General features: G+C 40.9%; 7 protein-coding genes across 8 annotated transcripts; all 7 read left to right on the top strand.

Moving 5' to 3' along the window:
• Positions 1-16131: 16131 nt before the first annotated feature.
• LOC103712276 (AP2-like ethylene-responsive transcription factor CRL5) lies at positions 16132-20591 on the top strand. Its single transcript, XM_008798754.3, has 9 exons — positions 16132-16790; positions 16902-17565; positions 17898-17980; positions 18146-18154; positions 18286-18374; positions 18460-18533; positions 18623-18673; positions 18765-18841; positions 19709-20591. The coding sequence occupies exons 1-9, from the start codon at positions 16490-16492 to the stop codon at positions 20317-20319; spliced, it is 1959 nt and encodes a 652-aa protein (XP_008796976.2). The 5' UTR covers positions 16132-16489; the 3' UTR covers positions 20320-20591.
• A 19363-nt stretch (positions 20592-39954) lies between these two features.
• LOC103712275 (protein CROWDED NUCLEI 4-like) lies at positions 39955-56221 on the top strand. Of its 2 annotated transcripts, XM_039115718.1 has the most exons (8): positions 39959-40557; positions 47086-47295; positions 50726-50979; positions 51343-51613; positions 51714-51797; positions 51938-53871; positions 53989-54328; positions 55613-56221. In XM_039115718.1, exons 1-8 carry the CDS (start codon positions 40339-40341, stop codon positions 55754-55756), a joined length of 3456 nt encoding a protein of 1151 aa, XP_038971646.1. In that variant the 5' UTR covers positions 39959-40338; the 3' UTR covers positions 55757-56221. The 2 variants fall into 2 exon arrangements, with proteins under 2 accessions (XP_038971647.1, XP_038971646.1); XM_039115719.1 differs by lacking the exon at positions 55613-56221 and having other exon boundaries at positions 39955-40557; positions 54000-54328.
• Positions 56222-66246: 10025 nt separating this feature from the next.
• On the top strand, positions 66247-67695 carry LOC103712274 (transcription factor MYB13-like). The gene is made up of 3 exons (XM_008798752.4): positions 66247-66494; positions 66593-66722; positions 66837-67695. The coding sequence occupies exons 1-3, from the start codon at positions 66359-66361 to the stop codon at positions 67528-67530; spliced, it is 960 nt and encodes a 319-aa protein (XP_008796974.1). The 5' UTR covers positions 66247-66358; the 3' UTR covers positions 67531-67695.
• Positions 67696-81751: 14056 nt separating this feature from the next.
• On the top strand, positions 81752-107529 carry LOC103712273. The gene is made up of 7 exons (XM_008798751.3): positions 81752-82056; positions 83217-83258; positions 84755-84889; positions 89177-89409; positions 93652-93688; positions 106651-106708; positions 106838-107529. Exons 1-7 carry the CDS (start codon positions 81937-81939, stop codon positions 106915-106917), a joined length of 705 nt encoding a protein of 234 aa, XP_008796973.1. The 5' UTR covers positions 81752-81936; the 3' UTR covers positions 106918-107529.
• Positions 107530-116336: 8807 nt separating this feature from the next.
• LOC103712271 (probable xyloglucan glycosyltransferase 9) lies at positions 116337-120775 on the top strand. Its single transcript, XM_008798749.4, has 5 exons — positions 116337-117735; positions 117838-118146; positions 118226-118516; positions 118624-118737; positions 119726-120775. Exons 1-5 carry the CDS (start codon positions 116941-116943, stop codon positions 120341-120343), a joined length of 2127 nt encoding a protein of 708 aa, XP_008796971.1. The 5' UTR covers positions 116337-116940; the 3' UTR covers positions 120344-120775.
• A 13441-nt stretch (positions 120776-134216) lies between these two features.
• LOC103712272 (pathogenesis-related protein PRB1-3-like) lies at positions 134217-134973 on the top strand. The gene has a single exon (XM_008798750.4). The coding sequence runs from the start codon at positions 134280-134282 to the stop codon at positions 134766-134768; it is 489 nt and encodes a 162-aa protein (XP_008796972.2). The 5' UTR covers positions 134217-134279; the 3' UTR covers positions 134769-134973.
• An 8060-nt stretch (positions 134974-143033) lies between these two features.
• Positions 143034-143949, top strand: LOC103712270 (pathogenesis-related protein PRB1-3-like). Its single transcript, XM_008798748.4, has one exon. The coding sequence runs from the start codon at positions 143087-143089 to the stop codon at positions 143573-143575; it is 489 nt and encodes a 162-aa protein (XP_008796970.1). The 5' UTR covers positions 143034-143086; the 3' UTR covers positions 143576-143949.
• The last annotated feature ends 230 nt before the right edge of the window (positions 143950-144179 follow it).

The following is a 144179-nucleotide window of genomic DNA, read 5'->3' as shown; positions in this document are numbered from 1 at the left end:
ACACCTGGAGCTCCCACATTGCTTCGACAGCTCCGCATAGGGTATTCTTTACCTAGGAGCCCCCACCCCCGAGTTTCCTCAAGGTCAATTTTGATAGCTCTGTCTTGGATGGTGGCAGGAGGGGAGGGGCCAGAATTGTTGTTAGGGGCCCGGGTTCTGATGTGGTGGCAGCAGGGGGCTGTCAGATTTTTGATACTTCAGTTCCAGGGGCAGAGCTGCGAGCGGCCTGGATGGGTCTGTCCTACGCGTGGTGGGTGCTCCGGGCGAGCTCGATTCTTTAAGAGGGTGACTCGATCACGGTGATCAGCTAGATCCGTAGGGGCCCGAGCAGTCATGGTGGTGCCCATCCCTTACTTCGCGATATTTGGATGATGGCGAGGGATGGTGTCACATTACAGGCTATGCATGTATATCATGAGGCCAGTGGGGCGGCCGACTGGGTGGCAGCGCATGTAGCGTGCCACTCAGGAGGCACCTTATGGGCTAAGAAGAGAGAGATGCCCAGAGTACTTCGAGACCTTTTGTATTTTGACTCTATGGAGTGTATTCGTACCCGTTATGTATGAAATGTCCGTTTTAGCGCAAAAGAAGAAGAAGAAGAAGAAAAGAAGATGTTGAATTTGAGCATGGGCTTAGGTATGGCTATTGGAAAAGTATAACTCTTTGTATGAGTACAACAAAAATATGACTCTTGGAGAGTGACTATTGGACTTGATTGATAATACATTGTGATAAAATGTGACATTAAGAGAGTGGGCTCTAAGGTTAGAGTAGTAACACGTGGTGCACTCAAAAAAAGTAATTAGATGCAGAGCTTAATTTAGTGGATCGGACTCAAAATTGGTTCACCCATAGGGGAGGAGAATGTTGAGAATCATATGAAAGGTTTAATCTCTCGTAGAATAATTAATGGGAGATAGATGGATTGATATAGATTTTTCTAGATCCAAAACTTGATGATTCAAGCTTTTAAGTTGAACTGAGTTTTGGCTCGTATATCAAATCCTTCTCTTGATTAAACGACTCAAGCTCCTTATTTCTCCCTAACACCTTCCTAGTCTACATCTTCCATCGTTCTCAACTTTTGTAAATGCATGTAAATGATCAAGGATTAGGTGTAAGGTTTAGTCCCACGTAAATAATTACTGGGAAATAAGGGGGATTGACACAAATGATTGGGTTCAAAATCTAATAGCACAAGCTTTTAGAATGAATTGGGTTCCAATATGTATATCAAGTTCTTCTGACATTAGAATTCCCCATCTTCCAACAAGTGATATCAATTACAATGGCTGATAATCCCGAACAACTCTCGAAGCTATAAGGGTATCCTCCTTTGGCTCTTTCATAGCACAATAGCATGCTGGCTGTGATGGCCATGATGTGTCGAGTGGGTGCAGCAAGTGGACTTAATGGAGCAAGATGCCAGGTTAATGGTATAGTGAAATGTGGCTCTTGGAGACCAGAATATAACCCATTATGGTAAAAGTATGGCTCTTAGAGAGTGGGTTCATGGATTAGATAGGTAACATGAGGTATACTAAGAAAAGTAATTCGACATAAAGCTTCATTAGATAGTTGTAGATTGGACTGGAGAGGTGGTTGAAATTGACTCACATGAAGGTGCAGAGCTTGACTAGATAGCAATGAACCTGATGGGGACTTAAGATGAACTCGCACTTGAATGGGAAGGTTGTTAAAGATCATGTATATGATTTAGTAACATCATAATCCATGCAACATCAAATGCAACAATACATAATATGCATACAATATGTATAAAACTTCCATAATCATGTAGATAATTGTGTTGAGAGATACTTATCTTTATCAGCAACTAATTCAATTACAATGAATACCAATTCACTCCACGATCTACGAAGTTAGGGGCAAGGTGTCATGTTCAACACTTTCTCGCCCAAATAGTTGTTCTCTTGTAGATCAAATCTCATTCTAGATTAATCATAAATAACGATGATTAATTTTGAGATACTAAAGATGGACGAGTGGATGGTCGCGCAATGTCGGCTCAGGATCTCTAGTTACACAATACCGGCTTAGAGCACTTGGTGTACAATGCTGGCTTGGAACCTCTCCAAGGGTCAACCGGTCAACTTGGGTTTACCTAGATATTTAGACCCTCTGGTGGTCCATAAGATATGGAGAGAGAAAAAAAAGCATAGAGAGAAAGAGTGAAGAAGAGAGAGAAAGGAGAGAGAACAAGAGAGAAAAAAAAGAGGGAGAGAGAGGAAACCACGGTTTTTTCCTCAAAAGAGAGGACAAAAGATTGCTCTAAAGCTAGCCATACCCACAGTTGCGACCCACAGCGGCGGTAGCTGCGATAATGTCCCACGATGATGGTGGTCGGCTAAATGGGAAGAAAAAAAAAAGAAATATGGGGGAGAGGGATATGAATCCGTTGACCGCTAGTAGCAATTAAGTTGTCAACGATGGACAAGGGACTCCGGAATAGGTGTAGACAAGTGGTCGGGATGGATTGTCTTGTTCCGGTGGCGAATCGATGGTGGCCTACCATGCACACTCAAAGAAAAATCAAAAGAAATTCGAGAAATTTTGCTAGCGATAGATTGGGGATAAAGGGCAAGATGCCTAGAAGAAGAGGGGAGGGTCCTTTATAGGCTAAATCAGGGCAGACCTAATCCTTAGGTGACTGAAGTGGTCGTTTAAGGCCCTAGCCCAAAGAAAGCCCATCGCAGGGAAGGCCTCAATAACAAAATAGAAAGAAAAAATATTCCTTTAGTGAGTTTGCCTTAGGTCAGCCCCCTATAGGAAAGGCCTCAAAGACAAAACGGAAAGAAAAAAAGACTTCGCCTTAGGCTTCCAAATGCATTAAGCTACTCCTGAGCTAAGTTTTGGGCTCTGACAGGCTCCAGGGTTTCCAATGCCCGACGGAGTCGAGAAAGAAGGCAAAATTCCATCTCGCGTGACTATGAATTTTTTTGTGATCTCATGCCAAAATTAGTGCGTGCAAGCTCATGGGCCGGTCAATAGACTGGGTCCTCATTACAGTGAGGGGTCTCTTAGATCAAATGGAGACGAGAAAAATAGAAAGCAAAAGTGGAAAGCAAATAAGTCCTTTCAGCCTTTCAGCATTGTCCTGAAGACAACTTTTGCGTTGAAGGCTGTCTCTTTCTTCCCCTTCTCCTTTAATCACACATGACAGCGGGGAAGGGGGAATATGGAAGCTTACACACTATCGAACTGTAGTATGAATCTCTCTACCAATAGATTTATGCAGAGATTTCCAAATTTAGGTTCTGAGTCCTTAATGCCACCCTTCTTGCTAGGCTTTACTAATCTTAGACCCTTTTTCCTCTAAGCCCGACCACCTCACATGTTGGTTTGGAGATCTAGTGCGCTTGTTCCCAGATCCGACCTTGCTCTCTTTTTCCTACCACATCACCATAAAGCTCCCAACAGGGGAACTTAAGGCCTTGATTATGAGGTGAACCGAAGTGTCCTTTTTTTTTTCAAAATAAAGAGGCTGTGGAGGTGCATCTAAAGTGCTTTGAACTCATGACACATTGCTTTTAGATGTTGACCTGTCATAAATAGAGGCAAATCGAGAGAGGGGTTAAGAGGTCAAAGCACAAAGAGACCTGGGGAATTGGCAGGGGGAGGCAGGGAGGGGGGAGAAGAAGCTTTAATGGGGACTTTAATATGGGAAGCAAGGTGGGAATGTCATGTGAGTTAGCTGCTGTCCTCTCTCTCTCTCTCTCTCTCTCTCTCTCTCTCTCTGTTATTGACTTTTTGATATGCTTCTCTATTCCCCAAAGCTGTTGTGGCTCTTGTTAGGTTGCTATCTAAAAGCCCTTTACTCCGTTTCCTTCTGGGCTGTTTGCACTCTTTGTTTGGCATTTGGCATCCTGCTTGGATTTTGTTTGGATCCCGTGATTCATTCCCTCGTGAATGACAGGAAGCAGAATTTAAATGCACTATTACTGTGGACTGTACATTGGCAGGTTGTTTTTCCTCTTTTAATCCGTTTCTCTTACTTTTATCATGTCAGCCATATTTAGAATGGTCTCTTGGCTCTCTCAGGGGTTCACTGTTGGACAATAGAGGTCAAAGTAGAAGGGCTAAAAGAGAGACCTGTCTCATTCCAAAAACTTATTTAGATTATTTCTCTCCATTTTCTAAACATTTTCAACAATTTTTTTGCCCCATCAGTATTGAGAGTAACGTTTGGCCTTTCATTACATAATATCTATTAACAACAGGTATTCAAATTATATCTTTATATTGTTGTTATTCTATTAAAATGGCTGTCATGTAAGGAGACCAAGAGATGTTATTTAACATCTTGACTGCTCATTTGATGTAGACTTTTTTTTTGAATTAAAATCTCAATGGCAGCTGCACTTTTTTTTTAATTATAAACAGTGACCTAAGTAGATAGCATATTTATTTTCGAGTTACCGTCTGCTGTTTCAGGACTGCGTCTCTCTTTTTGGCAACAAGGGCGATTGCGATTCTTTTTATGCTTGGTTGCACCTTTAAAACTTTGAATTTTGAATGGATCTTTTTAATTTTGTTCTGTCTAACAATGGCTATCTTAATAGCAATGTCTAATTATCTAAATACCGTCCTCAATATTCCCTTCCTTCCTTCCTTTTAGTGCATTGCAGGTGGCCAATACCTAGTACGTAATGATCGTATCAACAGTAGGTTAGAATTAATGCTACAACGAGTGTGTTGTTTAATTCCAAAACAACACGCTATGCAGTTCTTAGATTCTCATTTAGGGTGCTGCTCCATGCTCCATCCACCTTTAAAAATTCTAGGTTCTGTGCTGTTTTACCTCCATGTAGAGGCCATGTATATCCACGTAAAATATCTAGCGCTTGGACGTACCAAAAGCGTGAGATCCCACTTTGGAACTTGAAGTGGTTCTGTCAGCATATTTGAAGTTTTTTGCATCCCCCCCTTGCCTCTTTCTGAACAAGAGAGAGAGAGAGAGAGAGAGAGAGTCTAATGGGAATGCAGGTATCAAAGGAGAAGTGCAACCATGGCAGGAGAAAAGAAGAGTGAAGAGAGGAGATTTGTGGATGGATTCCTTCCACAATCCACACTCACTAAGCTGCTAGCAGTCCTTTTTTTTTGGAGGAATGGGGGTGTGGTGAACTTTCTTTTTTGGGTAAGATTAATTTTGGGGTGACCTTGGTTATAGTGTACTCCATGACTTGTCCAGTCACACATGTAGGCCTGAGGCCCTTGTGTGTCCATATGAGACCAATATCATCTAGGTACCAAGAATGCCACAAATCACTTGCAGGATAAGAGGGACACAGATGGGCTTGTCTTTTCCTCCTTTCCTTTCACCAGAGACCATTGCTCCTAGAGGCAGCCAAACCAGGTGCTACCAAGATGTCTGTCCAATAGGTTTTGGATTTGATGCCACTGGGAGCTGAGGGTATTCCTGCTCCTGTAATCCTCAGAGAAGGCAGCGCCATCAGTCTCTCATGGGTCTTGGTCATGGAATTTGTCTGTTGCCCCTACTCTTCTTTTGAAGCTCCTATATGCTTTTCTTTATTTCATTAAAACCAGAAAATAGTGCAGGGCTCAAGGCTGTGTCTCCATGTAAGTATTCTAGCAGATATGAAGAGATGGGTTCCAAATTTCAAGGAGGATACCCCACCCTTGTTAGGATCTAGCCAGTATCCTCTATGCTTGACAGAAGGATGCTGAAGCTCATTGCCCACTGTAACGATCCCAAAGTTCCCTACTAATTAAATGCCCTTCATATGGCTGCTGGTCTGTTAATTTAGCCATGGTTTTGTCGTGATGGCAATCAGAAAATGGGAATAGTGGCTGTTACCGATAAAACTATTAATTACAAATTAAAGTATTGCTTTATATAAATGATTTAATCTTTTACAATATGTAGAATTACAAATTCAATATATATATATATATATGTATGTATGTATGTATGTATGTATGTATGTATGTATGTATGTATGTATGTATGTATGTATATGTATATATGACCATGTCAACTGTGAATTCATCAATTTAAACTGTTGTTACCCATTATTCATTGTTATAAAGGCTAATAAATACCATTAACAACCATAGTTTTATTCTACCTTAATTTAATTAGAGGTTGGATTTATGAAATAAAAGATGTTATTTTTGTTATACTGATCAGCAGCTGATCCATGTTTTAAAGATGGAAAGATGTTAATCTTTTGCCATTATTTTCAGATTAACAATGAGGAAGATGAAAGGCGATTAAAGATGTTATGGTAGGACAATGTTGTTATATAACCTCGACAGAAGGTCCAGCCTCTACCTAATCTTGTCTAACACAATGGTAAATGGGTCCATTATGAACTGTTCAAGATTAAACACAGTTACGCCATAAATATGGAGCAAATACTTTATGATGATGATGATGTTATAAATTATTTTTCTTGATAAAAATTACATAGATGATCACTGATATTGACAGCAGCAATCACTTTTTAAATATTTAACTGAAGTACCTGAACATTCCACGGCGTTTGATTTACAGCATGCATAATAAGCAATGGCACAGGAATGACACATCCTAATAGTTTGCCACCTTGAGTAGAGAATAGCGTAGACAGTACTTCTTATTCTACTTCCTAGTGTTGTTTGTTTTCTTCCCCTTCCCCTTTTATTGTTAATTTCTTCTACTTTGCCTTCTGGGACTTTCCATCCATTCCTGCTAACCATGTTAAGTGTTTGCTTAGCCAAGAATAAACAACCTCTATGCTTAGCAATTTAGCGTTCTCCTTTGTAACTTTGGATAAGTAAGGAGTTATGCAATTCAATTTATCCCGTCCCATGTTTTCCTTTTTTTTTTCCTTCATTAGTTGGCCTTAATGAATCATCTTAAAAAGCATCAAAATCATTTGGAATGAACATATCAAGGATCAAGGGGTTTGGCAGAAGGTGTCGAGGCTCAGGTTGACACAATTTTTAAGTGCCTATCCTGTTGTCACATTACTATTACTATAATTACATAATCCACTTGTAGTTATAGAATCACATTATATACTCAAGTGTGTATATACTTTTTTTATTGTATTCACTGTGTTTGTTGTTAACATGCTTTCATTTCTACACTTTGCCTTTTTTCAGAGAATATATTTTTTTTATGTTGAATCGCCAGTTGACTCATTGGTGATTCGAGTAACTTGGGTTTCCAAGATTTCACACATTGATTTTATTACAAAATCTGTGTTGCTGCTACCTCTATCGGTCAGAGATCAAGTAGATTCATGTGTTATATGTAAATTTTTCTTGTGGCCCATATGCACACTCATGCACACCTGAACGTACGGGAGCATGTGCAGGCACAAACAGACACGTGTATGCACATAGATAGATAGATAGATAGATAGATAGATAGATAGATAGATAGATAGATAGATAGATAGAGAGAGAGAGAGAGAGAGAGAGAGAGATTATATAAGCTCACTAGATGGCCCATGCTGCAGAAAAGATGATAAATAACCCCAAGAAGTTGGATTACGTGGCACACTAAGCAAACATTTTGACCTACCCAAAACACTTAAGCTAAGGAACCAAACAAGCCCCTAGCTAGCTCGTTAGCTTTGTGTCAAGAAATTTTAGCACTCTATTATGCATATTCTAAGCTCCATCCCATATATTATGGACTTAAGACTACATGGTGGATCTCTCGAAGATGATATACTTGAATAGCAGGTACTCTAAACATATGACAGGAGATGAATCACAATTCATTTTTCTTTAAAAAAAAGATGGAGATGTGGCCACCTTTGGCGATAATGATAAAGGAAATATCATTAGAATTGATAACAGTAGTATCACTTTCTCTATATTTATTAAGAATGTGCTTTTAGTAGATGGTCTTAAACATAATCTTCTTAGCATTAGTCGATTATGTGACAGACCTACCACGATCGCCATTGTCTTCATGTCCCACTTTCCAAGCTCTCTGACCTCCAGTCCAAGTTTAACATCACCTCCAACAAAAGTGTAGGCTATGCAAAAAAGATCATATCAACATGCAGCCGGATCACGTCCATGGTAATAAAGATGGCATGGGCAGCTAGGTCAGCCATGTCTCGTCCTCACTTCGGTCCGGTCGGATCGCTAACATGGCGAGCATGGTTGGTTCAGTTAGAATCTCGTGGGTCGGCTTGTACCATGAGTCTGTTCTACATGGTCCCGGATGCACTTTGAGTCGAGCTTAAACAACTTGGAGTCTACGTTATAAAGGTGCATGCCGGTTCAGTCCAATGCAACCTGGTTCGGGTGAACCAGGGGGGGTGCTCAGGGAGCAAGAGTGGAGATGTTCCGAGCCTAAGGCTACCAATGGAGGTCGTGTTTGGGCACATGACCGGCCTCTTTGCGGTGATGGCTTGGTCGCCATTTTGGGTTCGGACCCTTTGTCATTTTTTTTTTTTTTTTGAGTAATTCGGGCCGGTTCTTTGCTAAAAGATTTGGATTGCATAGGGAGTTCTGAGGGGATCGTTGGTGTTAGATAAGAAGGTACGAGTTTTTGGCTCAATAATCGTTCTTTCTTCTAAGACCAAAGTACTATTATATGTTGGAACATATTGTGAACGGAATGGTCATCTTAAAATGGTCAAATAAGCTTGTAAATAGTTAGCTTAATTGGTTGGCATCGAAGAATTTGCAGGCATTTATTCCCATATTACTTGAAAAATTGGTTAAATAAACTTGTTTGTTTGATTGGCCAAGCCGTCTTGAAGGTCTAACAAGGTTGAGATGAGTCATGAGTAAAATACAACAGTTAGATTTGTTTTAGAGTGTGTGACATTGAGGAGAGTTAATTTGTGGTAGTGCAATGCGTGTGACAAATTGAAAAAAAAGAGAACAAAATATATTTTTTACCAATAGATTTTTGGAATAAATAGATTTTCACTGTTTGTTGATACGGGTCTTTTATTTTTCTAACTAGGATGAGACGCACACCTAAGACGGGTGTTTTTGTTCATGTATGAAAGAAATAATTTGTCATAAATCTATTCTTACATCAATCAATTTTCTCTAGGAAGGTGGGCATTGCATACGTCAAAAGAGTTAGAGACAAACAAATAAAAGACAAGTATGAAGCAACAGTGCAACTTAAAAAGTGACATTCCGCATGACCTTCCAATCCAGTAATATTCTAATAAACAGCAAAGCAAATGTCATGTGAAAGGCCTTTGAATTTGTTGATAAATACATGTAAATATATTGGAAAATACTCATTAAACTATCGGTCTTTTTTATGGTAACGAGGGAGACTAATAAATTAATTGGCTAGATAATTGTGCAGGTGTACTACTAGTTCCCACTATAAAGGTTAAATTTTTTTAAAATTTTACTGCCTTGAATCTCTGAGAACTTTCATTATCATCACACTAACTACTCAACAAAGGCAACAGTAGTAGACTAGATTATGAACCAAGTTACGTGGAATTTAAGATAAACATAAACATAAAACTTAGCTTGTAAATAAATATAAAAATATTATTGATTTTGATGGTCGAAAAAAGGGACCTTCATTATTATTATAACCTCAAATTCATAAGTGGCTACCATTACTTGCTGGAATAAGTATCACTATTCAATTTCAATACTTGTTTTCTCTGGTTTGTGTTATGTGGATTGCTATTTTTGTGCATGGTAATTATTGTTCCTTCCACTAATCTTATATTATGGGCTTTTCTGCTCCTCTCTATTCTTTTATTTTGGGTAGTGGTGGCTGTTGCCCGGCTATATTTATTGGTTCTGCTCTACTAAGTGCCTTATTTTAGGCTAATTGCTATGCTAAAAGCCATCTTCATTAATGAAATGTGTCTTCTTTTCCTGATGACTCCAGGAGAGAGTCTAGTTTCAAAGTTTTCCACCCACAAACAAGTACGACACTGAATTTGCAAGTAGGTGCAACATAAGCCGCGTGCCACCACTTCATACCTCCCTATTGTGGAGGGGGAGGGGGCCTTGAATTTAGTCCCACATCGGCTAGTAGCGGAAAGATTCTGTGCCTTAAATGGAAGGTGAAAATCCTTTCCTCTCGAGGGCCCTTTTGTGGGATAAAATCGTGAGGGCACCAGTCTCCTCCCGTCTGCGCTGGACGCACGGGCCGGAGCGCCCAAAGCGCATAATACCTCGAGAAGAACGCAGTCCTCTTTCTCTGCTAGCTTAATATGGGCTATGTTGTTGTGTGATACTCCGGCCAAAGGCCGTCCCCGCAACAGATGGTGCGCCAGGTAGGGGGCGCCTCCTCTCTCCATTGACTACCCCTCAGGTTGCCTGGGGGTAGAGTTGGGCACTGGGCCGGGCCGCCCACGGCCCGGCACGAAGCGGGCCGTGCCTGGCACGGCCCGCTTGCTACAGTGCCGGGCCGTGCCTGGCACGGCCCGCTTCGGGCCTGGGCCGGCACGGCCCGCTCTAGGCCCGCGGGCCAAGCACGGCACGGCCCGCGGGCCAGCCCGGCACGGCCCATAAGGGCCTGGGTCGGGCTGGCCCGCGGGCCTGGCACGGTCCGGGCCTGGGCCCGGCCCGGCCCGATAAAAATTAATGCTTCATAAATTTCCTAAAAAAATAATAAATATTGAAAACTAAGAATTTATGAATATAAAGCCACCTTAATGGTGGGGGGTTTGGCATAGACCCCTACCAGTTTATTAATTTAAATCAAAATAGTACATGAAGGGAGGTTTGGACCTTAGTCTGACCTCTAGAATACAATAAGAAACTAAGAAAGGGCCGAGGTTTGGACCTTGGTCTGACCTCCAGAATACAATAAAAATGTACAATTATAAAAAATTAAGAAATCTTACTAATCATCAGTGATTCAGTGAATCAGTATTCACTCTTCAGTCTTCAGTCTTCAGTCTTCAGTCTTCAGTAGTGTTTGTATCATCATCATCAGAGGATGTTGTATTATGTCCACCTTTATCTTGAAGTCTTGCCTCAGCATCCAACCAATCCTTGAAGCAGAGAGCATCTCCACCGTTTCGCCCGTCATCCTACTTCTCTTTTCGTCAAGAACACGCCGACCTGCACTAAAAGCGGATTCCGATGCTACCGTGGACATCGGCACAGCTAAAATATCGCGTGCAATTGCAGACATAACAGGATATTGATTTCTAACACTCTTCCACCAAGATAATACATCTAGATTCTCTATTTGATTTTCATCATATGCAGAATGAAGATCATTTCGTAAATAAAATTCTAGTTCACTACTTAAAGATGAAGAAGATGAAGAGGAACTTGAAGCATGTGTGTGTCTTCTCTGTGCAATGAATGAAAAATAGATGACGAACGAGAACTACTAGAAGAAGAAATAGAGGTTTGTATTTGTGTTCTAGATCCACGAATTTTTTCATCATATATAGCATAAATATCATAAAGAAGTTGTTTTACCTCATCTTTAGCAGATTCAGAATCTTGATTCATATTTTCAGAATATGCATCAAGTAAAATTAGCACGCCATTTAATTTAACTCTAGGATCAAATACAGCAGCTAAGTTATGCATAGGACATATCTTGTCCCAATACTCATTCCATTTAGATTCCATTAGGTTAATAATAGGCATTAAAACATCATCATATCTATGTGCTGCAAATTTTTGACTAATTATATATGCTTGTTGTAAAAATGAACATGAAGTAGGGTAATAAATACCAGAAAGAACATTGGTAGCATTATAAAAACTAAGCAAAAAATCTTCCAAAATTTTTTCTTTATTCCAATCAGTTTCAGACAATGTAAAGCCTAATCCACGATCATTAATATATGCACTTAATAAGTTTTTATATGGGTATGCATCATGTATCATGCTATATGTGGAGTTCCAACGAGTAATTACATCAAGTTTAAATTTTTTAAAACGTTTACCATGATTTATGCATAATTCCTTAAATTCTTGAAGTCTTGATCTTGAAGCATGAATAAAAGAAACTGCATTTCTAATTTTTGAAATCACATCTTGAATCATGCCCATGCCAGCTTGAACAGAAAGATTTAAGATATGACATGCACATCTAATATGCAGTAAATTTCCATCTAATATGGGATGCAATGAATCTTTTAATAATGCAACAGCAGAATTATTATTAGATGCATTATCAAAAGTAATAGACATAATTTTATCATTAATATTATATGAACATGCAGTTTGATAAATAATATTTGAAATTTGTTGCCCAGAATGTGGAAAATCAAAAGCACGAAAAGCAAGAATACGTTTATTTAATTGCCAATCATTATCAATATAATGAGCAGTAATGGCAATAAAACAATTACTACCTACAAATGCTGACCAAATATCAGAAGTTAATGAAATTTTTACATTTAAAGTAGAAAGTGTTTCAATTAAATTTTGTTTCATTACTAAAAAGTTGGTCATAGCTACTCTTCTAAATGTACGCCTACTAGTTCTTTTGTAAGCAGGTTGTAGGTTTAATTGAACATATTCTTCAAAATTAAAATATTCACATAAACTAAAAGGTAATTCATCCTTAACTATCCATTTTACAAGTGCTTTTCTTTGATTTTCATGATTATATGCAAAATTACCTACAAGTAATCTCCCTTGTATATTAAGGGTACTTTGAGTTTGAGCATGAGAATCATGCATCCTATGACTCTCTTGATGTCTTTTTAAATGCCCTGTTCCCTCACTACTACTACAACTATAAAGTTTGGCACATTTTTTACATCTAGCTTTCCAGACTCCATCAACCATAACTCTATCAAATTCATTCCATACAGCACTAGTCCTCTTACGAGAAGAGGTTTGATCTTCACTCGGTTCACCAGTTCTAGAGGAACTAAGAACATGGGGTTGGGGATTAGTTTCTTCTCCCTCAGAAACAGGAATGCCAAACTGACTTTCCTCAAAAGATGACATATCTATGATTAATTCAAAAAATAAAAACTAACCGCAAGGAGGAATAATTGAACAATAAGAAAATGACCTACTTCCCTTATTCCCTTAGGAGGGATTTCCTTGTAAGACTTTTCCTTTTAGAGGGATTTCCTTACTCGACTTCCCTTACCTTTACTGCTCCAAAGATTGGTGTTCTTTTCAAGCACTCCCTCGTTCCCCTTAGGGCTATTCCTTAATATGAAAAAAAGTCCTATTTCCCTTATCGTGCAATCAGAGGAGTTCTCAAACGGAGAAGCCTTACACCGGTCGTGCTGTAGAGGGTCGGAGGGCAGAGGCAGAGCCGAGATTCCGAGCTTCCTCTTGTGCTCTCAACAGAAGCGACCTTCTCTTCTCAACAGGAACCTCCTCTTGTGTAGCACTTGAACAAACTAAAAATTAAATTGCTAGAAGAGCACTTTAGAAGAGAGAAATAATAGCAGTAGAGAAGGAGAGAATGAGAGGTTTGGTGTGGTGAGAATGAGGGAGGAATGGGCTATTTATAGAAGCCCAAAATTTTTTTTCCCCAAAATACCCCTCAATTCAGCCGTTATTGGACTGTTGGGAGGGGTAAAATGGACTTTTTCCCGAAAATAGCCGTTGAAAACGGCTATTTTCCTCCCCCTCTCCAGACGGGCCGTGCCGGCACGGCCCGTCTGGAGCCGTTGCGGGCCGTGCCAGGCACGGCCCGTTTGAAGCCGTTGCGGGCCGTGCCTAGCACGGCCCGTTTGCGCCCGTTAGTCCTTTGGCCCGGTGGGCCTGGGCCGGGCCGGCCCGGCACGGCCCGTTGCCCAACACTACCTGGGGGGCTGTCGCGGGTAAAATCCGACACAGAATCTTCCCGCTGGGGGGGGCTATATTGTGGAGGGGGAGGGGGCTTTGAATTTAGTTCCACATCGGCTAGTAGCGGAAAGATTCTGTGCCTTAAATGGGAGGTGGAAATCCTTTCCTCTCGAGGACCTTTTTGTGGGACAAAACCGTGAGGGCACCAGTCTTCCCCCGTCTGCGCTGGACGTGCGGGCCGGAGCGCCCAAAGCGGACAATACCTTGGGAGGAACGCAGTCCTCTTTCTCTGCTAGCTTAATATGGGCTATGCTGTTGTGTAAAGCTCCAGCCAAAGGCCGTCCCCGCAATACTCCCTTCAACATCATTTTCCATAGTCAAATATTTTGCAGTCTCTCTAAAAGAATCACAATAATATGATAATAAAGAAGGAAACGAAAGTTTCCATCAAGAGAAAAAAAAAAAAACAAGACCGAAACGAAAGGAGAGGCATACTAATTGGTGTTCCTAGTCACACTGCTTGCATTACTATGCGGTATGCAATCTTATGAATCTGATAAGCTTAGAGATTGTTACATTGATTATGAAGTGTTGGATTTATGTAAACTAAGACATGGTAGGTTAAAACCATTTGCAAGAAAATCTGTGTACTCAGATGCTGCTATGGTGTCCCAACTTCGGCCATTTGTCATTTTAAGTAGTATTTGTTATTTATTATTTTTATTTTTCAGAACAACGTGTGGCAGTTAGCTTTACCAATATCAGAATGAGGGTAGGATTATAAAAGAGGTTTTATCAAACTCTGCCATTTTTCATCCTCACCATTTGTCACATATTTGATATTTTTCTATATAGCTCTGCATACACTTTAGGTGGAATCTAGTTATATAGCTCTGCTCTAGTTATATGTCCTCCTTTTTCTCACAAGCTGCATTGTTTTGTACTCAGTCAACACTGCTAACGAGAGGCTAAATCAAGATCCCTTGAAGGCTAATGAATAGAAGGGTGACATTATTCCTGCTTCTTTGAAAGGGACTTCTAAGTCGTTGTGAAAGTGAAAGGAGGGATAGGTTGGAAACTTGGAATAAAATGTGATGAGGCACAGCTCCTAGCTCAGGAGGCATAATTCCAAGCAGTGTCAAAGCGGAATTAATGTAGTTCTTTGACTCAAGCATCATGACAGTAATCATAAAAAGAGAAGGTCGGGAAGATACGTAGTAGTTGTTATTGTTGTTGTACCCGAGCCCCCTTCATTCCCTCCCAATCTCACCTATACTTTCTGAAACCAAATCATTCTACTAACAACTTTGACTTGGAATGGCCATGCACATTCCCATGCACCACATAGGGCTATAATAGATACTTTATTACTGACCTCTATCCGCTACAATATTGACACCATCAAACAGTTCAAGGGCCAAAGGTCCTAAAGAGGCAGCAAGTGGTCCCTTGCTATTGCACTCCATGGATCCCACATCTCTACCATTATATTCAAAAGTATTAAAACACTAGTGTTGTGTTTTATCGGTTCTTGTTAAGAAATTTTGATACGCATACTTCTTATTTGCTCATGGGGCTTCGGAGTATACTTTTATACCAATTATTTGGTGCAAGATGTATCTTTCACACAACATCCAACAACATGACAATGTATTTAAACTAAGACTCTCCGATAACAAGAGCATTTCCAATGTTCTTTGGCCCTTGCACATCATTTATGGAATATATGAAGCTCATCCTATTGACCCACATTCCACTTTTTGTCTGGAAGCGATTGTTGACTACTTTGAGAACGTTGAAGGAAGCATGAAGTTTTCACCTGTGCACATGTTGATTATTTAGCAAAAACCCCTGCTTTTTTTTTTATCCATTGTACCTATTTTAAGCGTATTGATTTATGATGAAATATCAATATCAAGGTATTAATGCAGTCCCCTCCCTTCTCTTTCTTCTTCTATCTTTATCTTTTCTCTCTCTTCTTTTCTTACTTTACAATTTTTTTTATAAAAGAAGGGGCTTTAATTGGCATAAGTCGAATTTGAAAACATTTGTTTGGATTAGATCCTTCTGTTGAAGTATAGACTAGCACAGAGCTAGACTGTTGTGAAGTGACAAGTTGGACAATTGTCCTTCCTATCAATCAATCTCATGGCCATGAGACTGAAAAAAAGAAGTTTTGGGCCTCAGACTGCCAGCCACCTCTTGATGGCAAGCAACCAACCCCCTGCGAGCAAAGGTGGAGAAGGAAAAGCCTCCATTAATTATATATGTGTTTTCCAAGCTTTTCCTTCCGGGCAAGAGGCACGCCAAGGCCCCATTGTGGGTGCAACCTTGTCTGGCATTTAAGCCTTCTCAGCGGGGAGGGTTTTAATTGGGTTTAAGGGTTCTTAAGAAAAAGGCAGGGAGTGGCGAAGACAAAGAAAAGCTAAAGGCATCATCTTTCTCAGAACACAGATCCCTATGGAGTCCAGGAGTGTGGAATTTATCCAGCATTTGTTTGGTGGGAACTCATTCCTTTTGCTTAGTTTAAAGGGACTACTTGTGTTCTCCCCAGTGCTTTTGCCATGCTCCTCCAGGGTGAGAATGTGAGACATAAGGAAAATACGCATACATACATATAGATTTCCACCATGAGAACTCACTTGGGTTTGAACACAAAACCCCAAGTCTCATATGGTGGAAAACAAAGAAGGGATGGGTATGATTAGTGTACCCTCCAATGATTGAGCTGCCTCTCCTTGGGTGTTGCTACAATCTCTTTGTAGTGTGAGGGAGGAGGATGAAGTCCATGAACAATAATAGCTGGTTGGGTTTTTCTCTCTCCCCCCACATGAGCATGGAGGTGTCTGGTGACCCACACCACCAACCAAGCAGTCAGAGCCATCATCACCAATCTCAGCCCACACCTGCTGCTGTCTCTTGCAGCAGCTTCTTCCCCTCTCCTCCTCACTTGAACGGCTCTGATATTTGTTACGAGGTTGGAGAGAATGGAGGATTCTATTCTCAGCTATCTTCCATGCCACTCAGGTCCGATGGTTCTCTTTGCATCATGGAAGCACTTAGCAGGTCACAACGAGAAGGTTTGTCCCATTGCTTCTTTCTTTGTTTAGCTTCTGCTTCCACCTTCCAAAACAAGCAGCTGTCTCTAAAACACTTGCTATCTTCTTGTCCTTTTTGACTGTGTGGTGAAGGAATGGTGCCATCTCCATCCCCGAAACTGGAAGATTTCTTAGGCTGTGGTCCGAACATGGGGACCCATCAGTATGGGAACAGTGACAGGGGAGCGATGGCTTTAAGCTTAGATAGCATGTACTACCGCCAAAACCCAGAGTCTGAGGGCAACAGAGGTCATCCTCTAGACCTCCTCCAACAACCATTTAGGCAGCACATTCAAGTGCAGCAGCAGCAGCAGCCGCCGCCGCCGCCTTCTCCTTACTTCCAGCCATTGCCGGAAGGTATGTGCTCTGTGCTCCCGGGCCATGAGATGTATCAACCACCGCTGGAAGAGGAACAAATGGCAGTTGATGGGATTCCGGGCTTGAAGAACTGGGTCTCCAGTGGCTTTAGTGGTGGCAACAATGGTCTGGGTGGGGAAGGTGGTGTGGGATCTGGTGGTTCTCTTGGTGCAATGGGTTACAGCGACTTGCAGTCTTTAAGCTTGTCCATGAGCCCTGGTTCACAGTCCAGTTGTGTTACAGCTCCCCCGCATCTCTCTCCTGCTGCAGCAAACGACTACATGGCTTTAGATGGAAGTAAAAAGAGAGGGACTGGGAAAGGGGGGCAAAAGCAGCCTGTTCATAGGAAATCTATTGATACATTTGGACAAAGAACATCTCAGTACAGAGGTGTCACGAGGTCAGTATTTAGGAGTTCTTAGTTCCTTCCACAGTTGGTCGTTTGTTTTCTTTTTGGATCTTATTCTTTCTTTCTTCTTTTTTTTTGCTAAGGAACTTATTCTTTCTTCTATATATTGTTTACTGCGATAGTACCTACTTTGTTCTTTCTTCTCTTTTCATTTTTCGATGCTCTGTCTATATAAAAACTCTTGCCTTGCTGTTGTTTATTTCCTTTTTATGCTTCATTTTATATGTTCGCATGTATATATATATATATATATATATATACTTTTATTTTCTTTTCAATTTTTTTCTCCATGATCGTAGAAAGACTTTGGTTTTGTGCATCAGGCATAGGTGGACTGGTAGATATGAAGCCCATCTTTGGGACAATAGTTGCAAGAAGGAAGGCCAAACAAGGAAAGGAAGACAAGGTTTGCAAAACAAACTATATCCATCACCACCTTATCATTACAAGTATCTACGATACTTATCAGACTATTTTTAAGAGTATTGTTAACTGACTACTATACTATATTTGGTTTGTCATGCTCTTTTCCCTGGGGATGCCATGAATGAGATACATGTTTCTTGTGCAGTTTACTTGGGTGAGCCCCTCCTATCTCTATCTAAACATCGAACACTTATCTATTTCAGTCTTCTTATTCTTCATAAGATACATCTAGTTGTCTCCAGAACCTGTAAAATTTTACTTAGGTCTTCCATCTCTGGATTCCAGGGGGTTATGACACGGAAGAGAAAGCTGCAAGAGCCTATGACTTGGCAGCCCTCAAATACTGGGGAGCTTCGACGCATATCAACTTCCCGGTATGATCGAATCAGTTTGGGCTTTTAGTTACTGAAATTTAAACTCCTTTATGCTGGAAACATGGCTGAAATAGTTTTCATTCAGTTGGAAGATTATCAAGAAGAGCTCGGAGATATGAAGAACATGAGTCGACAAGAATATGTTGCCCACTTGAGAAGGTAAATGTTCTCCCTTGATGTCGTGCGCCTCTTCCAGTTCATGTTGCTCATATTATTTCATTTCTTGTTCATCTCTGTATCTGTCTCAGAAAAAGCAGTGGGTTCTCACGAGGAGCTTCCATGTACCGAGGAGTAACGAGGTGAATATTGCTGTTATTCATGATTATGCAACATTATTTTCTTATTTGTTCAAGAATTTTCTATATGCCTGTTGCTCCTATTCATCTCCAGGCATCACCAACATGGAAGATGGCAAGCCCGAATTGGGAGGGTTTCAGGAAACAAAGATCTTTATCTTGGAACTTTTAGTAAGTCTTTGAGGCTCACTTACTGCTAGCTTTGTTTTGCATTGCATGCTTCTATCATTAAAGTCTGACCACTCACATCCTTAAAAGGACTCGTTTGGTTTGCAAAAGTGTAGTCACCAAGAAAACAAAGAAAAATCTCTTGTTTGTTAAAATTTTCAAAGAAAAAGAGGTAAGAAAATAGCATTTTCATCAGAATAAAAAAAAATTATAAAAAAGAAAAATCTATGAGAAGCTGAAAAAGCTAATTTTCTACCGGTTGGAAATTAGAATTTTTTTTTCAAAAACTATTCTCAATCCATCAAAATCCATGAATAAGATTGTTCTCTTTATTAAGGATATAATAGATATTTCACCCAAAATTCGCCCAATCTGGAATTTACCTTTTTTTTTATGGTCAACCAAATTTAACAAAACCATTTTTCGCGGATCATATTTTCGGGAATCAGCTTTTCAGACAAATTATTTCTCTTCCCATGAAACAAACTGAGTCCTAAGAGTTTTTTTATACGAGGTTAGAGTCCAATCATGGTGCACTCAATCTAAGACATTGGAATTTCTGAGTTCCTCCCAAAGAATGTGGTTACCGGCAATGCATGCTTTTTTTTCAAGCTAGACGTCAGTTTTAAAACCCATGGTCATTCTTTTCATAAGGCTGATCTCTCAACTGCTGCACAGCTCTTGTTTGACTGTTTTATAGTCTTCGAACAGTAAAGGCAAAAAGAAAAGCACTTACCTCTCTGATGTCCTCTGTGACTTGAACTCTTTAAAGTCATCTTTAGAAATGATGGCTGTATTATACTGCAATAGTTTAAGATGTGTCTTGTTTGTTTAGTGCCCTTCATTCACACAAATGAGATCAACTCTCAGGTACTCAGGAGGAAGCAGCTGAGGCTTATGACATTGCTGCAATTAAATTCCGAGGGGTGAATGCCGTCACCAACTTCGACATAACAAGATACGATGTCGAAAAGATCATGGCAAGCAGCACTCTGCTGGCTGCCGAACTTGCTAGGAGGAACAAAGATGCTGAATCTCTCAATGATGCTCCTCCTCTGGCCCAGAACAGCAACAGAGAGCTTAATTTAACTGAAGATAACAGTAGTGGTGGTTCTGATTGGAAAATGTCCCTCTATCCATCCCCTCAGCAAACATCACCAATCTCAGAAGAACATAGTGAGAAACTGATATCAGGAGCTGATGCATTTAGTAACCCGTGCTACTCAACAAGCCTTCATGGTCTTGTTGGCATGCATGCAGAGGGTTCATCCCATCTATCCAATCCTTCGTCATTGGTTCATAGCTTGAGCAACTCTAGGGAAGGGAGTCCTGATCGTAGTGGTCTCTCCATGCTCTTTGCCAGGCCCCCACGGAAGGTCATTAATTCTACTTCAGCGACTTCATCAATTCCATCGACCCAGCTACGTTCTGCGATGTCCATGGCTCACATGCCAGTGTTCGCTGCTTGGACTGACTCTTAAACCTCCGTTATCATGGCAGCAACAAGGAAACGGGATGAAGGTGAAAGCAAGCGGTGCAAGAAAAGGAAGGAGGTGGTATTGTTCGTAGTGGAGATTAGTGGTGCATGAGGTCTAAAGGTCGAGCGGGCCTCTGTCCTTTTCCTGTGGTTTTGGTGGTTTAAACTTGTCTTTTGGGCCACCTGGGGAAGGGTTTTGACATGTGGGGCCTAAAGGTTTAAGGCAACGATTCCACTTTATCTGTATGAAATGATGTTGGTAATTTGGGTGGTCTATTCTAATGTTTAACCTACTTTTCTTCTTGCCAGGTGTGGTATTAAGATCTTTGACCACAGGCTCGCCCTTTTCTCTGATCCGATCCTCGCAGTTCATGCCTCTAATGCCTTACCTTTTTTCTTCTGTCAGCTTTGTTTAACGACTTCCAACATTCCAAACTGCTTGTCTTAAAAGCATTGGTTAATGATGGGTGTTTCTAGGACTTCGATCTCAAGATTCACCCTATAATGGTAGACTGACCTTTCCAAAGAATCGATATTATGTTCTCTCTCGGATCTTATCCTGAGCACTTTTTATTCCCCTATCTTATTCCACTTTGAAAGGATATTGATTTCTCGCATTCAGAAAATTCTTAACATCAAATTTTATAAAGTTTCGCAATCTCTTCAAACTTCTTCGTCTCTGTTAGCAGTCAGCAAGTCTTCTCAGTTCGTTCGAGGGCATGGCAGGGATGGGTTCAATTTTCGGATCTAGTTGGGTCGGAAGATAGATCTCGATATGCATCTAATCCCGAATCATCTAGAACAAGGGTCGTTCCGCCATGTAACAAGGACAGCTGGGAGAATCTACCCATCAAATTTTGTGGTGGACTAGGTTTGCCGAATGTCTGTCTAGAGTGGTTATTGGTTGGATCAGGTCCGCTGCTTAGTTGGTGGACCAGTCTGGAGCAACATACCTAAGGATGCACAAATTAGAAATAAGTGCTATACATGCGCTTCCGTGCATGTTGGTTCATGGTTGGACTGCCCGCCAACTTAGCGGTGGAACTGGTCCAGCTAAAATTATATATATATATATATATATATATATATATATATATATATATATATATATATATATATATGTCCCACATCAGCCTGTGAGACCTGTTCTTGCCATCAGCTTGCCACTTAATTATAGTCGTTACCATCAAATCTCCATGGAGCATTATGGTAGTTAAAGAAGGATAGGAGAGTTGAGATTTTTTTCTTTTGAATTAACTGCCATTCATAGGCCGTACATTTTCATCCATCATTTTTCGTTTCAACGGCTAATTTAATTTTAACTTCTAAGTTTGGAAAAAACACATGTCACTAGTTACAAAAATAGATTTAAGTGAGGTTTGAAAAAATGTGGAGAACTTGACCTGCTTCATTAGCAAATGAAGTTTGAGATATAAAAAGCTTGCTTGGAGTGCTAGATAGGCGCAATATAAGATAAAACTATTGATACAAAGTTCCTAAAAGAGTGGAAAGCAAAGCATCAGCAAGGTTCTTATAGGCAGCAAAGTATCTCCAAGGTATGATGGACATCCAAGAGAGGAATAAAGTGTTGAGAATCATTGCTTTCTTATATTAGGATTCTATTCCTAATTTTATTATACTTAATTATTCTATCTAGAATATATATTTTTATCTTCTAGTGATTATCAAAGTTTGTCTTTTAGTAGGTCTTGAAAAGTGGGCATTGGTTTTTTACTTTCTTTTGATTTTTAAGTTTGAGGAGAACCCAAACATATGAGAGCTCAATGTAAAAAGAGGAGGTGGGGCATTCTCTATCATGGTGGCGTGACAAAGGAAGGGAGAGAGAGGGAGAGTGGGAGAAGTTGTAACGTTCTTGTATGAGAGAGAAGTTTAGACTTCTATTTTTGAATTAAAAATTTTGTCCACTCATTTTTTTTTTGTTCTTCTCTCTATATTTTTCTTTCAATATTTATTTTCTATTATTTATTTTTTTGCATTAGTTTGTTTTAGATCCTTGATCGGTGCGGTCAATCTACTTCGGATAGCATGTCGTTCTATATGAGGAGAGGCCTTTTTTTCTTTGATTGTTCCAATAAGATCCTTCTATTCCTTTAGTTGGAGAGAAACCAAACAATACAGATGACAAGGAGATTATAAGTAGAAGAGATCCCTGGAGGACTCATTCTTGGAGGATTAGATCTTGTGATTCTGTCACCCACCAGCAGTCTGTTTAGCTTGATTGTCTGCTTGACCTCCTTTCTCCCATCAGTCCATCAGGAATGGCCAATACCCCCACTTACAAACTTACCAAGAATGACCACTTCATAGTGAACTTTTACTACAAATTCATGGTCAGTGAGGGTCTTCTCTACCCCTTCTATAAAGTTATTTGGAAAGTAGTGGTTTCAGAGAAGGTCAAAGTTTTCCTTTGACTTGCCTCGAAGAACAAGCTACACATCGAGGAGATCCTTGCAGAAAAAGGATGGTATTGGATTCCCACTTTATGCAGATAATGTTGAATATATCTCTCATTTATCCCTGAGATGCTTCTTTGTCAAGAGCATTGGCCTACCATGAGGACTTGCTTGAGCTTGAGAAGTTGTCCTTCCAACCTTCATTCTCTTTGGATCCCATGGTGGCACAAAAATATTTACCAACCAGTTGGAAAAGCTTGGAACTGACTTGTGATGGCGCTGTTTTGGCATTTTTGGCACGAAAGGAATGAAAGCATCTTTTTTAAAAGAAAAAGCTCCATGTATGCCATCTCCAAAGGACACTACAAACTTTTCACTCATGGAAGAATCTTTGTCCAACAAAGAAGATTGATGTGAGGACCTGTGCGGGTGTGTTTAGTCCCACATCGGTTATTCGCTGGGTAGATCTTGGGTACTTATACAGGATCAAGAAATCCAAATAATACCTTCCGGCTAGCCATTTTGGGTGAGGTCCTAGGTTGTTATAAATTGTATCAGAGCGGACCCGGTCCATAAGTTTTATGGACTAGGGGACACTGCAGCACGGATCCATTGGGGCTGACCACGGGCCAATCGTGGTGTTTGTGATTAAATTTGAATAGATTTGAACCCTTAGCCTGACGAGGACGTCAGGGCTTGAACGAGAGGAGTATGTAAGGATCCATGTGGGCGTGTGTTTAGTCCAACATCGGTTATTTGCTGGGTAGATCTTGGATACTTATACAGGATCAAGGAACCCAAATAATACCTTTCGACTAGCCATTTTGGGTGAGGTCCTGGGTTGTTACAAATGGTATCAGAGCGGACCCGGCCCATAACTTATGTGGACTAGGAGACACTGTAGCACGGATCCATTGGGGTTGACCACGGACCGATCGTGGTGTTTGTGATTAGATTTGAATGGATTTGAACCCTTAGCCTGACGAGGACGTTAGGGCTTGAACGAGGGGAGTATGTGAGGACCTGTGCGGGCGTGTGTTTAGTCCCACATCGGTTATTCGCTGGGTAGATCTTGGGTACTTATACAGGATCAAAGAACCCAAATAATACCTTCCGGCTAGCCATTTTGGGTGAGGTCCTGGGTTGTTATAAATGGGGTGTGAAGCCCAATAGTCCCACATCGAAAAGACTCGTTTTAGAGCCTGGACATATGAGGCGGATGTCTCCTAATCCTGCAGATGCGTTTTGGGAAGAAAACAAAATCGGGAAGGGGTAAAGGACGCTTGCGTGAAGCTCCGGAACCGAACAATATCTGGCAGGGGAGCCCCGTGTTTCCCCCTCATGTGGCCCCCATGTGGGCATTGGGTGCCTCACGTGCTCCGCGCAGGCGGGGATGTGACATTTGGTATCAGAGCCGAGAAAGGCTCTTGTCCGATGGTGGGAATGGTGTGAGGCCCAATAGTCCCACATTGGAAAGACTCGTTCTAGAGCATGGGTATATGAGGCGGATGTCTCCTAATCCTGTAGATGCGTTTTGGGAAGAAAACAAAATCGGGGAGGGATGAAGGACGCTTGCGTGAAGCCCCGAAACCGGACAATATCTGGCAGGGGAGCCCCATGTTTCCCCCTCATGTGGCCCCCACGTGGGCACTGGGTGCCTCACGTGCTCCATGCAGGCGGGGACGTGACAATTGACGATCATAAATAGATTTGGAACTCCTTGTTTAATTTGGTTCCTCCTCAAAGCTCTTAGTCTTGTAGAGTCTCATTGGCATAGTCAAGTTTGTTTGGCGACATCTATTGTGATGGCTGATCCACTAGACCAGCCTATCACCGAGTCAGCCCAAGTCCACACCCAAACAAAAAGAAAAAAAAAGAAAGAAAAGAAAATCCGGGCATGTGCCTAGTTGGAGGAAAACTCCCTATGGGAGTCTTCTTCTCCGATGAGCCTGGGACGGAGTCGGAGTCTTAGGGCTTCCGGGATCCTAGGGTTCCTCTATAAAAAGGAACCCCCTACCTTCCACGACACTCCACCACCTAGAGTTCTCCTCCTTTCTCCCTCTTTCTTCCTTTAAGCTCACAATTTCCTTTCACTAAGCTTGTCAGAAAGCAAGCTGTAGACGCTGCCAGAGCCCAAGGTAAGCCTCGATCCTCCTTTTCCAGCCTTTTCCCTTCTCTACTGTACGGTTGTCGGCCAGATTACATCGATAAATCAGCCGAAAATCAACCAAGAAAGCCTCCTATTCCACTTCTCTTGTTTTTTCAATCTTCTTGCAACAATCTAGAACCTTATCCAAAATAGCTAGCCGAAAGGTATTACTTGGATTCCTTGATCTTATATAAGTACTCAAGATTTACTCAGCAAATAACTAATATGAGACTAAACACACACATGCACGGGTCCTCACACACACTTTCCATATAAGCTTTGACGTCCTCGTCGGGCTAAGGGTTCAAATTCATTTAAATCTAATCACAAGCACCACGATCGGCTCATGGTTAGCCTCAATAGATCTGTACCGCAATGTTCTCTAGTCCACATAGGTTATGGGCTAGGTCCGCTCTGATGCTATTTGTAACAACTCAGGATATCATAGAAAATGGCTAGCCTGAAGGTTTTATTTGGGTTTCTTGATCATGTATAAGTACCCAAGATCTGCCCAGCGAATAACCGATGTGGAACTAAACACACCCACATGGGTCCTCACATACTTCCTCCGTTTAAGTCCTGACGTTCTCGTCAGGCTACAAATTCGTTCAAATTTAATCACATTCAGCATGATAGGCCGTGGTCAGCCTCCATTAATCTGTACCGTAGTGTCCTCTAGTCCACATAAGTTATAGGTCAAGTTTGCTTTGATACTATTTATAACAACCTAGAACTAGGGCTGGAAGTGGGCTCGGGCCGGCCCGAAGCCCATCGGGCCGGGCCGCCCGCGGGCCGGGCTATGGGCTAGGCTCAATACAGTTCGGGCCGGGCTCGGGCTGAATGATTTAGCCCATATGTATTTCGGGCCGGGCTCGGGTATACCATGGGCCCGGCCCGGGCCCGTCCAAGTCAGAGCCCACCTCCAGCCCGAATCGCGGGCCCGTCTGCCGCCCGGCCCAAACCCGAATCCCCTAAATCCTGAATCGACATCGCGGGCAGCACTGAAGCTAGGGTTTCTACTTTCTTCGGTCTGAGCGAACGAGCAGTGGCCGATGGAGGCGACGAGGCGACGAGGCGACGAGGGTTTCTACTTTCTTCGGTCTGAGCGAACGAGCAGTGGCCGGTGGAGGCGACGAGGCGACGAGCACCCTATCATCGGCGTCATCGGTCGTCGACCGTCCAAGATCTTCATCTCTTCGACGGTCCGTCATGGTGAAGAGGAGTCCCGACCACCCTATCATCGGCGAATCTAGGTTTTGAGGTACGATTACCTTCGTTTTGGTTAGGATTTGCAGAAGCGCAGAGTGGACGAGCGGCGAAGGCGTGGAGCTAGGGTTTCTTCGCTTTTTCTTGTCAGCTCGTCGCCGGTCGCCAGCCATCGTCGTCGACCGTCCAAGCTCGGCGAAGCGGGGAAACCCTAGATCTGAGGGCTCTTCGACCGTCCATCACAATCTTCCGTTATCTTTATTTGTTTTGGGATTTGGCATTTAGTCCGCTCATGCAAGCTTCACTTGAATTTCTATCAATTTTGATTCTTTGAATGTCAGTTTTTGCCTTTTGGTTTTGGTAGTTTGGACCTTCGGTACTTCCAAGCTAGCATCACCGAGAAACTTCACTGAAAATTGTTTACTCTGGATATTATACATTGTTAGTGGCTATTGCTGACATGAAAACAATGGGAAAGATTCTCAAATTAGCCTATAAACAAATGGCAAGCCCATGGATGTATGCCTATGTTAAATTTTTGGTTCTTTTCCTTGCAATATTTTCTGGATATGGTGCAAATTGTTTTGTATTTCTGTTGCATTTTAACGGTTACTGTATACGGTATAACATTCTACATCTTCAGGCTACATAGTGCACTTGTCATTGAGGTTGACATGTAAGTATGTAACTCTTATTAGAATATTTTTAATCTTTGAGTTAACTGCAATGTTGTGCACCTGTAAATTTTAGTATCTGACAGAGTGACAGGTCATATTGTATCTACTTATAAATGTCTGTAAGACTGTAACTTCTTGTTTGAGGCATGATGAAGCTACATTGTGATAAATAAATTGTCAATGGTTAGTAATTAATCTTGCTTTACATGAATCATTTCTATTGGTTTTGGTATTTCTATTGCTATAGTTTTGGTATTCCATTATCTTTATTAGTTTTGGTATTCCTATTGCTATATCTAGCAATCAAGAAATCATCTTGGTGGCCCTTCTTACTACCAAAACTGAGAGAAAGTTACTGTAAAGCTTCCTAACATCTTGGTTAGTCTCTTTATCCTTTTTGATGCAGCATTGTAGGCATGCCTTCTTTTTCTTATATTATAGGTTGTTTTGCTTGTTCAAAGACTTGTTTTCCTTTTTGGGCCGGGCTAGGGATCGGGCTGGCCCAAACGAGCTGGCCCAAACGGGCCGGCCCAGGTTAGGGCCCAACTGGGCCGGCCCAAATGGGCTCGGGCCGGGCTCGGGCCTTGTTTCTTAAAAATTTTTCGGGCCCCGGCCCGGCCCGAAGCCCGGAAAAAAAATTCGGGCCGGGCTTGGGTAGGGGTTTGGCCCGACCCGGCCCGGCCCACTTCCAGCCCTACCTAGAACCTCACCCAAAACAGCTAGCCGGAAAGTATTATTTAGATTTCTTGATCCTGTATAAGTACGCAAAATCTACCCAGCAAATAACCAATGTGAGACTAAATATACGCCCGCATGAGTCCTCACATACTTCCTCCGTTTAAGCCCTAACATGCTCGTCAGGCTAAAGATTCAAATCCACTCAAATCTAATCACAAACACTATGATCAGCCCTAATGGACTTGTACTGCAATATTCCCTAGTCCACATAGGTTATGGGGTGAGTTTGCTCTGATACCATTTGTAACAACTCAGGACCTCATCCAAAATGGCTAACCGGAAGGTATTACTTGGATTTTTTGATCCTATATAAGTACCCAAGATCTACCCAGTGAATAACCGATGTGGGACTAAACATACACTCGTATGAGTCCTCACACTTCTGTTCCTTTTTACAGCCATTGATGCCTCTGCCTCTGGACACTAGACTATTAGCTATGCTTCTTGGCCTCCCTATTACCCTCCATGGTGAAACTATAGCCACCAATGAATGATTAACGGCCAAAAATAAAGAAAACCCCCAGTTCCCTTGCCTTTTCAGCCTTTTTCTCATGTTTTCTTGCCGATCGATCATCAATGCCAACTATCCGCTGCCTCCAGCCATCAATCATGCCCTTTGGCATGGTCTTCGACGATCCCAACCTCCCCTTCCTCTTCGAAGAGTGATGAAGCTTTTCTCTTTCTCTCTCTTGTTTCCCTCTCTTCTCCTTCTCTCTCTTTAAGCAGATCCATAGACCTAGTGAAGGATTCTGTCTTCCTTACTATGGATCCAAGTTGATTCTAATGTGGAGGCCCTAAATCGCCCCAGTACCCAAACAGTATGCCGACTTATTACCTCGGCCCTGGCCAGATATCTCTAAAATTCGGTAACCATTGATCTTTATTGAGTTACCTAAATCCTAGCCGATTTTGATCAGTTGAGTTCATCTTATTCAGACTGACCTGGGCAGTTGGGTATCGCCGCTTGGCCGACCTTATCCTTCTTCCACCTTGGCTCAGATATGAAGCTATACACCCTACAGTATCCTAAATTGGATCATTGTGCCCAATTTTAATCCGTTTCTAGTTCTCTTATGTTTCAAAGTTGTTGATGTAGATTTTAATGGCTTTGAATACGTTTGACTGATTCATACAATTGAACTTGGAAAGTTCAAAGCAAAAAGAGTTAAATAACGCGGACACTCCTTACTTGTTTTCAAATTATTAGTTGCTTAAAACTTTATGAAATATAAAAAACATATTTGACATTGATAGTCTATGTGTTCTTAAATTAAGGGAAAAGCATATGTTATTTATGCAAAGCAAGAATTGTCACGAAAAGTATGGTTGCATTGATATTTCAATATTGATGGCTTGCTTATGAACTATGAACTCCATATTTATAAACTCTATAAAACCATTTAATATTTTTCAACTTATTTATTATTTATGATATAAGAACAGATGGTTTAAGAAAATATGATTTTAAAAAATATGGCTATGGTCTCTTAGATAGTTATGTATGATCCTCGCCAGCTGGTTATAGTAGCTTGATTTATATTCCTAACCAGCGAATTATAGTGGCTTGGCATACAACCCTCGCTAACGGATTGCAATAACTTGGCATATAGCCTTGCCAATGGGTTATAGTAGTTGGGATGATATTGATTATGTCCTATCACGGGTGTAAGGTGTTCTTAGCAATTAGTCTGAGAAAATTATTGTGAATTATGATATAGCAAAAATTTGATAAAAAAATAAATAGAAGTCCATTTTAGAGCCTGCCTAGTACAACCCCAAAATATACAGTGAGTCAAGTTAGGCTCAGACTTGAAACTCCCATGTTAGTTTTGGGCCAAGCCACTAGGCCAGGCTCAAGCCTAACGTTTAAACCTAGAGCTTACTTTGGGTCTAAGCCCTACCCAGCTCATTGACACCCTTCACCATATTATCATGATAAGGGCCATGGTACCCAAACAGATCTGCAGCCAAAAATCTGAAACCAGCTGTTGCTGCTAAAATCCAATTTGAAGATTTGAAGAGTACTACTCTACACATACAACGAAGAACATAACAGAAATCACTGGAGTTGTGTCCAACAAAGGACTCTTAGATGATTAATCCGGCAAAAAGGATTTCCGAGAACAACAGAGAAGAAAAGGATCTGAATGATGAATCAAAAAGAAGAATCTGCATACCTGATATGCCAAGCCTCTTTTTATAGATACAGAGTCCTTGTCCAACCGGTATTAGGCCGTCGAGTCCTAAGTTAGGTGGAAAGCAACCTCTTGGTTATCCTTATTTAGTTCAACCTAGGAAGATTTATCCAACTAAAATAAGTTCTTTTTTCTCCCTTAGTATCACATGTTAGCTCATGATTGGCCGGTCAAATTTGGGCCACATCATTGACCTATTTATATTTGGATTATTTATAATCCAAATCAACTTCATCTATTATCATATGGATAAGAAGTTGCCAGTCCTAATTTTAATTTGCGAGTGTGAATGTGACTGCAGATGTAGCTTGACAGAGGAGCTGCTCTTTATCATTTTCATAATACTATCGAATGGGCTATGCAACCGACTTTGATGTTAATGATGTGCGGTAGTGCTGGTATGATTACACCCTTGTATATATACACACCTATTCATGAGATTGAATTGCCTATTACTCAGCAATTATGATATCCTTAACTTGTACGAGAGGATTATAATATTTATTTAGAATTATCATAGATCTCAAACTTGTCATCATCATCATTTTCTTCTTCTTACTTCTCTTTTATTAAACATTTAACTTGCAACCGAGGAAACCTTCTCCATGGCTTGCTTAGCAACTTTAGTTGCTCCCTCGTAAACCAAGTGTGATTGAACTTACGGCCTAATTGTTGTTTGGGCTGTGTCAGGGTATGCACTTATATTAATGCTTGGCGAGCCGAAGGAAGTATGGACTTTGGAACGAGCATTGGATTCTTGTTTGTTGCTTATTTACTTAATATATCATTTCCTTTGTCATCCACCGAAGGGCTGCTGACTAGACTAAATTGATAATAGATTATAGGAGTGGTGCGAATCAGCTTTTCTGCTGACAAAGCTCCTTTTATTATGTAATCTGATGTTGGCCAGAGTTGGCCTAGGTTGGTGATTTGGTCTCACATAATATTATGTAAATACCAGTTAATTGTCATGGAGTGACTATATTTTCTCTTGATCTTTCTTGTTGCAGGTTAGAATTAGTTAATAAGTTTACAGATGAAGTAATGTGAGCAAAGTCTTATTAACCTCCCAAGTGGGAGACAATTTGTAGATTACTTTGTTAGAATTCAACCATATTGAAGCAAAGCTCCGACTGCACTAGAAGAACATTTTATGATATGAAAGTCATTGGTTGGGAACTGCTGTATCTATCAATGCAAGCAACAATCAGAAGCACTTGTTCATCTCAAAGTAAGGAAATTATGGGACTGTTTGGTTGATAAGTTACTAAAACAAAGGTGATGTAAAACTAAAAATGAACAGTTTTTGTTGTTTGGTTGCTCTCCACAAAATTCCTTTTTCAAAAATTAGTAAGTCATAAAACCTGAAAAAAAAGTTTTATGAAAACAGGTCCCTCTCTGTTTTAGATGAAACATGTCTTAGAGAAATCATATTTTATAGTATCTAGATTAGTAATACTACATCCTCTGTGTCAATCAATTAATCACACTTGAGCATGAGCTCTGTTGTACGCATTCAAATAAACTTGGATCAACTTGTTATCTTGGGATTGTGAAATTAGTGGCTTCCCTCTGTTTAAATTAGTTAGTGCCTTCTTTTGCTTGTTCCATTTTTCTTTTTTTGTTGCTTATGCTATTTTTTTTGCTTTTTGATGGTTGGTGATGGCAAAGGATAACATCATAAGATGGTGTACTTTATTAGGCTGATAATTTTATTGCAATTATCATTTAGGGAAAATCCCAATTAGTCATCCTTAAAGAAAATTGACGATTGCGAAGATCATGCTTTCATAGGAGATCATAGAATTAAGATGCCATAAAAAAGGACCAAACTATTTAGTAATATGCATAAAAAAACTAGAGGTTCAACTGAAGAAATACTGAGTCTATGGGGGCTAACTTTGATGCTACTTGAATTTACAATGTGCATGTATAGATGGTTCATTATTTTGGCTTGGGTTTGGACCTAAACCCGATTTGACTGATCCAAACTTGGATCGCTCGTCCGATCTTTCCTTCTATCATCACTTTGGTATACTTTTTCAAGACCTAGTGATGACAATAACACGAGGAAAGGTAGATCAGTAGATGGGTGGATGGGGCCACCTACTTTGTTTTTTTTTTTTTTTTTTTTTGCTTAAAACGGGTTCTTCAAACAAAGCGTGTCCGAATACACCCAAGAACATCAAAATACAAAATCTCGCGTAGCGCCGATGGCAGCTCCCGCTCTCCTGACCACAGGGCGTAACCCGAATGGTGTGCTACATATGTAGCTACCCAGTCAGCCGCCCCGTTGGCCTCCCTGTATACATGCTTAGCCTCAAAGGCCACAACATCTCTCACCATCAACCTAATATCCCGGATCAAAGGATGGTCAGTGCTCTCCCGCCGAATCCACCCAATGACAGTGGATGAGTCACCCTCCAAGATGATCGAGCTAGCCCGCAATACCCGCCGCGCATGGCAAAGGCCGGCCCAGGCAGCTCGCAACTCCGCCGCTGGCACTGATATGTCAAATAGCCGGCAACCGCCCGCTGCCACTACCCTAGAGTGAGGGTCACGTATGACAAAGCCGGCACCGCCTCATGTACCACTGTCTAGTACTGAACCATCAAAATTGACCTTGAGGAAACTCGGGGGTGGGGGCTCCCAGGTGAAGAACACCGTCCGAAGAACTGCCGGAGCAGAGAAAGAACCCCAGGTGTCCCGAGCTATCAAGGTCGTATCTGAATGGCTGGTAGGTCTGGACTCCATCGCCAATACTCGAGCGGACTCCGCAACAAACCTCGGCGACATCCTATGCTCGCCAAAGGTGCGAGCGTTCCGTGCCAACCAGATCTGGTGGGCGGTGCAAATCGCTCGGGTAGCCTCCTGACATGTCCGGGGGCTAGCCAGCCACTGACGAATCATCTGTAGAAACAATCTCCTCTCCCGCCAGACCTCCTCTGGGATCCCCGACCACTGCCATGTCTGCCTCGCCCAAAAGCATGCAAATAGTGCATGGTCAACTGACTCATCCGCACCGCAGGCCCCACACTCCGCAGGGATCCTCAAACCACGTCGGCTCAGCACAGCTCTCGTCGGAAGGCGGTCCCACATCACCTTCCATAGAAAAAGTGCTGCTCTCGGAGGGAGCCTAGACCTCCAAATCCAGGCACCATCCCATCCACTCTCATGCTCGCACTGAATCACCCGGGCCAAATCACCCAGCCCAACACTGGCCCTGCATGAAGTGCTCCAAACCCTGACATCTGGGCCCTCGCATCCTGGTACTGGGAGAGAAAGGATCCTCTCTGCTAGGTGTGCTCCGAACAACTGATGGAGTCTGTCCGCGTCCCACTCTGCCCTCCCTGGTACTAAGAGGTCGCACACCCGGAGCCCCACTGCTGCCTCGAAATCCACCGTCGTCGGCCAATATCTCAAGGGAATGGTGTCTACCCACGGGTCATCAGTCACCACAATGGTCCGGCCGTCGCCCATCAGCCACCTGGTATGAGCTAACACGGTCGGCAGGTACCTCCCAATCTCACGCCACATGAAAGAGATGCGGCGACCACGCCGTGCCACCTCAGGGCTCCCCCGGCCATATCTAGCTGCCATCACCCGACTCCAAAGCCCATGTGGCTCCAACAGAAAACGAGCTGCATGCCGTGCAATGAGTGTCTCCCGCCGCTCCAGAAGGGACTGAACTCCTAAACCACCCTCACTGGTGGGCCGGCATACCCGCTCCCAGGCCACCAAATGTACCCCATGACCCCCACCATGGGACCCCCAGAGGAAGCTCCGAAGAAGACGTTCAATCTTCGACAGAGTCGTCTTAGGGACCACAGTGTTGGCCATGAGATATACCGGCATGGACCCGAGCACTGATCTGACAAGTGTCAGCCTCCCCATCATGGATAGAGATGATGCCCTCCATCCCTCCAGCCTACTCTCGACCGCTGCACCAACCCCGAGCACTCCGCCACTCGTAGCCTCCGGCCTGTGATGGGAACTCCCAGGTAAACCAAAGTCCCCTCCTGCTCGGGCATCTGCAAGATACTCCTGATCTCCTGTCTGACTCTGCTCTCTGTGCTAGGGCTGAACTGGATGGCTGACTTCGTGAAATTTATTCTCTGACCGGATGCCGCACAGTAATCTGCCAACACTCTGCGAAGTGCACGTGCCTCGGAAACCCGCGCCCTGGACAAGAGAAGACAATCGTCAGCAAAAAGTAGGTGAGAGACAGGTCCCGCCCCCGGTGCTGGAACGTAGGACTCCAGCTCCCGGCTTGCACACGCCCTCTGGAGGGCACGGGACAATATATCAGAGCAAATGATAAATAAGTAAGGGGATAAGGGACATCCCTGCCGCAGCCCCATAGTAGACTCAAAAAACACCGAAGGTGTGCCGTTGACCAAGATTGAGAATTTTGGCCCCTGGACACACCCTAAGACCCATCCAATCCATCGCCTATGGAAGCCATAAGCCTCCAATGCCCTCCGGAGAAAGCTCCATCTGATCCTGTCATAAGCCCTCTCCATATCCCGCTTGACTGCCATCAAACTGCCCCGCTTCGATGCTCGCTGGAGATCCCACATCATCTCCTGAGCTAGCAAAACATTGTGGGAAATGTTCCTTCCCGCAATGAAAGCCCCCTGCTCTTGGCTAATGATGCCCGGCAGTAGGGGCTTTATCCTGCCCACCATAATCCTCGCCACAACCTTGTACAAGGTTGTGCACAAACTGATGGGCCTAAAGTGACCCGGCTCTACTGCCTCTTGGCGCTTCGGAATGAGCGTGATGAAGGTGGCTTTCCAATCCTCGGGCATGGCTGCCTGAGTGAAGAAACACTGAACAGCCTCGATCACAGCTTCCCGAATGATACCCCAATATCTACGGAAGAAGAAAGGAGGAAAACCATCTGGGCCTGGAGCTTTGTCCGCTGCCAGCGCCCAGACTGCCTCCTGCACCTCCTCCGCCGACACCGGCCGAACCAGGGTCGTATTCTCATCATGTGCAATACCTACATCAACCCGTGGAAAGTGGTCATCAGCACCAGGGCCTTCATCCTCAGTCCATCTGGCGCGGAAAAAGTCAAGTAGAACCTGTCCAACGGCAGGCTCACCCGCCACTCGGCGGCCAGACCCATCACGCAGTGAGTGGATCATACTCCGCTGACGCCGAATAACAGTCGTCCGATGAAAAAACCTGGTGTTGCGGTCACCCTCATTAACCCATTGGACTCGAGACTTCTGTCGCCAGAAAGTCTCATGCTGCCGTAGTAGTGAGTGGTGCGTCGCAAGAAGCCCCCGGAGATGAGTCATGTCGTTCTCCGGGAGAGCTCCCCGTAGGTCTTCACTCCTCTGTAGTGCCGTAATCTCCTCCTCCACCCCCTCCAATCTCCGGAAGATATCGCCCACTACCTCACGATTCCAACGGCGAAGCCGCCGTTTGGTCAACTCGAGTTTGCGTGAGACTCGCCGCATCGCGTCCCCCCGCACCGGAACACGCCACGCATCACGAACTATGTCCCAGGACTGGGGGTACGAAAGCCAAATCTTCTCGAAGCGAAAAGGACTATGGTGACCCGATACCGATGAGGTCGAAATCAGCAAGGGGCAGTGATCTGATGCAATCAGGGGTAAGTGGCTAACTCGGCAGGTAGGGAAGCGAAGGATCCAGTCTGGGGAAGCAAAGGCCCTATCTAGCCGCTCCCAAACCCTAGCACCGCCAGGTTGATTGTTGCACCAGGTGAATCGCGGTCCCGAAAAACCTAAGTCCACCAAGCCATTTAGCTGCACAAAGTCGCGAAACTCCCTCCTGTCAATCCTATCAGTGAAAGGCGCACCACCTCTTTTTTCATCCGCACTTTGGATACAATTAAAATCACCAACCGCCACCGTTGGGATACCCTGGGCAAGCAGGTTGGTAATCTCTTGCCAGAGGGTTCTCCTGACTCTGTAATCCGTGCTCGCATACACACCGCACAACACCCAAGGGTCCGCCTCAGGTTCCGATACAACCATCACTACCTGTTGAGAACAGTTGTGGAAGACATCAATCCTCGCCACCCCCCGTCTCCACAGGATCAAGAGGCCACCAGACAGCCCCTGGGACTCGACTGCGTAGGTCTCCCAGTCCCTCCCCAGGCGTCGCCTCAGTCGACCAAGCCCATCACCAGACAAACGTGTCTCGCAGAGATAACAAATCTCCGGGCAGTGGAGCTGTACTAGCCGTTTAAAGGAGGACATGAAGGCCGGCTTGGCCGCCCCCCTACAATTCCAGGCTAGAATCCTCATGGATCAACAACTGCTCGATCGGCCTCAGGTACCTCCTCCCCCTGGGCCTCGGGAGCTATCTCAAGCTGACGGCCTAAATCCCCCAGCTGCTCAGCCTCACCAGATACCTCGCACATGACTGCCGCCCTGATGAGTCGCACGACAGCTGGGTGGACCCCCACTGCCGTAGGTAAACCCGTAGGGCAGTCACCACTGGCATCTGCATCCGGGAGACCCTCAAGTGGCGCCTCTCCGAACGGCACCCCTGTCGCCTCATCTCGTGGCGTCAGAGGCTCTACCAGACCTAACTCCAGTGGCATCCCTGGGCTAGCCACGTGCTGCTCGCCCAGAGCTTGGGACATGGTGCCAAAACGGTAGACACCATCAGGCCCTCTCCCAGGGCCCTCAAGTGAGTCCCAGGGGTCCCGCCCAGAAGAGGTCTGACCCGCAAGCAGGTGGGTCCCCTGCGCTGAGACAGGTCCCCTACCCGGAGACCGATACTGAAAAGGGCCAGCTGGCTCCCCGAAATCCAAGGTCAGATCATCCTGGATCTGCGAGTCCTGAGGGTCCTGCGAAGCCTCAATCCTCAAACACACAGCTGACTGGGCTCGTGGGCCACCCACTGATGATCCAGTAGGGTCCCCCCCTGATAGAGCCCGCGGGCCCCGTCCCTGTAGCAGGGGCCGTGTACCAGGCCGGCAGACCCCGCGAAGCCCACGGAGAGCCCGCGAGAGAGCGCTGGAGGCAGGCACAGCCCATGCGCCCAGCTGGGCCCGCGCTCTCCCCGCCCGCCGCGAAGCCAAAGGGCCCCTACCCGCGCGCGATCCGCCAACAGCTCGAGGCGTGCCATCGACGCGTGGAAAGCCACCATCGGCACGGGGCGCGCCGCCATCGGCGCGGGGCGCGCCATCGGCGCGGGGCGCGCCATCGGCGCGGGACGCGCCGTGGGCCCCGCGCCGGGCTCTGAAAGCCCGGGCTCGGCGGCCCAGCCTAGTCGACTGGGCCAGCTTGCCTGGGCCTCTTGGCGAACCAGGGCCCGCCGGGGCCCTGGCCCGCTTTGCGCAGGGCCGACTCGGCTCACTAGGCCCAACGACGACCAGGGCCGAGTCGGCCACTCGGTCGACCTCGTCGAGGTCATCGACCGAGTCGACCCAGAGTGGAATCGTCGGGATATCCCGGTGCGAGCCCTCCCCCCCACCCACCGGCGATCGTCGCCTGGCGACTTTCGTCGGCTTTTGCCAGCCTTCGGTGTCCACAGGGGACACCGGTAGGGCAACTGGCGATGGCGGTCGGGCGGCGGGCAGCTCAGGTCGCGGGTCAGACACAGACATCTCCGATCTGCTTACCGGAGAAGACGACCGAGGCGGGGAGATCCAGGCACGGGTTGAGTCCCCTTCGGCCGTGGTGGTCGTGGCTCCCGCGGCGGAGGCCTCCGCCGCGTCGCCACCATCCAGGGGCCGAACACTAGCCCTGGGTTCTCTTCCCCTACACCGGGGGGCGTCGAAGCCGACCCGCCACCAGGGTCCACCGCCACAGGTGGCGGATCCTCCACCCCCCCAGAAGCCGTCGGGAATCGGCAGGCCGCCTCCAGGTGGCCCATCCGCCCGCACCGGGGGCAGAGGAGAGGTATATTCTCGAAGACGAAGGGCTGCCGACGAAGGTCCCCTGGATCCGGATTCCAGGTTTTAGGGGCGTGGATGCATCGACTGCAACCTTCACCCGGGCGAAAGCCATCGCCCGCCGCTGCTCGGTGACAGCATCCACGGCGATCGGACGGCCAGCCCTGCTTGCTATGTCTAGGATGGTCGACGGTGTCCAGTATTCCGGTGGCAGGCGGGGAAGACGAAGCCACACCTCCACCGGCAACACCGCCTCCTCCCCTGGCTCGAAATCAGGGACCCAGGGTGTCATGGCAAGGAGTTGCCCCCCCACTGCCCAGGGTCCCAAATTTAGGGCACGCTCACGGTCCGCCGATGATCGGAACCGTAGAGCCAGGTAGCCGTCCGCAAGAGGGACGGCCACCACATCCTGGAGCTTGGCCCGGGTAGCCACATCCTTGGCTACCCACTCGGCCGGAACTCGGCGTCCCAGGCTGCGTACCATGACAGCCCTGCCTTCCCAGTCCAAGCGAGCCGCCGCAATAGGTTCCTCCCGGAGCGTCACGATCTCCGGGAAGCGGCGGCTCAGCCGCTCAATCTCCGCGGCCGTGGGCCACTGAGTCACCCACGGCCCCGGCCTCGACCAGGCACCAGGGTGCTCCCCCCGACCGCCATCGGATACACCACCAGAAGTTTGGGCCTTACCTGAGCCTCTCGCCGAACCGCTCGCTTCCGTCCCCGCCGGCGCCTTCCCCTTCCCCTTCCGATCCATGAGGGGCGTGCTACGAGGTCCGCCTGCAAGAGAGAAGAGGAGTTAGCTGGAAAAGAAAACCCGAGGCGAACGCCGGGGTCCGCCTGCGAGGAGGCCGAAGTCGAGGGCCCGCGGGAGCCGCCTGCGAGGACGGATAACGAGGACGATGGCCACCCCCTCCCCCTCCGGGTTGTCGGACTGGACCGGTGATGACCGCCGGAGGAAAACGCCGGCGTAAGTAGCCGTTAAGCACCTCTGAGGTACGGCGTGACTAGCCGTTAACTTCCCCAGAGTTTCTCTCACTAGAAAATCCAATTGCAACTTTCTCGTTGCCGTGGCCACCTACTTTGTTCATCATCCATGAAGTACAATTTTCCAAATGGACTAATATAGTCTCACCTAAATAGTGGGACCTAGATCGCTCGCTGATGAGCGGAGCACGCCTAAAATTTTGTCATACCACATGTAAAGAAATGTGTCTTGATTAGTATCTTCATGATAGGTTTGGATTGTATCTTTCATGCCAAAGAATGATTGATGTTCTTTCGTGACGCCAACCACTGGATCATGCTTTGCATTCCAAACTTTTCTTTCATTGGCCTTTGGAAAGAAGGATTAACCTTCTTTTGTGCAAAAGTTACAATGGATGGAGATTTCCTTGCTGGTGATGTCAGTATCTCAATCTTTCACTTCACAAGGACATACATCTATTAAAAAGAAACATGATATTTAGAAGTCCTTTATTTTAACTTTCTACACTAATTCAATTTACAGATAATTTCAAGGGGTTATAACTTATAAAGCGATTTATCCTTTTCACCCATAAATAGGGAAGCTAGATCTAACCTTTTTATTTCCCAAAGAATTTAATATTGCATGGTAGATGCCATTTCCTTGACATCTCTCCACAGTACCGCTAAAAACTCCCATGCAATCTCTTCACTTCATCACCATCAACAAATGATGGTTGTCTATTCCAATCTTTTTCTATATGGAATCAAGAATTGGCAAATACACTACCATACTATAATAGGTTTGTCTTTCACCTCTCTCAAATACTATTTTATGAGGTTGTACCATAATGAGTTGGTATAAAGTTCATTTTATGCGTAAGCAAGCAGATGGGTTCTCCTCTTTTCTATAAAACTTATACTATAAATTATCAATTCTCCCAAGTTTAATTAAAAGTAATAATAAAAAAAACTTTTCCTTTCTGGTTAAATGACAAACACAAACACTCTCTCTCCTCTCAGTATCTACAAGTACTCGTTTGATTTATAGGAAGAGAAGGAGAAAAAGCGATATCAATGGAAAAATAAAGGCTTTGCCTTATGTTTGGTTGGAGTTTGTAAAGAAGAAGGATGTGAAAGTAGCAGTCTCATAAAGATAAGATTTTTTAATTCCCATCTGTTAGAAATTAGATATATATATATATATTTTTTTTTCTGGAACCAAAGGAGACCTAAGAAAGGTCCATTTGTGCAACTTCTTTTATGTGATTACACCTATGGAAGTTTGGCGGCAGCCCCACCTCTCATTGGATCAATTTCAAAGCACAAAAGCTACGGTTCCATTTGCACCACCTATTATAGTCAAAATCCTGCATGAATCTCCAAACTTACATTAATTGTCCATTTACTAACACAACTACTAATCCAACCGAAGGCGGCTCTCGTCTGCCCTAGTGCCCTCACCTTCGCTCACCCTTCGAAATCTCGTCCAACTTCGCGGAATCATGCCTCAGCTATCGCCTCTCGGCCTACTAAATGGGGGAGGTAACTGTACTGGAGGTGCGGGGATCCGATAAGAAGGAAGGCCGGAGCCAATCGAGCCGCCCATTTCTCGTACCGTACATCGGAGGGATCTCTCGTTCAAAATTGCTTTCCCACTCCGCGGAAGGATCTTTACAGCAAAAGTTCATTTCACTTCCCCTCTAAGCCAAAAAGAGGGAGGAGACCTCTGAGTCCAATATTCGGTCTCCGCGCTACCGAGTTTTTCCTCCGCTGCTCTCCGATTTAGGGTTTCCGTCGACGAGATGGCGAGCCCATGGCCGAGGGCCTCGCCGCTGGCCGTCGCCGCCACCCGATCGCCGGCTCCGCGAGTTGCCGGTGCTTCCCCTCCGGCCAACGGTGGGACCCCGCTGGGGGACGACGCTATCTGGAAGCGTCTCCGGGAGGCGGGGTTCGATGAGGAGTCGGTGAAGAGGAGGGACAAGGCCGCCCTCATTGCTTACATCTCCAAGCTCGAATCCGAGGTATATTTTCGCTTCTGTCGACACTCTTCACACTGAGGCTGTGGGGACTGTGCTTCGTTTTTGACTCTGTTTCTTGTTTTTGTGAGGTTTTTTGGTTGTTTAGATAGGCGATCTTTGTTGAATTTTGATTGTTAAAAGAGAATCTGGAAAGAAGTTTTAAAATTTTATATGGCTTTGAGCGAATTTGGGCAGAACGGTTTGTTGGGAAAACTGATTCTAAGAAGATGCTGTTCCAAGGATCGAGGTTTCTTATTTGATTAAACTAAAAAAGAAAGGAGAAAATGGACTCTTTTCTCATAAATTTTTATTCTTAGATTTTGCTTTTTCATTTCGGTTCTTCCATTATTAATATTTTCTTGCCCAAGCTACACTCTGGCTCAAGGCTGGACACTGGCGGTTCCAAGTGGGGGAAGAAACACACTAGTTAATAAATTTTACTCTTGTTTTTGTCACATATGCAAATCTTAACAGAAGAATCAAAAATCCTTGATATGAGCTACAACATAATTAAAAAATGCTTTATATAGAAAAAATCAAATTGGTTCCAAGAGTTGAAGCAGTAAACCTTCTTGAGAGGGTGATGAGGGTAGAAATAACATGGATCCAGCAGTTTATACTAACTGCCTTGGAGTGCCTTCGCTGACCTTGATAGCTTTCATGAATAGCAATGGAAGTAATGGCAAAATAAGCTGTTGATCATGAACAATAGATCTGCCGAATGAGAAAGTTAAATGGGAGACAAAATCGTATATAAATTATGAAACAAGGATGAGTTTTTTCCAAGATCAAACTGAAAGAAATGATGATTTTGGAATGACATGGGGAGGGGTGAGACAATGACCATGGGTAAGTTATGGAGGAATAGAAAGGCTATAGTATTGGATGAGATCTGGAGGAAGAAAGGGGACAGTGTGGTGTGCCATGGACAAGAAAGAAATGGAGATGAAGTGCTACTCTTCTACAGCCAATCAGATTTGGCATGGCAATTGATGATTTTGATATGTGAAGAATATTCAGTGCTCAATCATGAATACACCCAAGACTACACCCTCTGTCTGTTGTATGTTCATGTATTTTGGGATCCTACTTACAATGGAAACATGTAGAATTGGGTAATCTGATTAGCAATGTGTTTATTATTTGCACTTGAAAAATATGTCCAATTGAGAATTAGAGATAAGGAACATACTGTCATTGATTGGTTAAGGTAGTAGTGTCATTGCTTGTTGTGAAGTGGAGAAGAGGGACATATGTTAAGGGAAACCATGTGTTGATAGCCCCCGTAGCCGTCCACCTATCTTTGCCCTTGAAGATAGCCACTCATCTTCACCATTCATAATTAAATCATCTCAATCCATTGTTCATCACTCTGTCCTCTTTTCCTATAATAATATGTGTCCATTTGTCTGCTCATTTATGCCCATATTTTTGCTAATTCTGTTGCATGCCACCTCTTCTGGTCCGTTGTTGCTCTTGGGAAAAATAATTTTGCCTGATACTAGCAATACAATGCTTTCTGTGGAGAAGAAAACTAAGGGAAAACACTTAGGGGCTATGCTTGTGGAAGTGATTCAGAATAATACTTCAGCTAATAGTTTGGGAAAAGTAGTTGATATGCCACAGATTCTTTCAAGATGCACCTTCGCTTGTTGGTTACCACATCAAGATGAGAGGTGAACTATTTGAGTAGCATATCTACATGCTGATTTGACTGAGTGATAGAATTGACTCTTATTAGCAATTATCATCATCAAGAAATTTTGTTTTATTCAATTTCATCAGCTTTACAGCCTTTTTGCTATTCAATCAGATCAAGGCATGTACCTTCCGTCAAAATGAGCTTCTTTTCACCTTGTAGTGTTATCATGAATGATTATATTCTGGCCTGTTCAACCTTCCTATGTACCTCCATGAAACTAGTTTTGATTAGGAATGCGAATAAGCTGAGTATGAAGAAAGAGTAAACAAACTCAGCTGAGCTTGACAACATATGGCCAAGTTAGGTATGATCAAAACCAAGCTTTGGGCAATCTTCTTATCAAGCCGACCCAAGCTAGTATTTATATTTGCAAATCCAAAGTATTTAAGCTTGGTTTTTTTTTTAATGAGTTAAGCTCTAAAAGATGTTTAAGCTTGGCTTGCTTAGCCGAGTGAGCTTGAAGGAGCATATCATCTAGTTGAGCCCACATTTGTTCATGAAGAGCCTATGCGTTTGTAGCTTGAGTTCTGATATGTCGATTACATAACTTTTAGTATCGCTAATTAAACATACTCATTCTAACTTTTTCCTTGGGCAAACAAACAGCTAGGTTTTTTTTTTTGCAGTCCTAGTTTCAATAAAGCTGATCATGTAGCTATTGATGTCACTATTTAAACTAATTCAATCTTTTTCCTGGAGCAAGCTTTGATTTTTCGGGATAGTAGCTCAAAAGGTTAACTAAATATAGCATTACAAGTTTATGAAATTTGTGTTTGGACAATTTGAGTTTTAGATGCATCTTTGCTCAGAAATAGGGACGCAAACGAGCCAGCTTACGAACCAAATTTTGCACTATTTGGTGTTTGTTCTCTATTTGACCTTGTTGAATATTTTGGAGATCTATGGTTCTGGCGTGGCCCGTTTGCATTCCAACATCGAACTTGGGTATCCAAGTTTCTTAAAGTTTTAGAATTGTAGAATCTAACTTCTTTAAGGCTATATAAACATACATAAACTCTTAGCTAAATTAGTTGGGATTTATGGAACAATGGAGCGACTAATAGTTGTCAAGGCAATCAAAACAACCATGAAATTGTAGGGGGCAATTCCCATCACTGACAAGAGACTTCAAAGTCCAAGTGCAACAACATTAAGCCTAGAAGAAGAGATTTTGTTTTCACCTATGTTCTTGCTTGATTTGACCTTGTGCATGTGATGTGGTTGAATTTTCTTGAAGTCTAAGTGGCAAATCATCATCTGAGCTCTCTAGAGGTAGGTTTAATAGATCAAATAGATGATGCTAGTTCATTTCATACCTTTAATGTGTTTTATTATATGGCTAAATTCTTTCATCAAAAAGAAAATATTGGCATGGACTTAAGTTTATCATATTATGTACTTCCTTTTATATTAAGTTGTCAAAACTCCTTAAGCAGATAGCTTGAAAGACTTTAGAAAGTAGGAAACCTCAACTCATTTGGACAAATTTAATTTTCCTAATTTTTTGTATTAGGATTTGATGTGGCCTAAATCTAATCTGCCTATCATAGGTCGACACGCGATGAGCATTTTGAAAAATTTTGAATTAAAAAAAAAATTGAATTCAAAAAAAATTTGAATTCTTGGCATGGTCCAAACAAGGAAGGAGATTACGATATATTTGAATCCTGATAAGCAAGGAAGTTATGCCAATCCTTTGTTTTTTGCCTCTAAATCATAATAGATCCATGCTCCCTTCTCTACTCCAAAGGAGGAGAATGGCTGGAGGTTTCCGAGCACAGATGGTGAGAGGCTCCCAAGGAGAGCCTCTCAAGCTCTAATGGCGAGAATCTCCTAAAGAGAGGCTCTTAAATTCTCATTGGCAACAAGCTCTCGTGGCGAGAGGCTTCTACAGAGAGGCGTTCAAGCTCTCATGGCTATCTCTACATTCGAATCCTCTTCCACGGCCATCCTTGCACATTGTCTCCTTTTTAGGTAGGTCGTGTGTCCTTGGAGATCAGGATGCGGGTCTCTGGAGGCCGCCCTTTCGTGCCATTTGAGATACGAGTGTCATGCGTACGGGACCAACATCCTTAGAGACCAGGATGTGAGTCCCCGGAGGCTGCCCTTCTGTGCCACCCGAGACATGAGTGCTGTGCACATGGGACACGCATCCTTGTAGATCAAGACGCGAGTCCCTGGAGGCCATCCTATGCTGAGCACTCCTGGCGAAGCTCCCAGGCCCAACTCCTAGGCCGAGCATTCCAGGCGAGCACTTCAGGTCGGGCTCCCAAGCCGAGTTCAGTAGGTCGAGCACTTCAAACCAAACACTCCCATGCCAAGCTCCCATGCCAAGCTCCTAAGTCAAGCACTTTAGGCCGAGCTCCAAGTTGAGCACTCCATGCTAAGCTCCCAGGCCTAAAGTCGAGCACTTTAGGCTGAGCATTACAAGTTGGACTCTCAAATTGAACACTCTTAGATCGAGTCTCCTATGGCCAAGCTCTCAATGGTCGAGCTCTCAAAGGCCGAGGTCGAGTACTCTAGGCCAGGCAATCAAGGTCTACTGATCTAGGATGATTACTCTACTCTGATCTTTTTTATTTTATCTTCTCTTGCTATTTCTCACTATTATTCCAAAGCCCTGCTTGACCTAAGTACCGGAGGAGGTCCAATTGGAGCCACCTTGGGAGGCCTTTTTCTTCTTTTTATGTGCAGATCCGCGACTCTCCATGACATATTGGCACTCTGCCTTCCACCATTGTGGATCGAGTGATTGATCGGTGCCCTCCACGCCTCTAGATCATCATAATATGATTGGGCAATATTTGGGCACCACTAGGATTTATCATAGATTTGATGATTCATATACTACCATACCATCATGATTCACGCAAGGTGAGGCGAATATGTTGTGCTAGCAACCTATGGGTTTGGGCATATGATTGAGGTGGATCACTTTGGCTATTATGGGAAAGACTGGATAGGGTTTAGGAGTGAGATTCACCACATTAGGAAGCTGAATCACATGCCAAACTTTAGAAGCTATAAGTTAACTATATGTTGTTTGATTGAGCTGCTCTATTTTTGAAATCGGGTAAGGTTTCGAGATTGATGATGCGGCACCACCTTTTAAGGGTGTGTTGCACTAAGCGATCAGAGTAATCCATCATTTGGACCTCGAAATGGGCCAATCAAAGCAAAAGTGCTTTCCGAGAAAGCCTTTGACTAGGTATATTTTTCAACTCGAGAAGAATTAGACGGAGTGGCTAAAGACAAAGCCGATGTAGAAGTTGAGATCTACCTCGTATGGGATGTTAACATTTCCATGGCATTTTTATTTCGGGAAAGTTGTGTTATCTTTTAAATAGAATAGGAATCCGGCTCGAATTATACAAGGGCAGACCTCACTAGTATAAATTGAGACTATGAAACTCAATTTGAAATTCATTAAAGAAAGCAAGTGGATGCTAGACCCTACTTTCGCCATTTTTTTAATCTTTCCTTAACTTTTTTTAAGGTATTCAAGTTGAGCCAATTGAAGGAATTACTTCCTTTTCCCTCATTGGATAAGCATAAATTCTATGTATGAGAATTCATCATTGATTTTACGATTCATATACTTCCACGATATCATGGTTCAAGCAAAGTGAGGCAAATATGTTGCATTAGCAACCACCATGTTTGGGCATAGGGGAAGATGAACTTTCATGAATCATGCCATTCTATTTTCTGATGGTTGGTTGCACCTCTTGCCACTGTTTTGTCAGTGAGAAGTGGCTTTTACTGCCCATATATCCTGCTGCTATTAAATTTCCGACCAACAGTTCCAGAAGATGTCACTGCAGCAGAGTAAACTTATCCGAAGGTTTTGGTCATAACAACTATATTATCCATGTCCTTTTGCTAGCTGGCTAGTTGCAATTGTTTCAGCAGGAGGCTCCGTCAGCGCAGCAGGTCTTGTTAAGGTTTGCTTAATCTATTCCCTTATGACTGTCATTTAAAACTAACTTTTTTCATTAGCATTTAAGTAGAAAAATCAGAAAAATATTAGGGTGTTGGTTTCTTTTGTTTAGGTGCTTGTTTGGTTTTGCAGTGATGGTGGTTGTGGTCCTAAATCTATAAATTGTGTAGCAGGATTTATAAAGCAACAGCCATTGCTTGTGATTATGGATATGTTTCATCAATTGGTTATGTCATTTTAGTTGACTGATGAAAACAATTACTGGTGAAACTTCAGGTCTGTGTGAGCTATTTCGCCTAGACCTTCTGCTGGATTGTCTTTGTTTTCTCATATGACGTTCATCAGAAATTCTAGTCATTAATTGAATAGTTACAAAAGGTCACTGATCTCTGTCAGTTTCCATTATGAGAATAAGTGCCAAGGTGTCACTTTTCATGCTCTTCTACTGCCATTATTATAGTTAGTGTTGTTATTATTCTAGTTGTTGTTCTTTTTCCCCCTTAGTAGTAGTAGCTGTTATTCACATGAACTTTTGCTTCTGTTTAGGTTTTGAACAGATTGAGTTCCTATTTGAGTGCTTTGGCCTTTCGTACTCTGCAGTAGCATCTTCACTATGACGATGAAATTTGATTCTTTGAGTTGTTATCTGTTTCTACCATAAAAATGAACAAACTCTTGATGATTTTGTAAAATATAAATGCAGTCTTTCTGTTATATGTTATATTCTACGTAGTTTAACCTCTTAACATTGTATTTGATTCCTGGGAATGTGCAATTATTTCTAGTAAATGAATTTGTGATGTCAGAAGTTCTTTTGTACTACACATGAATCAAATATTAATTATTATGTTTGCTCTGAATCTTTTTTGCATCAATTAATTTACTTTAGGTATATGACTATCAACATCACATGGGACTTCTTATATTGGAGAGGAAGGAATGGACATCAAAATATGAACAAGTTAAAATATCTGCTGAGTCTGCTGAGGTTGTATATAAGCGCGAGAAAGCAGCACAATTATCTGCTTTAGCTGAAGCAAGGCAACGAGAAGAGAGCCTAAAGAAAGCTTTAGGCATTGAGAAAGAATGTGTAGCAAATGTAAGAACACATCACCTGAAGAATTTTGTTCGAATCAGATCTTTTTTTTATTTTTATTATTATACACAAACATATGCATGTGTTTAAAAAATTCTTTTTGATATTTATATTTGCTGCATATCATTATTGAAGTAACATTTTGTTTTTGTTCTGCTATCTGTAGATGCATCTTTCTGTTTTCTGCGATCTTGTGCGATTATGTGATTGTAGTTCCAGAGAGGTGGTAGGCTTATGTTGGTGCAACTTTTAATACTACACGGACATGTGTAGACTAGACTGCTTTATGATTTGTCCACTGCAGGAGTGTTTGGTGTTCAGTTGTCTGACACCAATATATGCATCTGAGTCTGCATGCAATATCATCAGCTATAATAGAAGATAATAAAAAAAAGTGGGTGACATATTAGCATAAGATATGAGATGAAAAATTATAAACATGGCTATCTATGTATGATCCGTAATATCTCGTAAGTCCCTCAGAACAGCAGCAACAGATGTGCCATTCCAACAGGTGCTAAGAATTGAAACTTCTAGGACAAAACATAGATATTATTTTCAAAATTTTCATAGGATATATTGCCAGAGTTTTGGTACATTGCATGGAATCAACTGTTCAGTATACATATGCCCTTCATTTGTTAATAAGGATCATGAGAAACGATATTGAATGTGATGTCAAAATTACTGTCAAAGCTTAACTGCATTAACATTGGACAAACATAATGGTTTCTGAAGAGCCGATTTTCAGATTGCAGGTTAATTTATTGAATATTCTGAAATTTAGTTTTTGTGTTGTTGGAGTACCACCCTAGAATAGTTGTTACTGTTGCATGTTAGTGTTTAAATGAATTTTTCAATGTTTCTTATTTTTTTTATATGAATCTTATAATGTTTAACTGACATGACAAAGAAGAAAAAGAAAAGGGTTCAAAAACTTTTCTCACCTCTGATTAGCTAGCTTTAGCTGCATTCATTGTTAAAGGAATAAGTTAAAAAAAGAAAAAGAATTCTAGGTTACGTATTAGAAGAAATGGATGAAGACAAGGTGCACAAATAAAAATTGGAAAGAGATATTGCTGCTGAGTGTTGTGTGCGGATCAAATACTGGAAAATTAGAACAGGGATCATGAAAGTCAAAATTAATAATATAAAATGTTAAAGGAATTCTCGAACTGGTATCTGTTTTAAGTGACAGCAAAAAGAACGTGCTGATGAATATAGGAAGAAAAGGAGTAAGAAAAGAAAAGGATATAGGAAAATATATGGTTTCGATGGAACAAAAACAAGAGAACAAGAAAAATAAAAAATAAAATGATCAAGGCTAAAAATAAATAGAGGTTAGAATTCTAATTACTTTGAACAATAAAAAAAGTATAAAATGCTACTTATTTGAATTAGATTTCTGGCAAGTGGCAAACATGGTTTCTCTCTCATGCATATCTAGTTTCTCTCAAGTATGTAACAGCATAAAAATTGACTAACACAAATATGTTTCAGTTATTCTACTTTGTTAAACATGAATAAACAAAAGTAGTGATTTGATGTCCACTTGGAGCATTATGTAGCCTTTTTGCCTTCATGATCAAGGCAGCCCGTACTTGAAAGCTGAAATATTTAAATGATGGTGGGAAAACCAATCCCTAAATTGCTTCCATTCATATTATTTCATGCTCCATTTTAAACAATGAATTGCAAAATATTCATAATTCCTTCGGTCTCGTTTCTATCATTTTTGCGTGTGACTTCTTAGAGTCCGCAATGGAGGGGATCCTGCAATAAGCAGCTGCTTTTAGCAATGTGTTTAGTAGCCATTATTGGTAATATCATATTGAAGAAATCCTTCTAGTTAGGTTCATTTTGTAGTCCTATTTTCTGAGCATTAACTATTTGAAGGTCATCTAAGTGCCTGAAGATGTATGTATACTAGATTGCATAGCTTAAAACTCCTTGTTAGGCCAGGCTAATGGTCCTTTTGCATATTTAGCCTGAAACAAGATCAAAACCAGTTTCTGGCTGGTATCTCTGTTTGACTGAATTTGATTCAAGCTACACTGAATCAACTGCTACTTCTTTAAGCCATTGCAGCATAAACCTTCTCCTATTTCCCATCTCTATTACTCAACCTATTTGAGTTTTTGTGTTCTTTTTCTTGTCGTTTCTTGTAACTTGTTGCAACAGCTTACTGTTTTTCCAGTGGCACTTACTGTTTGTTCAGTGGCACTTACTGTTTATGAACATGAATATAATACACATTTTAGTCCTTAATAAATTGCCTTATTCTATTTTTGGTATTGTAGGTAATTTATTGCTGTTACTCAACCTTTTTGGGAAATCTCTACTGGTGCTTGTTACCTTTTCAATGAATGAAACCTACCTTACTGATCATGGAATCTTGTCTTTTTTGGGGTTGCTTTTCAGTTGTTTATGATTAAAAAATAGATTTAAAAAATAGATAGCATGTTTTTAGAAAATCCTATCTATTTGGATTTTGAATTATCAACACTGTTTTGCCAAAGGTTCCTTTCAGATGCTTTTTCCTTTAAAATAGGAGGTGTAGTCATCATCTTTGACAGCACTATTGTTTTCCTCATATTTGGTCTCCATGTTGTTCAGTTGTTCATATCCTTTTTTAATCTGGATCTGAAACCATTTCTTTCATCAAGAGGTTTTGATCCAGATTTCTCATGCAAAAGTAATGTTTTTGATCCATAGTGCTGGTGCCAGCATATCACATTGTTAGCTCTTTGATGGATTCAATTGCATGCTAGCCATAGGCACCTGTGGATGTAAGAAATTAAGATGCACCCCGGATGCAATCATGTTGAAAATTCTACAAGTTTACGCTAATTTAGACGAGCTTTCTTTTACATTTTGTTGTTACCCTCAAGGATATCCTTTTCGATGATATATTTTTATTAATTTTATAATGATATGGCCTCATTGTTTTTGTTGATCTGCTAAACAAAGCCGTTACATACTGTCTTCATTGATTACAATACAAAATCACAGACATGAATATAATTGTTTATGTATCTTTTCTTTCTAGTTTTTTCCTTTTTTGATCTACTTTTATAATTTTCCAATATCTAAACTATACCTTCATTATCTTAACTGAACTTATCAAGTACTCTTCCTTTATCTAATCTTTAGCTGGCACAGCTCTCTCATGCAATAATAGGTGATGTTCTCATTAAGGTTAAAACAAAATTTATTTTTCAAAGAAAGGGATAAAATTCTGTTCTAATGATCTATGTTAAAGAAAGACAAGAGGTTTGTTAGGCATGGATATTTGAGTCTACATTGATGAAATGAGTGGAATGTATATTAGGCAGCTTTCTGTGATTGAGCTACTCTAGTATTTAATGTTTGAGATAAGGCTATGATCATGACTTTAAGACATAACGTACCATTATTTTTGTCTTTTATGTAGATTGAGAAGGCCTTGCATGATATGCGTGCTGAATCTGTGGAAACAAAGCTTGCATATGAAAACAAACTGGCTGAGGCTCGTCAAATGATGGAAGCTGCGGAACGGAAATTTGATGAGGCAGAAAGAAAGCTGCTTGCTGCAGAATCTTTGCATGCAGAGGCCAGCCGGAGCCGTAATGCTGCATTAAGAAACTTACAGGACGTTGAAGCACGTGAAGATGAACTTAGGAGGGATCGTATTTCTTTTAAGTCTGAGTAAGTTGTCCTTCAATTTGTTTTGCAGTTCCCTTCTTTTGCACTTTGTCTGAGATTTATATCAAGAATTCCTGTTGGCAACTAATTATTTCTGAAGTTGTCCAATAGACAAATTATCTTCTTCGGTAGTCTTCTTCAATAGCATTGTACTAATCCTTACATGAAACATTTTATTGTTTCCTTGCCTCAACTGTGGACATCTGACATATCGGCAACTTGGTGTCTGCACATGATGGTTCTGATTATTATTTTGAAACCTATTTCCCTTTTGGGGTCCTGCTACCTTTTATTTGCTTTTGTATCTTTTGTTGAAATAGACCTGTGTGATGAATATTCTCGTGATATAGATTAATAATTTTGCAGATGTGATGCGAAGGAACAAGAAATCAACAGTGAAAGGCAGTCTCTATACGATAGGCAGAAAATTCTGAATGAGGAGCAAGAGAGGTTGATAGCAGCACAGACCTTATTAAATCAGAGGGAGGAATATATCTTTGAAAGATCGAAAGATTTAAGCTGCTTTGAAAAAGAATTGGAAGAAGCAAGAAGAAATCTTGAAGAAAAACATAAAGCTCTGAAGGAAGAAAACTCCAATTTGGATCTAAAAATAGCTGGTCTTGCAACTAGGGAGGAGGTCTGTGTATTTTCTGTTTGTTAAATGAGATGCTCCTTTTCTATACTCATCAGCTGTTCTTTAGTGGATTTCATTTTTGATTACTAATTAATTCTTGCAGTCTGTGATCAAGAGGGAATCTTTGCTTGATAAAAGAGAGCGTGATTTGCTAATTTTACAAGAAAAGGTTGCCTGCAAAGAACATGTGAGATTTTTTTTGCTTCTTAACAAATTTATCTCCATTTATATGTAGGTCAATGATTAGAGATTAAGCTAAGCTTCAGAATCAGTTCTCTTGGTTTTCTCCTCTATATATATTGACTCTACATTTTATGATGAGTGCAGGATGAGATACAAAGACTTATGGATGAACATCAGTCTGCTCTGGAAAGGAAGCGGAGTGAATTTGAAGCCGAATTGGAACAGAGGCGCATGATGTTAGAGGATGAGATGGAGGCCAAACGAACGGCTAATGAGGCTAAGGTGGCTGATCTCAGTAACAGAGAAAATGCTATTCAGGAAAGAGAACATGCTATCAAGCTTGAGTTGAGTGCATTAGCAGAAAAGGAAGAGGATGTAGTGAAAAAATTGAAATTACTGGAGGAGAGAGAACAAAATCTACATTCTACCCAAACAGCAGCAGAAATCGAGATGCAAAACATGCAGAATGAAAGAGGGGAGATGCTGAAGTTGAAACAAAGCCTTGAGAATGCTAAATCTTCCCTGGAAGATGAGAAGAAAGAAATCCAGTGTGCACAAGAGAAACTAGAGCTCACTTTAGCTGAGAGAAATGAATTGCTTGTTCTGGAAGGAAAACTTAAAGAAGAAATTGATAATCTTAGAGCCCAAAAGATGGAACTTATAGCTGAAGCTGATAAATTGAAGGCAGAAAAGGAGAATTTTGAGATTGAGTGGGAGCTAATTGATGAAAAAAGAGAAGAGTTACGAAAAGAAGCAGAACGGGTTGCTGAAGAGAGAAAAACAGTGGACCAGTACCTTAAAACTGAACATGATATCATTAAATTGGAGAAGGAAAATTTGCGTAATCAGTTCAAGAGTGATGCTGAGTCCTTGGCTCGTGAGCGGGAGGAATTCTTAAGCAAGATGGAGCGTGAGCATTCAGATTGGTTCAGCAAGATTCAGCAAGAAAGAGAGGATTTTGTGAGAGACATTATGATTCAGAAGAAGGAATTAGAAAATTGTATGGATAAAAGACGAGAAGAAATTGAAACTTATTTAAGAGAAAAGGAGGAAGCATTTGATCAAGAAAAGGCCAGAGAACTCCAGCATATAAATTCTCAAAAGGAATTGATTGTGAAGGAGTTGGAACATGTTGCATCTGAGATGCAAAAGCTTAATGATGAGCGAATGGAGATTGCTCTGGACCGTGAGAAGAGAGAAAAAGAGTGTTCTGAGATAAAGAGCTCCATCGAAGCACTCAATATTCAACGGGAGAAGCTACAGAAGCAAAGGGAATTGTTGCATTCAGATAGAGAAAAAATTTATCAAGAGATTCAACGTCTTAAAAAATTGGAACATTTGGACATTGAATCTGAAAATAGGGCTCTATCTGAGACACCTAATAAATGGAAGGTTTCTTTGAAAACAAACACAAATGCTGATGTTGCACATGATATTGATGATCCAATTGAACAGAAGATCACTGTTAATGATGGTTCTAATTGGAAGTTGCCTTCTGAGAAGACCTCCCATGCTTCACCTCGAACATCCACTACTCTATCCTGGGTCAGGAAATGTGCCGAGGTGATATTCAAGCATTCTCTAGAAAGAAATATAGAACACGCTGAATGCAAAAACTCAGCCAAGTTTGCAAAAGTGTCTGAGGGAAATGGTTACAGCTCTGAAAAGTCTGTTTCTCATAGGAACAAAAACTGTGGAGATGGTAAAAGAATTAGCTTGTCAAAATGGAAAGACCTTCAAATTCCATCTGTTGCATCTGAGGGAATGGATTCAAAAGGTCATGAGAGAACAGGAAGAAGGGAGGCCCAGCCTGTGAGGTCTGATTCACCACATGTGGAAAGAAATGAAGGCTTGTGTAATGCCGAAATTGAAGGCGACAGAGATAATAAAGTCAGCCACTTTATTGAAGATTCTGAGAAATCTAGAAATGCTGACAGTGCATTGCCATTGGGAAGAAAAAGGCTTCACAGCACATTATCTTATGAGAATGCTGACATGCAGTTAGAACCAAGTCAGAAGCACCAGAGGAAAACCAGGCAGAATGGGAGTGCTGATGTGGAAGGAGTCACTTCTGACTGGTATAACTGTATTTTTTTTTTCTCTATAGATGTGTGTCTATGCATGTTAATGCAATCTGAAGTTGCGTGGTATCTTTTAGCTATGTGCATTCTCTAACTTGTATGTGATGTTGCTAGCCTGCTTACAGTGCAAATGCCAAACTCAGATGATTGTGACCCATCATCACTCAATCCCACCTCAGGATGTGAAGAACTGCCTGTGGGTTGCAAAGATCAAGAATATGAAAATCCTGAAGTTTCAATTTCAAAGACACCAGAAGTTTCTAAGGACACATCTACAGTACTATGTCCTCGTATTCTTGAAAATAGAGATTCACATGGATCAGAAAATTATTCGCTTCTTGGAGATGGTATTTTGCTGTACAGTTCAAATTTTCATAAAATGCTGAAAAAACAAGAAAAAGTAGGAGACCAAGTGATCTTCGAGGCTGAAGAACCATCAAAGGAGATTACTACGGTAATTTCTGTTCAAAATGCCTTTGTTTCTTGAATTTGTTCATTTTCAAAATTCATGGGATTTGGCCAATTTTCATGCTTTCCAATCTGATACTCCTACCAACGATCTTTAATCATGTTTTCCTATTACTGTGGTACATGGGTAGAATTCCAGCATTTGTTTATATAATGCCTCATCTAGCAACCATGACTTGGCTCATAGCAACAACTAAAAAATCGTTCCCCTCTATTTAGCAACTATTAGAAAAGTAGAAATATTAAAAAGATTTTAACTTTAAAACTTAAAAGTAGAAATTAACTATGTCAAATGTTATTAAATTTAGTTTAGTGATTAGTAATTCTGCTGTGAACTGGAGCTTGCCCTAATAGTCATTCCCCTCTATTTAGCAACTAGAGGTTTTGAGTTCAGGTCTTGGGTGGTCCATCTCCAAGTATTTGGACCTAGATAATTATAGGGTGGGGTGGGTCTCCCTTTCTCTAAAAAAAAATAGAAAAATAACTAGCAATTATGGCATCATCAGTTTGTTAGTTTCTATGGTTTGGCAAACATTACTCTAATAATGCTTTTTTTTCCCAAAAATAAACTGTTCTTTCTTGATCATAATGATTTTCTACAGTATTCTTCCCTCCCAGTCCTATTTGCTTCTGCTGTACACATCTTCTGTTATCCCTTCTTTAGCCTGGATGTTATAAAATTCACACTCTCCTTTGGAAAGCTATTCAAGTATTATAAATGCTTGGAGACTCAAACTTGGACCTAAATAACTTATTATAAAGCACTTACATGGTCCAAATTGCTTTGTTTGCACTGATTTAGACTTTGCAGGTGCCACCGATCCACAGAGTGGATCATCTCATATGTTGATTTTTTTTCCCGATGAACTTGCGATATACAAGTTCACGAGGATTTAGTGGATTGGTTATAGCAGATAACAGTAGCAGGTAAGTATTGGTACTGGCCAATCTTGACTCAAATGTATGCATTGCCTTTATGGCAAAAATATCCAGAATTACAGGGCAATAGTCTCAGTACCCAATTATGTAAGCCAGCTGATTAGTCTTAAATTATGCCTCCTTTGCAGCATGTGGATTTCCTTATGTACCTCGAAACATATTTTTGCCAGAATGGTTTTAATTATCTGTTTATTTGCTTGTGATTTATATAACTTACTATGGTAAACTTTAAAGTTACCGCCATCTTCAAATTTCCTTGGGGTGAGGGGGAGGCTTGTTGCACTTTCTTACATGTTTCTTTTTTTCTCTCTTTTTCCTTTTTTAATGTCAGTCTACAATGGAACAAACTGCTGATGATGGTGGCAAAATTAAAGAGCAGGATAGATGCAACCGAGATGGTGATGATGAAGTTGAGGATGAGGATGAGGATAGGTTATCTACGAAAGAGAAATTATGGAAATTTATCATTACCTGAGCATGTAGATTACTTGTGTCATAGATGTTAGAGTTCATTACAGCTGCATACTGATATCTTAATGCTTCTTGTATAGCTGTTGCTTTTGCTTAGCTTTTTTTTTTTTTTTTCTATAACTAAACCATCCATAGGAGAATTCAGAATCATCTGGCTTCTAATGTGGCATTGGTTGTGGCACAGAAGATTGAAGCACATGCACTGGATCTCTAAGCGGTACTTTCGTAATCAGCGCATGGTATCCATACTTTTTTTCTTTTGTTTTTTCCCTGCTTCAGCTCGAAACATGTAAGGTGATGTTTGTTAGCGTGCAGAATCTGTAAGCATGTTTCCACCTTCTTCACACAATGTAAGGAATGTATTTGAGTGATGAGTTAGTGCATAGAAGTGTATTTTGAATGTTCTATGTATACGAGTTTGATCTCCTTGTGTGGACCGTGATTTTAGGGTATATATATCTCTGGCTGAGATTTACTTGTGTGATCTCTCTTTACTGAGGAAGAGTAGTAGCGGGAAGGTGAAAAAAATGGTGAACACCTGGAACCTAGAGAATGGTTGAAGAGCTGGGTGTGTCGGTATCAGTTGCCTTGAATCTTGATGGCGAAGGCTCGCGGAATGATTATGGGACACTAGTTAATGTTGGATTCAGAATAATGTTATTGTAGACCTCATTACAGTTTTCTTTTTTATTTTTTTTTCTTCTTCTTTGTCTTAACCGTGTATGGACAGTGGTCTTTTTCCTTCGATGTCAGAAGACTCAGAACGTACTTTTATTTTTTTTTATCATGGCATTTTATATATAAAAAAAAATAACATAATAGATGACCCACCAATAATTTGTCCGTGGTTAAGTCCCCCACGGCACCAGTTGTTTGGGAGAGATATATGGTAAATCAGGTTTGACGATGGGATTGGGTGGTTGCAGCTCAGGCATTCACAAATATGTCCTTACCCCTGCAGTTGCCAATCATGTCTCCGGTCTGGTCGCCAGAATTAGAACGGAATCTGTCGGAGAAGTTGCTCGGTGCCATGGAATCAGGCTGGGATGTTGACGGCATGCTCGAAGCAGCTTGGAGGGGGCCCCTCCAGCCAAGGTCCCATCGGCGAAATCCGCTGCGCCATCAAAGCACATCACCCAAGGGAGGTTTTTTTTTTTTTTTTTTAAGGCCAAAGACAGTGCTGAACCACCGAGGTAATAGTACGGTTGGAACGGGGCTAAGATTTCATCGGAGTAATCTAGGTTCGAAACGTGCGGGTGTTGATTAAATGTGGAAACCGGATGCTCTTTGCCTGATTTGCCTGGTGGAGTTGCCATTTGATTCGTCGGGTGCTGGTGTGACGTACTCATATGTGGGGCAATCCACGAGTAGAGAGGATATGAGTAGAACTTGTTTATCCGTATCGAACATTCTCCAGTAGGAAGAGAGCCCAATGGGAGTTGCTACACGGGTGAGGTCTTTCTCTCCCCCCTCTTTTTTTTTGGTCTAGCAAAAAAAGGAAAAAAGGACATGGTACCGAAGACATCAGCGGTCTTTCTTTTGACTTGTCTGGCCATACTCATATGAGAGCTATATCAAATGCTGATTTTATAAAAAAAAAAAAAAAATCCATCAGGGAGACAAGTCAATGCGCAAGATCAGCATGATGGCACACTTTTCCGTGGTGGGTACGCGTACCAGCAGGTGGGCAGGCGGAAGGAGTGCTCGGGATTGTTGAGTGGCCAAACGGAGACATCGTCGGCAGCTGTGCTCATGGTGGATGACGAGCCCAAGGATTGGGTGGCCCACGTTAGAACGGGCCAGGCGCCTGGGGGAGGGATCCCAAGAGGAAAAACCCTACACATTTCATTAGAACCAAATAAACCAAATAGAATCAAAAGGGAAAGAAAGAGACGGCAGCATTGTCAATTAGCTTGGGCTGGAATCGGAATGTGGCCTGAACTGAACCGAAAACGGAGATTGGCTGAGGTTGAACTCGAGTCCGATTCAATGCCCATATGGGCCCGACTCAATTGAGGCCTAGCGACCCAACTGGAGATGTACATGGTGGAGGGTGCATGCAGGTGGTTATTCGGGTGGCCGAGGAACAGTAGGCGAGGCGAAGCCAATAGGCTGAGGACTTTTGAGAGAGAGGAAGTTGCCCAGTGGGGACTAAGGGAGAATTATATCCTACATGGCGTGCGCCATGTAGCCATGTGCGCCACCAATCATAGCCACTCATTCTTGTGAGCCCCATTCATTAGACGCTCATCTTGATGCGCTACAGAAACAAGTGACTGTGATTGGTGGCATGCACGGTCATATAGGGCACACCATGTACGATATAGTTTTTAGTATTTGGGAGGCCTACTCCTTAGGGCTCCACTCCTGATATTCCCCAATTTCTAGTCATAAGCCAATCCATCCTTGGGCTCCCCATCCCCTCCATCTTCCTTGCTCATCCTTAGGGCCCTCAAAGATCTAAAATTAGGGGAAGGGATCCATGATGGGGGCAAGAGGGGCATGATCATCCTTGGAATTCTTTGGATAGGGGAGGACAAGGATCTAGAAGTTAAGATTGAGCTATTGATGGTGCTGCCGAATGCAGTGGAGGAGGGTCAAAAGGGGACCAGATCCAGGATTTTAGGGCGATCTTTTTGCAGCTTGATCTCATCTAGAGCAAGGGGAAGAAGAGATCTTTTCCCTTGGCTCCACTATGAATGTCTACAAAAAAATTAATTGTATTGCAGACTGGATGACAACATATGTAGCTAATCACACTAGAATTACTTCCTTCTGAATTATCATATTTTTTATTTTCTAACTTTTACTGATGTATTTATTCTAGATGTTTTTAATAAATCCAATTTATCAAAAAAAAGTTCAAACAAAAAAATAAACCTAGGCAACACCTTTGCAGGCTAAACACTACACACTAGATCTGAACACCTAATTCTTACCATATTAACTTAGAGAGAGGAGCGGGCAAGTTTTCTTGATGTTCATGGATCCTCTGCGGTGCGCAATTTACCCTGTACAAAGAAGTACAACTTTGAATGGTTGGCACATTACTTGATCACGGAGATAAACTGCTATCAAATAGAGAAAGTGTTGCATGCCGCATTTTGTGTGCTGTACATCATGCATGTTTGACGGCCATCCATCTCCATCATTAAGTGATATGGTGGCTATCTAAAATGTACCGCTCTTTGTAGTGCAAAATGTGCACCGCAGATAATTTTAGGCTGCATGCGACGTAATATTTCTAGGCCCTGTTCAAAGGGCTATTTTTGTAACGTGCAGCATCTGCCTATCATATCATTTGCTTCAAGAGCAATACGCTATCATGGATTTCTGCCTAATTTTAGCAGCTGCTCAAAATCTGGGGGCGGACGCATACAGGTCCCACAGGAATAGGACAGCCAAAGTCACCGTAGGCTCGCTTCCCCTGGGCTAAATTGCTAAAGAATAGACCATCCAGATGGTGATGGTTCATCGAAAGAACTTTCACAACAAATGGGACACTTCCAAGGAATATGGTTCCAAAGAAAACAAATGTGTGGAGTAGATCAAATGCCGTGCAACATCAACCTTTGTTAGTCTTTCATGTACATTTTCTTGGCCAAATTCAAACAATCTCTGCGTTCCTTGTGACGTGTGGAGCGCCGTCCAAGCAGAACTAGAGTCCAAGGGCCGATTCTTGGTTGACACAGGCTCCAATCAGCCCGCTGGTTAATGCCCCAAACTAGGTGCCCCATTTCTCGGCAAATTATATAACCCTAAATTGTCGTGCACCATGCCAATCGGCTCATCTCCTTCCGGTGGACTAATCACCACGACGAGCACTTGATGACGAGTGGAATCTATAAAAAAAGCAAGATGATTGATCTAATGCATGATCTTATGGTGCACGTAATGTAGGGTATAATTTCTTCCACTAGAATGATTCTCCGGTTCATGTAATAAGTCCAGACGAGTCGGGTTCAGTTGACCGTGAACATGAATTTTATCAATCAATGGTAGGTGGTTTGAACAACCTACTTGCAGCGTAATTCAACCATGTTGGATGACATATTGTCAATTGATTGAACCCACCTCGATAGAAAGCTGCAGGGAGGAATTGATTGATTGATTGATTGAGGATGTTTTTCCGATATATATGCACTTATGATGTATGAAATATTCGTTTTAGTAAAAAAAAAATAATATTGATCGGGGAGGATAGGGGGAGGATTGACATCAGCTTCCTAGGATTATCCCACTGAGGTAGTTCTTTTGACAGAGTATCCTTGCTAGATTTATGTGCCATCCTATTAATTGAGGTGAACTGCGCAAGGGTTGGAAAGTGCGACGAAAGTAAAAAAAATCCTTGCTGCCAATAGTTTATGAATTTTGTCTTGTCCAGAATCCATGCAGCGGCGGCGGGACCATGTCAAAACCTTGGACAAAACCTTTCCTCCGGACAAAACCTCCAGTTAAAAAGAGGTTTCAACCGGTTATACTTCTTGGTGCCTTGATGCTCTTCCATCATTTAATTCGAGCTCCTCGCCGCTATTATTTGCTGTGCTGTGATCTCAGTATTAGCTTGATTTCGATGACAATGACATTGAGAAAATTAAGTAGCTCGAAAATTCTTGCAGAAAAAAGTGAGCAGAGGAATGTTAAAAAATATATAGAAAGTAATTCATTAGGATATCTGAAGGTTATTGTGGAGTTTCTTTTTAAAATTCTTAAACGTAATAGATATTAATACACAGAGATATAAAAGTAAGATGGATATAAAAGTGTATTAATATCTATCTTAAAAGTGAGATAGATATTAATACACAGAGATATAAACGCAAGGGTCTTCAATAGCAATTAGCTTATAAGAGGAGGGAGCACATGCAAGAAGAAAAAAATAAAAAAGAGAGAAGAAAATATATAAGAGAGGTCTGATAATTGCATACAACCACTTAGCACATGTTTATTGAGTTACAGGACCTGGGGGAAGCCATGGACTAAAGCTAAGGAATTGTCGATGGCTAAAACCACTTATAGTTGTCCGTGGATTGTCGAGTGTCTCAATCCACAGGAAGTCTATGTCTTCGTGAGTGCATTTGACTGGGCCTGATCTGGGCAAATTTATTCTTATCAATGATGCATGGTACATTTCTTTTCTCCAAATTATTGATATGTGTTGTGGAGAGGTTTCCGAATTTAGTCCCACATCGATTGAGTAGCGGAAAGGTCTGTGCAGGCTTACGCCTTTCCTCTCGAGGGCCCTTTTGTGGGACAAAACCGTGAGGGGCGTTGGCGGGTGACCCCTGTGCGAGCTTCGTGCCCACAGACAGGTGCGCCTCCTGCGCGAGCTCCATGCCAGCAGAGCATCCCCAAAGCGGATAATACCTCGGGAGGGATGCAGTCGCTTTCGCTGCTCGGATCGGTGGGAGGCTATGCTGGTGACGGGGTGCAAATCCTGCATCAGATGGCACTACAAGGAGGGCCTGACCCTTCGCCTTCCCGGCAAGGAGCCTCTAAACCGGCACAGGACCTTTCCGCTGGGGGGGCTGTGTTGTGGGGGGTTCCCGAATTTAGTCCCACATCGACCGAGTAGCGGAAAGGTCTGTGCCTTATAATGAGGAGGCTTCCCGAATTTAGTCCCACATCGACCGAGTAGCGGAAAGGTCTGTGCCTTATAATGAGGAAGCTTAAGCCTTTCCTCTCGAGGGCCCTTTTGTGGGACAAAACCGTGAGGGGCGTTGGCGGGTGACCCCTGTGCGAGCTTCGCGCCCACAGACAGGTTCGCCCCCTGCACGAGCTCCGCGCCAGCAGGGCATCCCCAAAGCGGACAATAACTCGGGAGGGATGCAGTCGCTTTCGTTGCTCGGATCGGTGGGGGGCTATGCTGGTGACATGGTGCAGAATCCCGCATCAATATGTATACATGGCATATAAGTCAATAGTAGACATGAAAAACCTTGTGGATCATTTGGTTTACTTTAAGGAATTGGTCATTTTTTATTTCATGAGAAAATTGATCAGATGAGAATTCTCTCTGCCCTTCTCTAGCTGCTAGGCTTTTATTAACTTTTTATATGCAAAACACAAGAAAAATCACCATCCTGATATAAACTTTATATACTTTTAGGGGGTATTTAGTTTGCGACCGGAATTAAAATTGAAATCGGATCGGAATATATTGGAATAGGAATCAGAATGGCCATATTCTCCGATGTGTTATGGTTTGTGATCGGAATTAGAATCGAAATCAGAAAAAAATTTGAATATTAGGAAAGTACAGAAATTGAGTTTTGAAGGATTGGAGTATTCTCATTCCTCCAAAATTAGAATAAAAATAATTTTTTTTCCGACCGAATGGATAGACTAGGAGCCACTCTTTTCCATTTTCATTTGAGAGTTTAACTTTTTCCAACCAAAACATATCCATAATTCAACATGGCGAAGTTTAAAACTCTTACTTAGATTTCATGGGGTCATCATCATTTACTTCTTGTTCTCTACAAAGACTTTGATGTAACTCCGGTATCTCTCATGCCATTTACTCATGTCCGAGTTGAGACGTCACAGACTTCCAAATATAGCAGACATGACCTGAAAAAACGCATGCTATAAAAATTTGCCCACCTTATGGACTTCGTACTGGCCAGAAGTACATGAGACCTTATCTAGATTTTGCCTGCGGTGGACTGGGCAACTTGCTGAGTTATTAGTTACAGCAAATTGATCTCAACTCAGGGTGACTCAAGTTTGCCAAACTTGGTTTTGGCGCACGCTGAACAGGTAGAAAGGAAAATCTTCTTTTTTCAGAAAGGAAATAAAAGAATGAAATACACTTTACTAATTCCAAAGCTGGAAGCACTAATTTTTCCAACCTCCTATTAAGACAGATTTTGACAACCTTTGACATGATTTTCCAACCTAGCTTCTCCGCAACAACAATAGTTGCGCTAATTTTTCCATCTTGGGCAGGTTAGATGAGTATGTAGGTTTGCAGTATTGTACAAACCAAGCATATCAGAATATGCAAAAGCATATTATGTGAGGATCTGTGCGGACATATTTAGTCTCATATCAGTTATATGCTACGTAAATCTTAGGTACTCATACATAATCAAAAAATTCAAATAATACCTTTCGGATAGGTTTATTAGGTAAAATTATGAGTTGTTACAAATAATATCAGAATGGGACCGATCTGTAGCCCATGTGAACTAAGATATTACAGCATAGATCTATTTGAATTGTCCATGGATTGAATGTGGTCTTTGTGATCGAATTTTAATAAATTTAACCTGACAAAGATGCCAGGATTTAAATGAGAAGAGTATATAAGGATAAATATTTATATGAATTAGGAGATACAGTGGGAGATTTTAGATACTTATAAGAGTCAAGAACCGGCAATGGAATTCAAATAATAACTTATACGAAAGTAAAGGCATGTAACAGAGCCGTAGTTGACCGCACAAACTAAATTGATCTATGATCAACATCACCAACTGTGTCGGCTATTTTTTCCTCACATCACCATCTCCTCCTTCTATTTTTTTGGCTCGTTTTAATTGTAATTAATATAGATTGCTACCTTCACCTATAAGTGGCCGACCAATTTTAATCCAAAAACATTAGTATCAGGCGGCTGACTCTCTTGTTCCCAAACTACTAAACCTTTTACCAAGTGCAATGTTTGAGCATATATATCACCCCATTCCTTTTACTGATTCTTTTGACAAAGATTAGAAAGGGAAGATATTTTAATTCCCATAGACCAATCTAATAATCTTCTCTTCGTTGGAACCATTCAAACAGTAGGCCTTTCCTTCCCTAGTTGCTCCGGACGACCACATTACTCATGGCGCAAAATGGTCTATTGAAGGCTATAATTAACGAAGGGTCAGAAAAAGAGAAATTTCAGAGGAAGCTTCCCTACGAAAAGTCCAAATTGCTGACTACTACCTGTGTCGGGACCCGTGGGAACCAGTCAATAAGAATTCAGACACATGCGAAAAAGCTGATTCGGTGTGAGTCTTCCACACCGGTGGTTTGAACAACCAGCGTCTATGAGAAGCATGTGGTGGGTGTCACCCGGTGGACTTGCCAGGCCCTAAACATCTACCCATGGTGATTATTTAAATGGAAGATCACAAAATATTACCTTAAACTAGGGCCATCCTCTTCGAAACTAAATTGATGGTCCTCATCTCCAAGGTGTGAGGATCTGTATAGATGTGTGTTTAGTCTCATATTAGTTATTTGCTAGATAAATCTTGGGTACTTATACAGGATCAAGGAACCCAAATAATACCTTCCGACTAGCCATTTTGGGTGAGGTCCTGAGTTGTTACAAATGGTATCAGAGCGGACCCAGCTTATAACTTATGTGGGCTATGAGACACTACAGCACAGATCCATTGAGGCTGACCACGAGCTGATCGTGGTGTTTGTGATTGGATTTGAATGGATTTGAACTCTTAGCCTGACGAGGATGTCAGAGCTTGAACGGAGGGAGTATGCGAGGATCCGTGCAGGCGTATGTTTAGTCCTACATCGATTATTCGCTGGGTAGATCTTGGGTACTTATACAGGATCAAGAAACCCAAATAATATCTTCATCTAATAGTTGATATGTTGTTTATACAAACTTCGTTTGCAAGAGAACTTGATATCGTCAACCCTACCATGATAATTGTTACAGAGATAATGAATCGAACGTAATGCCTAGCAATTATCATGATTTTATGTAAAGGATATTATATCTTGACAAGGGTTACATGGAGATTATAAGACCGGTAATTTCGAGTTTACAATACCCAATTTAGTTGCATTTTTCGGTCTGGAAAGATGGGTTCTTTAATTACAAGACCAAACAAAATCTGGTCTTTTTTAATTGATATGTAGGTCCATCGAGTCCATTAGATTGGATCTTAAAAGGAGCACGGACGAAATTCATCTAAGATCATGTTAGGTATTGCTTTCTCTTTTCTTTCCTTTCATGTGCCACTTTATATGAACACATAAAATTAAACATTGTTTTGCTTTCTTTAGGTTCCGATTCGTGCTTGTGTCCCTTCCGTCAGACTTCATTGTGAGATTCTTGTGTCATCACGCCGACGGACTTTTAATTAAATATCAACGAGACCAAAATACTCTTAGATTGAAACAATTATATGACACGGCCAGCTCCAAAATGTGTACGAGACCTGTATTTTATTGTGGTAGCTAGCTAGTGATATATGTGTTAAATATTTTATTTAACATTTGTGTGGTTGCAATCCTGAGTTGCTGAGATCTTCCTTCACCAAATAATAAACCTAAGGTTTCAATATCACCAAGTTGCCTAATAACATACCTCATCCAACAGAAAAACAAGCATTATTTTCAAATAAATAACATTTCAATAGCTTATACTGAACAAAAACAAACAAGTCGATATTTATTAATCAAGTTTTATTCTTTTGCCTGGTCTAGAGATTTGAAATTTAATAAATTCCATCTTTTCCTAGATACACAAACAGCAACAATGCCGAATAACAACCGTAATTTCTTCGATATGAGAGCTATTATAATGGAATATGATCAGACAACGGTCGTTCCTTCAACCCTCTACATAGCCTCAACCTAAGAATATTTAAACTTTGTGCCGGCCCACTGTTTTTTATATTTTTTTTATACGAGTATCCTTTTAAAAATTTGAATTTGCATGAATATCCTCTTAAAATTAATATTTATTTTCATACCCTTATAAAATACTATTTTTGCACAAATGTTTCTAATATAACGGTTCGTTTAACACCATTAATAAAACATCATATTAGTTTTAATTCAAAATAAAATAAAATTTTGAAATTACTTTTTTGTCCTCTATCACAATCGCCTTATAAATATATTTTTTTTCATATCTATCCATTAAAGATATTTCAATCATTTTAATTTAAAACTGTTAAGTTTTTAACTGCGTTAGATAGCATGGGTGCATATGCAAAAATAAAAAAAAAATGGTAGAATAGTAAAATAAGTGTTTTACGAGAGTATACATGCAAATATTAATTTTAAAAGAATATTCATACAAAATTCGATATTTAGATAAATATTCATATAAAAATTTTTTTTTTCTATCTTTATTTCTTCTCCAAGTATAGGAATACCTATGTGTGAATATCATGACACACATATGGATCGGGGTGAATCCACCATTAAATCATCCATTGATCGCCTTAAGATATGTGCAAGCAGAGGAAAGATAAAGTTTGGGGAGATTTGAGATATGTGCGGTGGATGATCCAACGGTGTATTCGTGCAAAATCCTCCTTTGGTTGGAAAGCCACAACCCCGATGCCGCATATACTACATGTACCACATCTAGCTCAGGCAACAATGGTGAGTGGTGGGCCCTCGAGCTGATGGCTGCATGATGGAGTTTCCAGCGTACAAAAGGCGGAGAGAGAAACCCAGGTTCAATCTTGTCACTTTTTTAATACCGATACAGAGACTACCACCCCATGCCTCATTTCTTCAGCTCTTTTTAAGCCTTCAGCCGCAGCAGCAGCCCAAAGAAGGAAAGCTGAAGAGAGCCTCCCACCTTACAAACCCCAGAGTCCCAAAAGAAACCACCATCAACACCACCATGGGAAGAGCCCCTTGCTGCGACAAAGCCAACGTGAAGAGGGGGCCATGGGCCCCCGAGGAGGACGCCAAGCTCAAGGCCTACATCGAGCAGCATGGCACTGGAGGCAACTGGATCGCCCTCCCTCCAAAGATCGGTACTTCTCTCGTCCTCGCATGTCGAATTAATTCTCTCTCCTGTCATCTTCGTCATGGTAACATAAGGCTCTGTGTTTGTGTTGATTGTGTTAACTAGGCCTTAACCGATGCGGCAAGAGCTGCCGCCTCCGATGGCTAAACTATCTTCGGCCGAACATTAAGCATGGAGGATTCTCTGAAGAAGAAGATCACATTATTTGCAGCCTGTATATCAGCATCGGTAGCAGGTGACTGATAATTTCAAAAATCCAACCACTGTGTTTAGTTTTTTAGCATGGTTCCTTGATTTGGATAGGATGCTTCGATTCATGTTCAACTTGTTGTGTTGTGTGGGAGAGCAGGTGGTCTATAATCGCCGCCCAATTGCCGGGAAGGACCGATAACGACATCAAGAACTACTGGAACACGAGGCTGAAGAAGAAGCTTTTAGGCAAGCAGCGCAAAGATCACCAGAAACAGGCACGCCGAGGCGGAGGGCCAAAGCAAGAAGGCAAGAGTGATGAGAGCGGAAATCTAGGAGTTATTGGCGAGGGTGGCAGCCGGAGCACGTATTGGCCCGAGCCGGCCATGCCTGTGTACTCGACCAGCCGGCCCGATCATCATGTCCACGACGACCCTGCTTCGACAAATAGGCTGCTGCTGATGCCTGGGGGAAGGTCCTCCAACGACAGCAATCCAAGCCATCAGAGCCCTTTCATTCCACCCTCGCCAGTTCCACTGCCACAACTCTACGACGATTCGGCTGGCTTAATGAACCCTTTGGTGAGCAACACTTCCATCAGCGAAGCCTTGCAAGGTCCTCATCGGTTTGCAGATGAAATCGATGAGATTTTTCATTTCAATCCAGTGAAACTGGAAGGCCTTGATTGCTTCTATGGAGCAGGAGGCATCGTTGATGAGCACCACGGGAATACCACGTCGGAGAGCATGAATTGGAGCGCGGTAGGTCCTTTGATACACCCGAATGCGGTCACGAGCTACCAAGGGATGCAGCAGTGTCTGTTTGAAGAACCGGTTCACCTCGGCATGCAGTGATGATTGGTGTACATGAGCTTGTGTAGGTTTGTAAAATTGATGAAGGCGATGGCATTGAATTTCTCAGATAACACCCAAATAAACTAAAGTCTTTGGGAGAGCTGTTTGATTTGTGTTTTTTGTCCAGATATTGGTTAGTGATTGCAGCTCATTTGGCTCTATTCTTCTTCTTTTTCTTCTTTTCATGTTTTGAATTGTGTGGAGTGGTTGGTTTGTTCAGTCTTCGGGGACTTGCGGTTGTTTCTTCTTCCTCCAACTCATAGACCAAAACTTATTTTGTCCGACTTCAAGTACACTCAATCTCAAGGCTTATTTTGGTATCAAAGCTGGGCTGGCCTGGTATCCATGTTTGGATGTTTTCCATGCGATGGGATTGGGAAATGTGGTGTTGGAAGTGTCTCAGACTCCGCTGTCGTATCCGCATGCAAAAGTTGGCAACTTTTCCGATTAATGAGAAGATAATTTGTAGTCATAAAGTTCCTTCAAAATCCCACTTAGAAGGCACTAAAGTAGGTGGGGGACCTTTGACAATTTGGCAACACCTTCCCCGTCTTAGGCCTTAGCGAGTAGGGGACCCCAAATTTCTCCTGTTTCTTCACAGCGATCTCCATGCTTATCATGGGACTGGGATTTGTTTGATTCCTCGAAGTCTTTATCTTGACCAAAAGGAAAAGCAGCTCAGATGTCCTCATTCCTTGTATTTATAATGTGGTAGTCTGGGTATCACATCAGTAATTTAGTGCCAACCTGAGAGTACACGCAGAATAGGGAAGAACTCAATCTCCATTTGCATGATCAAAACCTCCGAAGCAAAACAAAAAGTTACAGTCCTGTTTCCTAAAGCATGCAGTTCCAATGAACCTCTTCTGAAGGATAATTTATGTGCATGTACTTATCTTGATATCAGTTCTTTGTAATGGGTGCAGTCACATGTTGGGGTCATTGCCAATTTCCCAGAAGCGCATGTACATGTCAACCAAAAACGTAAGTTAGGTGCATTAAAATGCTAGAAAAGGTGTCAAATAGATTATTTCGAATTTTTCTCATCATTCTTCTTGTCTGCAATTCAATTGAGCTCCATGATGAGATTGAGTTGAATATTCCAACTTGCATCAAATGTTTCATCCGAGCAAAACTTGTGCCAAGTTTTAGGCATAATTTCAGGAATGATACCCCAAGGGTGTCGAAAGTTAATCAAGGTGAAAACTCAGCTGTTATGTGTGCATCTAGAGGATAACTGGACCAAAGGAGGATTTCTGTGGTATACCAAGATATGCTGAAGTTTTGTTGTGTCATGGTATAGAGATAAGTAATAGTTCATATTGCAATTTTAGTGTAAACGCACTGCAAGTCTTATCACCGCAGAAAACTGATAACAGCTTGCTCAAAAAGAAAGGTGAGAACAGAACATAGCAACCTCTTTTACCAATAAAAAAAAGGAGGAAACAGGTTGTATTCATAAAGGAATTGTTTGATAGCGCAACTCAGCAAACTCAATATCTCTGGTTTCCTAACCAACATCATCAAAATATATAAACCATAAGCTTGTGGCAAGTCGTTGTAGGAGCTCTTGCACACGATAAATATACTAGAATGATCTTTGTGGACCAAGACAACTAGAACTGTAACAACCTAGGATCTTACCCAAAATGTTTAGCCAAAAAGTATTATTTGAGCTCCTTAGTCCTATATAAGTATCTAAGATCTCCTCGGCGAATAACCGATGTGGGACTAAACACACGGCCGCACAGATCCTCACAAGAATAGCTATCAATATTTGCCTTTTTGTTTTGTTTTGTTTGGTGTTTTGCTTTTGAGGATTCCCGCCGGCTATTTGCATGCAGCAGTCCACTATGTATTGCTATCTCTATCTTAACAGATTAATTATTTAAAAAATCACATGCTATAGGAGAAGATGTTAATTGTGTTTGAGTTTGTACCAAGATATCAATAAGCTCTAATCAAATGAATTGTCTTCCTTAACATCATAAGAAAAACTAATGTGGATTTCCAAGAAAATGCATTGTTATTCATATCTCTTGATAGAAAAATTGCATGGACATATATTACCTACAAAGCAGGTACAGTTTAATTTTAAAAATATAATAGGACAGATTATTTTAGATACAGGATGTATTGGGGAATAAAGTATGCATTGAGGAAGTCTTAATTTTAACTTCACATGCAATAAAGTAGACAATTAGCTGGCTATAAAGAAACTGATAGCAAAATATATAATGGTTAGACTCGAGATTCAAGATAAGAAAAAAAAATCCACACCAAGAAGATAACTGAGATCAATGGACACTGCCAAACCTCATTTTAGTTAGGCAGGTCTAGTTGGGGGAGGGAGAGGAGGAACATGAGCAGGCACTAATTATTTGCATTTGCTGAAGAATATAAAAGCTGATACAAGTCAAAAATGTGGATGAGTTACAGTAGTACTTGCAGGCTTGTACTACTAAATTATAATTCCTCTGTTCTGCGGTTGACTTCTCAATTTTTCGGCATTTATTTGTTATGATCGGATGAGAACAGCTTCAAGCCATTAACTGTTTTTTATGTCTTACTTCCAATGAACAGAGAACATGATGAGTCTTGATCTAATCCACTTCAATCATACATGAACCATTAGTTTTTCTCCTATTCCGGAGCCCAATTCTTGGCTTCCACGTATTTCGTGATTTGTTAGCTCAGACATAATAAAATGATCCGGATTACAGCTCATCTGCATTCGTTCTGAGTTTTTTTAAATATTTATATTACCTGTTGAAATTTTGGATCCCCCCCCCCCTCCCCTCTTTTTTTGTGTCCAAGTTAAATTTGATCTTATGCCACTGAACTAAGGCACAATGCTTCACGGAATGCTGCATGAATATGAGTAGAGATCAAAGAAAGTTAAGGTTGGCCCCTTCCATATCTCACAATGCGCCATAATTAAAATTATTGGTAATGCAACAACTTAGAATCTCACCCAAAAAGACTGGCCGAAAGATATTATTTGGATTGCTGATCCCAACAAATAACCAATATGCGACTAAACACATGCCCGCATGGATCCTCACATACTCTCCCTTTCAAGTCCTGATGTCCTCGTCGGGCTAAGGGTTCAAATCCATTTATATCTAATCATAAGACCATGATAGGCCTGTGGTCAGCCTCCAAAAACCGTACTGTAGCGTCCCGTAATCTACATACGCTAAGGGCCGAGTTAGCTCTGATGCCATTTGTGACAACCCAATACCTCACCCAAAAAGATTAGCCGAAAGGTATTATTTGAGTTTCTTGATATTGTATAAGTACCCAAAATCTACCTAACGAATAACCAATGTGGAACTAAACACATGCCCACATAGGTCCTCACAGGTGGTATGGTAGAAAGATACCGTACTATTCTAATCCAGCATCTAGGAACACTTGGCAAGTATTGTACACATATTGGAATAAGAAAAGGGACTTTTGAGCTAAAATTTGAGAGCACATGCAAATAAGTATGTCTGAAATAACCCATAATAGCTAATTATAATGAAAACCAACTTAGATGATTTTGATATATGAACGAACAACACATCATCCTTTGGGAGACACCTATCCTATATCCTCTAAGGAGACAGGAATCGCTGAATTGTTAAAAGAAGCTAGTTCACAGGAGTCCTAGCCTTTAAAAGAGACCCAAATGCAGGTTTTCCTCATTAAAGCTTGTTTATGTCAGCAGTGACATCAGTAGAGGGGAAAGCAATTGACTCGCTCAATGCTCGTTCTAAGATCCCCTTAATTAACAAATCAAAACAGGTGCATGTCTATCATTTAGCAGGAGTTCAACAGTCTTTTTAGGCCATGTAATACCACTTCAATTCAATCGGTCAAAAACCATTCACATTGTATTTGGAAAACCAGAGCGGCTCCTCTCGTTTTCGGGGAGGAAAGAATCGGATCAAGTTTTGTTTTGTAGTATTATCTACCTTTGAAGAACAGTCATGATAAGTTCCATCTTCTTTCCCCTGAGGGGAATGGTCAGGTTTATTATGAGATGAACTCTAAAATCTTGGGTACTTGTTCCGAAAAGCTTATCATCCCCATAGGCTTTAGGACAAAAGAATCTGGACCTAGGAATGCCAGGACAAATGGCAGCTCTTGCACAGGCTGCATGTTGATTTGTTTTCTTTTGGAGACTTGTTTCGGTCTCGTGCTTTGATTCAAAAGTTTGAAGCACTTTAATATGACCTCTGGGGATTAGATCTTTGGTTGCTCAAAAGTCCAAGGTGAAAATTTCAGAGGTTTTTTGAATCAGTGCAACCAAACTCAACAGCATGTCGCCATGCTAGACTCAGTGCAGCTAACGTGTAGTTGGTAACCCTAGAAAATGTTTTTGTTCGATGAATTCAATGCCTTCATAAAGTCATATAAGCACTTTAACATCCATCCATTTAGATGTGTACAAGTATCTCAAGTAACTAATTTATCCATGTTACTCCTCATTAAAGTTGGTACTGATTATGTTAATGCTTTGTTATAATGCTGATCATGTATGAGTGTCTTTAACTACATTTTAATCACATCAGCTTGATACTTTTGTAACATATCAATGTCTTGCTTTATGACAAACCAAAATTTTGTACTTCTGAAAACTCCTATCAAACTCGCATCTAGCACTCTCTATTATTGCCAGAAAATAGATCAGAAGTTGCTTTAGTTCTACGTGCACCATTTTAGTCATCCCTGACATGAGTCTCATGTCTAGATGCTCATATCAGGACAACCACCCGAGTCCTCCTAGCTTCCTTCCAACTCTACAAAGACACCTTCGCCATGAAATTCCATTTAAAATACTGAACCAGCACCTAAATTCCATGATTGATGACAGTAATTAATATACAAACACCATGATTATGACTGTAAAGTTGTGAGAATATCCCAAACCTAGCTGGGTCTTTGGGAGAAAGAGCCCCATGCAAAAGGTCAAGATTTCACAACTTGATGGCACATGCCGTCAACCCTACTACCCTAAATAAATCACAACATCAACTGAGGCACCTTGGCCATGGGGCACCCCAAAACCATGACAAAACCCAAGCCACCAACATTTCCTTGTTTTACTATTCATGTAATCTCTAAGCATCATGTAATCTATTGCATGACAGAGACAGTCACTAAGGAGTAAAGTATGATTAGCTTTCGTCGCAGCTAACACGCACCTATTAGCAGTCTCCTTCCACATATCGATCGAGGATTATATTAATTAAGCACTTGTTAGAGGAAACACTTGCTATGCTCTTTTTTTTTGTTAATGATTCTCTTCCAAGAAGAAGCAGTTGATGTGGCTCTGATTGATCAGCTGTCAAAGGCAGTATACATAGATAAAGATAGTTTGCCGAATATTTTGGATTAATTCGATCGATTGTTATGGTTGGTTGATCGGTATCCTTGCATTTCGTGCTAACGAATTCATCATGTCAAGACAAGTAGACAGGGAGATGGAGAGAAGACACTATTAACACTATTAACAATAATATTATCATTATCATTACTATTAAGCAAACTATTAACCTGATGCAATAGGAAGTGACAAAGAAGGAGGCAAGGAGTAAAAGTTAAGCAAGATGATTCTGGATATGTAAAGGAAGATTTGATCAACTTTCACAACCACCACGAGTACCACGAGGACCAACTCCCTTCACCAAATAATGGTACGAGGCTGGTCCACCAACCCACCCATTTACTGCTTCAAGATCAGCCATCTGACCCAAGGATCACTGTTTGGAATGGAACATTTAGATTCCAGGTCTTGGACCACTAACTTTGATCTAATGTCCAACTTGAAAACACAGCCTAGATTCCGGATGGATTTGTAGTCTAACCATTTAGCTTTCCAAAGCTATCCCTTAGGATTATTTATCTTTGCATGTATATCATGTGTACTAACTTCATTTTTTGAAAAAAAGAGGAGATACCAACTTTATGTAATTATTGCTATAAATTTCGGAGCATCATATACTTTTACGTATTACGTTTTAGTTTCTGGAACTTTATATTTAGATTTATTATTTTTTCAATTAATTTCATATGAGTCTAACTGTCCAAATCACCAATCTACTTGCATTGTAAGAAGAGCAAGCGAGTGGAGTTTATTACTTATTTCAAACTGCCGTCCTGCCTGAACGCACTGAAATTATTTTTTGACCAGAGTTTTGGATCTGAAAACTTTTTACGTGAATCTAGGCTCTCAATCTCTCTTTTGGCACCATCTCAACTTTAGCCCGATAACCCGTTCATGCCCCATACCCATCACCCAGATCAGCTGCCGCCGTATAAATCCTAGGGCAAAGCCCTAAACATAATGCAAGATCTATAAAACGAAAAAAGTTTTTAATAGGACCAAAATAATTAAATTAATCATTAAATTTTAACCATAATAGTTTAACTAATAAATCCATCATTAAAAGAGTTTATTCTATTATAAAAATTTAAATATTCATCTAGTATCAAAAAATCAACTATTTAACTAATAACTTCAACGCTCGAACTCTACGCTTGACCTATCTGAGACTAAGCATATTGCAACTTTGAAAAGAAAAAAAAAAGGTGGTAGAAGCTTTACAGCCCAGTAAGAATTCCCACACTCACACCAATATAGATAAAGTAAATTTAAAATAGAGATTAGTTATAAACCATATCATAATGTAGGTAAAACTATAATATCTCATACCGACTATTTAACATAGCTTAAATAAATCCATATAAATATGTACACTAAATGTACGCATCAAATTACATCTTATTCAAGTAAACATATTAGATATATCATCAATCCAAATCTTTTCTTTAATAAAGGTTTTATATGTCTTATCTTATGTTACTATTTAGATTTCTGATCAATAATTATTTTTCTAATTTGGACTACCTACGGTCACGCTTCGATCTATGATAAGCAAACCATAATCCTACACTTTGACTGGTAGTAACAAATAATAATATTCGCACTTTAGTCTGTAGTAGCAAACCAAAATATCCACGTTTCGGCTTATGATGACAAACCAGTGTATGACGATTCAGCTCATGACTGGCAATCCATAACATGTCTAGTCCAAATTCTTTCATCCAACAATCAAGTTATTCAATTTCATCCATATCAAAGAAAATATAATTCTATATTATATTTCTTGCAAAATTCTAAAATTACTATCATTATATTCCAAACAACAAAAAATATATTCCAAGCAACCATAATCACCGATATTTGATACATTATTACAATAAAAAAATATGTATTTATATATTTATATAAGAAATCAATTAGCAATCATGCGACAAATGATGCAAAACCCAAAATCATTGATATGTGTTATAAAATACTATTATCTAATGAGGTGATTATGTAAAAATTCTTATTTCTACCAGTCTCAGACTTAGGTACCGCGAGCACCGATCCACTCCTCGATCTATGAACGCTGAGGCAAAGTACGTTTTTTAATACCTTCTTACCCAAACGATTGCACACCTACATAACCAGATATCATCTCAGAATAATCATATCCATCCATGGATTATAGTAGATGATCATAATAAGGTTAGCCCAAAATCCCCTCCTAGGGTTGTATGATGCGGACTTTAGACTCCTGATTACACGATACCAACTCGGAGCCCCTCATTACATAATGCTAGCTTAGGACCCCTCCAAAGATCAACCGATCCATAAGGTATTGGGTCCTTTCCTTAGCCCATTAAAGCATGTAGAGAGAGAGAAAGAGAGAAAGTAACAAAGAGAGAGAAAGAGCAGAGAGAGCACGAGAGAGATGACAAAAGAGAAAGCAAGAAGAAGAGAGAGAGAGAGAACCATGGTTCTTGTCTCAAAAGAGAGGAAGTAAAGGGCTCTAAGGCCAGCCACACCCATGGGGGCTGCTGCGGCAATATCCACAGTGGCAGCGGTCAGTCGGATGGGAAGAACAAGAAAAAAGGCAAAAAAAAGGGAAAAAGTCGGAACATGGGAAGGCTTTGTTCGACCAAAACCGGCAGTCAGTCAATAGCAACCTTAGGATGGTGAAAGAGGTAGAAGTGGGTTTAGGGGTTCATCACCTCAATTTCTAACGAGGTTTTGAGGCCAGCTTAGCGAGAAGTCTTATTAGAAATTGGAAAACTCGGTGCAAATCACTGGCGGTTGATCGAGGTTTGGGAGCAAGATAGTTAGAGGGAAGCGAGGAGAACCATTTATAGATGAAATCTTTGGCATTGCCGGAGTCCGGCGTGCCCTTGAATCTCTCTTTCCTTGCTGAACTTCTTTTGGAAGTCTTCCTCCCCTATCTCACGTGCTGGCCCTTACTAAGCGGCCCAAGTGGCCCATTCTTACCCGACAAGGCCGTAGCAGGCTGGGCCAAGCCCAAATAAAACGGGATCTTACACGCCCAAAAAGGATCCAGCACTAGGAGGTCTGGGTTCTGGTTTGACTTTTAGATCTTTGGGTCACGGGGTGGGCGAACCTATTAAAAGTTTATGTAACTCAGGTCCAGTTAGCAGAAACTATAAGCTATGGCTCAGCGGTCACATAATGGTTCCATCTTCCATCGCTCAAACCTTGGCAGTGTTCCACATATGGGTGAAAGGGGCCAAGTTTTAGGCTGCTTGGGCTCAGCTCCATGAGCAGACCTTGCACTCGGCTCAAACTCAGCTGGTTTATATAAGCACAAAGCCTAGCCAAGCTTCCCTTGGTTTTTGAGAGTGTGCAGTGTTCTGGCTCGGCTTCCTAATGAGCCGAGATTTTAGATAGAGCTTTGTGAGGATCTGTATGGATGTGTAATTAGTCTCATATCAGCTATGCATTGGAACGATCTTGGATACTAAAGAATCCAAGCAATATCTCTAACTAATCCTTTTGGTTTGAGATCCTAGGTTATCGTAAATGGTATCAAAATAAACCCAGCATATGATTCAGTGTTTACAGAGAGATACTGCAGCAAGGCTGCACTAGGCTGACTACGACCTAATCATGATCTAATAATTCTCATTTATTTTTTTCTGAAATGATTGATGGTGCCTCCGAAGTAATACTTTGTAGCATGGAGAAAAAATAAAACAAAACTCCTGAGGGAAAGGGCCGAGATGGGATAAGAAACTTACAAGAGTTCCCATTCTGAAGGCCCAAGGTGACATTTGATTAGGCCCGTGCTGTATATAAGTAGGCTTCAGGGGGGTGTAATTTGACGTAACCCGTCCACCGATCTACCCCGGTCCAGCCCATTTCCCCTGCTAACTGAACCCGAATCCAACGCTCCCTGCCCCTAAGAAAGCCACCGGAATCTCAGGACTCTTCGTTTCTTTAACAATTTTTTTGCTTGCAGCTTCTTGATTTCTTGAAAACAGTATTTGGTTTCACGACTCATCTGCTTTTGACCTTCATATTGGATGACGTACACATTCAACCATTCCATTTGAGGCAAACGGCAGAACTCAAATCTTCTTATCCACTTTTACTGCATCTAATGGGCAGATTAGGTATATCTAGAATGCATCTCATCTTTTTCCATTCTGATCAATCGAAATCTGCCTTCGATGCCCAGAAATTTATCCCAGAAAAAGAAATATGATCAACACCGATATAAGTTTTTCTTATATAATTCCTCTCAAAAAATATAAAGGCATTTTTTTTAGCAAAATAACCTATAGGCATTAATTACATCAACTCAACAATATATAGAAAAATACATACATACATACATAAGAAATAATCATCCAAAAAATTCCGACCTAGTTGGAGTTTATCAATTTCCTCCTAAACTAGTTTGGCTATCGTAATGGAATTATCAACGTGATGTCATATGAGTATATGACCAACTTATACGACGGAAGAGGATGGCGCCTCATATGACATTATGTAACAATTTCGTCATAATAGCTAGATGAAATTCATAGCCTAGGTTCGAACTGAACAAATCTAAAAGTTCGATGGCTTGATTGTACTCAAATAAAGTTTAGAAAAAAATTGATAAGCCTCAAATAGTTTAGAATTTTTTGCATAATTATTTATATATGGATGTATGTGAGTGTGAGTGAGTGAGAGAGAGAGAGAGATAAGAGCCTCAAATAGTCAACCACAGGCATTACCTAGTCAAGTCGCTTCACTTTGATAACCTTCTAGAGTGTTATAAGCATAGCAAAGAAAAACTCATTTTCCATATCTCTCGAGCATTCTTTGTGATCAACTTCACTTGGACCTTCAATGTCAACTTCTATATCAACCTTCCAAAAGAACTAAATAGAAGATATTATTTAGATTCATTGATCTTCTAAAAATATTCAAGTTTTTCTCAACACACAACAGATATCAGACTAAATACACTCATGCATGAATTCTTATATATTTTCTCTATTTAAGTACTGGCATTCTCGCGAGACTAAAAGTCTAAATCTAATTAAATTCAATTATAAATATCATGATTAATCTGTGGTCAGCTTTAAAACAGTCCATAGTGTCCTTTAGTTTATATAGGCCATAAGTCCAATCTTCTCTGATACCATATGTAACAACATAGGATTTTACCCAAAAAAGGCTAGTAAGAGGGTATTATTTGAGTTTATTGCCTTTATATAAGTATCTAAGTTCTTCCTAAAGTATAATTGATGTGTGATTAAATACACCTGCATAAACTCTTACATTTTTCCACTGCTTATGTGCCAGAAAAAGAATTTGCTATTCCACTGGTATCTAACTACTACCGTCTAGCCTGACCATTTTGCAACAGAGAACTAGAATCATCTAATGCAACCTAACAGACAAAACTAGAAACTAAAACACAATATTCAAGGCTTTAAAGATTCAACTGGCTGTTGCTACTCCAAGATGTGCTAGGACGCCATCAATTTGAATTACTCCTTGGATTGGTTGGAGCAAGTACAAACAATATGTTGTGGGTGCCAACTAGTGCAATTGATAAAATTATTGCTTTATTGTGCTATGCAACTTTATAAGGATAGTATAAATTTTAAGAATAGTATTGAGACAATGTTTGAGCTTTAAAAGGATGGAGCCTCAAGGCTAATTACTATAAATTATGGGAGGTGTCCGGCTAAGATAAGAATACCTAAATCTTAAAAATAAAAAAAATAAAGTTGTAGGTGTTATTTTTGTAGGACATTCCTTAATTAGTAATACCAATAGATATTTAGTAATAAACTTAGAGATTAGTAACATGTCAAAAAATATCCTTATCGAAGCTAGAGATGCAACTTACTTTGAGAATTTCTTTTCCTTTAAAAACCAAGTTCTTGGTTCAGTGTCATCCTTCTTTCTATAACCCTAATCTTAGAGGACATGAATTTACTTGTGAATCTAAAATGAGGAAAATGTCTCAAGTAATTAGTGGACTCACTGAACTTAGAAAAAACTCAAGGGTTAGGAAAGAGAAAAATTTTGGTGAAGGCTTCTTTGCTTTCCTTATAGAAAATGAACTTCTACTTTTGTGAGACGATGTTCTTGCTTGATGCTTTGTTCTAGAAGGAAGCCATCAACTATGAATCCAATTTGATCCTCTAAAACAAGATCTGGATATTGATTGATCCGCCTAGTGCTAATAAGGTGGTATGTTGTAGGTGGGTTTTCATAAGAAGATTAGACTTGATGAATCAATAAAAAGGAATAAGACTAGGTTAGTATCTTAAGGTTAGAACTCGAAGAAGGGTATAGACTACCATGGCATCTATTCTCCTATATCCAGAATCACAATGCTCAGAATCCTTCTTGCTATTGCTTTCATTCATAAACTAATTATTTACGAGGAATGTGTAGATTATATTTCTAAATGGAGGTCTAGAAGAAGAGATCTATGTAGAATAATTTAAAGATTTATTATAAAGGGACAAGAACTTAGTGTTTAAGCTTGTCAATAAGTTTAAAACAGGCTCCTATGCAATGGCGTACAAAAGTTTGATAAGAGTTGGAAAGAACATTCTAGTATTAAAGGATATTGGAAGTCCTAACAATCAATTAAAAATATACATGGGGTTTTTTGGGCAAAATAAGTAGTGTTCTAGAATTTCTATTCAAAATTTGACGGGACTAAGCTTGAACTTTTCATAGTAGAATTTTGAATTAGTATAGGACGTAGAATGCCTTGGGTTTAAAATCTATTGCTAAATTAAATCCTTATAACATAATATCTGATGTATAGATCCCTATAAATTCAAGCAGATTTGGGAATTAAACTAAAATGACCTGTGGAAATAAAAATAACTTGGAAGTTTATAAGGGAGGATTATCTCGGGTTAGGAATTTTGGGATCTTAGCATTATTCAGGGTTTTGGCTACTTTTTGTGGATGGATAAGCTAATAAAAAGATACCAACAAAAGAATCTGTAGATAATCTTTGGAGAATCCTAATAACCATAGAAATTAGATCATGAAGAGATAAAGAGAGTACCAATTGTCTTAGGAGGTAAAGTCACTGGGTGTTTGAGACTAATGAAGCTTATTCAAATCTTGCCCTCATCACAATCTCACCCGGACTTCCTCCCATTCCAGTTCTAAAGAAATAGAGAAGAAACAAAAATATGAGAAAAAACATATTACATAAGAATAAATTATCTTTGCAATCATATTAATCGAACTCCCAATAGGTATTCTAGTGGCTAAGATGTCCAACTATTTCTCATATATACTTTTAGGAAATATTTTTCTCTTAATTGAGTTTCTACTCTTTATGTTTTGATTGAGAGAACCGGAGAGAAGAGAGTGAGAGGAGAAAAAAGAATCTCTAGTTTGGTTAGGAGATAAGAAAAGAGAAAATCAAATTTTCAAGTTTGGATAGCTAAAGAAGAGAATAAAAAAGAAACTGTGACAAAAGTTAACCTGTTTTTCCCCCAACTCGTAACCCACTCTTCCTTTCTTTTTTAATCTCATTTCTGAAGTTCTCTTCTCTTCCTTATTCTTTTTTTCTTTTATTTTCTTTCTGTTTTTTTTGATCTCATCTACTATGTGTCTAAACAGGTTATAATTAAGAGAGATGAGAATAGATAAGTGTAGTATTGTATCCATCATATATATTCCCACTATCAGATGTATTTTTGGACAGTGCTAGACAAATGATCTATTCAAAGAAGTACGGATGAATGTAAGTTTATCCAACAAATGAATTCCAACGCTCAGATGTTGCACTCATTTTATCTCTCTCCCTCTCCCAGACAACAACAGAGTCAATTATAGTTTTGTTTAAAGAAGAGATTTTTACTAATGGATGACTATATAGCAACATTCCAGCTTAGAGAGAGATTCAAAGATATCAAATAAAGGCTAAAATAGCTTTAGTTTAGTGGTAGCATCCTCATACTTACATGCGAAAGTTGAGAGAGTTCTCTATCACGAAAATACCTTGGGCTGTAAATCCTCTTAAAGGCCTGTTCGGATATTTTTTACTGAAATTATGATTGGGAAGTTTATTTGAGTGTAGCCCATATCAACCTAAGAGTCTCCAACTTAAATCCCGTAGGAAAGAAAACAAACCACCACGTGTCTTTTTCATGCTCACTAGCTTGGATATAGATCGAGACTTGGGTAGGCCCTTAAAAGATTCGGAATGGGCGGGCCAAATAAACCTGATTCTTTTAGGATCCAATTAGGCCCTAAATAGGGGGGCAGGATTTCTATTCTTGTTGCACCTTTAAAAACTAGTTTGCTATATTAGCAAAATGTTGTGATAGAGAAAACGAGATATAGATGATCAAAATAGTGCGGCCATATTTTATAATCAATTATGGTGGAACGGTGCTGATGGGGGGCAAAATGGATCGTCCTGCTCATAACATGGGAGCACCTTTACGGGGACTATAAATAGCCCCATCAGATAACGCCTAAAGATTTTTTTGCTGCTCTACCTAAAATCCATTCTAACTTAATTATCGAAGGGCTTTAATCGGAATCTCACCGGTGAGACTTTGTGCAGGTCTGCCGACGCGCAGGAAGTAGCGTCCCTACTATATCCTGACCGGTGTAACTCATTCGACTCCGGTGTGGTCACCTTTGGGTCGAATTTGAACCATAATAGGTGTTATAAAAGACATCGATATTGCCACCCTAGAGATTACATGATGATGGGTATGTATATCGGAGGACCTTGTAAAACAGAAAAAAAACAAAAAATTCATCCCTTTCGCACGTGCACTGCCCGTGCCAAATGATTAATTATTTTTAAATATGTAAAATAATAGAAAGGAAACTTGCGGGTCGGATTCTCTCGCGGTGCGCTTCCCCGCTTTTGTGGAAATTATCAAGAACACCGCACTTTCTCTCTCTCTCGTCCTTTCTTTCGCTTCGATTCGTTGTTCCGACGAGTGGATCCGTTCCTTCCTTCCGCGCGATCGAGTCATGCCCTTCTCCTCGTCCCGTCTCTCAGTTCGAGCTCGGGCCGCGCGAAGCCTATAAAAATGATCCCCGCGGATCGGAAGAGCAGAGACCGCGACCCATCGCGAGATAGAGATTACAGCTCGTTGCCGTGGGGCTTTCTCCTCTTCGGTCTGATCGGCGCCACCGCCACCACCGTCGCGGTAACCCTTCCCTCCCGCCTCATCTTCTTCTCCTTCTATCTTCTTGGATCGAATGGTATCAGTGGGTTTGCCTTTTAGTTGTTTTTTAACTGTTTTTCTTGAAAATCCAGAAGTCTTTTTTCCCAATTTCGGTTGAAATGATGTCCTCTTGATTTCTCGGCTGACTGTTCCACGGATTGAGCCGAATTTTAGGTTGGATGGGTTTCTTTTTTAAGTATTTTGGACTATTATTTGTCAAATATTGCATTTTTTTAATCAAATTTCACGAAGGTAATGAGAATTCAGGTGCTTGTTTGAGTTCTTTATATTATTTTACTATATGATTGTTTTCAATAGGGACTTTCTTTTGATTTTTCAGAAAACCCGGCAATGAATTGGCCTTCAATTTTAAAAATTTTGTTCTTCCTAATCAAATTCAAGGATTCGAGATTGAAGCATCAATCTTTAATTTGTTTAAATTCTTGATTGCGGTTCCTTCTTTATTATTGTCTAGTTAAAAGAAACATCCTGGTGTTTTTAAGATTTTAGGGGGGAAAATGACGCGCACGCACCTCTATTTGATTTGAGAATGCACAGATGTTATCAATTTAGAGAACAAGGGCAAGCAGACTATTTTTTCTTTTTCCTCTATTCTTCATTTAAAGCTGATTATTATACTACCTTTTCTAACCCTTTTATTTTTGAAAGTCTCTAAAGAGTATGAATTCTAAATTTTTGGCTTTTAAGACAGACTTTAGTTTATGTAAATATGTTTACTGACTTTTTTTGTTAGAATTTTATGAGTTTTTATCCAGAATTTGTTCAAAATCTTGGAGGTCACATGCAATGCCTGTGTCTGATAGTGTGGAACTTTCCTTTGTCTCTGATAGTTGGTGTATCTGGGTCGAAAATAATTTAGTTGAAGGGAATTTTTGAGGCTGTATTGAATTTTGAAAAGGGAAGTGCTCTTGGAAGCTACAAATCAAACATAAACTCCATTCACTGCTACAGATTAATTTTATGTATATTCTCAAGCTGATGTTATGATCTTCATACGAAATTATGATTCCATTTTTTCTTTCTTAGAAAAAAAATTCATAATCGTATATGTAAGTTTTTATGTTCACTTAATGTTTTTTGTTATGACATACTTCTACATGTTTTATGGTGCAATCTTGCAGGTTGGTCAGTTGCGCAGGACTGTTGATTGGTTCTATACTCAGGTAAACTAATGAATGTAATATAGCTTCTCTTTGATGTTGACATGCAAGCTTGTCTCCTCAAGACACTACTGTTTACAACTAATTAAAAGTGGACTTTGAAATGGATTATTTTGGAGTCAGGTAATATAACAATAATATGCCAGCATCAACACGTACCTACTTTTACAGAACATCTAAAACTTGTTGTCTTGAACAAATCACCTTAGCAATGTAAGCAAAAGCATGATATATGTGATCCACTGTCTCGAAACAAATCATATGGAGGTCCTATCAGATCTCAAATCTTACTCTATTTAAGTTTCTCAACAAAAATAAATAACATAACTTAAGGTTTTTAAATTTAACGAGAATAACAGCCATTGGAATTAATCAATATTTTCCTTACATTATATTATACTATTTATTAATTATTTATATCAGACATGCATATGGATCAATATGATGGACCAGAAAGGTTAATCTTAGCTTTGGTAAAATCTTTCCATGCTTTTCATTTGATAGAAATCTACCCCCACCAACACAACAGCTTTTATCTATCTATGCTTTAGTTATTGAAATGTTTGCTAAATAAGGTTCATTGCCAACCATTATCATCATCGCTGTTCTGTTATCTTTTTATGTAAATTTCATGATTTGGTAACCTAGATCGGTTTTCTTTCTTTAAGAAAAAAGGAAAGTGCCAAACTAGGTGGACAAGCTAACATATAACACACGGATACTTATTAAATAGTCAAATGCATGATCCTTTGTGTGTTCATTTGGCTATGGTCATTTAGCTTAAAATGTTGTTTTGACTTGGGATACAGACAAGTCTCTGAAAATGAACGAAATGACATGTGTAAATTATATCACTATCCAAACCAGCATATCTTCTATATCTTTTGGTTTTATGTTTTTTTTTATTTTGTTGGTATTCTTTGGAAGAGAGTTTTTTTTTTTTTTGTTGTAATCAACTGAAAATGCACAGATTTTTCTTAGGAACATGCCTAGATTAAACTTCAATATTTGTTAGTCTAACATGTAGTTGATTGGTAAGGCTTGAAATTCCTAGCAGAAGAATATCTAACAATAAGATGTCTAATAGTGGCCATGCAGATGATATATAGTTATGATTTAGAAAAGCAAAAAAAACAATATGAAAAGCTCAAAGAACTGGGCAGGGTAATAGAACCTCTTCTTTACTGATACTTAGTTGTTTAAATGTCAGCGAATCAATTTCTCTTCTCGAGTACTTCATGGTCATCGAGAACTATTGATAAGTCTGAAATCTTTAATCATAAGTCTGAAATCTCTCTGTTTGTATGATTGTCATATGTTTCCAGAAGCCTCCTTCTAACTCTTTTTTTCTTTCCTTTTAAATAAGAACATGACTCTTTGTTTTCGTTATGATAGCATTGGGACATCCAAATGGAATCCCGCTCTTCACTAGTAGATGGTGCTTTTTTGTCAGACATGCTCGTTGACTAGTTTCTTTGGTCATTTTGATGCTTTTAAAGGTTAACAGGTCACAGCAATCTTCATCATGGAGGAATGCAACCGGCAGTTCAAATCGTGGAAGTTATAGGGAAGAAGCTTGGAATAGATACAACCGTCGAATGCAAGAGGAGTATGAGGAGGAGATGGAGAGAGTGGTCAGTTTATTTTCTGCTTTCTTGTTCAATGCATTACCATTGTGCTGTGGCATCTTTTTTGTGATTAATTTCCTCTTCAACATGTCAAAATTTAATTTTGTGTTGGTGTTTTTTTTAATTATTGGTGGAAAATTACTTGTTTTGATGAAGTTAACTCCTAGTTCATACTGCTAAAATTCCAAGGCTAAGAGCACTCCTGCATATTTAGGTGGCATGATAATAGTTGGAGCTTTAAAATAAACCTTACCCAAATGTATTGGCAATAAGGGCCTATATTTTAGAAAATCCCTCTAGTTTACTAATTCAAGATCTTCCATTAAGTTGCATGGTTTAGCAAATCCCACTTGGTCTTGTAATTAAAATTATCCAGTAGCCCACTCTTACATCTTAAGCACAGAAACAAGGTAGCTGGGTGAACAGGGAGTGTTGATAATGTATTAGAGTAATACCTATATTTCCCTAAAAAAAGAGCCATGTAAGAGCAAATAGGCAATGAGATTGTGACCTTAATCATCAAGTATTAACCGAACATGTTGAAGTTGGCTTTCTGAATTTTCATTCCCTAGTCTTTACTATCAAGTGTTACTTCCAATGTTGAACTGCAACCTTTGTCTAGTAGTTTGTTGTCTAGTAGTTTGTCACGGCTTCTATCCATATCTGCATTGGCTTTCCCTTTGATGCACCTAAGGGTTGCAGATTATCAAAATCGAGAACAGATCTATTTAGCTTTTAATTATTTTTGCTGTTATTTCTGTTTATTTTTAATCCTTGTTGGATTTGTGTTAAGATATAGCTGAGTTCTATTTGAATAAATCATGTTACTGTAGTGGTACTGTTCATGGTAATACTCACGCTACAGTACTCATTAACAGTAACTTAATGCTTTGAGGGGTAGTCTAGGGATTTAGGGTTGTATTAGGATTTTGCTGTTGTTATAATAGGGATATTGAGTCTATGTCATACAGTTTTAGAGTTATGGAAATTTACTTGGAGTGAGAGTTGGCTGCTGGCTTTTACCCTGCTCCTCTTCCTTCCCCCTATTCCTTCTACTCTTTTTCTTATTCTTTGTCTTGATCTATTATATTCTTCTCTTTTGCATAGTAATTCAGATATAATCAGCTCCGAATTGGATCCTTTGTTATTTGATCATGTAGCCTTTAATGTTTTATGATGCTACATGACCTCTCTTCTATATAGACTTTCAGCAAAGAGTCAAGCACCTTCATATCAGGGCCTCCTCAAATCGTTATGGTGTGTGTCCATACTGTCTCTGAAATCCCCATCTCTTTTTCCTCAATTTGTCTTTTTCTTGCCAATTCTAATGTATACTTTACATTTTCTTGTTTTACCACATCCATCATAATACTTACATGTCCATTGCATCCATCTTTTGTTTCCTTGGACCTTCAATATCGCTCAACATTCTGAAGCAGGTGACATTGTGGGTCTCACAATACGCCCTTTGGTTTATTTAGCTGCTTACCATTAGATATTTAACTTTCAAAGTTCAAGTTTTCTTATGTCTATTTTTTAAATTAAATTTTATATCACCATTTCCAGGATCTTTTAGGGCTTGTTTTTAATTTTTTATGTCTTGGGACCAATTTTTGAGATTAGAGATCGCCTATGAACTGAGTTACTGCAGGTTTTGAGTTGTGCAACAAAAATTTATCCAAATCAACCAATATACATTCAACTGATTATGTGGGTCTACAAATTTAGAGGGAGCTGCGGTCTCCAACCTCACCTTACACACACAGTAAGTTCGGAAAGGAGGAGAAAAGGAAAATGACTGGAGAAACAAAGGAGGAGTAAAAAATAATAGGGGAAAAAAGAAAGGGAAAAGAAAGAAAAGAAAGGATGACTGATTGCTCCATTTGGCCGAACCATTTTCTTCCTTTCTTCTTCTTATCTCTGCTTTTAGTCAAAATCCGTATTGGTGGCGAGAGTGTGGTGTGAGTATTTAGTTTTGAGACTTTATGGTTTATAGAAGTGGGAAAAGCAATGTAGAAGTATTTGTTTTTCGAAAATCGATGAATTTTCTGTTTTTCTCTTTTCTCTTTTTTGTTCCTCTCCGTCTTTTGATTGGTTGTTTTATTTCAATCTGGGCCTTTGAAAGTTGTGTACAATCTAGATGGCTCCTTTGGATCATGAATTTGATCCCATGTAAACTTATGTAAATGATTCATTTTTACACCTGATAACTGAAGTTTCTGATCTTAGCCTATCACAGACTTTTCTGACTGACATCATTTGTTTTGTCAATAAAATTCTCTCAATTCACCATTCTCTAGTAGTCTAGTTCTACTAGATGTGTCTTGATTAAGTATTTCACTTTTAAATATGATAGATCTAAGACAATGAAACTGCTGACATTGTGGGATCTCTTGGCTATACGTAGAGCTCACTCCCATTCCTATTTTCATTGAGGTTGCATTCAGACTATGTTACTTTGTTCTTTCTTTTAATAAGAAAAATAAAGGCTCTTATCATTTGAGGTTGTCTTTCATTATTTTAGTACAAATTTAACCTGAAACTTGAAAAAAAAGGCAATTAGTCAATAGTGTTATTGACATATCTCCATAAGATGGATTTTGTTAATGCCCTTCCTCTCTTTTGTCATTGTATTCTTATAGAACCTTTTGTCATTAATCTCAAGAAGCAAGTTGTAGCCTTATATTAGCTAGATCAAGGGCAACAACCCTTTCTTCTCATCACTAGGATTTGTTCTTGTATACGGTTATTAAACCCCTTTGTCCTTTGACCCTCTTGATGCATATCAATAATCATGAAGCATGTCCTGGGGAAAATTAGAGGAAGAAGTTTAGGAGAGGAGTTGGTTGCTATTCCTAGAGCTGCAACTTCATGAGTGGCAGTCTTTTTCTTAAACTTAAATGTTACATCTGCAACTAACAATTTCCATTTAAGATAGGAGACATTGTTGTACCTAGGTGAGCCCTCTACCCTTTCCTCCTATTACAAAATCTTACCTTGACCTCCTAGCTCTGAAGAACCTATCTTGTTCCTACTGGGTCCTCCAATATCTGAAGCTATTTGCCTAGCAAGGCAAGGCATAACTTTTCCCAAGGATCGAAATACCAATACCGATGATGGTATTAGTTTTTTTCAGGAATGGTGCGGTACTAACCTATGCTGTATCGACTCTTGGGATGTATGTATTAGCACCGTACCAGTATGCAAATTTGAAATTTTTATCTTTTCTTGTTGGTTTTTCCTTTTTTGGGGTTTTGATATGTAAATGGATATTAAGTTAATCTTTATTTTTGTGGTGCAATGTGAATATAGATTCAATTGAAGTTCATCTGATCACCTACTGTATTGTTCTAATTGGCATTGTTGTCTTGGAGCACTATCAAATATCAGAATGAATTGCCTTTAGCACAAGGAACAAGTGTTATTCACTAGTCCCTATCACCAGATTTCCATATTTTCTTGGTTGAATAATTTTAGCATGTTATCTTTCATTATTGAGTTGGATAATTCTATTTGTTGTATGATTTTGTATCAGGTTTAATGTGCAACCAACTTGTCTTTTTCATACTTCACTTTGGGTCAGCCAACCTGGCCCTCTACCATTTCTTAAAGAAATTTTGCTGTCCCAACAAGGACGAGTTTGGTGCCAACTGAACTGGCCTTGGTACTGGCTCGTACTAGTCGGAACCCATCAGGGTGGCTGGTTCGTTCCATTCCTATTCTTTAAAAAAATAAAAAATTTGTCGTCCTGACTAGAATAGGCTTTGTATTAGCTATGCCGGCCTTGGTACCAATCAGTGCCGATCAGGACAGCAAATACATCTCAATTTTACCTGTTTTGTTGACCTAACACTCATGCAGGTGATGTTTTTGCACCGAAATAGAACAAAACTGATAGTACAGTCTCAGTCGGTGGTTTTTGAATCCATGACTTTTTCCAACTTCAATTACATGACTGTAGAGTATTTTGGTCTATAACATTGGAATTATTGCGGATGTATAGTTTATAGTCATTTGTTCAAGAGATATTAATTTGCTTATTCTTAATTGCATTTGCCTATGTTAATATGTGTGATTACATTTTGGATCTTATATTTGCTAGTTTTTTCAACCCTGACTAATTGTGATTTACTATTTTCATCATCTCCACTACTTTTATGCAAATCTAGGGAGCTATTCTAGCAACATACTTCGTAATGACCTCTTCTCGACAAAATATGTTTTCTTCTCCAAATTTTTTATAAGTATTTTGAGTTTCTACTGAAATAGCAACGAAACTATTGCCTTTCCTAGGAACGCATAAGGCGGGTGCAAAGTGTATTTAACAAAGAAAGAAGCAAGTATAAGAAGAGCTATGAGACATGGAGTGATCCTGGTCCTGGAGCATATCAGCATTTCCAAAGGGATGACTGGTACTGGAAGACAGATACATCTTACAAAGATAGAAGAACAAATTTCAGATTCACTCCTAGGGAAAGTGGAAGCTATTTGATGTCACATCACTACTCAGTCTTGGGTCTTGATAGGTATCAATTGATGACATATTTGAACAAAAAATAGTAACTTTTTTTTTTTTTTGGGTATGAGACTATGACCTGAGTGATATTGACTAATCCATGTAATCAGGCAAGTTCTTTTATCTAGTGTTTGTGATGTGTAGACCACATTTATAATATTTACAGCATGAAACCACACCATTCGTGTGTCATGTTTTCATTCTCTTTTTTTTCTTTCCTGTTCTACATGTTGGATTTAGATATTTGATTGCTAACTTACATGTTATACAAAATTTCTTCACTACATTTCCTTGAAGGTTAAAGAAAAAAAACTGTTCTGTTGCCATTTCACAAAAAACTTTTTGCAAATGAAGGTTGAAGGGGAAAAAATCTCTTGCTATTTTAGCAACAACAGAAGATTTTTTTCTTTGCATTATAGACAAGATTTAGAATTAGCAATATTTTGTGAAAATAGCCTAGCAAAAGAAGAATGCTTTTCATAAAGTGTAAAGTTCATAGGAAGGGAGAGGTGTATAATTAAGTTGCGGTGGAGGAATGGATAGAGCTAATACTTTTCTGACATAGGAATTATAAAACTCTAGATGTTTCTAAGGGTTTAGAAAAAATAACTAGTCGTATGAAACTTTCCTAACTCCATGAATTCACTGTTCCGTAGAAATCTTTCAACCAACTTTGACCACTTTTTGAGAATTATATGGTACAAATTTTTAATTTTAAAAGTTAAACACATGCATGCATGTCCTTTTTTTAATAGGAGTGGTAGCGAGGATAGCATTTGTTTAAGAGGCATAATGCAAGGCCAGCTTTAAATGTTTTTCATAGTTAATGCTGGTTCTGGATGTCTGCTTTGATACTAATTATTCGAAATCTGCAATAGAAGCTAAATTGTCAAGCATGATAGACTAATTTACAAAGTCATGAAGACATGCATGCACATGCACATGGACATTCATATGCATGTGTGGGTGTAGATATGGCATAATGGTCTAAACAGGTTAGTCCATGACATAGTTGTTATGGGCGTCGCCTAGCTTGGGCGATGTATAGGGCCTGTGATTGCCTAGGCAAGCCTTGCCTTGACTATCATTAATATATCCATATATATACACAAAGATTCATATATACATACATATAAATGTGACTATATCAATATAATATATACATATATGAATGTATGTGTACTACAAATGAATGCATATATACAAATGTAACATTAATTTGTATATATAAATATAGGTAAAAAAAACAAATATGCAAACTTATATACATATATTGTGTGTGTATGACTATTATTCATACATGTATGTACGTAAATGTATACACATACATATATACAGTACGAAGTAATTTCTTGCAATCTTTTCTTATATGACACATATGCAAATAAGAGAGTGAGAGACTTTAGACTAAACCTCAATAAAAAATTACAATTAAAAAGAAATAATGTGAATTTAAGTATTGAACAAGTAACCACAAAGAGATCTTTTATTCAAAAATAGAAACCTTAGCTCCAATCTCTACCAAGATAAATGACTAAGTAAGCTGGACATATTCCACCAATTGATCTGAAAGATCCATAATATTTGTTATTGCTTCTATTACATATATTATAAATTTAGAAAAAGTTTAACAAATTGTAATATATCTTGAAAGAGACTTATTTGTTTGTGTTCACAATGAATACCCTGAGGTATGTTAAAATTTAAACTTATTGAAACAGTTCAGAAATCTAATTGTGAAAATGAAGAACTTGAATCAAAGCATAATTTAGTGAGTTTGTACTAAGTTTGTTCCTTGGTGATCACCTAGATGCCTAGGAGACCACCTTGGCTAGAGGCTAGTCTATCACCTATATTTGCCGAGTCAACCTGTATGGCCTAGATTATAGGAGCAACCTGACCTGACTGAACCAGACAAATTCTATTGTGTACCAAGTTTGAACCAAGTCAGGCTGGGATCTGGAACTGTCTATTGACATCCTCAGATATTGTCCGAATTAATTTGAGCAATTGTAATGAAAATAGGAGTCTGGCAAGGCAATCATGGATTTTTTTATGAAAAGCCTGGTTTGTCAACAACATAGTTATAGAATATCCTAAAACATCCTAAAAAGATCAGTTTAAAATGGAAAACTTTGATATTAAAATTTTTTGTTAAAGTTTCCATCTGCTCCTTATCTTTCGGAGACTGTTTCATCCTATCCTCAGTTCTTTTTTATGTTTTCCTCTTTCATCCTATCCTTTGATTTCTATAATATTTAGTTAATGTTCTCTTAAAGTTAAAGTAGCAAGTTTTATTGCTATGATTTGTTTAAATGCATGTCTGGCAAGTATTTTGGTGGGGGAGATTGATATAACATATTTGTTGAGATGCTCAATCTAGCATGAAAAACTCAACAAGGATATATGTGAGCTGACAAGCAAGGATCATAATAATCTAATGTAAAGGTAGAAGGATGAATGTAAAGAAAGAAATCTCGAAGGAAATTGGAGAAGAGAAGAAGGATTAAAGAGATGTTAGGAGGGTCAAAGAAGATAGGTAGCAAGGAAATTTCCACTTTAAACACAAACTTTATGATGTACTAACCATTCATTATTCATTTTTACCGGACAAGATTCAACACATGTTTAGTTATAGAGAAACAAAGCAAACTTTTTGATTGATTACAAGGCTTCTGATAATTTCAAAATCACAATCATTAATTTTGAATCTCATCCATAGACCTGGATTCTGGTAATGACTAAAAAATCACCAAGACAAGACTACAAAACCAACTTCATGCTAAAATCTCACATGAATGAAAAAGTCATTATAAGTGGTGCCAGTTTCCAAGGAGGTCATAACTTCCTCTGCATATGATTTTTTTCATCTCAAGTCTTTTGGAAGCTTGTTCAACGTCAGAGCTCGCGCTGCTGGTCTCAGCTTTAAATTCCTCGTGCTTTGATTTGGGCAAACCATTCCTTCATCTATCGCTAGGCTAGCGCAACTGTATCTTGATTGGTGCCATTGAATCTTTTCCTTGACCAAAATTTTGCACCCTAATGTAATAGTATCCTTAGGCTTCAATGCCCCTAATGTAATAGTGTTGAAGAAAATGCTGCAATAATTTCTTAATTAGATAAAGAGAAGTTAGTTATAGTAGTATCCTTAGGGTTGTAACAAATGTGAATATGAAAATTACAAAAATTTCACATTATTTAAATTTGTTAGTATGATTACATACTCTGTTTTGACAGTTTAACTTTTCAAATTACCTATGCAAGGGCTAACTGAAAATATTAGATTAGGTAACTTAGTGGCCAGTAGCATATGGAACTTGGTAGCAAAATGACAGGGGTATTACAATCGATGGCTTGACTAATAATATAATGAAAAAAAAAAGTTGATCAAGTATATGTCATGGCTGTGAAATCTTAATATATCTCTTATCAAATGTTTAAATCTAAGGTTAAAATAGGTGGCTGTAAAATAGCATAAACGACTTCATATTGAAGAATATACGACAACTAAGTTACTTTGTGACTTAAAGCAGGAAGGTTTAGTAAAGTGACTAGAAAAATTTGAAATGCGCAGGAGGAGGATATGCCTCATACCATTGCCCAAGGTACCCAGGATACAAGCAATATATAAAGGGACTGATACATGTCCTTGACCAGCATAATCAGAGTTATTACTGATTGATATATAAACTAGGAAAGAAAAGGCATCAATGCAAGATCCTATAGCTGCTTGAAATAATAAATCTTGCACATTCCAGTATTTCAAAGAAAATAGGATATAATCATGAAGATAAAATCGTACCCAAAATCATTGTGGCTCATGTGTGGATTCAGAAGTACCTGTTGTCATGGCAAGGATGAGTATCTAAGCATTGTGAATGGAAACTAGCAAAGGCATGTGATTAGATTATAACTAAAGGGGGCAACCACTTTCTATTAATGAATAGGTTTGCCTTTATATTTTGAGTCCATTCTTGGGGTTCAATCCAGGATAGGTTCTGTGCTATCTGATAATTTTGACATTTATGATGTGTCTTGATATAAGTCTGCAGTTTTCTGTTGATGTGTCTTGATATAAGTCTGCAGTTATCTGTAATATCAATCTATATCCTGCATTTGCAATACTAGGAAAAAAGGCTCAATATAATTAAACACAGTAAACTGTATTCTTTTTCCCCCCTTTTCTGGTCTTGATATATGTTTTTATATTATTGGTTTGAAGTTTAATGTATCATGTTCGTTTTTGCTATAGGTCAAGGTCAGAACCATACTCCGATGCTGAGATTAAGGTACAACTTTTTAAGCATTATTCCTGGAGTATTTTTTTAATTTACTCCATTGTCATCAGTGGTAATTCAAATACCTGCAGTGTCTTCAGTTTCAAGATATGATAGTCAAAATCATATTTATTTTTAACACCCTTGGTTGCTTTTCAATACATATGCTCTTACCCTGTTTTCATTTCAATTTACGAGCTCAAAAATGGTGATTTATAGCATAAATTATTTTAAAGAGGCCTTCTTGATTGAGATAGCTGTTATGTACTATGGAGGAGGTGAGGAGAGATCTGGTCTGTCCTTGATATGGGAGAGGACAAGCAGGTTTGAGGTAAGTTGAAGGTATGGAAGTGTTTGTATAAAACCATACTAGATATTTATACTATTAAAAGAGGAAAGCTAGAATACCTTTTAGAGTATTTGCCCAAAATACTTCCCCATGAAATCAATGATAACCTCTCAAAACAAAGATCCAAATGAATGATCATGATTCGCGGTGCTTCAATTGTTTTTTTTTTTTTTGCTAGAGCGGGTGGATTCATACTTGACGAGTATGAATGCACCCAATAAAGTCAGAAAATAAAATGCCCTGAAGTGCTTGGGGTACCTCACCGTCCCCAGCCTACAGGTATCCCCGGAGTGACTGGCCACGTAAGCAGCCACCCAATCCGCAGCCTCATTGGCTTCTCGGAAGACATGCTTGGCTTGGAAGGCTCCCCTCCTTTGCCATAGCCCAGATGTCACGAAGCAGTGGGTAGCAAGGTCCGCCGTATCGGGTCCGGTAGGCGTACCGGTTGCCTACCGGACCGGTACGGGCCGGTTCGTACTGTGCTCCGGGCGGTACGAACAGGAAAGCTCTTCCCCGCCGGAACCGGGGAAGAAGAAGAGAACCAGAGAGAGCGCGGGGAAGAGAGGGAGGGAGCCCACCTTCGGCCGCCATCGGAGAGCCGCGGAGGGGCGTCGGAGGCCGGTGGGGGGCGGCGGAGCCCGGCGGGGGGCGGCGGAACCCGCGGGGGCGCTGCGGAGGCCGCGGCCGGCAAGGAACCGGCCTGTACCGGTTTCTACGGCTCCGGCGTACCGGTAGCTGGCCGGACCGGTTTGTACCGGCCGGTTCGGCATACGCTGGTGGGTAGTCCCTGCCGTCACCCTAAGAGCCCTCCTGAATCCAACTGATAATCGTGGTCGAGTTCCCCTCCAGAATGATAGAGCTGGCTCGTAAGTCGCGCCGGGCATAACGAAGGCCCGCCTATGCAGCTCTCAGCTCTGCACCGGCCAAAAGTTTGGACATTCCTCGCCAACCAGATTTGGTGGGTCGTGCACGCTGCTCTAACCGCTACATGGCGGCGCAAAAGAGACTCCGACCATCGTCATATAGCCTGAAAGAAGTGATCCCGCCCACCCCGGGCCTCCTGAGGGATCCCTGTCAGCTGCCAAGACACCATCGCCCAACGCACTGAAACGACGCATGGTCCACTATCTCATCCACACCACACTCCCCGCACTCCGAGGAAATCCTCAACTCTTGTCCACTGAGAACAACTCTCGTTGGAAGACGATCCCAGACCACTTTCCATAAAAATAGTGCTACCCTCGGATGGATACCCAAGCACCAGATCCAAGCATAGTCTGGCCCCGGCTCATGCACCCGCCAGAGCAAGCGGGAAAGGTCTCACCCTGACACTAGCCCTACTCGAGGAGCTCCAAACCCGGATATCAGGATCTGCACATCCGAGTATCGGGAGAGAACGAACCCTTTCCACAAGGTGCTCCTCGAAAAGCTGACCCAACCTAGCTTCATCCTACTCATCCCCCCGGGGACAAGGAGATCACAAACATACAGGCCCTCCGCCGCTTTGGCACTAACCATAGTCGGCCAATGCCGTAAGGGAAGAACGTTCACCCATAGATCACCAGCCACATCGATGCTCCGCCCATTGCCTATCAGCCATCTAGTATGCGCGAAGATAGTCGGCAAGTATCTCGCTATCTCTCGTCATAGGAAGGAACATCTCTGCCCTCCATGGGCCGATGCCTCGGGACCCATCCCTCCGTAACGAGCTACCATGGTCCGACTCCAGAAGCCCTGTGGCTCCAACTAGAATCGACCAGTGTGCCGGGCAATGAGTGCTTTCCGCCGCTCCAGGAGAGAGAGTACACCAAGACCACCCTCGCTGGATGGAAGGCAAACACTCTCCCAAGCCATCAGGTGCACCTCGTGACCACCTCCATGCGAGCCCCATAGAAAGCCCCGAAGTAACCGCTCAATCCTTAACAACGTTGTCTTCGGCACCACTGTATTCGTCATGTGATAGATGGGCATGGAGCCTAGAACAGATCTAATTAACGTCAATCTATCCATCATCGATAGAGATGCTGCTTGCTAACCCTCCAACCTACTTTGGACCCGTTGCACCAAACCAGTGCACTCAGAAACCCTCAATCTCCTACTAGTGATGGGGATACCTAGGTAGCTCCAGGCTCCGGCCTGCTTAGGCATCCCTAGAATCCTCCGTCTAACCCCAAGCGATGTGCTAGGGCTGAAAGAAATGGTAGACTTTTGAAAATTTACTCTCTGCCCAGATGCAGTACGGTAGTCGGCCAGTATCCTGCTGAGGGCTCGTGCGTCCGTCACCTGCGCCCTTGTCAAGAGAAGACAATGAACCGAGGCAATCCGGGATAAGTGGCTAACCCGAAAGAAAGGAAACCGAGTAATCCAATCGGTAGATGCCATAGCCCTGTCCAGTCGCTGCCAAACTCTGGCTCTACCGGACTGGTTGTTACACCAGGTAAAATGCAGTCTAGAGAAGCCCAGGTCTACTAGGCCGTTCTGCGAAATGAAATCACGGAACTCCCTCCTATCCACACTGTCAGTGAACGCCCTTCCTCTCCTCTTCTCACTCACGTCCTGGATACAGTTAAAGTCACCCACTACTAATGTCGGAAAACCCTGGGCAACTAAATGTGTGATTTCCTCCCAAAGGACTCTCCTAGTCCTGTGATCAGTGCTCGCATACACACCGCTTAAAACCTACGGTGCTGAATTGGGTTCCGAAACAACCAAAATAATCTGTTGTGAGCAGTTGTGGACCACGTCAACTGTCGCCACACCTCGCTTCCACAATGCCAAAATGCCGCCTGACAGCCCTTGGGATTCTACTGCGTTAGGCTCCCAGTCCGCCTCTAAGCGCTGCAGTATCGGCGGAGCCCTCTACCAGAGAAATGCATTTCATAGAGGAAACAGATCTCAGGCCGTGGACCTGAACTAGCCTCCTAAAGGACGACATGAAAGACGGCTTAGCCGCCCCATGTAATTTCAAGCTAGGATCCTCATGGGGAGAAGTTCGAGAGGTCGACCACAGGCTCGTCAACCCTCTAGGCCTCAGGGTCCATCTCCACCTCATGGTAAGTGCTACCCCCCTGATCGTCATCCGCACTAGCCTCGGAGATGATTCGCATCACAACCGCCCTAATCCGTTGAACGACCGACGGATGGTCCCCAACCGACCTGCTATCTGCCCCCTCGCGTCCCATCTGGTCTCCAGCCCCAACCGTCATAGGTGCAGGCGTGTCCTACCCCCTGCTGCATCACCCATGGGGCAACCTACCAAAGCCAGAGCCCCAGCTGAGCGGGTCTCGCCATTCGATCCAGACCTGCCCGATACCGCCACCCTCAGCCCTGCAGGCACCCTTGTAGGACTTAGAGTGGAGTGAGACTCAGGAATCAGGTCCGCCACAGGGGCACCTCCCAGCATCAGGGCCCGGAACGGAACTGGAAGACTGGGGTCACTCCACCAACTGAGCCCTCTAAGGGCCCTGTCGCGCTTGGCTCACCAAGCCTGACCAAGATCCCCGAAGACCCCTGGCCTAGAGTCATGGGAGCCCCCCACTCCCCGGCATGGGCCCTCCCATGCTTAGTTGGGCCTTGCAGGCCCTGCAGACTCTCTCGCGGGCTAGCCTAGCCCAAACCTACTGGCAGGCCAACCTGAGCCCAGCAATTAGGGCTGGAAGTGGGTCGGGCCGGGCCAGGCCACACCCCTACCCAAGCCCGGCTCGAAATTATTTTCCGGGCTTCGAGCCGGGCCTAGGCCCGAACAGTTTTACAGAAATTCGGCCCAAGCCCGATTGGGCCAGCCCGATCACGAGTCCGACCCGATCACGAGCCCGGCCCAAGCCCCATTTTGTCTTATTTAGTGAGATATGCTTAGTTTGTTGCTACCTTTGCTTAGATATGCCCTTGAGCAAGATCACCTGATGTTGTACAAGCTCTTCTGCGACATTAGAAGTAACAAACCTATGACGTGAACTTTAAGTTTGAGAAAAAATAGAAATATTATCAATTCTATAATAAAGGTTGAGGAACACCCTCCATCAAAAGAGCATATCATGATCCAATCCCCAAGCTATCTTGAGAGCCGATGGTTCTGGTCAAACAACTAAGAGCACATCACCAGGTCATTAATACCACAAATGACATTTCTGGAACACAGATATGAAACTCGATACAGCATATAAAAAGCAGATCTACTTATCGAGATCATTAAAAAAAATCATAGCATTACACTCCAAATAACAAACTAAGAAAGACATGAACTAAAAGCATAAGTGGAAAAAAATAGTACGATCAATTCAATAATCAAAGGGAGGTAACCCCTCATGAAAAAACAAATATACTCCAATGCAGCCAGCCAGCCATAGCATATTCAGAACTCACAGTGCTGGTCAAACAAATGAGAGAATCCCCAGTTTACTAATGCAACAGGAAATCCCATTTGAGATCCAATGTTCTCCAGCCTCTGCGTGTCCATTAAGTAATGACTTGGTATTCTAGTAAACCAAGCCGAACCAGTCAGCAATATAACCTCAAGTAACAACCAAATAAGCAGCAGGAAGAGTAGATTCTGAGAAGCCCTGGTTGAAATATCATGTTGCCACAATGCTTGACATGTGACGTGACAACATGCAAAGGAAATGAAATTTATCATTCTATCAAACCAGTATATGATAGCTCCGATCAGGTAAAAGGATCAGTGCAATTTGACACTTCAAGGATACAACTGCAACCAAAACAAAAGGATTCCAACAATAGGAGGTTAAAAAAAATCATCGCTCTGATCACATCTTGCTTCTCAGAATCGAACCAATTATTTAAATCACAATATACGGCAAACGATAATACTTGAAAGGAAAAGGTACCCCCTCGAAAAGAAGCAATCAAAACCCCTGCCTCTACATCATCTCTTTTGTTTGAATTCGATAACAAGGGCATCCCTCTCATGATGGAACCTAAAGCAATCATCAAGAATCAAGAACCATGAAACATTATAAGTTGTTGTTCCCTGCACAATAATATATTCATCATATCCATGTAATAGAGAAATCCCCTGAAGTCGGCGTCAGGCCTGCAGTTCAAAACATACAACTCTCATAAATTTTGCAACAAATAACCATGATCCACATGAAAATACTCCATCAACAAACATACTTGATACTTGATACTTTAGGTATGAACTAGATCTGAGAAAATTTTCAAAAATTTTATGGTTTCAAACTGCACCGCAACCAAGGAAAAAAGAACTATTGTAATACATTCAGTTCTCCCAAATTGCCCACTTCAGGGTGTCGTCATCTACATTCAACATTACAGAACTCGAGCAATTTGCAACTGTTAACACACAAATCAATCATAAATGTTTAAATTATAAGTACAATAAGCAAATAAAAAATATTAGATAAATTTTAAAAGATTTATATACCTTCATCATATTGTTCACGAAGCCAATCTGGGTACAAACTAAGGCTTCTACTGTAGATGGGCTCAAAGAGCTTCGATACTGATCCACAACTCTACCACCAGTGCTGAATGCCGACTCAGATGAAACAATGGAGACTGGAATAACTAGAACATCTCGAGCTATTCTTGATAGTATAGGATTAGATTGCTGCATTGCTCTTCCACTAAGCCAAGATGTCAAACTCCTTATTCTCCAAATCAGGAAGCACATCATCATTCAAATAACTATCTAGTCGAATCTCTTAGGGCGTTTTGAAGAACTCTGACTTCTAAATTGAGCAAAATCCATACCATATTTTTTTTTGGAAGAACTGAACTTATTGTCCACCAAAATTAGATGTTTGCTCACTTGAACTCATAGAGGGCTGCATTCTTGTTGCATCTATATACTCATTATACAATTAAAAAGACAAGCACGAATATCATCAATCTTTTTCTTGCACTCCTCCAACTCAAATGCCTTTTGATAACAAAACTCTACAAATATCAACTTTGATCTGGGATCCAAAATAGAAGCAATTACCAACAAATTATTGCACTGAGACTAATATTTGTTAAACTTCTTTAGCATCTCATTTGTTAATTGCTTCACTATTTCATCAGTATCGATACTTTCATCCATCAATAAAGCCCTAATTTCCCAAACTTCTTTTAGGTATAAATTGGATGTGGGATACTTACAACCAGAAAATACTTTAGTGGCATCAAGAAAGGCTTCTAAGAATTTAAGAATTTAGAAGGGCCTTTTTCCATTATCATTGGTGGGGCAACATATGAATGCTCAGTTGCATATCTAATGAGCATCTTTATAACCAGTGCATCATGCAACATTCATAAATAATTCCCTTGTAGGAACCCAAGTGGTCCTTTTCTGAAGTCTCATATGCTGTACAATTTCATTAAATGCTTGCTTCGAGATGGGGATGCAGACATATTAATTTTAATTTCTCTTATAATTCAATAGCTTCATGAATGATTTTTTTCCATCCTGACCTATATTTTAATATATAGTGCACATCTAATATGACTGTACTCCTCACTAAACAACATTGCATAACAAAAGATGATCTTGGAGCCTTCTCATTACAGCATCATTTGTGCTGCAATTATCCAAAGTAATAGCACATATTTTACAATCCAATTGCCATTCAACAAGACTTTTTTTTATGCATCTTCAATTGCAAGCTGGTGTGAGGGTATGGGTTTCTTGAAACTAATAATCTTCTTATGTAGAATAAATCAGAATCAATATATTTGTTGTGAAAGAAATGTAACCAATTTCTGATTTGATGTCCAATATCAGTAGTGAAACTAACCGAGAACTTAGGTTCTTGAATACATCATGCCAATTTTTTCCTCTCTTCTTGATACAAAGCCATACAATCATGTTTTTACAGTCTGCACCCATAATTTTGAATAATGGCTGAAGAGATCTCATAAAATTCAGAAAAACAGTGTTGCGTCAACAATATTGAAATGGAAGCTCAGCACATATGATAAATTTGCAAGAATTTTTCTACTCTTTTCTTGATTGAATTTGAAAGACTTATCGGATCTTTTGAACTAGGTAGTAAGAGCAACTGATTAGTCGGATTCTTTTGATACTTCTTGCAAACATTTTCAAGGTGGCGTTTTAGATGACCCGTTCCTCTTTTAGTGCTCCTACTTAAAACTTTTTTACCAATATTTGCACTTAGCTATTGACCCTTCAGAATTTTTTTCCTCGATAAAGTTGATTCCATGCCCAAGATCTTTTTCTAGAAGAATTGTCACAATCATTTTCAACAGTATTTCATTTCTATCATCCTCATCTCTTAAATCTTCAACAATCCCATTTTCACCCATTTTAGAATGAGACATTAGTAAAAATAATCTGCCCAAATAACAAAAAATATCACAAATTTAACCTATAGCATCAGATATGTACGACAATTTAAAAATCAACAGATGAACCCTAAATTATCTTATACAATCGCCTTCAAAAATTTAAAGAAACTAAAATGTATAGCTTGTCATAGATCAGATCGAGACAGCAGTACAATGAGGCAAAATTTTCACACGAACACTGTTGCCGAAGATCAAACGAAAAGTTGGAAGAAAAAATCGAATCAAGACTATACTGGAAATTACTGCAAAATAGGAGATCCGACATTTGAGTGGCTGAAATTGCTCAAATGAGGCCCGGTTCTTTTGAATGTCTATCATTAAATCTCGAACTAGGTATCTGCATAGCTCCCCTATTGAATCTTGGAAAACAGCAGAGGGCAACAAACGTAAACCCCATCTCAATTCTCAATTAATTGAATAAAATAAAGAAAGAGAGAAATAAATCAAGAATCGAGAGAGGGGCTGGCTTACAGGACTTCTCGTATCGGCATCCTCTCGTCCGTGGTGCAGATGTCGCTGGCGCAAATCACGCCGGTGGCTCGTTCTTCCAGTGTATATCTAGAAAATAGAAAGAAGAGAGATGGATCAGAATAGCCAACATAATGAGTTCTCATCCCATCTGGAGAGAGAGATGAGAGATCGTTCATTGGATCGGAAAGAAAGAGAGAAAGTGGGGGCAGCGACGGACCCAAGACTGGAAGGCGCGAAAGGGAGGACGGCGGTGAGGGCTGGAGGAGAGGAGACGAGGGCGACGATCCGAGACAAGGAGGAAGCGGATAAACCCTAGCTCCACGCCTCCACCGCTCTTGTCTCGCCTCTGCACTCCGGCGACGACAACTGGCGACGAGCCGACAAGGAGAAGCGAGAAACCCTAGCTCCACGCCTCCACCGCTCTCGTCTCGCCTCTGCACTCGGTGACGACGACCGGCGACCGGCGACGAGCCGACAAGGGAAGCGGAGAAAGTGAGAAACCCTAGCTCCACGCCTCCATCGACCACCGCTCTCGTCTCGCCTCTGCAAATCGCCAAATCCCAATCGCGATTCGGCAATCCCAAATCGCCTCGTTGATCCCAACCGCATGAGGCATGTTACCGCAATTCGGGGCCAGGGGTCGGGCTTTCGGCCATCTTCCTTCAGGCTGGAAGTGGGCTCGGGCTTGGGCCGGCCCGGGCCGGGCCAATGAGATACCCGAGCCCGCCCGAAATAGAATTGGGCTTAAATTTTCAGCCTGAGCCCGGTCTGAAATGCATTGGGCCTAGCCCATAGCCCGGCCCGTAGGCGGCCCTGACCCGATGGGCTTCGGGCCGGCCCGAGCCCACTTCCAGCCCTACCAGCAATGGCTCCCCTTCAAGAAGGCCCGCATCCATAGGGGCTTTCTCGGTGTCACGCGTGCGCAGCCCAGCTCCCTGGGCCCGCATGCCCGAAGTCGTGCAATGGGCCTGCTGGCCCGTCGGTCATGCCGCACGGGGCACATGTGCCCCACGGGGCATATGTGCCCCATGCAGCTGCATCCTAGCTGGACCGCGGCCCGCACCGCCATCCCAGCCTCGACCTGTAGCGCCAAGGCTTAGTTCCAGAAGCAGCCCAGGGTTCCTGGGCCGCTTATTGGATTAGCCCCTAGGCTAGCCCGCTGAACAGAGCTTGGGCCAGCCTGCAGCTCTGACAATCCATCCCGCCACCCCTGCCGGCCCAGCCCCACCAGCCAGGGGCTCCGAGTCCCCCAACCCGGCGAAAGAGCCGAAGGCCGGGTCGACTTGGATGCCCTCGGCCGGGTCGACTTGGATGCTCGGAGGCCCGCCACCGTCGCCAGCTACTCCTTGGCAGAGAGCGGCGGCGGGCCACCTTGGCGGGCTTCTACCAGCCCTCCAAATCCGGCGGGACCTGGAGGGCCGGCCCGAGCCACCGTGGAGAGCAGCCGCGTTGAAGACGACCCGGCCGAGAGCACGGTCGTCTTCCTCGGCTGCGGCGGCCCCTGCTCTCATGGGATCCGGGCGCGAGCCGCCACCAGCCACAGGCCGTAGATCGGCCTAGAGTCCCTCTCCCCGGAGCCTAGCCCCGACGCTCCAAGGGCATCCCCGATGTCCACCGGGTGCCCAATCGGCCACACCGGACACATAAATCGGGGATGCTCTCGAAGACGAAGGGCTACAAGAGCACCTTCATCTTTGCCGTGGATTCGGGCCCTCAGGAGGAGAGGCTCGGTGGCGTCAATCGCCACCTTCCACTAGGGCGAAACCCATAGCTCGCCGCTCCTTGGTCACGCCGTCCACGGCCAATGGCTGCCCTACCGTGTCACGATGTCGAGAATAGTCGAGGTCGACCAGGACTCCGGCAGCAGCCTGAGTAGTCGGAGCCAAACCATCACAGTCTTCACAGGGTCCCCTCTGGGTAGGAATCCGGTGCCCACGGTTCCATGGCGAGGAGTTGCCCCGCCACTACCCATGGCCCTTTCAACAACGTGTGGTCCCGATTTGCCGTTGACCGAAACGCAGGGCAAAATGGTCGTCGGCTAATGTCACCACTGCCACCTCCCCTATCTTCTTCAGCCGGGCGGCCACATCCTTGGCCACCCACTCGGCCGGCACCCGTTGCCCGAGGCTGTGGCCACCACCGCCAGTCCCTCCCACTCCCGGTGGGCAGCCTCGATAGGCTCCTCCGGGAGTTCCCAAATTGTCGAAAAGCGGCAGCTCAACTGAGCCACTTCTGCTTCCGTGGGCCAACAGGTCACCCAGGGCCCAAGTCTCACCTGAGTGCCTGATCTCTCCCCACAAATCCCCAATACCGTTCCTTTGCCTTGAGCTGCCACCTCCGCCCTCTTCCCCGTCGTCTGCTCCGTTGTTGGACCTGCCTTCCGCTTCATTGAGACCTCGGAGCCCTAAGAGATGACGGCTGATCGCACCTGAAGCGCACACAATAGGGGTTAGGGGAAAAGAAAGGGTTAAAGAACTAACCCGGCTAGATCTAGATGGAATGGCAGCTGACTCAGAGTGATTTCGGCCGCGACCACTGTGAGTATTCCACCAGACCGCCGCATCGGCTGCCCCACGGAAGTCTCCCCGCGGATCACCACCGGGAGCACTCGACCCGACCGCCGCCGCCCCATCCGGCCTCCCCGAACCCACTAGCCAATGGACACGGACCACCCAGATCACGAACCAAGCCTTTCCACCACCGCGGCTGCCGCGAGCACCCCACGCGGCAGTCGCAGGACTGCCTCGGCCGACCGGAGCCTCTTCCGACCGCCCGAGCCACCGAACGATGGGCAGGGACCACCCAAAGCCATGAAAAATAGTGCCTTTCCACCACCACGGTGGCCGTGAGCTTCCACGCAGCCGTCGACACACCCCCTGGCCAACTGGAGACTAGTCGTTGGCTTCTCTCTCTAGAACCAGAGTTTCTCTCACTAGAACCTTTCACCAAAACCTTTCACGCTTCTGCATCAATTGGTTGGAAACCAAAATCATTGTATTTTTGAGGTGTCTAACCTATCCATCAATTTGGTATGATACAATACTTTTATTTGATTTGTAGTCTTGGAACATTCTAATGGGCTTATTATATGTTGTAAAATGTTTATATCAACATCAGTTGTTTGGATTTTAAGTTTTATAGTTTGCAGCATTCTTTTTTCTCTCTGGTTATATTGCTACCATTTATTTTTTACCCACTTGATGCTTTGACAAGCGACCTCCTAAACAAATGTTTTTTAGTTTCTAGACATTTAAGACATTGTAGATCATTTTCAGTGTTGTGGATTAACTTTTGAGAGGTCTTTCATTAACCTTCATTAGGAAGCACTTGGGGCCAAATGCTCTTCAAAGCATTCTAGCTTTACTCCCCTAAGATATAAGTATATGGTTACTATATCATATATGTAGATATGTATGTATGTATATAATGGAGATAATAAGAAAAAATAGAATTTATTATTAGTGTTGCTTCTAATAACATTATTGTAGGGATAAACTACATTTTCAAGATAGGGTGGAAGTTGGAAACCAATGAAAGGTGGAAGGTAGATGCTGGAGTTCACATGAGATTGTGAATGGTTGCAACACCATAAGTTTTGACTACAATACAGACCATACAAACACACAAACATGAACATAAAGATGGATTCATGTGTACACTCTAGCATGAATGCAGGCTTATGCAAAACCATGTCCATGTGCATGCACAGAGAGAGGCCTATAACTTAAATCTGCAAACCCAAAGCCAACGTGATCCCAACAATTTACCTGATCTGTTTTGTTTATAATATATGTTAAATATATTTACTCATCTTTAGTTTTTCTTATGAGGCATGATAATAAATTTTGGGTTCACCATTCACTGCCACCCATTTTTTACGTGTCACCTCCCTTGTAAAAGCTCCAATGCCACGATCCTGCCTTCGGCCTTATGCACGCTAGGGTCATTTTCTTCAAAATTTATTTCCTCGTACCTTTTTCACACGTCGACCTCTGTAGTAGGTGAACCTGGACCTCATCCAGACCCAGTAGACACTCGGCCCATAGATTTGAGGAGTCTTACAATTTGATACCTACCTAGGCCTGGGCTGAACCTGATTGGTGGCTGGGTGGAGTTGGGGCCAAATTTAGACCTGAATCCCCTAGTGGGGATCTGGGTTGGGTGGGTGCACCCAGTCCCAATAAAACCTGATAATTCCCTGAAGATGATTTCATCTTTTTGGCTACAAACAATAACATCCTTCTCTTAGCCTTTTTGTGCTATTTCTCTATAGGTAACTCTGGTATAATTTGTTTTGAAGTGTATAAACCATTGAAAGAAACAAACTCCTTCAAGTTGATTTTTTTTTTGCTTAGAGAATTAAATTTCTCTGAGTTAATAATAGCAACAAATGACAAACTTTTTGATGACCCTAATGGGTTACACCCTTTAGTAAACTTCATTTATTGAGTGTAGAGTAGTTGCAGAAGGGAAGTGATTATCTGGTTGATTGGCGTCTGTATACTCTGATTATCTGGCATGAGTCTAGTTTTGTTTATGGAATGTTACTCCTAATCTACTTGTGTTGTTATTCAGCAAAGTAAACATTAGCATTTCCTACACAAACTGAAAGGTGCAAATACCACAGTGCTAGCACTTTTTATGCTGCGTCATACTTGTCTTGTAACTGGACTGTAGACTTGTTCCGCTGTTGTGAAGCCCTTCAAATAATTAACACGTTCAAACCCAATGATCCTCTCTCTGGTTACATGCTATGTGCTTTGGGGAGGTTGGGAAGATTGCAACTTTATGTTATCTGATATTTTCCCTCTAATTTGTATTGCAGACTGCTTTCAGAACAAAAGCTATGGAATACCATCCAGATCAAAACCAGGATAACAAAGGTGAGTACTACTACATGATCTACATCCTTGTATCATTCTGTGTGCATTAGGCTTGTTTCTTTCTGAAGCATCCTTGCATACCCTATCTTTGCTGAATTATTTGACAAGATAAAATGATGCTTGTTGCAGAGGCTGCAGAGGCAAAATTTAAAGAAGTAATGACGTCTTACGAAGCAATAAAATTAGAGAGGAAAGGTGGAAGGTGTTGATTGTACTAGTAATTGTAAATATAGATCATGTCAGAGGCGATTGTAACTGATTTGTTTGGCCCCAAATGATCTACCTTTGGATTCTTTTTCATGAGGAACTCAGATGGTTTGAGGGGTCTGGTAAAAATATATTGCATTTTGTACTCAAACAGCACAATGTTCAAACACGGGTTGGATTGATGAAGACACATCAACATCAGACTCTTCTGTTGGCAAGAAACCCGAAGAATAGAGGTGGTTCCGCTTCACACGGCTCACTAGAAATGATTCAATACTGGCTGTTGAACAAGGGCCTGCTTTCGAGCCAATTAGATGCAGGTTTTTTTTTGGCTTGCCATGTTCTAAAATTGAGACTCGTTTGACTATGATTTTCTGAGTGATGAAGGTCACCCTAAGTCTTTTCTTGGTTTGGAGGTCACACATTCTCCTCATGGATATTTGATATATCAGATCAAATAACGTAATGAAACTCATGTTTCCAAGCGTGTGGACTCATCAGATGTATTTGGTTACCATTAATCAGCTAAAACTATGAAAGTTGCTTATTTCCGGACTGGAAATATTGTACATGATTACTAAATGCGAAATTTATGTCTGATCTTTATTGAGGTATTTGATGTTTGCTTTTAAGACAATGCACAGTCATCATAATTGGTGGTACCTCTGCTTGGTTATTCGATGATTTCATCTAACATGTGATGGAGTTCCAAGTTAAAATAGAAATTTTGAACAAGATGACATGATAATGTAAAATAGAAGGCATCCTCTAGCATTTGGCATCCTTACAGACTATGGATGCTAATGGCGCATGGAGAGCAGTGCTATCAATGTAAGAAGCAGAACAATAAGCGAAATCACAAATTAATGACTGGGGTATCGTTTCTTTCCATTACAAAATTAAACTCCGTGGAGGTCTTGTCTTAGATCTGTTCTTGTAGAGGAGCTCACAACAGTTCGGATTGAAACCTTCACAGGAGAATGTTATTTATGGCCACTGTTCTTCCAACACGGTAAAGAGTTACATGTGGACTGTTGCAATACGCGTTACATCAAATATCTGGATTTATTTTAAAGGAAGCCATTGTGTTCTTCAGATGGTAAATTTTAAATCTTTTTTTGCCTTGGAGTCTGAAAAAAATTGCTGAAATTAATATGTTAATGCTTCAAAGAATTAGCAAAATCTCATCCCAAGTTGCCAACGCAGTTAGTCACTAGCAAGGAGGAAGCAGCAGAAAAATCTCTGAAAAGACCTGCAAATTGGCAACATCAACGTAAGCTGCCAAGCCTAGGTCCTCACTATATTCTGTAGAATTAGATTCTTGCATCCACAGTTTTAATCCTTAAGCTCATTTTCTTGTCTGCAGTGTAACAGCTTCAAGCAAGGTGCCAGTGTCCCAAATAGGAAGGGAGACCAGCAAAATAGCAATCGATGCTATGACTACAGAAGGAGAGAGACCTACCACAGTTCAATCGAATCAAACTTTCACAGGATTCATGTACCGAAGGGTTGCATGAAGAGACCTGAGATGATGACCAATTGACCAGGGTGTGCATTCAAGTGAATTCACTTGACCTGTATAATGAGAAAATTATTTATTCATTCTCATTTTCCCCCACGCTGAGAATGAGGAAGGTTCTTGGTGAAACAAAATTGCCAACTTTTCAGTTTAGCAATGTCTACCATTTGCAATTCGCTGAAATGAATTACACAGTGAAGAACCATTCATTCTTGATGGCATCAGTTCATGACAAATAATAGAATAAACTCAACTCGGTTCATTCATTTTGCGAAGCTCCTAGCTCATTGATACGATGAGAAGCGTGGCTCGGCAGCTTTTGTGGCCTTTGTCCTGTTTTTATGATCACCAAGTTTGGTACGTGTTTGCTTTTTTCCTTCTTCAGATCTCATCTGTGCATCTTCTTCCCCATGCAAGGGAATGAATTTAGTAGCAAAGCATGAAAATCCTCGACTTTACTTTCCTTTTTGACATCTTGAAGTATAAACAAAAAGTAAATAATAAGTATAAACCAGATTTCATCTCAATCCCATATTCCAGGTAAGGTACATAGAACTTTGATATTCTCCAGTGGGGTCACTTAGTACATGAACCATGGAGATATGCATGCAGATAGGGGCCAACAAAGTTCATCTGTTCCAAGATGATGGTACCATGTAATCATTCAGAAAAGCCGACCCACATCAAACCACAATGGTGAAATTAATCAAAATCTTCATTTTAGGAAATGGATGCCTGTGTTTCTAGATTTTCATCGACCGTCATATTTTAAAACTTACTCTAAGATTTTTTGAGTGTATACTCTTTTAAATATGCGAACTATGCACTTGGTACGCGTCTAAGTTTAGGCACTGCAGGTAGGTCCTCGGCTATTACCCATGACCTCTCAGATTCAGGCCTGCCTCTCTTACTTAACTAGAAACTCCTAATGCGATTGACTTTGGGCCAGCACACTCTCATCAGCATGGATGGGCTTGATTTCTTGTTTCTTTTTCTCGAGTGGTGGGATTTTAGATCACATATATACTTCATCAATTATTTCTTGGTTTTCAAAGTAGGGTGTGAGGCCAGCAACATTGAAGAATGGGCTAAAGTAGGCATCTTTTGGAATGTTGAGTACATATATAAGCATTTTCCCTCACAAATACAATGATCTAGCATGGTCCGAGGTGCTTGGCCTACAACTTGATGAAAGATTTGGGTAGATGTCATTTTGGCTGATTGCGGACAACAATTTTATCTCCTAGTTTGAAGTGAATGCTCCTGCGCCTCTATGGCAAGTGTCATTGCGTTTCAACAATCTTCTTCCTGACTTCATCATAGATCTGTTAGATATATTAAGAAAAATCCCCTCTTTTGGTATAACCCTTGCTCTATTTTAGCAGAGGTACTAGTCCAATGATTGTTGTCATGATGTTAATTTTTAGTGTAACAAATCACAACCTCATCCAAAAAGACTAGCCGGAAAGTATTTTTTGGGTTCCTTAGTCTTGTATAAGCATTCAAAATCTCTTCGGCGAATAACCGATGTGGGACTAGACACGCCCGCATGGGTCCTCAAACTTAGACGATTTCAAGAGGTGATAATCTTGATGAGAGGTTGATGCTGTTCTTGTGTGTGAACTCAGCTTGAGACAAAATTGAATCCCAAGTAGTTGAGTCCTTTGTGGTAAGACTCTCAATAACATCTCTTTTTGCATCTTAATCTACAGGTGTTGAGTTCATGTCAGGCTAGTCATTGGTTTGTTGGTCCTTCAGCCGAATGTACCTTCATATTTCCTCGATTCAGGAAGAGTCACTTTGCAACGAATGGCCAGCGGAAGACCACAAATTTTTTCTTTCTTTCTTTTTGACTTTTCCCAGGGAGAGGTCATCTTCAATGGGGTTATCTTGATCAATGTAGTTAAAATGTCACATCACTTGTTTCAAAGGACCAAACAAGCTCTAACATCTGTACTGGATTGCTCTTCCAGCCTATTTAGTTTGATGCCTTGGAACATTGAACCTATTGTTATATTGTTATGAATTGGCTTTTCCAATCATATTGAGTTAGACGTGCATGACTCCTTCAGATTCTGCTACATTAGCACCTAAATGAGATGACTTCGTCCTCAATTGTCCATTTCTTTGTTAACAAATCAAGTCATCATTGGAGTAAATAGTAATTGAATTTTGTTCTATAGTTTAGTCTATGTTTATAGTTTGAATTGACTTAAAATATGTCTGACTTTGGAGGCATGCAAGTTTGCCGATACATATTCCAAAAGATGATGCAATTGAGATGGCCAAAATATGACAAACCTTTATAACAAAGGATGTAGAGTCGCTTTAGAAAATGTAGATAGTTTATATATTGCTAATGCATATATTATTTTCAGCAGTATTTTCCATCGACCTAAACCATATTTAATAAATAATAATTCAATATATATATATATATATATATATATTTGAGAAACAATATGTATTTAATTGTTACATGAAGGTTGTGTGTATCGCGTCCTCGGATGCCATCTTTCTTTGATTATAACTAGATGAACCGTCCATAAAAGAGAGTGCTGCATCCCTAGTTATGGAGTCAACCATCATCTCCCTTATGGAAAATGAAAAACAATCTTTAGGACACTTTATTTAAGTCTTAGAAATCAATTCAGGTGCGTATTTGACCGTTCATCTTTCAAATTGGGACTATATTGGCAATCCAAATAGAATTCTTAAAGGCTTTACTGGCATGCGTTTCGGATCAATTGCCAAATAATGGACAACAATTTTAGGATAGAGTTCAGGCATTACTTTATATATCCAAACGAATACGTCTCGATACTAAAAGAGTAATACTCGATAGGCTTCCTTTGTTTGAAATAGAATTGCCAAGCTCGAGCCTAATAGGTGTGCAAGGACTTGCGACCAAAAATAGGGGCTCTTTCATCTCCAACTCTAAGATAAAGCAAAATTATGCTCAAAAATCAAAACTTTATGTAAAAAATTTCATATTTTTTTCTTGCTCTCGTATCGAAATAGTCCAAGGCCTCTTCCTCATAAACTAAAGTACTTGTCAAAGTTCTTTAAGATGAAGTTTCTAGCATGCATCCGAAAGTTCATCAAATTAATATGCTTTACAAGAAAGTTAAGTTGAATTATCGTCCTTCCAACTTGTTTACAAATAACTGATTCCTTCTGAACTAGCTCCTAACCGGCAAGCCAATCAGAATGCCATGCTAGTTTTGGACGTGACACACTTCAAGAACATTCTTGAGTGCAGCTGCACAAACAACCATGCTAATATTTGAAAGCATGTCACTTTTGATCAATTTTAAATATAATACTAATATTTAGTAGGCATTAGGGAAATGAATATGTACAAGGAGCTTTACGCATGACACCAAAACCTTCCTCTGTCTCTACTATCTTGAAGAGGACTAAAATCATACAAAAATGTAGGAGAATCAATTCATTACACATTGGACCTGGATTTAGGAATAAACCTAACATGTTAGCCGGCTTTTCCATAACTTAAGCAGAGGTCCATTTCCCAATGTGAGAAAACCATGTCAAGTGGCATGTTAATAATAGTGCTTGGAGAAATGAAGTTCGCTTGCTATATCGCCGCCGCTCGACCTAGCCGACTGCTTGCCGCATGCAACCTCTTGACTTTGTGGGCGTTCGATCCGTGCTGTCCCCGTTGCTAGTTGGAGGTAACGAAAGTGCGGAGGGTGGGACGAATCCATACGACTCAGAGCTGAATCTCAGCGGATCATGGCAGCAAGACCCCTCTGCCATTTGCAATGCCCCGTCCCCATATAATAGGGAGGGATAAGTATTTGGCATTCGTCTAAGACATGGTGGACCATGCCTTGCATAATTAATAAACCGAGACAACACTTTTGCATGGCTCCCCTCTTACACCTAACACGTCCCCAATAATTAAACACAATAAATTACGTCATCAAACTCTAATTACCCTTTAAAGACAAACTACCTCTACCTACATAGGCACGATGTGAGGAGTGGGAAAGCACTCATTTTATGAACTTTGCAGTCCGCATCATTATGGAAGGCCAATGTAGACAGTATTGAAGAATAATACTATTATAGCTTAGCTTGGAATCAATTGACATGTTAGTTTTGTTCATCTAAAATTTGATTCATTTCAAAAACGAAAAAAAGAAACAGCTATAATAGTTGGTGCCAACCCTGCTTGGTTGATGAAGTCATTAAGCGAAATGGTCTCCATTGCACACCATTTGAACCCAACGGCCATGGCTGTCGTATTAGGGTTCCTTTTTGTCCAATATCCAGTCTTGATCTCCATCCGGTCGAACCAAGTTTATGACTGAGCCATCGACCCGGTCCAACCCATCGGGCTCCAAAATCCAAACCATGGGCCCGACCAAGTGCACATCAAACCAACGTCAGCCACCACATGTACCACCTTCTCTCAATTCAACTCGCACGTGTCTCATCTTCGACAGATGCCACGTGGATGTGTCACATAAATATAGATTCCCACGGTTGGATATGCAGACAAAGGCACATGGTTTGGAGATTGTTTTGTCAATTCTATTGATAGATTTGGTCCTGTTTTGGGTCCATGATTGGGTCGAACCCAATTCTAGAAGGGCGCGGTGGGTGATGGGCGTGCCCACTGCTGCACCCACCAACCCACCAACCTCAACAGCGCTTCTCAAAGTGTGGAAGACCCACACGGAATCGAATAATATAGGACAGAACGACCCCATAGTATTTTAAGTTCAGGGTGCAGTCGGTCGTGGGAGGGAATTAAGGACGGAGAAACTACAAAGGTGGTGGGGTTCCACTAAACACTAGTTTCCTACTCCCTCTTTGGGTCTAAATACTAAAGATTGAATGAAGTAGAAACTTCCTAAAAGCTGGTTTAGAAGGGTTCTCTTTTGAAGGGGTAGGTGGGATGGGATAAGAACGGGAAGTCATTGGAAACAATCATGCAGAGAGCTGTCATGCACTCGCAGGAGGGGGATGAAACTTACGTACAAGTCCCACATCATGTATGTGAACTTTAGCAATTGAGTTAAAGTGCTAAACCAACCAGACGCTCTTGTTTCTCTAGCTTGGTGTCGTTCTCTTTCCACCCTTCTTCTTTCCTTTTTTACTTTTTTTTTTAGAGGGATTGATTTGAGGAATGCTTTTCTCGGCCTTAAAACATTTTTTTCTTTTTTTTTTGATACTTTTCTCGGCTTTTCGGCTAATAAGATCAAATGTAAAATAAGTTTTTTTTTTGGGAATTATATGAATGTATGTAAAGTATTTTGAAAAATTAATAGGAATATTTTGTTTTCTTGTTCATTCTTCTGATAAAAGATAAGATTTCATGAAAGGCTTTAGGTTCTTCGGGAAAATGACCCATTTTTGGAAACCGTAAAATACCTCCAGAAAATTGAAAACTAAAGTTGCTTGATTGCAAAATACAATATCAAGATATCTTTCATTATGCTATTTTTTCTGTTGGTCAAGATTTCATATTTCAGAAAGAGAATACAAAAAGCTTTTCTTTCAAAAGAAAGGATACAGTTTAAAATATTTATTAAAAAAAAGAATAACCTGCAATTCATTGTTTTTTTTCCTTATGCTTTTCCTATTTTGAAATCTTACAAAAGAGAAAAAAAAAGGCTAAAATGAAATCTTACTTATACTATTATGTACACAGTCTATTATTATGGAAGTTTCTAAATCTTTTTAAGGAGGGAGAGTTAATAATATACGATCAATCTATAGCAAACACTGTCCCTTATTAAATCATAACTTATCACACGTTAACAGTTAACCATAATAATTTATTTACTAATAAAAAGCTTATAAACTATTTTCTTTATACAATATAATGATTGAGTACTACCAGGAATGCATATCATCGCAACAAATCACTATAAAACATTAAAAATCCACAACTAGAACTACCTGACCCAACGTAAGAAAAGTTTACAAACAAGATTAAGTTACCATAAGAATTTTTTTAGGAAAAAGATGCTCAATCTGAAATTTTACAGAAACCATTGAATTCTTGAACTTCACTACAGTGGGATAAATTGAAAACAAGCCACTTCTAACAATCTCGATAACAAAGGAAAACCATTGGCCCCAAACCACAGTATCTCAGCCGTTGGTCCCCAACATAGCAACATAATTCTCCATTTTAGAAGACTGAGGTGAGTCCCAAGTAATTCAGGGAAGACCATAAGGCCATTCCAGGCAACCAAAGAACTAGCTGGCCAGCTTCAAAGACCTCAGTACGGTCAAACAGAAAGCAGACGGTGACTTCTCACCCCCTCAAAAGCGTGACTCCATTAAAAAAAAAAAAAAAGAAAAAAAAAAACTCACACAAAGCCAAGCCAAGCAATTATTTTATCATTTCCCCCACGCACAAAAGCCCCTGAACCCAAAAATACAAATATTAAAGCGGTGACGTGGCGGTAAACCGCGGGTTGCGCTAGCTTGGTCCACACGACATCCACCCCGCCGGCTGGCGGGATCCCGAGGGCGCTTGACGACACGTGTCGACGACCCGACCATTCCGCCTGTCACGTGACACGGCGTCGATGACAGCTAAGCAAATACCATAAAGTAAAAATAGTAAAAAACGAACTGCCTATTGTACCCCTCACTTTATCAAATATGACGGTGTTAGCGCTGTCACGCTGCAGAGATTCCGAACCATTGTCACGTGATCCGCACGTTCCTCGTGTCACGCGCTTTGTCAGAATTACGGTTTTACCCTTACAGACTGACCAAGAAAGACTTCGAGGTTAAAAGAGTCACTTTGGTCTGAAACTGGAACGCGTAGGGTAGGGTCCATGGGACCAGGCTGTACGGTGGACACCGCCTATGTCTTGGTTTGATTTGGAGAGAATGGACGGCTGTGATCGAATGATGCCGCTAGACTATTCGAAATTTGGGACCTCGGGGTTTAAAGTTATCTTGCAGCATATGAATGGGCTCAGTTTTGGCAGAAGCTTCGCGAGCTACCATAATTATTCCGTGGGATGGAGCTCAAAAAATTTAAAAAATAGTTCATCTCTATCAAGTTGATCCTAGCTGTCCATTTAGTAGATTACTGTCAGTGTTCCAAAGTCATAACCGGCGGTCACACCAGAGGGGTTATTCCTAGCAAATGCCAATGAGTACTCAACTTAATTGAGTGCATTTCTTTTAAAATATATCAACAGCTATTTAATTAATATGTTCATTGAGCAAATATTTTATGATTTGGTGTCTTTTCGCCAATATTTAGTAATTGAATGTTTGGAATTTTGAGCTTTTAATTCTATATGCTCTAGATTTCTGCATGGCAAAAACAAGCACATAAAATATATGTGCTTAGCATAGTTTTACTAATTTTCTTAGATATAATTAAGACTTAGCAAAATTTTCTTTTTTCTGTTAAAGTATTTCTCGATGCGAGTTGATACCCAAAGAGGACTCGGTCTACAGTGGCCAACAGAAAGGCGAGCTACAGCCATGGATTTCAATACTAAAATAGACAGGAAGTCCCATCTTTAGCTCTACGGTAACACTTAATCTCACCAAAAATAGAGACTAATCCGAGTGATTAACCATTAAATCTAACGTAATACAATATAATGAGATGGGTTTAACGCCCGTTTGGTGTCAAAAGTAACACTCCTCTGTTCTAAGTTACCACTTTAGCTTTTATTCAGGTTTTAATGCTAACCTATTCAATAATACGCGTACGGTCTCAAGAGAGCGTCCTCCCCTTCCATTGGACTCTCTACTCCTCTACCCTCTTCCTCCTTCCCTTCTTTTTTCCAAAAAAAAAAAGTTTTTTTTAAAAAATCTTTTTAGGATTTTGATCTCTGTGAAACATAATATTCTAAGGAAAACTGGAAGGAGGAGAGAAGCATCGTTTGGCCCATAGAAACAAAAAAAAAATTCACTCCTTTCTTAAACTCCTTCCTTCTTTATTGTTCTCTGGTATAAAAATCCCAGCTTCATTAAAAAGAACTTCGTCCACATCCATTACCTTCTGCTGCGGTAATCTATCTCTCTTCCAGATTTATTTCATGTTTTCAAGGTGCCAATCCTTCTTCGAGGGACTTTCATAATTCATCGATGGTAATCATGGGGTGGGAGAATAAAAATGTCATGTTCTCCTTATGTGTGAGTTCGTGAGATCGAGAGAGACGTGTTGAGCTGTTCCTATTCTCTTCCCTGGCGGTCCTTGTCGTGCCTTTCTTATTGCCAGCGAAGGCGCATCTCCGAGCGGGAACGGATGGGGGAGGAGATGGAGACCACGACAGGCCGATTCGGTGTTGGATTTGGACTCTTCTTCCCACCTCCCCTGTTCCACTGAAACCCAGGGGACCACCGCATTGCCCTCCGGGCGCGAGGTCCGGCCCCCAAGCGGCGAGATTCTTGAAGGGAACCTAATCCCGAGGCGCATTTAAGGGAAAGGCGGCACCTTGATCGGTTTTTTTAAGGATTTGAGCCGGTGGTGGTCTTCTCTCCGGCAGTCATGGCGCCGTCGTTCGGTTGGTGGGCCAAGGAGACCCACCGCGGGACGCCGGTAATCGTCAAAATGGAGAATCCCAACTGGTCCATCTCGGAGATCTCCCCGGACGACGACGATGACTACGGTGTCGGCGTTGGCGACGACGGAGGAGAGGAGTTCGCTGCCGGCGCCCGGCCGCGGAAGGGCGGGAGGGGGAAGAACGCGAAGCAGATCACCTGGGTGCTCCTCCTCAAGGCCCACCGTGCCGCCGGCTGCCTCACCTCCCTCGCCTCCGCCGTCTTCGGCTTCGCATCCGCCGTCCGCCGCCGGGTCGCCTCCGGCCGGACGGACTCCGACGCCGCCTCATCCCCTCAGGAGGAGAGCCCGGTGCTGCGCACCCGGTTCTATTCTTGTATCAAGGTCTTCCTTTGGCTCTCGGTGGTGCTCTTGGGGGTTGAGGTCGTTGCCTACTGCAAGGGCTGGCACCTGGGAGCCCCCAAGCTCCGGGGCCTCGCCTTCCCCACCTCATTTGGCGTTCGAGATCTCTTCGACTCCGTGTACTCCGGGTGGATCCACTTCCGGGCGGAGTACGTCGCTCCGCCGCTCCAGTTCCTCGCCGACGCCTGCGTCGTTCTTTTCCTCATCCAGAGCGCTGACCGCCTCATCCTCTGCATCGGCTGCTTCTGGATCCGTTTCAAGAGGATCAAACCGGTGCCGAAGAACGCTAAGCTTGGCGCCGGAGCTTCCGAAGACCTCGAATCCGGCGGCGAGGATTTTCCCATGGTGCTTGTCCAGATACCCATGTGCAATGAGAGAGAGGTAAACCTAAGAAAGATCCAATTTTTAGCTTTCTTTAAGCTTTGGATTTGGAATATGTCATCTAAAGTTGCAACCTTTTGCTGGTGAATTGGCATTTGGCAGGTGTATCAGCAGTCGATTGCTGCTGTGTGCAATCTAGATTGGCCGAGGTCCAATTTGCTGGTTCAGGTGTTGGATGATTCCAACGATCCCACGACGCAGGCACTGATCAAGGAGGAGGTGGAGAAGTGGCAGCAGAATGGAGCTCGGATCGTGTACCGACACCGGGTTATCCGAGATGGATACAAGGCTGGGAACCTCAAGTCCGCCATGAATTGCAGCTATGTTAAGGACTATGAGCTCGTCGCCATCTTTGATGCCGACTTCCAGCCGCAGCCGGACTTTTTGAAGCGAACTGTTCCCCATTTTAAGGTTGGATTTAAGGACTGAGTGGAACTTCAATTTCCCTGTTTTAAGCATGGAGCTCAAAAGAAACCTGTGGTTTTTGCAGGACAATGAGGAGGTGGGGCTGGTGCAGGCGAGGTGGTCTTTTGTGAACAAAGATGAGAATTTGCTGACCAGGCTGCAGAACATTAATCTGTGCTTTCACTTTGAGGTGGAGCAGCAGGTGAATGGGGTGTTCATCGACTTCTTTGGATTCAACGGGACGGCTGGAGTTTGGAGAATTAAGGCTCTGGAAGATGCTGGGGGATGGATGGAGAGAACCACTGTGGAGGACATGGACATTGCGGTCCGAGCCCATCTCAAGGGATGGAAGTTCATCTTCCTCAATGACGTGGAGGTACTGGGAGGACTTTCACTTGTTCCGCTGGTTTCTTCCATTGCACAGATTTGATGAATTGGATTTAGGTTTAAAATTGTTTTTTCTTGTTCACATTCCTTTTACAGTGCCAATGTGAATTGCCGGAGTCATACGAGGCTTACAGGAAGCAGCAACACCGATGGCATTCCGGCCCAATGCAGTTGTTTAGGCTCTGCTTGCCAGATATTATCCGAGCCAAGGTGAAATTTGCATATTGTTTTATTTTGATGCTATTTTATACTCTCGAAAGGGTCGTGTGGTACATGCACATACTACTGATGCAACACAGCTTAGGTAAATTTTATAAGGAAGATCTCAGACAGAATGTCCAATAATTGATGTGCATCCACAACGCACTAAACTTGCTTTTTGACCCTAAATGGGGCTTGGAACTGACAGATGGTAGGTGGTTATGTTCCAACTTCTATATTTAAAAGAGATTCATGTCCACTTTTTCTTTTCAGAGTGATACACGTTGCGATTGACACTGAGTGTCTATGCATGGGTGTGGTTTATTTGACTCCATTCATATTAAGCAAGCCTCTATCAATTGTCTGACTTAATGATGGCACCATGCTCGTGCACATCTATGCACCTCCATCTGCATTTCTTGTTATCAATGAGAGTTACAGGAGCACTAGTTTTCCTTCTGAAGATTGTAATGAAAACACACTAGAGTAATGCAGAAAAAAGAAATGAATTATGGTGCATTCTGAGAAAATCAAAAGATTGTGCTCATACGGTGACCTTGGCAAAGCTTGAATTTGGTAGCAGTAATATTGTTCTGTAAATTTTGTTTTCTAATACTATTATCATCCCCTACCTTTTAGATGCTGCCTTCAAATATCCATACTTCTATCCCTCAAAGTCATTGCCAGGAGGCCATCATGGTAGACAAATTTGCTGTCATAGTATCATTCCAACAGTATCTTTTTTCTCTTTCAAATGCTTTTTGGCAGTTGTTGCCATATTTATAGGATGCTGTTGAACCTCTTTAAATGCAACAGCCACTATTATTCTATCTAATATAACTAAATATCAATCTCCTGATATGAAGTTGCTGAAGTTTCTACTGTTCACAAGAACTCTAAACAGTATATATCTTATCAATACTTGTTTCTTTTCTAAACGTAGATTGTTGAAATTTCCTTGGCTTAACTTTTTTTTTCTTTCTTTTTTTTTATGCAGATTGGGTTCTGGAAGAAGGCCAACTTGATCTTTCTGTTTTTCCTTCTCCGAAAACTCATATTACCATTCTACTCCTTTACTTTATTCTGCATCATCCTCCCAATGACCATGTTTGTCCCTGAAGCCGAGCTCCCTGCATGGGTGGTCTGCTACATCCCCGCCATGATGTCCTTCCTCAACATCCTGCCTGCACCTAGATCCTTCCCATTCATTGTCCCCTACCTGCTCTTCGAAAATACCATGTCTGTGACCAAGTTCAATGCCATGATCTCTGGCCTATTCCAACTTGGGAGCGCCTATGAATGGGTTGTCACAAAGAAATCAGGCCGTTCCTCTGAGGGTGATCTTGTTCACTTAATAGAAAAAGAACCTAAACAACAACGTGGTGCCTCTGCTCCCAACCTTGATGCCATTGCAAAGGAAGAACCCAAGGCCAGAAAGGATAGGAAAAAACATAACAGGATCTACCGGAAAGAGCTGGCACTTGCCTGCCTTCTCTTGACTGCTTCTGCTCGAAGTTTGCTCTCCGCTCAGGGTATACATTTTTACTTCCTCCTCTTTCAAGGGGTCTCATTCCTGTTGGTGGGTCTTGATCTGATTGGCGAGCAGATTCAGTGAAAGCTTAAAAGCAATTGCACAGAGGGACTTGTTATGTGGACTGCATGATCTTAATTAAGGGAGGCATGCACAGCTTGTGCCCCTCACCAGAATCATTTTCATCCCTTGTAGGGGGAGAATTTAAAATTTCCTCTTGTTGGAGGTGTAGATATTTCTACGCTCAGCCTGTTAGATGCTTCATTCTTTCAGGTCTTATTCTTTTGTAAGAAAGTTTTGATGTTCGGATGGGATTTTACCTACAGTTTTCAACACAGTTTTACCTTTTTATCAGACTTTGAACAGGGTGGGATAACATCCATTCATTTACTGGGTAGCATTTTGTCAATTCTTAAAGGAGCAAGATTTACGTGTTGATGTAAACTGTTTCTGAGTTCCCGAGGTCTCAATTTCAAGAGGAATGAATTTATTCGCGCAGATAGAAAAATTCAGCCACTTGTTTGGTCTTGATTATGTATCTGTTATTTTCTTCGTTGATTCAGTATGCTTGAATTTGTTTATATTTTTTTATTTTAACATTGGAAGCTGATTGTGAAGCAGCTTCACTAAGATAATATTCCAGGCTTGCGACAAGTCATGTTTCGAAATTAGTTCTTTTATGCCACTAACATGTAGTAGTTTGTCTGCAAATGGAACCTGAATTATTTGAAAAATTAGAGCAGTTGAAATGAGAACAAGTTTCAGAATTTGTATTGCTCTAATCTTGTTAAATCTGATGAATATTTGATTATTTCCTGAGCCTGGAGGGATTTAAATTCAAAAAGACGAGGGCAAGTATTGTAGATTTTTCCAAGTGATAGGATTATATATTTGCAGCTGCTGACACTGAGAAATGATCTGGTCTTCTGAAGCATTTTTCAAAGCAAAGGGTTTAGTATCTTACTACGAATTAGTGAATCAGGCAGGATGTTTTTCTGTGGAATAAAACCAGTGGGTCAATCTTCGAAAATTTCATTACGGTGTCCATGGAAGGATAAGAACAAAGAGTAGGAAAGTTACCATCTTGATGGACTTCAATATTTGTATGCAGGTTCTGCATGTTGCCATTTGCATAACCTATTTAGTGCGAAGCCATCTTAAATGGTGGTATTCCCACTGCAATTCTTAAACGGAAAAACAGAGAGAGAGAATAAATACTGTTCTTGCTGAGTCAAGTAATACAGAAGTCCCTAAGAATTCAAATTATTACAATAACCAATTGGTTGAAACATTGAACAGCTATCTCCTATTTGCATGATACAGACAAGAGTAAAAAAGTTTTTGTATATGCTTTGGAAAAATTCGTCATCAAATGTAACACTTAGGTAAAACCTTGTTCTACTTTGTTATCTCATTACTTCTAATTAAACTGTTGACTTATCTTCAACAGGAAATGCCTCTGCCAAGTGCCTGTTACCTCCAAATATTTTTGAAGTTGTTAAGAAGATTGCATCAGTTAATAGGAATATAAAATTTGGGATGAGCTTCCAACTTCTTAAGATGACTATTTTGAGGGAAGACTGCTTAGTGGCTTGGCTGTGTTTGAATTAACTTCTCCCATCAAATAACTCATGTACTTCTGCAGTGATAGCCCAGGAACTACATAAAGTATGGTGTCTGCTCCAGAGGTTTCAAGATGCAGCAGAACCACACAGTGGCAATCCAGTAACAATGCCAACTGAGGGAAGGTACTGAAACTTGAAAATAATACTAAATCAGACACAAATAAAGATAATGAGGATTGACACAATCAAACCAATGCAAAGATTTCCCCACCCTGAGTGGCTTGAACTCCCAACGAGTCCAGTCTCCTCAGTTGTCACAATAAAGCCATGCTCACAACTGGGATACAAACAACATTATAATTTGCCCATCCTATTTTGCATCCAAACGCAACAAAGTTTGGTTATCATGATATAAACTTCTATCATAAGCAGCAGTCATTCAGATGAAAGAGATTAGGAGCAAAAGAACCAGCGGTAATGTCATACATCATTTGAAAACCTACCTCATTAGTTTGTCACTTCAATTGCCAATACTTGATTGCTTTTCTCAAAAATTTGTTGATATTTGATTAGCAAGGTAGTTATATTATGATAAAGAAGTACTTCGCTGATCGGATGAATGAGTCTTAAGCCTCCTACCTTCCATGTTTGAGATTGGAGAATATGCTTTTGACATCCTCAAACACTTCTATGGGTCTTCGGGCACCAACTTAGGCCAAGAAGAAGGGCAAATGTCATAGTAAAACATTGATAAAAACTAGAAAACTAGTCACACTTTACTCAGTTAAAATCAAATAGTTTCTGGACAAAGTAGACTCCAAATAAATTTCAAGTATCTTCTGTATGGTATCCAGATAATCATCAACTCTTCCTTTCAAATTTAAAGAAAGGTTGTGTATGAGAGGGACACAGAGAGAGAGAGAGAGAGAGAGAGAGATCAACCTATCCATTTGGTTGATGATCTAGACTTTGACATGATGCAACCAACTAACCTGGTTCCCTTTAACAATGGAAAATAGAACGAAATCTGGCTCCATGTTGATATGTTAGATAATTTAGAAATACCAAGTCATAACCTAATAAGTATGAAGGAGAATCAGAATTAACAATGGCCCATCTAAGTATCACTAGCATTGCAAAACAAAAACTATGAAAAATTCTTTAGATCAAGAAGTGCAATCATGGAAACTAAAAAATTCAATAACAAAAAACTGCATGCTTACCATGTGCTCAGCTGCATCAAGAGTCTCTTTTTCTTGTGGGAAGCCGTCGATAAAAAATTTCTGATTTTTAATTGTTTGCATTACCTGTTGCAGAAATCTAATTAGTTACCTATGCAGCAACAAGCTTGCCCTCTTTCTTTTCTGTATAGAAGACAACAATAATAAGAGTATGGCATGCTTAATTAAGATAATATAGAAACAATATCATCTATCATGATAACTATGGTATGCTGTACTGGTCTAAACCGGGCGATATGGAGCATACCTATCATACTGGTTCGATATCGGTATCCGGTATGGATGGCGTATCGACATTCGGTACGTCAAAAAAATTTTGTACCGTATTAATACTGTGCTAATGTGGCACCAGTATGGAGTCCGTAAACAAAAGGGTGAACCTCGATAACAACCACATGTTATTTCCATTACACGAAATAAAACATATACATTTTTAGATCCATGCTCAGTTTCTACTTGGAGATGTTATGCAGCACTAAGATGGCAAAATGCAAAGTGTGCTGCAATCATGGAGCCCTGAGTTTCGTTCCTGCTACCTGGGCCATCTGTCAAAAAATCTTATCATTATCATGGAAGTATGGAACTTGTACAAGGGAGGATCAGAATGAGTGAATATCAAGGGCCAGTATCAAAATTGTGTTCGAGCTATAATATTTGCCAAGTAAACAGAGTAAGAAGCTTAGCTAAGACAAATATTGTTTCTCTTTGATCTTGCCCATCATCGATACAGTTTTATAATTTAGCACAGAGCGCTCTTTTTTTTTTTTTTTAAGGAAATGATGGATATCGACAAACTCACATTTCACTATAGTGATCAAAATTCAAAAAAATAATAATAATTCAAGAATTGAGTTTATATAATAGGAGAGATTTCTTGTGCAAATAATATTATAATTTTAATAATTTACATTTTTGAGGTAATATATTTTCCATTAAAGACACCAACAATGAATAAATAACTATTCTACATGAATCTTCACAAAATCTTATAGTCCAAAATCATACGTATATCAAAGAGTATCATAACTAATATTGAAAGATAAATTTCTAAAATTCTTGAAACTACAATTCATTTTTAATATTTATTTTATGCTTTTCGAAAATCTTAAAAGCTAGAAAGTATCAACCATGATCCTCAGTTACGCTCTAATAAAAGTTATAATGTCCTGGAACAACCCAACATTGCATAAAATTCATCATATAATTTAATTAATTTTTTATTTTATTTATCGCCAAAGGCTACACCAAATGTTACATGGTTGATTTGATTAAGGTTCTCAAGGTCCGAAAATTTTTGAAGGCACTGCACATACCTTCTAACCCTTGCCAATGTGTTGGGGATAGTATAACCTAAATTATGGTTCCACTATTCATTTAAAATAAATTTACAGTGCTCCTGGCCCAATTGACTTGAGAATACCCTCCAATATAGCCCAAGTAAAAGCTGAAACATTTTTTTTTCGAAAAAAGATCTCTCTCCTTGCTCTTAGACACAACCCAAACCATGGCCAAACTGTGGAGTTCTGCAAGCTGGGCTGAAATGAGGCCAAACTCTACAGAACTAATCGAGTATTGTTTCAATCAACAGTGCAAGTGTAGATTTTCTCATCATATATGGTTCTGAACTCATCGATACGGTAATCAAATTTCTCATCATATGATACCAAGTTTAAAAAGATCGTTGTTGCGATAGTCTAATAGATTGGCCTGGCTTGAGCTTAAACTTTTCCTAGTCCAAGCCAAGCTAGTCCAGTCATCTTAGGCTCAATTGTATCATTGCAGGCCATGCTGGGGCACAAGTAGTGATGGGCATCAGGCCGGGCCGGCCGGCCCAGGCCCACTGGGCCACGGACTAAACGGCCCGTGCCTGGCCCGGCCCGCTTCGTTAGCGGGCCGTGCCGGGCACGGCCCGCTCAGCGAAAAACCGAAGCCCGGCTCGGCCCCAGGCCCGTGGATTGGCGGGCCGGGCTCGGCACGGCACGAGATGGGCCGTGCCAGGCACGGCCCGTCTCAGGCGCAAACGGGCCGTGCCAGGCACGGCCCGTATCGGGGCGAGACGGGCCCTGCCAGGCACGGCCCGTCTAGAAGGAGGGGAGAAAATAGCCGTTTCCAACGGCTATTTTTGGTTTTTTCCTAAAATACCCCTGCCAACGGTCCAAAAATGGCTAATTTGAGGGGTATTTTAGGAAAAAAATTTTTTGGAGTCCTATAAATACCCCTTTCCTCCCTCATTCTCACCACACCAAACCAACTATTCTCTCCTTCTCTACTACTACTATTTCTCTCTTCTAAAGTGCTCTTCTAGCAATTTAATTTTTAGTTTGCATTTAGCAAGTGTTCAAGTGCTACACAAGAGGAGGTTCCTGTTGAGAAGAGAAGGTCACTCCTGTTGAGAGCACAAGAGGAAGCTCAGAATCTCGGCTCTACCTCTGCCCTCTGACCCTCTACTCAATTCCTCCTTGTGGTTAGTTTTTATTTTTTGCATTCATCAATTTAGATATGTCATCTTTTGAGGAAAGTCATTTTGGCATTCCTCCTGTTTCTAAGGGAGAAGAAACTAATCCCCAACCCCATGTTCCTAGTTCCTCTAGAACTAGTGAACCGAGTGGAGATCAAACCTCTTCTCGTAAGAGGACTAGTGCTGTATGGAATGAATTTGATAGAATTATGGTTGATGGAGTCTGTAAAGCAAAATGTAAAAAATGTGCCAAACTTTATAGTTGTAGTAGTAGTGGGGGAACAGGCCATTTAAAAAGACATCAAGAGAGTCATAGGATGCATGATTCTCATGCTCAAACTCAAAGTACCCTTAATATACAAGGGGGATCACTTGTAGGTAATTTTGCATATAATCAAGAAAATCAAAGAAAAGCACTTGTAAAATGGATAGTTAAGGATGAATTACCTTTTAGTTTATGTGAATCTTTTAATTTTGAAGAATATGTTCAATTAAACCTACAACCTGCTTATAAAAGAACTAGTAGGCGTACATTTAGAAGAGTAGCTATGACTAACTTTTTAGCAATGAGACAAAGTTTAATTGAAACACTCTCTACTTTAAATGTAAAAATTTCATTAACTTCTGATATTTGGTCAGCATCTGTAGGTAGTAATTGTTTTATTGCCATTACTGCTCATTATATTGATAATGATTGGCAATTAAATAAACGTATTCTTGCTTTTCGTGCTTTTGATTTTCCACATTCTGGGCAACAAATTTCAAATGTCATTTATCAAACTGCATGTTCATATAATATTAATGATAAAATTATGTCTATTACTTTTGATAATGCATCTAATAATAATTCTGCTGTTACATTATTAAAGGACTCATTGCATCCCATGTTAAATGGAAATTTATTGCATATTAGATGTGCATGTCATATCTTAAATCTTTCTGTTCAAGCTGGCATGGGCATGATTCAAGATGTGATTTTAAAAATTAGAAATGCAGTTTCTTTTATTCATGCTTCAAGATCAAGACTTCAAGAATTTAAGGAACTATGTATAAATCATGGTAAACGTTTTAAAAAATTTAAACTTGATGTAATTACTCGTTGGAACTCAACATATAGCATGATACATGATGCATACCCATATAAAAACTTATTAAGTGCATATATTAATGATCGTGGATTAGGCTTTACATTGACTGAAACTGATTGGAATAAAGAAAAAATTTTGGAAGATTTTTTGCTTAGTTTTTATAATGCTACTAATGTTCTTTCTGGTATTTATTATCCAACTTCATGTTTATTTTTACAACAAGCATATATAATTAGTCAAAAATTTGCAGAACATAGATATGATGATGTTTTAATGCCTATTATTGAACAAATGGAATCTAAATGGAATGAGTATTGGGACAAGATATGTCCTATGCATAACTTAGCTGCTGTATTTGATCCAAGAGTTAAATTGAATGGCGTGCTAATTTTACTTGATGCATACTGTGAAAATATGATTCAAGATCTTGAACCTGCTAAAATTGAGGTAAAACAACTTCTTTATGATATTTATGCTATATATGATGAAAAAATTCGTGGATCTAGATTCTCCGTACAAAGCTCTATTTCTTCTTCTAGTAGTTCTCGTTCGTCATCTATTTTTTCATTCATTGCACAGAGAAAACACACACATGCTTCAAGTTCATCTTCATCTTCTTCATCTTTAAGTAGTGAACTAGAATTTTATTTACGAAATGATCTTCAGTCTGCATATGATGAAAATCAAATAGAGAGTCTAGATGTATTATCTTGGTGGAAGAGTGTTAAAAATCAATATCCTGTTATGTCTGCAATTGCACGCGATATTTTAGCTATGCCGATGTCCACAGTAGCATCGGAATCCGCTTTTAGTGCAGGTCGGCGTGTTCTTGACGAAAAGAGAAGTAGGATGACTGACGAAACGGTTGAGATGCTTCTTTGCTTCAAAGATTGGTTGGATGCTGAGGCGAGACTTCAAGATAAAGGTGGACATAATACAACATCCTCTGATGATGATGATACAAACACTACTGAATAGTGAATACTGAATCACTGATGATTAGTAAGATTTCTTAATTTTTTATAATTGTACATTTTTATTTTTTTAATTATTAAAGTGAGTCATCTCTATTTTTTCTCCTTTCTTATTGTATTCTGGAGGTCAGACCAAGGTCCAAAATCCAAACCTCCCTTCATGTACCATTTTGATTTAAATTAATAAACTGGTAGGGGTCTATGCCAAACCCCCCACCATTAAGGTGGCTTTATATTAATAAATCTTTAGTTTTCAATATTTATTAGTTTATTAAAAAAAATTATTTTCATTTATTTTAAGGGAGACGGGCCGTGCCTGGCCCGGCCCAGGCCCGGTTCAGGCCCTTATGGGCCATTCCGGGCTGGCTCGCGGGCCGTGCCCGGCCCAGGCCCTTATGGGCCGTGCCGGGCTGGCCCGCGGGCCGTGCCGTTCTTGGCCCGCGGGCCATGCCGTGCTTGGCCTGCGGGCCGTGCCAGCCCAGGCCCTAATGGGCCGTGCCGGGCTCGGCCCGCGGGCCAGAAAATGGCAACCCTTGGCCCGCGGGCCGTGCCAGCCCAGGCCCTAATGGGCCGTGCCGGGCTCGGCCCGCGGGCCAGAAAATGGCAACCCAGCACGACCCCCTTTAATGGGCCGTGCCAGGCACGGCCCGGTGGCACGGCCCGCTTCGTGCCGGGCCGTGCCGGGCCATGGGCGGCCCAGCCCAGTGCCCAACTCTAGGCACAAGAAGTTGGCTAATAGTGCAGGCCATGCTGAAGTTACCTCTAGCCTTGCTTAGCCTGCCCAATATAAATTCTCAAAAGAACAGGTAAAGTTAATTCTTTAACTCTATGAATTCTAATCTATACCATTTTAATCCTTTTTTTTTATTTTGAGGAAAAGCAAGCAAAAGCTAATTTAGATAGAAGTTTTTTTGTTTTCTTCCATGGAATGATTGGTGGACCTATCACCATTTCTTAGGGGTGGCAAAATATGACCCGACCCGCCAACCCGACCCGTGTTCGACCCGCCATAAACAGGTTTGGGTTTGGCCTAAACAGATTCGGGTGGTAAACAGGTCGACCCGTTTAACCTGTTTATTAATTGGGTCGGATACGGGTTTTAGATGTCTGACTCGTTTAAACCGTTTAACCCGTTTAACTGTTGGGCAGGTTAAACAGGTCTAAACAGGTTAAACGGGTTAAACAGGTTAAACGAGCTAAATAGGTCTAAACAGGTTAAACGGGTCTAAACAGGTCTAAACAGACCGGGTTGGGCAGGTTAAACAGGTTGGGTTGGACAGATTAAACAGGTCTAAATAGGTTAAACGGGTCAGGTTGGGCAAACAGGTTAAACAGGTCGGGTCGGGTTGGGTAAACAGGTTACCTGTTTATTAAACAGGTTAAACGGGTCGGGTCGGGTTACCTGTTTAATAAACAGGTCAGGTTCAGATTTGTAATTCCTGACCCGTTTAATAAACAGGTCGGGTTCAGATTTATAGTTTTCTGATCCGACCTGTATTTGACCCGACCTGTTTATGCCTGACCCGACCCGATTGCCACCCCTACCATTTCTAAGATGAATAAAAAAGAAGTTTGTGAAGCCAGGAACATTCATTTGAGTATATTGGACTGTTATCTCTCAAAAAAATATTAGTACACTTCTTCCTCCAAAAATATAGAATTGGGATACAAGAGAAACAGGAAATGTTTCTCAATGCTCATAGATCTTCTTTATTTTATTTGTTTGTTTATTTATGCTTCTAGAAAGATTTCAAAGTATATGATTCCAAGCCATGCATCTCTTGATTTATCACTAACAAAAATGTCTTTGATATGTTTGGGCTTTGAGATTAACGAGATGAACGATAGATTGCAGGAGAGAATGTATGGCTTCTCACCTTCTGGTGTAGTGCGTTGAGAGCATATGCGCTAACTTGTGCTGGCGATCATGTCAATCTCCAAATTAAGCATGAAGGATGTAGCGTGCTACAACTTATAAGTCCGCATGCCCGAAATCCGTCTAGGATAACATAATAATTTTGTGGTAATTAATGACCAAAAATGGGAATAAGAGCATATATGTATCCTAGGGATCAAATGTTGGCATGCCACTCTACTTGTTACAAAGATTCTTTTGTCTTGTCCTTTGGTTGTTACAAATGACGGGCATGCTCGAAAGAAAAACATGAATAGAAGCAAGAAATAGAGACTCAAATCCTCTCATAATCGCCCGTAAGAGGACCCATAAGCATCGGCTTTCAGCATTAAATCCAACTAGTTTGGGATTATAGAATTTCCCTCCTAGTACACATTGTTCAGCCTACTGTTCGTAGCTAACTAATCAGCCATCTGGTTCCATTCTCGATAATACTTAGGACACATTTCTTTTTTTTTTTTTTTTTTTTTTGGGGGGGGGGGGGGGGCGATTCCAATTCAAAAAGTAATGAAAATGCCACAATTTTCCAAAATCCAATCTGGACTCTTTCCTTTTACCTTGTAGATACTTATACAAGTGACATCAAAAAATAAAAATGCCCACGGCATCTTGAGTCGTCTACCTCCATGGAAGCATCCCACCTTGTGGATGCCCAAATTCCCCTAGATGAAGGGAATTGGGCATTGCCCATGTACACGTTGCGATCCGGTCACCGCTACAAACTTTGCCTCCGTGTTCTCATGGATAAAGTGTAGTATTTCAATTAAATTTCTAGCCCGCGCTATAGCATTTTGCTCGTGCCAAGCTACCAAGGGTACGATCTATTCTCACCGAAGGTGATCACAAAACTTTATCCGGGATTAAACTTGCGACTTCTAGTTCCCGTCAATTCGGGAGCAATCATGCACTGATTGGGACAAGGGGAGATGGATTAAGCCGAGTTCTCGAGTCCTTCTTTCTACGCGAAGGACGAGGACTTGGGCCAAGGAGGGAAGACTTTTTCTTCGGAAATATGGAATTATCCCTCACGAGATACTTATCTGAATGGAAAAAAAATGGACCACGGCTTGGTGTTTCTTAAAGTACGTGGCGGTCAGAAACCGGAACGCTTCACTAATAAGAAAATGTCGCATGGCCTTTCTTTCCGCTGCTAGCGTGACGATATATCTTACGCAAGAAAAGTCACAAGAGAGCAGCTGTTCTATTCAACTTGAATGGGAAGCTATCTTTAGAACTCGATTTGTAAGTCTAATTCAAGGGCTCCTTTGGGTGTTAGAAAGTCTTGTCCCCCATAAAATCTTCCAGCAGAATCTTCCATTTCGAAATAAAACATGCAATAATTTAGATGAGAGTGGAAAGTGTTGGAGAAGGAAGGAAATAACTGGCCAGAACTAACCCATTCTTTTAGATGACTAGAACCGCTGATAAGTTTATTTATCTTATTCCAAAAAATAGGACAAGGTGGGCTTCCAATTGTCTCTGCAACACCATTTTCATAAAGAAACAATTCATTGATCGTAGTTATCCAGGTATACGTAGTGAGGGCATCCAAAGAAGCAACAAAAGTTGTTTGGTGGTGCATATATGTATATTTTTCCAAGCAATGCTATCAATATCCATATTGAATATCCTAGACAAGCTGACCCTATAACGTGGGAGATAAGTTAGTTGGTTTCGTTTTAAGAACGTTAAGCAAGAAGAATTCATTCAAAAAGAACCGTCTAGAAGGTTATTATTTGGGACCCTGCATGTCCTTAATCATCCAAATCCTCCTTTATACAAGCTCAATATGGGATTAAACACATCTTGCATGGGCCCTCATATAATTAAATTCCCTCATTTTAAGCCCTAATATTTTTGCCGGATGAAGAGCTTAATCCCAAATACTATGACCAGCTCATGATGAGCCCTAAAAAGGTTTATGTTATCAGACCTCCAATCACATTGGCTAGGGGATGGGTTTGATCTAACACTATTTATAAATAGCGAAGACCTCACCCAAAATCTGGACATGAAGGTTATGAATTAGGGTTTTGTTTCCTATCTAAATATCTAAGACCTCCCCGGTGCACACATATATCAAACTAAATGCATCTTTACAAGTAGGGATGGCACTGCATAATCGTTTAACCTGCTTAACTTGATTCAACCTGTTGTAGATTAGGTTAGATTGCTTGTTTTATGAAATAGTCAAGTTTCAGGTCCGGATTTTTGACCCATTTCAAAAATGTGTTGCGTTTTTCGGGCTGACAAATTTTTGATGTATTTTGTATCTCACTTGACCTTATGTAGTCTAACCCGACTTAAAAGCTTTTACATGTAGGCCCTTACCTACTTCCTCGTTTAAACCCTAGTGTCCTAGCCAAAAAATGATCCCACCATAAACACCATAAGTAGTCAATAGTCAACCCCAAAAAGGTCTATGTTGTAGTGTCTTCTAGCTATATGGGCCATGGTTTGAGTTAGTTCAGATATTACTTGTATGATGTCCTACAATCTCATTCAAACAGGATTAGCCAAAAGGTTATAAATTATGCCTTTGGCCTTGCTTAAGTATCCAAGAGTAGAATTATTAAAAACATGTTGGCATAAGTCTTCACAAAGATAGAGGTGCCAACAAACTAAAGTAAGCTTCCATGTGCTGAATATTTGATATACAACAATGGTTAAGAATTACTTTATACAATATTTTATCTTAGTAACAACCCAGAACCTCAATAAGAAGGCTAGCTAAGAAAGTGTTATCTGGTTTTTTTTATCCTATGTAAGTATTCAAAATCTTTCCAGTACACAGCCGATATGGGACTAAGTACAAACCTGCACGAACCCTTATATACTATATCCATTTAAGTCCTAGCATCTTCTCTAATCTAAAGATACAAAATTTAGTTTAATCTAATCACAAATATGACGATTGGTCCATGGTTAGATCTAAATAGGTAGGTCGTGTAGTGTTCTATGGTCTACAAGAGTCATGAGTCAGAACTATTTCGATTCAATGAGTAATGACTCAGAATCTCGCCCAAAAAGCATGGCCAAAAAGTGTTGTTTGAATTCTTTAGTTCTATATAATTAAGTATCCAAGATCTTTGCAATTCATAGCCGATATAGGACTGAACATATGTCTACAGGGGTTTTTCAATCTTGGCCATGTTGTCTAGATCCTTATACTCTTACTGCATGGCAAAATTTAGTTGTCATAAGCTAAGGGAGCAAATTGCTGCAATTAAGACATAATATGTTGTATGTTATTTTTTCATATCTTTTTCCACCCTAGCCTTTTTACACCACTGACATGGAAGAGAGGATGGCTATGCATTGAGATGTTCTCATAACTTTTCCTTTATGTGCCGCTTAATGCTATTTCACGAGCTCTGAGGGGTTCGAACTAGGGATGCAAATGAGCCGAGTAGCTCACGAGCTGCTGGAGCTCGATTCGGACCAAGCTCAACTCAACTCGACTATTACCGACCTCGAGTAGCTCGAACGGTTTTTTGATTTGAGCTTGAGTAGCAAAATGCTCGACTCAAAGGCTCGCAAGCCTAGTTCAGCATATATATTTTTAATAATATTATATTTTATTTATAATATATACTTTTAAAATATAATTTTTTATTTTGTAAGAGCTTCTAATTTTTATTTATATTTTTTAATTATAATTAAGATTCGAATTTTAATTCGAACTCAAGTATAGCTCGGTTGATATATGAGTCGAGTTGAGTCGACCTTGAGTATTTTTTTTTATCGGATTGAATACAAAGTTGGATACTAAAGCTCGATTCATCTCAAGTCAAGTTACGAATCTGAATCGGATAAATCTCAAGCTTTTATTGTAAGAAAATATAAATATATAATAAATCTACCTCATCCTATAAGCTTAAGCTTTTGGGACAAATGGTGATTTTAACATGATATCAGAGCGGATCCGGCCCATAACCTATGTGGACTAGGTGACACTGCAGCACGATCCATTGGGGCTGACTACGGGCCAATCGTGGTGTTTATGATTAGATTTGAATAGATTTGAACCCTTAACCTGACGAGGACGTCAGGGCTTGAATGAGGGAAGTATGTGAGGACCCGTGAGGGCATGTGTTCAATCCCATATTAGTTATTCGTTGGGTACTTATACAGGATATATCAAGGAATCCAAATAATACCTTCCGGCTAGCCATTTTAGGTGAGATCTTGGATTGTTACAAATGGTATCAGAAAAGAGGTCCTAAGTTCGAACCCTGTCTCTGCACTCTTTAACTCTATTATTCAAATTCACATGTTGGGCTCGCCTATTAAAAGAAAAGTACGGCCCACATGTGAGGAGGAGTGTAGAAAAAATATAAATATATAAATAAATCTACTTCATCCTATAAACTTAATTTTTTGGGATAAATGGTGATCTCAAGCTTTTATTGCCCGACTCGACTCGGCGAACTCAATTGCACCTCTATTCTAGAACCAACAACTGCCAGCAGTACAAGAAAAGCAACAGCACAGGTTAAGGGTCCACAGAACGCATTATCTAACATATCCTTAAGTCCACGGACAAAGGTAAGTAAAACACGCATGAGCTAGGCTCCCGTCCAATTCTCCCAAGACTAATCCTTCTCGTGATCCTGGAAAGCGTGAGGCTTTTGATAACTCTGAGCAAAGATTTTTCAAGGCCCAACTCGGACTTCAGCACCATCCCTCGACTATAAATACCCCCTCCCCTACACTCTCTCTCCAATCAAAAAGAAAAAACAACAGGATCAAAGTTTATCGTGAGAGAGAGGTGAAACCATGAAGTTCTCAAACCTAACCTTAGCTTTGGCCTGTGCCGTGTTCTTGGCCATGGCTCACACCACCATTGCCCAAAACTCCCCCCAAGACTTCGTGAGTGCCCACAACGCAGCCCGGGCAGCCGTCGGCGTCGGCTCGGTGTCGTGGGACGACAGCGTGGCTGCCTACGCCCAGAACTACGCCAACCAGCGGATCGGCGACTGCCAGCTCAAACACTCCGGTGGACCGTACGGTGAGAACCTCTTCTGGGGGTCCGGTGCCGACTTCACGGCGGCCGACGCTGTGAAGTCGTGGGTGGATGAGAAGCAGTGGTATGACTACAACACCAACACTTGCGCCTCCGGGCACCAGTGCGGCCACTACACCCAGGTGGTGTGGCGAGACTCCACCAACATCGGCTGCGCTCGGGTGAAGTGCAACAGCGGTGCCATCTTCATCATCTGCAACTATAAGCCTCCAGGCAACATCGTGGGGCAGCGCCCATATTAATTAACAGGGCTCTTCTGATGGTAGGGAGAGTATTTGTACTATTATAACTAGTACGGTTCATAGAATAAGACCTGGGATGATATATATTACCTTTGCATGAAGACGTTTGGGGTTTGAAAACCTGGACATGATCCCTTGTTGTCCATAAAAATAAAAGGTTTTGGTGATTCTGGGAAAATAAAAGATTGACAAGAAGTTGCAGTAATTTTATATATATTCCATGTTGGAAACCTTAGTACATATGTTCCTTTCGTTTTTAGTTCACCGAAATATTAAGGACTTTTGGTGTTTTATTAAATTTAAGTGAAAGATATTAGAGATTAAGAATTGCAATGCATTGTGTAGGCGCGAATACGTACGTAGAATTATTATTATTTTAACTTGCTTAAAAGATGTTTTTATGATCCCTACAGTCCTCTTGCAGTTCCAATTGTCCAAATATCAACTTCAGCTGGAGAATCATGCGTACTTTAATTTGATATTTTTGATATTTTAATTTAAATTTGGCAGTCTCATCTTCTTTATGTAACATACGCAAATGGACAAGATTGGTGAAAGAGACTAGCGGGTCGCAAAAAGCTTTTCGTCGTTTGATTCAGCTCCGTTTCTCTTCGGCAGCGTATTCTAAACATCAAATTTGGTCGTAAGACCATGTAGATACCATTTAAGTATTACAGTAAATTAATACCCGGTCCCTTCATTAAGCAGACTATAATTTTTAGCACATAATTATAATTACGTACAATATAATTATATATAGAAAGAGTATAATTATGTATAAGAACTATTATAAATGTGTAAGGTATACATAAGTGTCCGCAAATCTCGTATAAATATGTTCAGGGCGAAAAATTAAATGACAATGATCAAAAAACCGTTGGTTAAAGCTATAGGTTTTATTTAACTATATATGCAGCTTCAATTTCCAGAGGGTTATAATATTTCAGTTTTTTAAAAAAATCTTTTAGTAGCTTTTCTTTAAAATGATGCAATATAAGGTTTTTCCATAAGTCATCCGACCCTAGTAGCATCTCACCGAAGCAAGTTTGAGTAATGATTCCTAACGGGATTCTATGCGCTATAGCGTCTCATGTTTGCACCCATCTCAACTTAAGATTTACTTGGAAAACCAATTGAGTGCAAGCCACTGTCACCTTTAGACCACTTACATGCCTTTTTAGTCTTCTAACTAAAAGTCTTGCTTCCGTCTTTCCCCTTTTTTCTTTTGGACTGTCAAATTGTAGTAAGTTAATTGAGATCAATGAAAGAGCCGGTTGGTACCACATATGTTACAGGAGATTGGAGCCTTCCATATAAATGCATAAAAAAATGAAGGTCTATTATCCATGTGAGATAGAAGTCTTCTTGTCCATCATTTATGCGTATGCAATCTTACCTTATCCGTGGATGGTATTCCAAGAAAACAAAGACAACAAATTATACATTCATCAATCTAACTGTGGATATAGAAGATAGCATGGTATGCTTGGACAACTTGTTGTAGCAAATCTCTTGTACCTATCTGCAGTTGTGCGTTCCGCAAATATTCTGCCTAAGTTGAGATCCTCTACAGTACATATTTTGCATCACAAAAAGATGTATAGCCTTAGATTTTCACCTTGACATTCCATCTCGAAGATGGATGTTGTCAAATATCCAATATTTTTGCTGCGATACACCATGTTAGACATGCAATGCGATGCATCATGCTTGATGGTTATCTGAATGACATGGCTCTGGTACTCTGCCATCCAAAACATGCATCGTGAAGTTTCAAACGCTATGACTTGATTCTGGCACAGGACAAGTCTCTTGCACAACATTTAAATTATGTTACAAAACTGTCTAGTACTCTAGACCGAGTCAAATCTGGCTACCGTAACAATTTTTTTTTTTCGGTTATTGTTCACTAAAAAGACGGACCAAGTCGTACCTATACATTGGAACTATGAAAATAAAATTTTGGTACGGCACTAGATATACTTTGGTACGTGCTTCCAAAGTATATCTATGGATGTGTATTATGTTAATGGGCCTGATTTCCCCTGGTGAATGGCATATGGGCTCTGACCATATTACGTCAATGGGCCCAATTTCCATATTAGAAGGCCATTTGGGTTTGACAATGTATATAGTTGCAATCCTGCAACTGGCCCAGTTTCCTCGACATTTTTTCCTCGACCTGAGCTTGTCTCTTTGTCGACTCGAATTCTTCAGAACTTTTGGCATTTTGTTCTAGTAGAAGGCAACACTACCAACATGGTAATTACTTGGAGATATATATATATATATATATAATGCTTCGAGGCTGCTGCTATATGCATATGAAACTTCTCTTGAATTTATTAATGCTAACTTGATAATTTAATATCCAACATGACGTTGGATGTTGGAGGAGTAGATGAGGAGAAAATGAGTACAACTCTAATATAGGCATGTCACCCACTCCTCCAAGACAACAAAAGCAAGATAATTCTTAGAAGGTCATAATTCTACAGCTTGTTCCTTCTCTCCATCGGAGCACCTCTAATTATATAAATATAGACGTGGAACAGGTTCGCATCTTTATTCAGTAACTATGATAATTAATCTATCCTTGACTAGAAGAGATGAATGTACAAGATATAAAAGGACATGTTACCGAATAACAAAAGATATTAATCAAATATTTAATATCCATAATTAATAATTATGACTCTTGACTAATACAAGGCTTTAAGAAGTTGGAGAAGTGTAAAAGCCTGCCCAAGAGACACTTCGGGTATCATGAATTGCGGCTTCTAGCTCCGGTCAATTCTGGCAGGTAAACATGCAGCGACCAGGAGAAGGGCTGGTGTTTTGAATGGATTGGTGAAGCCACTATTTCCTTGCAAATGTCGATGACTAGACGACGAATAGTTCTCATAAGACCTCTCCTTTGGAAAATTTTGAAGCACTCATCAGGATGACGGAAAGAGGAAGACCTCTTCTTAGGGAAGTTTGGAAAACTTTGGATGACGTCATGTAGTAGTTATCTCAAATGGATCATGTTGCAGTCATCCTGGAATGCTGATTTAAACCGCCTTTAAAGAGTTCATCAGATTGGTTTTGGCTGGGCCCTTAAGTCAAAGAAGATTTTCTTTGGTCAGAATCTAGAAAGAAGGAGAAGAATGGTAATAATGCCTAGAGAGTCGTGGAGCATTCACCTTTTATGGAGAATTTTTGGTTGGATCTCATTTTATAACTGAGATCCCACATTTTTATTAAATCCAATCCTAACAAATTCCAGATCGTAATAAACTACTGATATGGCATAACAATTTAGGGATATGTCATGACCACTAAACACATGATGGAATTGTTGAAGCTGCATGCATACCTAGGTGCAGGGACCTGATTTTCTCTGTCGTGAAGCAGTTATGCTTAGCTCGAGTTGGTCATCGAGATTTCCAAGCTGAGCTGAGATACTTCGACTCGATAGGTTGGGTGCTTCTGATCTGCTCGTTCCAGCTTCCAAGTCGGTGTGAAGGGAGCCGACTAAAATACTTTAAGAATTCTTGAAGGTGTGTGGATCACCACATGAATGATAAGTTGGACAAATTTGGTCATGCCAGATCACCTTAATCATTTATTGCCATAACAGATCAAATGTTTGAAAATTATGGATCATGATTTGGAAGTTTTAGAATAATGTCCACTATTAATAGTATTAGTTATATATATATATATTAAAATAGGCAAGAGGATCTAAGTCATGCTCTCCCCATTTAAGGGAATTTAAAGCCCAAGCTTTGTCTTAATAGAAAACTGGGATTGAACCTTTACTCTCTTGTAACAATCCAGAATCTCATCCTAAAAGGCGAAGGTGGTGTTTAGATTTCTTGGCCTTATATAAGTATCCAAAATCTTTACAGCGCATAACTTATATAAGACTAAATATACATCTACATGGATCCTCATATACTTCCCTCAATTAAGCCCTCACGTCCTCACTAAGCTAAGAATCCAAATTCCATTAAATCTAATCATAAGTACTATGATCGACCAATGCTCAACCCCAAAAAGTTCCATAGTGCAATGCCCCTTATCCACATAGGCCTTGGAGTGAGTCCACTTTGATAACATTTGACTCAGAACTTTGCTCAAAAAGACTAGCTAGAATGTATATAATCGATGTGGGACTAAATACACACGTATAGGGATCCTCACGCTTCATATATATAAGCAAGAGTGTGGCATCACTAAGGTAAGCTTGGATCATATATTTGGTACCTAAAAATTGCATCAAGTGAAAAGTCAATTAATTTCTTTTTTTTTAAAAAAAAGCTAATACCTAAATTGTAGAGATGTGACTTGCTAGATCAAAAGCAAATATAGTTGGACCAACATGAGAATCTCTTTTGAAAGTACGATAACAAAGAAAATTCTAAATTACAGAGAGCTAGCACAAGTCGAGCTGGGCCAAACCTAACTTAACCATTCTTGATTGGGTAGGGTTCAAGTTTACGTATCTTTAGTTAAGATCCGTCAAACCAAGTTTGGGCCTAGTCTGGTTAACTAGAGTCAGGTTGACCCCGACCTAGTCCATTTGCACCTCTATGTATGTGCTTGTATGTGTGTGTGAGAGAGAGAGAGCGCACTCCTTTTGCCTAAATTGCCATGTGATTGGATGTTATTTTTAATGCGCTAGGTGCTTAATACCAGAGCACTTGAGCAAATTTTTCTAGGAGCATATCATTTTCTTAATATATAGCCAATTGTTATTATCCCAACTGCTTTGATGGTTATCATCCCTCTTATAAGGGCTCTAATCTAAAGTTCCAAACTCTATGGGTGGCACACTACCACCATATTACTCAAGAATTGTTCCTAACATGTATCTTGTAATGTGGTTGTATAGTTAAAGACAGAGAGGAATATGATCCTTCTCAAAATTACTACAGCCATGGCACTAGGCTAAGTTGCTTAAGAGATAGATTATTAACAAAAACTTTGGCTTTCATTGACATGAACTATGATGCCCATGAGGCAGTTGGTTTTCTTTATTTTTTTCCTTTGTACGAGATGTTATTATACTAATATCAAAACAATGGACCAATCCTATTAGGCAACTAGGTTATTTTAAATGGGGAGGGATCCATTTGTAAAACTTAAAACATGTAGCATGCTTGAATTATAGGATATATTAAAGTTGCAAATGGGTCGGTCAACACACCTGACCCAACTTCAAGTTGGTTAGACCTGACCAAAACTGTATTTGAAGATCTATGGATTGTGTAGAGCTCAAAAATTGTATCCAATCTAAATTCTAGGGTTCGGGTTTTGTATTTTTCAACTTGACTTGAACCCACCCAGCCCATTTATCATCTAGGCCTACTTTGGTTTAACAAAAAATAAGCCTTATCCAACCTGAACCTGATTCGGCTCGATCCAAAAACCCAGATTATATAAAAATTATCTTCCCGTTCACTCTAAATATTTTCCACCATTGAATAAACTCTCATTTTGATTAATTTCTCATTTTTCATCTCAACAAATATATCTCCTATCATTTATTTTCATTTATTTTTTAAATATTTATATTTTATTATTTGTTTTTGTGGATTCTTATTTATAAGTCCTCAAGTGTATCGACATATATATAAATATATTAAAAAAATATAGTTTGCGAACTTTGGAATGATCAAAAATTTGGATCAAATTAAAAGTTTTTGAATGAGTTGGCTCTTTAGTTTAATTTTATTTTTTCAATGATTTTATATTTAATAATCAATAATTATGTTTTATTTGTAAAAAAATAACCTGATGTTTGACTTTAGCTGCAAATCTAATCCGGTCCCAACCCGAACTCAAATATTTCAGGTTGGATCCTGATCATGTCTCTGACCCGACTCGATTGACTCGATTGATACATGAGATATTGTACTAAGTTACTGTAAATTATTGTGTATTGAATTGTTAGCATATAGAAACATTGTTAAGCTAGTTGGCACCTCTTTCGTGCTAGAAAGAGGTTTTAGGTTTTGATTCCAAATGGCAACTCTCTCTCTCTCTCTCTCTCTCTCTCTCTCTCTTCCCCCCCTCTCCCTCCTCCCAGCACCCATCCCACTACCACACCACATCCCAAACTCTCTCTAACTCTCTAGAAGACATCCTTAGTGGCACAGATGGCATCAAAGATTTGCCATGAAGGTGGTGTTGATGATATGAAAGATGGAAGCCCATGGCATCTTGCTTCCTCCACCTCAATGGAAGCATGTCAAGTTGTTGATGCCCAAAATGCCCCTAGATGAAGGGAATTGGGCATTGCCCATGTGGACAGTTGCGATCCAGTCACCGTTCTAGACTTTGCCTCCATGTTCTCATGGATAAAATGTAGCATTTCAATTAAATTTCTAGCCCGCGCTATAGCATTTTGCTCGTGCCAAGCTACCAAAGGTACGATCTATTCTTACCGAAGGTGACCACATAACTTTATCCAGGATTAAACTCGCGACTTCTAGTTCCCGTCAATTCTGGCTTGCTTGTGGTGCCTATCATTTAGAGACCTCTTTTCTCACCGAGTTTGCCGGCCTGGGATGCGGATTCGAACCGCATGGTTTCTCGGCTAATCGATCTACCATTTGATCCCGTCGGGAAAAAAGAGAGCAGGCGTACCTCGCTTTTACGAAATTTTAATAAGAAAATCTCAAAACTATGAACAGAGTCGCCGGCTGCAAGTATGCACTGATCGGGACTGGGGAGATGGTTTAAGTGGAGTTCTCGAGTCATTCTTTCCACGCGAAGGACGAGGACTTGGGCCAAGGAGGGAAGACTTTTTCTTCGGAAATATGGAATTATCCCTCACGAGATACTCATGTGATTGGAAAAAAATGGATCACGGCTTGGTGTTTCTTAGAATACGTTGCGGTCACGAGAGAGCAGCTGTTCTATTCAACTTGAATGGGAAGCCATCTCTAGAACTCGATTTGTAAGAGTCTAATTCAAGGACTCCTTAGGGTGTTGGAAAGTCTTGTCCCCCATAAAATCTTCCAGCAGAGAGTCTTCTATTTCGAAATAGAACATGGTAGAGTTTAGATGAGAGTGGAAAGAGTTGGATAAGGAAGGGAATAACCGACCAGAACTCACCCATTCTTTTAGATGACCAGAACCGCCGATAAGTTTATTTATCTTATTCCAAAAAATAGGACAAGGTGGGCTTCCTTGCCTCTGCAACACCATTTTCATAAAGAAACAATTCATTGATCGTAGTTATCCAGGTATATGTGGTGAGGGCATCCAAACAAGCAATAGAAGTTGTTAGGTGGTGCATGCATGTATATTTTTCTAAGCAATGATCAATATCCATATCGAATATCCTAGACAAGATGACCCTATTACACTGGAGATAAGTTGGTTTTGTTGTAAGAACGTTTTAAGCAGGAAGAATTCATTCAAAAAGTACCGGCTAGAAGGTTATTATTTGTGACCCTTGCATGTCCTTAATTATCCAAATCCTCCTTAATACAAGCTCAATATGGGATTAATTAAACACATCTTGCATGGTCCTCGTATAATTAAATTCCCTCATTTTAATCCCAAATACTATGACCAGCTCATGATTAGCCCTAAAAGAGATTATGTTATAAGACCTCTAATCACATTGGCGCTGGGAGATGGGTTAGATCTAACACTATTTATAACTAGCTACGACCTCACCCAAAATCTATAAATTATAGTTTTTGTCCCTATCTAAATATCTATGACCTCCCCAGTGCACACCGATGTCAAAGTAAACGCATCTTCATAAATAGGAGTGGCAATGCTTAATCGTTTAACCCGTTTAACTTGATTTAATCTGTTATAGGTCGGTTAGATTGCTTGTTTTATGAAATAGCAAGTTACGGGTCCACCAAAGACTTTTGGATGAGTGCGCCAGCACGGCGAACTAGGTGGCATCCTTTGCAGCTCAGCATTTTAGGAATTTTATTTGGGACAACCATGTCTCAGTTTTGTCTCCTCAGTATGCTCTGATATTTTTTTGACTTTATAGGCTGTACTCATCCTTATTTTGTGTAAGCTGCCGCCGCCGATGTACTAAAAAAAACAAAATGCGTTATCACCTATCCTTATGTCGGTATACGTGGAATTAATCTGGTCCAATTCTTCCAAGCCTAATTCTTGTCGTGATCCTGGAAAGCGTGAGGCTTTTGATAACTCTGAGCAAAGATTTTTCAAGGCCAAACTCGGACTTCAGCACCATTCCTCGACTATAAATACCCCCTCCCCCGAACTCTCTCTCCAATCAAAAAGAAAAACAACAGGAGGATCAAAGTGTATTGCGAGAGAGAGGTGAAACCATGAAGTTCTCAAGCCTAACCTTAGCTTTGGCCTGTGCCATGTTCTTGGCCATGGCCCACACCACCATTGCCCAAAACTCCCCCCAAGACTTCGTGAGTGCCCACAACGCAGCCCGGGCAGCCGTCGGCGTCGGCTCGGTGTCGTGGGACGACACCGTGGCTGCCTACGCCCAGAACTACGCCAACCAGCGGATCAGCGACTGCCAGCTCAAACACTCCGGTGGACCGTACGGTGAGAACCTCTTCGGGGGGTCCGGTGCCGACTTCACGGCGGCCGACGCTGTGAACTCGTGGGTGGATGAAAAGCAGTGGTACGACTACAACACCAACACTTGCGCCGCCGGGCACGAGTGCGGCCACTACACCCAGGTGGTGTGGCGAGACTCCACCAACATCGGCTGCGCTCGGGTGACGTGCAACAGCGGTGCCATCTTCATCATCTGCGACTATAAGCCTCCAGGCAACTTCGTGGGCCAGCGCCCATATTAATTTGCAGGGCTCTTCGCATGGTAGGGAGAGTGTTTGTGCTATTATAACTAGTATGGTTTATAGAATAAGACCTGTATTACCTTGGCATGAAGTCGTTTGGGTTTTGAAAACCTGGACAAGATCCTTGTTCTCCATAAAAATAAAAGGCTTTGGTGATGCCGTGGAAAATAAAAGAATGACAAGAAGATGCAGTACTTTTCTATATATATTCCATGTTGGAAATATTAAGGGCCTTTTGTGTTTTATTAATTTCAGTGCGAGATATTAGAGATTAAGAACTGCAAAAGATGTTTTTATGATCCCTACAGTCCTCTTGCAGTTCCAATTGTCCAAATATCAACTTCAGCTGGAGAATCATACGTACTTTAATTTGATATTTTTGATATTTTAATTTAAATTTGGCAGTCTCATCTTCTTTATGTAACATACGCAAACGGACAAGATTGGTGAAAGATCCTAGTGGGCCTACCTACGGGTAGCAAAAAACTTTCATAGTTTGATTCAGCTCCATTTCTGTCATGCCCCGAATTCGGTTCATGACACGGCCGTGTTATTACCAAGTTAAGCATACAATAACACGCAGCCACAAAAAAAAATTTCAAAT

Source organism: Phoenix dactylifera, unplaced genomic scaffold (genome assembly GCF_009389715.1).
Source record: "Phoenix dactylifera cultivar Barhee BC4 unplaced genomic scaffold, palm_55x_up_171113_PBpolish2nd_filt_p 000007F, whole genome shotgun sequence".
Lineage (NCBI taxonomy): Eukaryota > Viridiplantae > Streptophyta > Magnoliopsida > Arecales > Arecaceae > Phoenix > Phoenix dactylifera.
This window is presented reverse-complemented; position numbering and strand designations above follow the sequence as displayed.

Coding starts and splice junctions, on each gene's coding strand:
- LOC103712276 (XM_008798754.3), top strand. CDS start 16,490: ATGAAGTCCATGAACAATAATAGCTGGTTGGGTTTTTCTCTCTCCCCC. Junction 18,534..18,622: donor TATGTTGCCCACTTGAGAAG/GTAAATGTTCTC, acceptor TATCTGTCTCAG/AAAAAGCAGTGGGTTCTCAC. Junction 18,674..18,764: donor ATGTACCGAGGAGTAACGAG/GTGAATATTGCT, acceptor ATTCATCTCCAG/GCATCACCAACATGGAAGAT.
- LOC103712275 (XM_039115718.1), top strand. CDS start 40,339: ATGGCGAGCCCATGGCCGAGGGCCTCGCCGCTGGCCGTCGCCGCCACC. Junction 51,614..51,713: donor GTCTTGCAACTAGGGAGGAG/GTCTGTGTATTT, acceptor TAATTCTTGCAG/TCTGTGATCAAGAGGGAATC. Junction 54,329..55,612: donor CATCAAAGGAGATTACTACG/GTAATTTCTGTT, acceptor TTTTAATGTCAG/TCTACAATGGAACAAACTGC.
- LOC103712274 (XM_008798752.4), top strand. CDS start 66,359: ATGGGAAGAGCCCCTTGCTGCGACAAAGCCAACGTGAAGAGGGGGCCA. Junction 66,495..66,592: donor CGCCCTCCCTCCAAAGATCG/GTACTTCTCTCG, acceptor TGTGTTAACTAG/GCCTTAACCGATGCGGCAAG. Junction 66,723..66,836: donor TATATCAGCATCGGTAGCAG/GTGACTGATAAT, acceptor GTGGGAGAGCAG/GTGGTCTATAATCGCCGCCC.
- LOC103712273 (XM_008798751.3), top strand. CDS start 81,937: ATGATCCCCGCGGATCGGAAGAGCAGAGACCGCGACCCATCGCGAGAT. Junction 93,689..106,650: donor ACTCCGATGCTGAGATTAAG/GTACAACTTTTT, acceptor TTTGTATTGCAG/ACTGCTTTCAGAACAAAAGC. Junction 106,709..106,837: donor TCAAAACCAGGATAACAAAG/GTGAGTACTACT, acceptor TGCTTGTTGCAG/AGGCTGCAGAGGCAAAATTT.
- LOC103712271 (XM_008798749.4), top strand. CDS start 116,941: ATGGCGCCGTCGTTCGGTTGGTGGGCCAAGGAGACCCACCGCGGGACG. Junction 118,517..118,623: donor TCTTCCTCAATGACGTGGAG/GTACTGGGAGGA, acceptor TTCCTTTTACAG/TGCCAATGTGAATTGCCGGA. Junction 118,738..119,725: donor CAGATATTATCCGAGCCAAG/GTGAAATTTGCA, acceptor TTTTTTATGCAG/ATTGGGTTCTGGAAGAAGGC.
- LOC103712272 (XM_008798750.4), top strand. CDS start 134,280: ATGAAGTTCTCAAACCTAACCTTAGCTTTGGCCTGTGCCGTGTTCTTG.
- LOC103712270 (XM_008798748.4), top strand. CDS start 143,087: ATGAAGTTCTCAAGCCTAACCTTAGCTTTGGCCTGTGCCATGTTCTTG.